General features: G+C 42.3%; 1 protein-coding gene across 1 annotated transcript; it reads right to left on the bottom strand.

The window, feature by feature from the left end:
* Positions 1–30,274: 30,274 nt before the first annotated feature.
* Positions 30,275–113,463, bottom strand: PTH2R (parathyroid hormone 2 receptor). The gene is made up of 14 exons (XM_067548745.1): positions 113,351–113,463; positions 112,726–112,788; positions 96,824–96,926; positions 90,067–90,177; positions 89,837–89,958; positions 86,329–86,426; positions 79,757–79,943; positions 78,475–78,628; positions 59,882–59,942; positions 44,541–44,607; positions 36,909–37,003; positions 33,518–33,656; positions 32,362–32,403; positions 30,275–31,633 (listed from the first exon to the last, which is right to left on the bottom strand). Exons 2-14 carry the CDS (start codon positions 112,774–112,776, stop codon positions 31,238–31,240), a joined length of 1,626 nt encoding a protein of 541 aa, XP_067404846.1. The 5' UTR covers positions 112,777–112,788; positions 113,351–113,463; the 3' UTR covers positions 30,275–31,237.
* Between the last annotated feature and the right edge of the window lie 30,716 nt (positions 113,464–144,179).

The following is a 144,179-nucleotide window of genomic DNA, read 5'->3' as shown; positions in this document are numbered from 1 at the left end:
TCTCCTGTGCAGTTGTTGTTCCATAATGATATGGGCTGAAGCTTATATTAGCAAATATGAATACACACAGTTTATAAGCTCCATTCACAACTATATAATCACCTTGATTGATCTGTCCTTCGGCCCTTGTATAGATTGGCTGACCACAACACGTCTTACATTCTTTTCTTATCCTGGCCTTCCTTCTCTATGTGCAGCCACATATATGACTATATACCAGTCATTACAATTCATTGTCTCTGCCCTATGGGACATTCAAAACCCTGCTGGGACCTTAAGGAACTGTGGGAAAGTTTCTAGCTCATACCAATGTCCATGTGTTGCGTGTATATATAATTTACATCGGTATCTATAGTTATATTTCTCAATGTAAATTACTACTTTAAACTTTATACAAAGCAATTATAGAAGACGGAGGAGAAGCTGAGTAGCAGTGTATAAAATTATGTTAAAGGGGTACCATCAACTTAAAAATCACATTTCTCTCTGAACATTTTGGTCAAGATTCTTAGCTGGTTTAAATCAACCTAATTGTGCTGAAGGAAATGGCACTATACTAGCTGAGAATCTCACGCTTTTTCCATATTTTTCTTAAAGTTGTACTGTGGTGGTGGTGGTTTTATTTTATTTAACATTCATGTTGTGGTAGCAGTTAAAGAGTGCAACCAGGTTGGGCCCTATTGTGCTAGGTGCTGTACAAAAATTATACATGAAAGTCCCTGCCCCTAAGAGCTTACAGTAAAAAATAACACTTAAGTGGACTATCATTGAAAAAGATTAGAGAAAAAAAACCTCTTTTTTTTTTTTTATTTCCAATTTGTCTGCATAGTGCATTTGACAGAACTTTCATATAGTTGCTTTCACTGTTTCTTCTGCATTCCACAGTTTGGGACTAACTTGTGCCTTTAGGCACAGCCTTAAAGAAGGGGCAGAGTGTCACTGCTTCTCAGGAAGGAGTTGTGACTAGGGGCAGGTCTACATTTAAAACACTGCATCAGGTATGTTTAAGAGAAGACGCTCCTCTGCCTGCCTATCTGAGCCTCAGCCCCATGGAGCCAGTTGCATTCCAATCTTTGAAATTTAGGGGTTGTTCTGAAAAAGCAAGATGTGGCCATTTTTCACATCAACTGGTAGGCTCTGCAGAGCATGTGCTTAGCAGAAAAACGAGAGAGAAGAAATCCAGAGTAGCAGAATTCTGTTATGTGCTACTGTACCAGTTTGCTTTGGCAAATCCATCAAAAGGGTCAAAGAATTTGTTGACCATTTCATACAGTATTTTCATGATATCTAAGAACTGTGACATCATTAAATCTGTTACCATTAGTTAGCTGCCTTTACAAATAGCCTGTCCTGGATACTTGCTGCAGGAGGAAGTTTATATCGTATGTTTGCCACCTGACAATAATTAAACAATAAGGATTCAGAGACCAAAGCCACATTTTGAGGACCTAATTATAAACAATGCAAACCTATTTGTGTATTTTACTCTTCTGCTGTAAAAGAACCCATCCATTAATTCACCGTGTTTCTGACAAATATGGAGCTATCTGAAAGAAATACATTCCTACTCCTTGTGTAGCATATCTTGCATGAAAACAATAGCTTCATTACCCAATAAAATGAAGCATAACCCAGAGAAAAATCAACTGGGGGCTGAAGGTTCTTTCATATTAAAAAGTAAACATCAATTTATATTTGTTCTTTGGTGTAAGAGAGAGAAATAAAAGGAAATTCACTTAGGGAAAAAAAATGTGCTTCGCTGTAATAAAATTTACTAAAGACAAATTTGCAGCTGATAATGGACTTCAGTAGCCTCTGCAAAGTGATGTTTTTACACCCACAGTGAAACCATCTGTCACCATTACTTGGTAAGCTGCCCCTTAGATCTCTTCATATCATTTATAGCACACCCCGTTGGGGACAGGTTTTGCTACTTTCCCCCCTTTCTGGGGTGGACCATGTAATCCTACTGCTCTTAGACTGGATATTTGGGATGCAGCCCCTGTATTTACCATTCATATTAATCCAACAGGCCCAAATGAGTTTGTCACCAGTAAGCCTTTACGGTCGGGAGCCTGTGATAGTGGCTGATTGAAGTGACTCAAAAACTGCTTCTTTAAAACAAAGCATTATTTATTCCTTCACCCAATGGTACGTAGCAAGCAGAGAAAAGGGTTAAAACAACAGAGTCCTATATACATATTTCCCTTTACCTACCTACACCTTAATCTTTTTCTTGCATGGTCACATTTCTTCTGTGACCTCACCGGTACTTTTCATGTAGTTCCCTAAAAAGCGATTGGGTACTACTGATCTTCTCTAGTTACCAAGCTGGGACCCAATTCTCCTCCACTGAAAGTAAAGGTAAAACTCCCATTGATTTTAATGGGACTAGGAGTAGTCCCTGGTGTAGTCAGAAATATTTAAAGTTTTGAGAAATGCCCTGGAATTAAATCTTTGTTAATTTTATTCACTCAGGGCTTTTTTACTTTTTTAAAATGCCTAAATGACAAGTAATACATACTTGTATAATACTTCACTTTAAGCCCTGCCAACTAAGCAGTGATTTAAGAATTAATTCTCTGTCAGTGATCTTATAAATCATATATTTAAAAATCTAGTCCTATAGAATTATTGGTGGGTTGTCATGTGCATATCACAAGAATAATAAAATGTTACTCAACAGTCAATTTTCAATCTTTATACCAAAGACAGGCTCATTTTAAAAATAACACACATTTAGGGCTTGATGTTGCTTTCCTTAAACACCCATAACTCCCACTCACTTATAATTTCACATACAGTTTAAACTATTTGAAATTCAAATCTGTTTGCCAATAAAATTCTCTATGAAGGGGTTAACAAAGAGGAAGGAATGGCCTTGTGGACTGCAATTCCAGAGATCTGGTTTCAGTTCTAGGTTCTTCTCTGCAAGGTTCTAGTGTGTGACCTTGGGCAAGTCACCTCATCTCTCTGTGTAATCTGTTTAAAAAAAAAAAAGACTGATAGTACTTACTACTTTCTCTCTCAGCCTTTGTCTGCCTTGTCTACTGAGAATGCAAACTCTTCAGTCTCTTATTATATGTATGCACAGCTCCTTGCACAATCGGACCTGGATCTTGGGTGGGCCTTCATGTGCTAATTTAATAGAAATAATAATGCTCAGTTTCACATACCTGGCTGAAGCTCAGACCCACTGAAGTCAATGGCAAAATTCTCGTTTGTTTCAATAAGATAAGGATTTAGCGCAGAATTCCTTTTGACTTCAACAGACCAGGGCATAGGACACATGCTTTGATATGGTCTTGTAAAAATTTTTTTTTTAATATTTAAATGTTTATATGTTTTAGCTGTCCTATAATCATCCACGCAGAATGCAATCGCTCCTTTTTTCAGTATTATTTGCGTTGCTGTTCATGCATCTGTGACAGAAAATAATTGGAAAAAATAGAACTGAGAGTAACTCTGTACAAATTGCAATTCATCTTTCTCTGGATAACTCATCATCATCATCTCACTTTATTGAACCACTGCTGTAATAGCCCTTGGTTCACTTCTTCTTAATTCTTACCAGCTCTCAGTCTAAGCTGTCATTGATTCCAATGGGGAGCAGATTCTTGCTTCCTCCCTTAGACTGGCTAGTTCTTTGTTCAATGCATTGTCCCACTGAAATGAACGGACGTACTCAGAGTAAAGTACTAATTATTATGAGCAAGGATGGCAGAATCTGACCCAACAGAAGCAGCATCAAACGTGAGAATCTTTATATTCTTCATAGCAATCAAGTGATCACCTCAGAGCTTGCTATTTTTGACCGTTTTTATTTAGAAAATAATGTTTGGAATACATTTTTCTGCTTTCATTTGTTCTTCAAGGCCCAAATTCAAGAAAGCATCCCTATTTAAGAAACCACTTAAACAAATGCTTGGCCTTAAACAAGTGGTTAACACTCATTGATGTCAATGGGACATATAAGCACCTACTTAAAGTTAAGCATGTGTTCAAGTGCTTTCCTGAATCAGGGCCTAAGTTTTCTGCCAGTGCAGTTATAGAGTACAAAACCAAGAGTTTCTGGTACTGATTCTGCATGCTTTTGCCCCTTTTGCAGTCATGCATATCTGTACAAAGTAAGGGTAAAGTGTGGATAAAATGCCATCTGGGAGCCAACCCAGCAAAAGCATGCCAACCCAAAGCATGATGAAGATACTTCTGCAAGGTTGATGGTTTAAGGGCAGCTGTACATGTTGGCAAAAGTCTCATGAAGGAGATTTCAAGGCTAACCAGTGCTTGCAAGGGCATTATAAAATATGGCCAGGTCACCACAAACTTTAAAACCAACCACAGTTAATGTTGTGATATGTTAAAATAAAGCAGCATAGGTGGAGATAGTAGACTAGGTGAAATGTGGATGATTAGTAAAAATGGCATGAGTAATAACAGCAGCTATTGGGGAGAGAGGTGACTAATGAATTCCTGCTTTAATTAAACCTAAGGACCTTCCTTTTATTTTCTCAGGGAGAGAAGAAATAATGGGACTGTTATTTGAAACAAACTAAACAAAAAACCTTTCTACAGTCTTCTAGTGCTATTCCTGTCTGTCATTGTCTGCTGGTAAATATAATAATAATAATAATTACTAATTACACAGAAAGTGAACATAGTTCCTGAGGTTTAAAAGTAATTGATTGAAAAGGCTGAATTGACTTATAAATCCTATGATGTTCAACTACAAGCTGATTTATGGATGAAACCCATTAGCAAATGAAAATCAGCCACAAGACTGCTGGCAAAATCGGCCATTTCCCATAGCTGTTGTCACGTTGTCTGGAGTGGCTCACGACCCTGAATGCCTACCTCAGGGCAGACTGTCAAAAACAGGGCAGACACCCCAAACTGGTGGTATGTTCTCTAATTAGATTTCACCAAGCCAGTAACAAGTGTAAATGCCTGTATCACTATAACAGTCTTACCATGGAATCACAGACAGTGCCCTTAGATTCTCCAGTCTATCTTGCCCACCCAGACAAACTGGAGTGGGGCCTACTTCTGTTCCCTTGTTCACTCTCAAATCCGGGCAGAGTTCTTCTGGGCGGCGTCCGCTGGCTCCCTTGACACCTTTCGGGAGCAGTGGACGCTGTCTGGGGCTCTCTGCTCGGTGTCCCCTTCCGGTTTCCTTCGTTTACACCTGTGACCCCCATGCCCCTTCCTGTTTTTTAATATGTTGTCCCAAGAATTCAGTTGCATTCTGGGTCCAGTGGCTCCTCCCCTTAGGCTGGGGGAGGAGCCTTAAGCAGTGGGCGGGCTAGTGCCCGCCCACTTCCCGGTTTGCAAATAGACAAACTGGAGATAGTGATAAATGATCACTTGCACCAAAAATCACACAATATTTAGGTTGCTTCCTTTCCCAAGAGACCAGTCACTTACCCCAGATCAACTGGTACCCTACATCTTACACAAAAGATAACACTTGTAGCCAAACCTGCAATAAACTATCTAAAGATTTATTAACTAGGAAAAAGAAATAGGAGAGTTATTTACAGGTTAAAGCAAGCAAACGTATACACACAAATGAGTTATTATGTAAATCCCAAGAGTGACAAAATTGTAGTGATATGTCAATTCAAAGTGTCTTTCAGGGCAGACCAGGGATCAGTCTCTGGCCCTGCCAGAGTTCAAACAGCCAAAAATATGGAAAATTTTCTTGTGACTTTGTTTTATTTCCTTCATTCACCTTCCAATTCTGCAAGACGAGCTTCCTTGCACATAGCATTTCCCAGGTGCAAAAGGACCACTAACCAATCCTTTGATGGCGGGGGAGGGGAGAGGACAATTCCCATGTCTGGTCTCACAAGTTCAGAGCAAGCATTTCCAAAGTTATAAAACAAAACTCACATAATTTCTTATGGCATGGATGATGGCATGCGAACATTACAAGTGAGATTAATGTATACAGCAATGTACAAGCATTTCATAGTCTAAACAATGCATACATTCTTATAAGAGCATAATACTTATTTTAAGGAAAACTAACATACGGTGAACTAGCCTGGTTTCCAGCTATGAGTTTGTTAGTTCTTAGCTAATGCCTGCAGTCTGGCCTCTGGCCTGCCAGCATCACAGCTGTACTTTATAGCTTGCCATCCCATTTGGAAAGAAAGCAGTGGCCTTTGCTACAGCGAATGGTCAAGCCCAGGATCCAGCCACAGTTGCAAGCTAAATGCAACTTCTTTCTGCTTCATTTGAATAAGATCATTCCAACTGTACTGGAATACACATTTGAGCCAAATACTAGCAGCCCCCCCGGACGGCAGTACTGGAATGTGGGGAGAGACTGCAGAAGCCCATTCTGTCTCCTAATGCACTTGTGTAGGAGGTAGACCGAATGCTGCAGTTTGTGCACCTTGAATGCAAGAGAAGGGGTTCAACTAGCACAGACAGCAGCCCTGTACATTCCAACAGAGGAGGCACTGCATGTTGCACCTTCAATTACTGCCACTTCTGAGTGTGCTGCTCCTAGCCAAAGTGCCCAGTGATTTGGGAGGCATTCATTTCTGGGCGCCCAAGTTGAGGCACCTCAAAGGGGCTGGATTTTCAGAGGGTGGGTGCTGAGCACGTTCTGAAAATGAGGCCCATTTAAGGGATCTCCAGCTAGGCACCCTGAAACAGAGGCGTCCAAAATCACTAGACAATTCTGGAAATCTTTTGTTATTCCTGGCTGTGCAGTGCACAGCCTCTGTTTTCTTCAGCTGCACCTCTGCAGCAATTTCTCCCCACGCTTCCCAGCCAGTATCTGCAGGTATTGATCCCTTTCTAAATAGCCACATAAAATAATAAGATGCATTGTTCATTTATAAGTAATTCTCCCAAGGTGTGTGTCCTAAGATTATTTTTGTATGGAATTGGACAGAAAAGGCATGTGCAAAGTGCTTTGTGATTAGAAATAACAGTTTTGCTCTTTGGATAGCCATAGCTTCAGTTAAGTTATAATTATACCTGAGGATATTTAATAACCCAGATTACCTGAAGGATTCAACAAGTTTAAAAGAACACTGTAGTGGGACTGTCTCTGGAGAGTGTTGCCTGAAATCACTAACATTTAACCTTTAAGATGATCGGGAGCTCATTTCTGTCGGTAATGCTGTGGATTCTGAACTAAATTTAATAATACAGAGGTTCCATCTACTGATACTTATATCCCCCACTATCATATCCCAGGACCTCACAGACATCGTTTCTTGCTCTGAGATTTTGGTTGTACACACTATAAATAATTATTAGTGAAAGTTATCACACACCAATGGAAATTTTTTTAATTAATGAACTGGCTTGCACCTTCTTAGGGTGATGGGATCATTTGTAAGTTTTAATGCACTTTCTATTAAAAGGGATTTTTTTTGTTGCATAAAATTGTAAAAACGTTTCCTCTTTCATTTATTTGATAACACAAAAATGTGTGAAGTTAGTTCCCACAGGTGACATGGTTAGGAGTTTTGAGGAGGGGAGCTGTTACTATGAAAAGAATATTTAAAAGATTTAAATGTCAAATCACTACACAGAAAACATACCGGTTATCACAGAGAAAAAATGTCATTTATTTCCATCACCTGATTACAGTATAAATAACTGAGAAATCAAGGCTATAACTACTATCTGTTCATTATCAAAATAAGATTACTTCCCAGAGGACAGTCCTTTGGTTTAGTTTTCAGTGAAGACAGGCAGAAAAGTGCCATGGGAAGCCATCTTTTATGATCATTCGGCTATCAGTTGCAGAATGCACCTCCTTGATTCATTGCAGTCCTTGTAACAAAAGCGTTAATAGCAGAGAAAAGTAATGGCATGGTTAAAAGAAGCTGTTTTACTATTTTTGTCCTGTGCAGACAGAGATACAAGTGAATCCTCTGGGAGCTCCATCAGTTTCTGTTTATGTGTCACTGTGTTCGTAACCGATCATGTCATACTTGTTCGTGAAGCAGCAGGGAAGGTGATGTAGAGCGCCTCAGTACAGGCAACTTTCCCTGTCTTCCAAACAGACCAATTTCATTGACAGCCAACATTCGGTTTTTGGATGAACAAAGGTTATATAGGCCCTGATTCAAAATATCCCTTTTCAGGACAGTCCTTCAACAGTTCCTTTAGTCCCATGGAAGCCAATGTACTTAAGACCTGCCCTAAGTAGGGATGGACTTAAGCACACACTAAGTGCTCTCCTGAATTAAGCCTATGTAGAATTGGGCAAATTATTCATAATGAATGACTTAGTTCATGGATTAACTTCATCTCTTTTTCTGTTTGTGAATTGTCCATGGACAGATTGTGAAATTCTCAAGTGTGTTCGTTACACAAAATTGTGCAAAAATGGTGTGCAATTATGCCATTAAAGACTGCATTGTAATGGTTATAGATCCTTCTGCCCCTGTCCTCCCAGCTTGTCTCTGTTCTCTTCTTCTCCAGTCCCGCCACCTCCAGCTCCTGTCCGTCTCAGCCTCTTTGTCTCTCATTCAGGGTATGTCTTCACTGACTGTGACAAATTTGCTGCCGTCAGATCAGTTTCTCAGGATTGATTGAGCAGAAGTGAAGACCCACTCAATCGATCTGGAAATCGACTTAATAAATCCACCCCTGGAAAAAGAGTAATGCTGCGTCAATGGGAACACATTTCCTGTCAGAGCAGTGTAGTGGAAATGGTGCGCAAAACAGACTTTAGGAAGTCGACGGAAGATACACAAGCTACTCAATGTAGCTTGCCTGTCTCCCATCAAATGCAGTCGAATTTGCCGGTAAGTGTAGATCCGGCCTCACTAACTACTAATTGCATTAGATCACTCTTTGGCTATCTGCATGTAAATCCACACACATTTACACTGAACTGTGAATGTCACCGAGCACCACCTGAACTAACGACAATTGTTTCCATGGTAACTAATAATTCCATAGTTCCATGGTAACTAATTTTTTTTTCAAAGGGACAAAATGGAGTGAAACTATAAAGATAAAAAGTGAACAAAAAAATGCAAGTATGTGTAATACCTACACTTGAGCTATGGGTGGGATGTTAAGTTCTATTATCAATTGTTTGAGAAGCCTGCACAACTCAGCGTGACTAACACAGAAACCCTGACCTCTCTTTAAGAATTCATGAAAACCTTTACAGAACATACACTGTCACCTATTCTCTTTTTATAAGATTAGCACATATTCTTGTAGTCTGTAACTGCATAGATCATCTAGACAACACTGAGACGACATAAACATGGAATCCTATGGAGCCACATTTAAAGACTACAATTGCATTTGAAACTTCCTGGAGAAATAACCCAAATATAAATGTATTTCTTTCCTTTAGAAGATAAACAGGCTAGAGTTTAGCTACACTTGAGAAGTGCACAATTATAGGCATTTTGATTAAGAGAGACAGTAATGAATTTGGTTCATGAGGTCATAGTATGCATTATTTAAAGGTATTTACTGAATATTCATTACATGAAGATGTCTCATTAAAATCATCATTGATGATGATTTGTTTTAACTTATAATACAGTAGTGCCCAGATATATACTCTAAGAAATATATTGGTCATTTGCAGATATTGACCGAAGCATTATATGAAGAAATTTCAGCCTATGAGTTGTTCACAAATCATTTGCTTTGGTGAGGTAACTAATTATGAGATTCACAGATTTTTAAGACCAGAAAGGAGTATTAGATCATTTTAAGGTATGTCTACGCTGCCAGCACCATTGTCAGCAGTGCAGAATTTATTTTGCAGGATCACTTAAGCGGCAGTGGAGACTCGCTCAATCGATCTGGAATTTGACTCAATAAATCCACCCCCTTAAAAAGATTAACATTGCATCGATGGGAGGTCATTTCCTGTTGGCGCAGCATAGTGGGGATGCCGCGCTAATTAGAATTTAGGAAATCGAGAGGAGATACGCAAGCTACTCTATGTAACTTGCATATCTCCCATCGACTGCCACCTAATTTTGCTGCGAATGTAGACCAGGCCTTAGTCTGAGCTTCTCTATAATATAGGCCATGGAATTTTGCACAGTTGAGTCCAATAACTTGTTTGATTAAAGCATATCTTCCAGAAAGGCATCCAGTCTAGATTACAAGACATGCAGAAGTCACTTCTTTCCTTGGTAGTTCGGTCCAATGATTAATCACTGTCGCTTTTAAAAATGTGTCTTATTTATATTTGAACTCCCAGCCATTGGTTCTTGTTATGCCGTTCTCCGTTCAATGAAAATGCCCTTTAGTACCTAGCATTTTTGCCCTAAGAAAGTACTTGTACACTGCAATCAAGTCAGCTATCAATCTTCTTTTGGATAAGAAAAACAGATCAAATTCTTTGAATCTCTCACTGTTAGATATTTTCTCCTGCACTCAGATCATTTTTGTGTCTCTTTTCTGCACCCTCTCCAATTTTTCAAAGTCCTTTTTAAAATGTGGTACCACAGCTGGATGTAGTATTCCTATACTGATCTCACCAATGACATAATCAGAGAGAAAATCACTTCCCTATTCCTATTTAGTGACTCCCCTTTTTATATATCCATGGACCACATTAGTCTGGTTTGCCAGCGCAATACGGAAGCTCATATTGAATTGTTTGTCTACTGTGACTCCATAACGCTTTCCAGAGTCACTGCTTTCCAGGATAAACTCCCCCCTTCTGTAGGTAAGGCTGCTACGGTCCTTGTTCTAGATGTATGACCTTGCCTTTGGCTTAACTGAAATACATTTTGTTTGAATGGGCCCAAGCGATCCAGAGCTCTCTGCATGACTGTCCTGCCCTGATCGTTAATTACCAGTCTGACAATCTTTGTGTCATTGCAAATTATATCAGGAATGATTTTCTATTTACTGACAGCTAACTCTCAAAAATACCGACTGGCATCACGTCTAGCACAGATCCCTGCAGAAACTCAAAAGAAACACACCCCCCTTCGATGATGATTTGCCATTGACAGCTCTATGTTGAGATCTGTCAGTCAGTCGTTTCTTAATCCATTTAACACATGCTTTATTGATGTTGCCTTGTGCTAATGTTTTAATCAGAATATCATACGGGACAAAGTCAAACGCCATACAAAAGTCAATGTATATTACATCTACACAGCAGCCTTGATCAAGCATACTTGTAATCTCATCAAAAAATTCCATTGGTTCGTTGATTGGTGTTAAATAAATTCCCATACTTTAATTCTTCATTGATTGAATCTTGTATCAGCTTTTTCGATTCTTTTTTCTGGGGATTGAGCTATTTGTTATTCATCCTTTTTGGCGTATGGTTGATCTCTTAAATCACATGTATTATTTCTGCTCCCTGTCTGCATAAATTAAACTTTCTGAACAGGAGAATCAGCAGTGGCAGCTAGAGACCAATCCTCATCCCATTGAAGTTAATGGCAAAACTACCATTGACTTTAACGTTGCAGAAGCAGACATATTAAGGATAATACATAACATGCTTCTAGTACAATATTTGAGATGACTTGTCATTTGTGATAAAATTCATGAACCTCCCTGGCTTTTCATGAATAATTAGTGGTCATCTGAATATTTGAGAACAATTAACCCCGGGAATCACTGCAAATTGAACTCAGCAGTTTGATCTGCAAAAATGTCCCTGATCAGTTCTCTTATTATTCAACCAGCTCTAGGGCTCAAGTAATAATCATATATAGGAATAAACACAAGCAACAAATAAGCCACCAATGACTGCACAGTGAAAACCATTGCATATCATATTTTGTATAACCTGACCAAGATCTAGTTATTTTCTATAGAAAATAAAGCATGTGCTTATAGCATGTTAATAGCACATGTGCTTTTTTACAACAAACTAATAACGTGTGCAGCTGCGGTTTTTGTTTCATCCCTATGTTCAACTTGTTAGACTCAATATACTGAATGAGCGTTAGCAAGAAGCTTTCTGACAGGTTTGCCTGTGAATATACTGATGAGTAGTTGCTGTGCATGGCTTCCGGTGTGCACCTCTATACACACTCTTAGCTCCAAGGGGGCACCACATATGAGGATAAAAGGATGTGATAGCGGCCTCATTCACTGCTCACTTTCCAATCTGTAAGTGATTTTCCTGGGAACACACAGAAAATCAGTGGTTTAAGGACACTACAAAGTTTTTCTGGCGTAGCTATTTCAGGCAGACGCGTGAAAGAGCCACACCCTCTATCCAGCATAGCTATGCTGGAAAAAAAAAAAAGCCCCCAGTGTAGACGCAAACAAGTGCTTCCGTCAGGATAGCTGGTGTTGTTGGGGAGGTTATGTTGCTATGAGCTCTGATGCAACTACATTGCTGTAGCATGCATGCACGCACGCACAGACACAACCACCCCAAGCAATATAAATTTTGCCAGCATAAACACTTGTGTGGACAGCGTTATATCGGCGGGAGAGCGTCTTGCACCAACACGGCTACTACCACTCATTTAGGTGGTTTTTATTATGTTGGTGAGAGAGTTCTATCCCGTCAACATAGCGCGGCTCCACAAGTATGCATACTGCAGCACGGCTGTGCTGATACCGCTGTGAGTTTTAAGTATAGACTAGCCCTCAAGGGAAGACGCCCCTATATTGATGGGAGAGAGCGCTCCTGTCAGCATAGTTAATCCACTTCCCCGAGAGACACAGTGCTGTCTACACGGGGGTTTAGCGTCGGTATAGCTATGTTGCTCAATGGTGTAAATTTTTCTCACCCCCTGAGCGATGCAATTATACCGACATAGGTCTATAGTGTAGACCTGGCCTCTGCCAGCAGAAAATTTCTCTGTCAGCATAAGCTGTGTCTACACTCAGGGGTCTGCTGATTTAGCTATCATGACAACTCACTTGTAGTGTAGACAAGGCCTTAGTCAGGGACAGAACCCAGGTTTCAAATCCCCTGATCTATCTACCTTCTGGTTTCATTTAAAAATGTTCCCAGAAGTTATTTTGCAGCGCTGACCATGCTGTGCATTTCCTGGGAATGTTTGGCCCACAAGTGGTAAATCGGTTTGTAAAGTATTTTGAGGTCCTATCAGATGAAAAATGTGTATAATTACAAGTCATTAGCATAATAAAATTTGAAAGCTGAAAACAAAAATAACCTTCTATCCCTGTGATGAATCAGTCAAATTATCTGTAAAACATAAGCATGCTTCCCCACCCCACTGCTGGATTGCCAAGGTATTTGTAACTGTTGTATATTGTGCAGCATCTGTCATGGTTCACAAGTCATTATAAGCTTGATCTCTGGATATAATTATACATGACTCAACATAGATATTAGAGGGAAGTGTATCTCTTTGAGCAAAGAAGAGACAGCACTAATAGATGTAGGACTGTGAAAAATGTACAGAAGGACCCTCGAAAATGTTCACAGGCTGGGACAACATTTTCCACTGAGCTCTAATACTGTTGAGGACATTTTTAATTCCAAAATATGAATGTCTACAAGCTGACTTACACCAAAATAACAAACGGTGTGCATTAAAACAGACTGAGTGCTATCAGTGTGAACAGGGAGTAAATTCTCAGAGAAATTCCTAGAGTGCCTCTCCCCTTGCATTCGGGGCTTCAGCTCCCTGGAAAGCACAGGGGCTCCCACAGGTTTGAAAAGATTTACCTGCGCTCCACTCTGGATGGCTCTGGCTGAATTGAAGCCCTGAGTGTGAGTCTGTGTGTAGGCCAGCTCTTACAGCCTCATTCTGTCACTCCCAGTTTTAGACTTGTGTAACTGCGGTGACTTCACTGGAGTAACTTCTGATGTACACCAGCCTTAGTTGGCCTGGTCTTCCACTCTGTTCCACTGGTATAATGGAGTGGAAAATCAGGCCTACTGTGGTTAACCTGCCAAGCTATTCACAGGTATTCACCATGTCACTGTGAAAGTCACCTTCCTTGCCTGTCACTGACCATATCAACCTCTGCTTTGTCTTCCTCCTGCAGCAAACCAAGGGCCTATCCCCACTTACATCTCTCCTGGCATTTCTACCTACTCCATTTGCTTCCTGCACCTCTCCTAGTCCAACGGTGCCTCTATTTTCATTCTTGGCTTCATGTCATCTGTCATGTTACCCTCTCCAGGCTGTTAAACATCTCATGTTAAACCAGCTTCTTTCAGGAATGCATTTAATTGCCTTTTCCCCACTCCATTCATCTCTCCCTGCTTGCCCATGCCTGGAATGCTCTCTCTGTACTTGTTTTCCATTTACTTTAGACTGGCAGATTATCATCACCTGAAATGTGTCATATGTGTAAAGCCCCATATCAGTCTGTGGCCAAATATATAAAATTTAAGAATAATAAACTAATAATTATTTCCTTTAATATGCTAAACATCAGGAAGCTTCTAGATTGTTCCATTATTTTCCAAAACAATATACTGAAGTGGTGTCTCTGTTTTGGCTGATAACTGCAAGAAAATGTATCACTTATGTCATTCTTGAGTAGATTTCTCTGTGTGCTGTGTAGAGTTCCAAACAGTGTGTGATATATAGTAAACAAGAGAGACAAGGATGGAATTCAAGGTGTGTGGACATTTGTTTGTTTGTAGCTGTTTTAACGTATGCACCCTGTTTAAGATCTGCGATACTTCTGTATTATTACAGTAAGGCTTGAGGTTTAGAGCTAATGTATATAACTCAAATGCTCTGTAACTCAGAGTGCATTTACAAAGCAAAAAAACAACAACAACAAAAAACCCCAGGGCACTGAGTCTCACAGACTGCATCAATTGACTCAAGCTCACTCCGTGGAACAAAAAATAGCAGTGTAGATGTTCCATCTGGGACTGGAGCCCCAGTTCTGAAACCTGGTGTGGGGTGAGGGTCTCAGAGTCTGGCTCCAGCCTAAGCCTGCACGTCTACATTGCTATTTTTAGCTCTGCAGCACAAGCCCAAAGAGCTTGAATAAGTTGACCCAGGCTCTGCGCCTCGCTGCTGTGGTTTTTCTTTGTCTGATTAGATATGCCCTTTGGCTTCTTGGAAGCTCAGTTGTTCCCATATCTCCTGCATAAACTCATTACAACTAGCGGGAGTGCTCCTGGCACCTTTGCTGAGCATGCTAGTTCCTGGAATTTTGACTATATTAAACGAACAGCTTGTTGGCATCGCAAGTCACAAACTTGTTGGTAAAGATATGACATAAATATGCTGATACTTGTTATGGAAAAAAGGAAGCAGGATGTCAGGTTGCCTGGAGTAGCTTACTAGCATGAATGCCAACCTCGGGCAGACCAACAGGGCACAAACCCCAAACCGGTTGTATGTCCTGTACTTAGATTTCGCCCACCAAGTAACAAATGTAAATTCCTAAAGCACTAGAACAGCCTTAACATGGCATCACAGTCCCTTTGGCACTCCACTCTTTCTTGCCATGCAGGCAAGCCTGCCTTTTCAATAGATGGTCCCTTTCACCAAAAATCGCAACAATATGCAGATTACTCCCAGTTCCAAAGAACCAGCTCACTTGTACTTTAGATTGCTTACCAAAAACAATGCTTATAGTCAGTTCTGTAATAAACTAACTTAAGATTTATTACCTAGGAAAAAGAAATGAGAGTTATTTACAAGGTTAAAGCAGGTAAACACACACAAACAAGTTACAGTCTTAGGTTTCAAAAGGTAATAGATACAGCTGTAATATACAAGCTCTATATGTCCTTTAGGGCTAAGCTGTTTGGGGATCCCTTGCTTATGCTTAGAAATATTGCCCTCTCCAAATAGCATAGTGATATGGTTCCTTCTTGTCAGGCATTTTTAGTCACTTCCCCCAGAGTTCAACCTAACGGGATGAATTCATGTCCAAGCCTCTTCGTGGATTAGGGTTAGGGTTCATGGGTGTGGCAGCGAGCAATCAACAAAGCCTTTGTCCTTTGATATTTCACAATGGCTCATTTGGTCACAATGGGCCTTCTTGTGTGCAGGACCTAACACCATCTGTGGGAAGCCAGCATTTTGCACTAATTGATGCTTCTTTCCTGTTTTGTGAGTTACACAATTACAGAGATTTACAAATGCAAACACTCAATAGAACTTTATACCATGGGTTACAGCTGTTACAAGTGAGATCAATACATGCAGCATCCCACCAGCATTTCATCGTATCTAAACACAAAACACATTCTTATCAACATAACATCTATTTTAACAATGCTAACACACAGGCAAATCCTCTGCATCGGTCCGTGAGGCCTAAGGGCCTTAGCATGAGCTAGCAGCTGGTCTGCCGGTGTCACACAGCACAGCTTATGCTTTGTATTAAATAGCTCAAAACAATTACTGATAAATGTAGCTAGAATCCGGTTAGTTGGAGCAGAAATATATTTGTGCTAATCATACAATGCATGTATAGAGCAGAAATATTTGTATAGTTCTCTTAATTCATCTCACAGTCTCCTGGCATCAAACAAGCATGCCTATCAACTTCATAGTGATTGTGTGTTCCAAGACCCCTGGAGAGGTGTCAGACATAATTGCCTATGAAAATACCATTTGGAGTTTGGTACTTACCCAGTTAAATGCCAAGTTTTCTGTCTTTTTTCTCCTGCAATTAGCTACAATTTATTCAAAATTATCTTTCTTTCTCACATGTTTCCATATACACACTAGTTTAATAATAGAGATGCCACATTGTCTCATCTGCACTGCTCAGAGCCAGGTTACATTGCCATACAATTTAGATAGGTGACTTGCATTTTCTTTGCCTTTGGCCATATACTTAGTGTATAACCTCATTTTTGATTTTGCTTCCCTTTAGGTCAAAAGTCAGCAGGCTGATTCTGCGCTCTCAGACCGCCATTTTACAAGGGTGTGACTCTCTATAGGTTTCAGCAGAGCTACTCTTGATTTGCACCTTTTTAACTGAGTTCAGAAGCAGGCCTTGTTTCTTTTTTTCTCTGAGATGTTTGATTCCTCTTGCAGTGACTGCAATTCCAGAGCAGGGAGCCATACTTGTCAGGGAATCATAGACAATTATAAAATAAACTGTAGTTAAACACAGCTCAGCAGACACAGCTCAAATTAATCTGACTGAAGGGCCTGATCCAAAAGCCATTCAAGTTAATGGAGAGATTCCCAATGAACTAATGATCTTTGGAGCAGTCCCTAAAATATCTCTAGATAAACAATAACGTTGTCAGCTAATATGGGAAGCATCGACTACACATGGCAGAAAAGTCCCTTATTTCAACCCACATCTCACCAACTGAGTCATTTCGGCCTCCATGTGTTTGTCAGCTCTGGACCTTGTGTCAAAATCCAGTGTGCGTCTTTTCCCCCATTATAAGAAAGCCGTGTTCATTGTTCTCCCAAAGGGCCTCCCCCTTTTATCACTGGTAATAGTAGGTCAGGCCCCCATTTGTAACCAATGTCTTGAATTCATTCCAACGTCCCTTACTTTGTATACGTTGTTTGGGTCATCCCTTCTTTAGCATCGTCACTCATACTTGCACCTAAGATCGATACCATCTTTTTTTGCAACTTACAATGGGACTATGTAGGTAAATGAGTCAAGAATGTGGTCAAGGATCTTTATTGTTATATGTGAAACATATGTTTAAAACCCTAATAAAATTTCTGGTAAGAATCATCTGTCTCAGTATTATTTAACTCTGGTCCATATTGCATATTCTAATGTCCAATGAAGTCAATGGAAAGACTCTGATTACCTTCAGTGGGTTCCTGCGTTGTGTCACTCATTGTAGCCTGAAAGGATGGGAAAACTTTCCCTAGCCCCCATGGATCCATAAATAGAATTCCTTTCAACTTCATTCACAGTTAAATGGGAGTGAATCCTTTAGCTGACGCAGGCTCCTTGAGCTCCAGAAACTCTGTCCATCAGTTGCATAACTTGGTCTGTTACATTTTTAATTTTCAGTGCTCTCTTAGTTTCTTTAGATACATTTAGCAAACTACCATCATCGTAAAAGTTCAATGAGGAGATCACCACAGAACCTCAGAAAAAGTTTTGTTGATAAAGTCACCACTTACTCAAACAGTTAGGAGCAGATCTTCAGCTGGTGTAAAGCAATCTATGGGAAGCATTAACACCAGCTAGATGATGGAATAACTCTACGTCAGCCTGTTAGTTACACTGTTAGTTTCAGTGGTTTACTGCAGATGAGGATTTGGTCCTTGATAGTTAGATTACCATGGTAGTTCTCATTTAAAAGAAATAACTCAATTGCGTCACAATAGAAGAGTATTCTTTTCACACTCACTTTGAGACCTGATCTCATTTCATTGCTTTACACACATCCCTCTGACAAGTGACTCCAAGTACTTCCTGGCATATTGACCATTATGCATACAGGCCATAACTGACATATCAAAGGACCAGTTTATTTGTGTCAGACACATTTCTAGTCCTGGTCTAGTTCTGATTGTAAATTGGAGTTGTAAATGCAGTTTTGCTCAGGTCATACCGGCTGATCACAATGGTCCCTTTTTGCCTTAAGCTCCATGAATCATCGAAAGTCCTTGCTGCTTTCCACATAACAGAGCTGTGTTCATTAACATCTCGCCTTCCTACTGTGGTTGTGTCTCCCTCAGTGGTCATTCCGCTCTCTGGTTCTCTTCCTACAGCACAATCCTACTAGCACATATTTTAGTGGGCTGGATTATATTCAAAAGAGCAACCAATTTTCAGGTCTTCTCATGTGCTTAATGGCTGATTTTTCCTCCCATCCCCTTTACATTGATGTGGTGCTTGATACATCCAATGCCGTCTATCCTCCTCCTTTAATTTCTCTTCCCTGTGAAACGATGGAGGGCTGTAGCCTTAGAGCTGATGACCATCTGAACTGCTCATTGATCTGACTGGCAGATGCAAGTGCTCAATACTTCTTACACTGATCACTTGGGGCAACAGCTTAAGCTGGCTGGAATGATGATAAACACTTCAATCTATTTGCCTGACGGACATTAGTTCTTTCACAATGCGCCGTCAATGACACCTGAACCAACATCACCCATAAAACAAGCTATATGCCCCGTGTACTTGGTTTTTATGTCCACCCTATAACAGTAACAATGAGGTAAGCATAGCACAGCTCCTAGGGTTGACCGATCTGCTCAGTTTAATAGCATTTGGCTGTGCCACCTCATACCATCAGCTCCTTCCACCCGGGCAGTACCCTGTGCCTTATAATAAATCAATTAATACAGACTGTAGCCAAAATTCCCTCTGTTATACCAGTGTAAACTCAGGGTTTCCTCTTAAAAGAGGATGGTCCCATAGTTAGGGTGTGAGCATGGGACTGCAGACCCCTGGTGTCAAACTAACTAGGTGACCCTGGCCATGTCATTCAGTCAAGCAAATTAGACTGCCAGTTTTCAGACGTTTTTTAATAGGTCTGTGAATGTTTGCAGTCAGCACCTGATGCTAAAAATCTTCTCTGCCCCTGTTCACATCTAATGGTATATGGTATCGGGGGTAGGATCATGTGTGCTGGCAGCTCTCAGTCCTGTACTTTGGTCTCCAGGGGCACATCTCTATGGCAGTTAAAAAAAACAAACCCAAAAACCCCACGGCTCTGAGTCTCAGAGGCAGGGTCAGTTGATTCTGGCTCATGAGGCTTGGTTTAAATAGCAGTGTAGACATTTTGGGCTTGGGCTAGAACCTGCCCTCTGAGACCCTCCCCTTTGCAGGGCCTCAGAGCCCAGGCTCCAGCCCGAACTACGCTGAAATTTTTAGCCCCACAACCTGAAATCGGTAGGCTTTTTTTTAACAGGCCTATGCAGCCTTAGCATGATGAATCCAGGAAGGGAGGAGAGTATTTTGCTCAGCCTTTATATGACTCTGCACCGCTCCTCCCCATGAATGCTCTGGTGGACATGCTGGGATCTGTGACAGGAACCTTATAGAATCATAGAATATTAAGATTGGAAGGGTCCTCAGGAGGTCATCTAGTCCATGCATACCCTGGGACAGCTGTTTGTCAGAGCCTCATGATGTGCAGATTCTGAAGGACCACATCTAGCTAGTTAGTACCCTGAGGGGACCACTGGAGTGGTTCATGGCTGTGTGCACCAACCTCAGGGCAGACTGTCAAGAAGCAGGGCAGAGACCCCCCCAAACTAGTGGTATGTTCTATAATTAGATTTCACCAACCCAGTAGCAAGTGCAAACTCCTAAAACACTATACTAGTTTTACCCTGGAGTCACAGACAGTCCCCTGGGTATGCCAGTCTATCTTGCCCCCAAGGGAAGCTGGACTTAGCGATAGAGGGTCACTTTACACCAAAAATCACAACATTATTCAAGTTATTTCCAGCCCCAGTCACTTACCCCAGGTCAATTTGCACCTTAGATCTCACACCAGAGACAACACTTGTAGTCAATCCTATAGTAAACTATCTAATGATTTATTAACTAAAAAAAGAAATGAGAGATTTTTTACAGGTTAAAGCAGGCATGCGTATTTGCACAATGAGTTACAGTCTATGGTTCTAAAAGGTAGCTGAACTGTAGTAATCTGTCAGCACTGAATGTCTTTTAGGGTTGAGCCGGGTTGACCTTGGAGATCTCTGCTTCTGTTTCATAATTGCGGCCCTGTGAGAATCCAAACAGCAAAAGAGATGGAAAATGTTCTTGTCAGCTATTTTTATTCCCTTCTTCCAGAATTCAAGCTGTTGGGACAAGCTGTTTTGCACATTAGGCTCTTAATGGGGGCAGTTAACAAAGTCTTTGTCTTGTGATGTCCCACAATGGCCCTTTTAGTTTTGCTAGGCCTGATGGGCAGGAGACAATTGCTCCTGACTGGGTGTACAGTTTCAGAGCAAGCATTTTTTACAGCTTCAAAGCAAAAACTTAGATACTACTTTATAGCATGTGATGAAGAAGTTATAAGTGAGATTAAGATATACAGCATTTTACAAGCATTTCATAAAGTCTAAACACCTTGTTATAAGTTCAAAACCCATATTAACCATCCTACCACACAGGGGAAACAGAGTTGTTTCTTTGCTCTGCTGAGGCCTAACGCCTTGGCAAGAGCTGGCACCTGGTCTGCCAGGATCACAAACCTGATAGGACTTTTGCATGACTAAGGAATATATGCTGGGGTCTTAGACAGGAAATTGCATGAAAACAAGCTTAATTGTTGCAAAATGTCTTCGTTGCTTCTATTAATTCAGGAGTAACACAAGAATACACCTTCTGGGTGGCATTTAACACCTCTTTTTCCAAGGTCTGTTAGAACTTGGCCAAAATGGGAGGGGGGAGAGGATGAGTTAACTGGAAGTTTCTGAACCTTCAGAAAAGTTAATCGCAAGTTCATCTCTAGCACTGCTGAGAAGTTTATTTTTTTGGTGGGGGGGGGGGGTCAGAAATGGGAGCGTCACTTCTTTAAAATATAATATCCATTTGTAATTTGGCAAGTAATAGCTTATTTTAAAGCATTGCTATGTACTTAGAGTGTGTCTGTTCTTTATGCCTCTGCCTTTTTTTTTTTTTTTTATACTTTCAGCAATCAATAATCTTCCTGGTTTCTCCAATTTGCTAGTTCAATTTCTGTTGCACTTGTTACGTCGCTTTGATGTCTTTTCTTCACTCCTTCACTGTGCTGGCCTCTGCCATGTTTCTCAGGCAAATACGCAGCATTGAAGGTAGGATTTATCTATGTCTGACAGTCAAAATGTTCCTCTTTTCAAGAATAGATTTCTGACCGGATAATTGACGTCAATCGGCTTTCTTGTTCTTATCTCTTTCCCACAGTCTGTATCTTTCTACCCGTTTGTTTTAAAGATTTTGCTTTCTCACACAAGTCTTCATGTGCACTTCAAAGACAAGCCCAGAAGTGTACTAAGCTAAGGATCTTGGGACTAAACACATGTATTTATTATATGTATAGCCAATTATACTGTCCCAATGAAGATTACTGTAACCGAATCCCCCAATATTCAATTTTTACCCTTTCTTCATGAGGTTTATCACAAGTCCATGCTCTGCTTCGGATAAATGCAACCGTCTTTAGTTTTAATGTTTGTCCAAGCTGTCTTTGTTAGAAATAATCAAACAGGTTGTCCCAGGGGTGGATTGGGGAGACAGAACCCTTTATTGCCTGCTCGTTCCACCTCAACGCCGTGAGTGAGCAACGAGGGGGTTACTTTACAATTCTTTTATCCATAACAGTATGTAATTGTATACATTTCCAACAACCCCCCCATAAACCCTTATTTGGTTACATTTACACCTATAAAATGAATATTAATAACTACATAATGAATATAATTATACCCACCCGTTTGTTGTTTACAGGATTACCATACAGAGGTCAGGCACATCACCTTAAAACTTATACATTTTACACTAACATTCTTTGAAGTAAAGGCATGCCAGGGGGAGACGGAAGATAATACTTTTTTCCCCACCAAAAGGCCTTGCACAGAAACAGTGATAGACTCATCCCCTGCGCAGATGGCCAGGAAGGGAGGATAAAAAGAGAAATAACAGACTGTAACTAAAAGTCATACCAATTAACAGAAACAAAGTTTGCCCTTGCCGTGACCCAGTTCCCTGTAAGTTAGACCTGGCCACTTGTCCAGCTTTTAACTCTTTACTTTCCTACAGTCTCTTGCTGGGAAACCTCTTTAACTACATTTTGCTGAGGCACGTGAATGTGGCCGACAGTTTATGCTTGCGATACGTACATAATTCAGAGACAGGTTAAAACATAGGCACATAGGGATTTCCCACCTACTCAGAGCAAGGGCCAGCTAGTCTGGTATTCTGGCCAATACTGGATGCCTTAAAACAAGGTGCAAGAAATCCCCTCATGGACAATTATGGAACAGTGGCACCTGCCCGTGGAGGCAGTGTCTGCCTAACTCTGGTTAGTTAGTGGTTGGCTGAGGCCTTTGCGGGTTTATGGGGGAAATTTTCAAAGCCATAAATGACAGGCTGCCAACTCCCATTGAGAGTCAATGGGAGTTAGGCCTCTCACTGTTATTTAATGCCTTTTCACAATGTTCCCGTGAAGAGGCAGATATCCTTGCCATGAGTCAAGAAGGGGTTAAAGACCTCTTGATCACAATCAGCCCCAGCCCACCATACCTGTGGGTATGGCTTGTCAGCAGGCCCTTAACAGAGAGGCCCGCAGCCCAGTTGGGGTGACACTCCGTGAAACACACCAGGGTCTTAGGTTACTGGCTGAGGAACAGCTTGTGTACACTCTCGGAGGAAAAAGAGGTGGGCTGGTTTGTGTCATTTGTTGCAATGCCCAGGGTGAGGCCTTGGCCTTTAACTGTGCAGGAGGGTGGGAGCCGAGACCCTGCTGCCCACGGAATGGTGTGTGATGTTAGAGATGTGCCTGCTTTCGCCTCCAGGGGGTGACCTTGAGCCATAACTTTTGACACTACCCTTACATCTCTTCTATATATTTTTATTTGCTACATGTGGTCTCAAAAGCTTTAGCTCTTTATGTATAGAAATAACACACACTGAAGGCCCAAATGAATTTAAGGATTTGATTTTGGAGCAGCAGCTAACCAGGCAACAATAATAATAAAGGTTGAATCCTGTCTTCATTAATGACATGTTGACTCAAGTATAGGAGGGAGTGGCTGTTTGACCCAGAGGTTGCATGGGCCTAAGGCAGGCTAGATGACCTTTCCAAACTTTGAACTCCTGCTCAGCAGGGAGCTCATGCATGTCTTTTCAAGGAAAGCTGTCATGTTGCCTATCAAACCAGCATTCTCTTAAAAGGTTGCTGCTCCCCTATTAAAACTGTTCCAAGGATTTCTGCGTATGACAATGGTATGAGGGAACAAATTAATGCTACGACTACAATGGACCCTTTAAAGATGAAGAAAGAGAAGAACATTAATGGCTTGATTCTCCACTCAGTCCGAGCTGGGTGGGGAGGATGACACAGGGAACTGATGGCAGTGAGGGATGTACAGGGATCCTTGCCACTCGGCATAACTGGGCTCTGCTCTGTCAGATCCCTCTCCCCCTTCCCTGCTCCACCATCTCAGCCCAGAACACCCACGACATGCTCCCTTCCACCTAAGAGGGTGGGGGAGAGGCAGTCAATGCAGGGCATGGTGGCGCTCCACTAGAGTTGTACCTTCAGTGTTCTGCTGCAGAGAGGAAACTCTCCACCCGTTGTCTCCAACTGCGTAAGCAGTGCCAAGTGGCCTTGGTGGCTTGGAAGATCTGGCCTGATAGCTTGAGATTAACATCGTGAGCACTGCCTTGCCAGCTTTAGGTGTGAGCAGCCTTGTTGCAGTAGGAGGCAACCTGGCTGGATTGTAACGAGGGCGTTTGCATTCGCATTGGCAAAGCTATAGATCAAGAGATGGTCACGTTGCTGGTGCTATCGATCTGTGTCTTCTCACTGGCCCTGCCCTTGCTCTTAAAAATGTAAAGGCAAGAACAAGCTTTTGGAGCCACCCTTGTTAGTGCTAACGCAAAGAAGATGACTTAGGGGCAACCCTCGCCTCAGACAGCTGTGTGCAGGGATTGATTGATGTGTAAAGCTTCATTCCCGTGCATCAGGAAGAGAGACCATTATTGCTCAAAGGCAGCGGACAGCTTTACCAGGAGAAATAGTTGTTGAACAAGTATCCAGACTTGGATTCGGTCAGGGCATGAGTGTGTGACCTTGGGCAACCAGTTTTACAGAAAGGAAGGCTATGGCGGGGATGGAGTTGGGAGGGCACAGTGATGAAAATGTTCAACGTCTATATAGTTGGGAAAAAATGTTGGTGACCCTTGGGCTTCTTTAATAAACCTGCAAAATTACATACGAAAATGCAAATTACATGCAAAAAAATGCAAAAATACACGCAAAATTGAAATGTGCAGTTGGGCCCTGGTATTGAGAAAATGCGATGTGAAGCCATTCTATTATATTCATGTCCTTTCACCATTATGATGCATTTCCCATCCCTCCCCAATTTTCCTTTCTGGACCTTTCACCCCCTCTTGTCCTGGCTCGTTGGTTGGACAGAGTGGTTGTCTCTCTTTCTGGGCTATCAAGCATAGTTCTGTTTCATTTCTTGCTGCTCTAGATCTGTCCCAGAGTAGTAGCGCCAAAGGGATCTCTTCAATGTCTCCTGATTTCAGTGGAAGTTAGGTGCCTAAATACTTTTCAGGATTTGGGCCAAAGTCATTTGCTATGATGACTCTTTCAGTGGCCTAGGTGGGGAGTCACAGTCTAGCTGCTAGTGGGCTACACAGAAAACATTACCACAGTTAGCTTCAGTTGGCTCTGTTCTTGGCAGCATTAAAGAGCAAATCCAAAGCATGAATACACTGGAGATGCTGTTATCCTTTCAGACCTTGTGATCCTTGCTCCGAAACAGGACTGGGATACAGTATGCTGATGGGGAGGGGTGGGGAAACTTTTTCATTCATAGATTTCAAGCCAGAAGGGGACCACATCTAGTCTGATCTCCCATATAACACAGACCTCATGGACTTGTGCTACTGGTCCCAGCCTTGCTGCTCTGTGAATAGATAGAGGATTTTTGTATACAGTGAGCAACCAGGCACCTTTTAGAAGCACTACATTCACTCAAGTGTGTTTTAGAAAGAAAGTGGCTGGTGATTTAAAAAAAAAAAAATCTTCCCAGGGAAATGAGGACTTGCTTCATACACTGAAGGCTGTAGCCATTTTACTCCCTATCAGTGGTACATTAACCAGCACATCCCACTGAAGCACAGTTCAATCATACAAGCCAAGCCAGCAAGGGACTCAAGATGAGCTACTGCACCACTGCATAGATGAGGCATCTTCTCAGTTATTTCAGACATGCAAACCATTTCAACAGCACGTCAAGTGCTATAGAGGAGCTGGCTAATGCTAGCTCTCACCAGACGGAAGCAGGCAAATAGCAATTATAGAGCATATCAGTGAGTGAACTGTCGGAATAAATGCTGAAAAGGAAGCTGGTGCAAGCCTCCCAGGAGGACTCTCCATGGAATGCATAATTTTCAGCATATTATCCACAGTCTTAGACAGGTGCACAACCCATGCACTATGCAATTTGCTTGGAGAGAGGTAGTGACATGTATCCCTCAATGCAGAGAGAAAACAGGCTCTTTAGACATGCTAATCAGCACTGCAATCTCCAATTCTAGCCTCAAACACCTTTTGTTTTAGTAGGGGAGAGATGGGAAGGCTACAGAAAGTGCCAAAAGCATCAGGCTGACATCATAAGAGCTTCACATCATGGTTCGCTGATGCTGGTTACAGACCAGGCTAAGAAGATGATGCAACTTTTTCTATTGCACCAATTATTTTGAAAATGTTTTATTCGCCCACTGAGCAAAGCCAGTTTCTTAGGAAATAAATAATGCCAGGACATTCAGAATGTGAATGTATCGTTTAGTTGAAAAAATTACTTTATAATTGACATTGTGAGTTTCCATGTCCATTCTCTTTCAAGGGGTCCAGTAGCAAATTTGTGCAGTTTACATGTCACATGGCAATTTGCCCTGCAAACGCCACCTGGGATCTGAAAACCAAGCAGTTTTTTTCTCTACTTACACTATCACCAGCCACAAAGATTATGCTGTCAGAACATAGCTGACAGTTCTGTTAACAATTGATGAGACTGGCCCCACACTGCTAAGAACAGGAAAAACTTGTTGTTAGTAGAATAAGCAGATATCTTTCCAAGACGGTGAGAATGGATGTGATTCATAAAGAGGTGATGTTTTAACAGGCACTTTTACAACAAATTAAGTAAATCTAGTAAGAAACAATGTAATCAAAAAAGCTAGCTTGAAAGCAAATGTGCCAGAAGCAAACAAATCTTGCTCTGATGACCTACTTGACCTTTCTTGTTTAGCAACCTAATACATTAACTGTTTTACTCTTTTTCTTAAAACTTATTGGCAATCTAGCTCACTTTCCTAACTATATAATAATCATGGATGCTGCAAGAGAGTGTTGCCAGAAACATGCACATTTCTGCAATTTTTTTCTCAAAGATGCATAATTATCTTAGGCTCTTTCCTAAGCTGGGGGTGCGTGTACATGGACAGGGGAATCATACCCTTAGTTCATAGTGTAGACATAGCCTTAGAGAAAATGTGATCTAGTGGTAAGAAAAAGCAACTGAGATCCAGGAGGAGTCTCCTGGACTTTTCTATTCTGCTAGTGACTAACTGTGTGTCTTTGGTGAAATCACTTCATTTCTGTCTCGTTTTACTTAAATGTAAATGGGATTAATAGTCCCTCCCTCAAACAGTGTTGTGAATTGTAACTGACATACTATCAAATACTTGGAAATAAGGAATCGGGACTAGATCGTAAATATCTGACTAGCATTGAGGACCAATTACTCACACCTAAGGGTCCCATTAACTTTAACTACTCATTCTGCAGTAAAATACTACTCAGCCTGAGTGAGGGTGGCACATACTGGCCCCACATTTGTGCAAAGTATTACTAGTACCAAATGTGAGAGATCAATTTGTAAGAAACAGGAGGTTATTGTCCTGCTCTACTTGGCACCTGTAAGTGAGGCTGCAGCTGGAGTGCTGTTTCCACCCTTGGGTGTCACACATTAGGAAGGATGTGGACAAACTGGAGAGAGTCCAGAGGAGAGCAACAAAAACGATGAAAGGTTTAGTCTTGAGAAAAGACGACAGAGGAGACCAGATAATAGTCTTCAAATATATTATAGGCTGTCATAAAGAGGACCGTGACCAGTTGTTTGCCACATCCACTGAAGATAGGACAAGAAGTCATGGGCTTAATCTGCAGGAAGGAGATTTAAGTTATCTAGTAAGAAAAACTTTCTAACTGTAAGAACAGTGAGGCTGCGCAACAGGCTTCCAGGGAGGTTGTGGAATCTGAGTCACTGGAGGTTTTCAGGAACAGGGTGGACAGACACCTGTCAGGAATGGTCTAGGTTTACTTGGTCCTGCCTTGGCACAAGGGCTGGACTTGATGACTTCTTGAGCTCCCTTCCAGCCCTACATTTCTATAATTCTGTGATTTTAATGTCTCTTTCAGTGATTGGATTTGGAAATCGAATTGAATCTGTCCATTTCAGAGCTCGACATTAGAGCTGAGCAGGAACCCATTGTCCTGTCCCTTGAGAAGTTTCAAGATTTACAAAATAAAATAAATAAATAAATATCCAAAATTGGGACAAAAAGTCAAAATCATGAAAATATTTTCAAATAAAAAATCTGAAGAAGAGGAAGAAGAGAAAAATAGTTCAGGACAATCAAAAGGTTTCCTTTTGATAATTTTGAAATGTTTAATTTTGATTTCAACCATTTTTTATTTTTTAAAACTAAAGTTAATTTAAATTTGGGGAAGGGGGGAGAGAGAGAGAGAAGAGAAATTCTGAACTAGAAAACAAGAATTTTTTTGTTGTGAAAAATGTCAAAACATCACATTTCGACAATTCCAAAATTTTTTCCAAAAATGTTTTCAAGTCAAGAATTTTCCCATGACAAGACTGGGTTGCAAGGAATCAGCATTTTTTCTGTAAATAAATGTTTTTGTCAAAAAATTCCCAACCAGCTCCACTCAGCATATGTACCAGAACCATGTAAACAGAAGCTATGGGAGACAATCTTCTGTTGAATAGATGACGTGTAAATCCACTACTACAAAAGAGGCAACATTAAAAAAGGGAAGATTAGTTGATCAGGAACAGAATGTTCCAGAACTTTTAGAAGTGGGTTTAATACTCAGTTGTGGGTATGCGTATGAGAGGTTATCAGCACTGAAATTCATATAAGTTCATGAAAATTACTGCAATGGAAAATTTCCACTCAATCAGCTCTGCTTGTGACTATCTTCAGGTTGGTGGCTGCAATGTCTGCTTTCTCTGTATTTCTTGAGTCTACATCATCTTGTGGTTATTTGAACTTCATGAACACACAAAACATTTTCAGTCTCTTGTTGACTGTGAAATAACAATAATAATTAATAAATGGAAACAAATGCTAAATGATGATTTTTGCAAGCAATAAAGTCACTTGACTGCACAAATGTCCACTATGAACATTCCCTGAATTAAATAATTTTGCCCAGGGGCAGACTTTCATTGCTTTGGGCACTATAGCAATCTGCACTTATTCACAGAAATGGAAAAGTGTTTCCTCCGGACAATGCTTAAGGAAAAGTATGGTTTCCCCTATGGGGAATTCTACATAGACTGGGGTTCAGGAACAGCAGATGTACACATTCCCCTGTCAATGTTACCCTGTGTCGGAGATAAACAGCTCTGCAAAATAAAAAAAAAAAATAAAAAAAAGAGGGTAGAACACATGATTTCACAAGAAATAATGTGAAAAGTGTCTCAGGATAAAATATAGTCAGAACTATCATAGTGACAGCAGTATAGGGGCCTGAGCCAAAGCTCGTTTTGGAGCCAACAGAAATCTTTCCATTAAGGTCATTAGGCTTTGGATCAGGCCCATACCATACAATAAATGACCGCAAAAATCACAACAGGAAGAGGTGTACTGAGAATTCCTTAGCAAAAGAATGAATTGCTTTTATAGAATCAGTCCTCATTTGAGCTGTCACTAATGTATAGGACATTTATGGTACAGAGATGTGAAGAATGCTTTAGCTGACTGTACAAGGACTTCAGAATTAGTCAATATCATGGATAATATCGGAGAGGTGAGAAAGAACTACAATACCCTCTTGTCTATTCCCCTAACTATAAGGTTTACTGGCTAGTTAATAGGCTCAATGAGGGGAATTTGAGCTTTTAACCACAGAATACCTGGATAGGAAGAGGGATCCTTTTAATGACTAAGAATCTCTGAGAGAGATTTGATAGGTCACAGAGAGTGAAATAAATGAGAAGCTTTAAGCATGACTGAAAAGCTGGAAAAAGTCTATCTAGGGGCTCTCTGCTGAGTTCCCCCCACCTGGCCCAAGATTCAGAAGCATGCAGCAGCTCCTAAACTATTCTATCAGATTGTTATACTGCTGTCCATCACCACATCTGAGCTGAACTGCCTCTTCTGCACTTGACACAGTAGTTCCTCCGGGAAGCAATGAAAAATAGGCTGGATAGCAGAAGCATGCCAGAAGGGGGCACTTGGAGGAGCTGTGGAGAGACTTGAAGAAGGCAACTGCCAGCGTGTGCATCTAATCCCCACTGGAACAGAATTCCACTATTGCACTTGGAAATCCCTGGAAGAATGGAGTGGGATTGTGTGCCAGTGGAAGAATTTGATCTCAGCGGAAGGATCTATGGACCAAAGTTGGCCAACAGGAAGTAAATATCTGCAAAGACCTTGATGTGTATAATGAAAGTGCTTTTGACACAGTGCGAAAGCTGGCTGGAGTAGTGCAGGCCTGTATTAACCTGATCACAGCCTCTTTTAATGAAGATTCAGTGGCCACAATCCTATTCACTGTCCAACATCAAAGTCTTTCAGAGGACAACATACAGCAGGAAACATTCCTCCATTACAGTGCACTAATTACATTTAAACACTGTGGTGCACCTTTTAAGAATGATTTCAGTTACACAGAAGGTTATCAACTGATTTCATATTCAGTTAGTATTGCCACTTAATTCTCAATTCACTGCAGAGTTCAGTGCATGCAGCAAGGGATGTCTTTTCAGGTCACATAGTATATGAGGTTTTGGTTTGGATGTTTCCGTAAAACAAACAAAAGCAATAGTATAAATAATCAGACATATGTAGCATCTCAGTTTAAATAAATGATTTGAAGCATTCAACTTTGAAATCAAAGTTCACAAGAAACTGGGTGGAAACCCTTTTAGGATTTTCCCCACGCTGGGATTTATAGCAAGGACATTTTTAGAATCCAGAGAATCCCTTTGAATGTATATAGTGTAAACCTTCTGATATCTATCCATTCCCCTTTTCTTTTAAGGTGTACAAATGCATGAGTCACCTTCATATGCCTTAGAAGACCAGTGCAGAAAACATCTCAGGCGTGTCTGCTGTGAAGAGTTTGTGTAATGCAGGCAGTGTAAGCGTAGAAAGAGTGACTGAACATCAAAATAATTTAGTTTTATAGTGTATAAAGCTTCTTGCTAAAAATTCACTTCTTTGTGCCTTTGACATTTGTGGTATAGAATCCATTTTGCGTAGTCAGAAGCCTTATGTAAGTCCAAAGTCCTTGTAAATCGAGTTTCATCATTGACCAAGATCTTACTGAGATTGGCTCAAGACAGTAGACAGATATTAGCAGCTGCCAGTATCATGAGAGGATTCAACCCGTTTTATATTGGACTTGCCCATGGATGTTCATGACTGTTCACAGAGCCTCCTCCATTTCTCCTCTGTTCCCCTCAGGGTCTTTGCTACTAGCCTGTGGTCTCAGGGACTCCTTCAGCAATATGTCATCGACCTGCTTCTCTTCATCTTCATTGGCCTCTTCATGGACCCAGTGGTGCACACACTCCTGTTCAGAGTTGCTTCTAACGTACCCTGGCAAATTCATGTGTGTGTCATTTTGCCTAGCGGCATTTCTGCAGACTTTGCTGGAAATCAGAACCATGCGGGAGCTGGCCACCATCTGAGACTGGCTGCTGGTGCTGTGGGTCATGTTGGTGAGGACGGAGCCATATCTGTAATTGCCACATGGAGTCGTCCTTTTCCAGTCAATAGCCAGGTTCCATCTAGTCCAAGTCTTCTTGATCTCAGTCTGAACCTTCCAGAGGGAAAAACAAAATCAATCAATAAACAGCTAATGCAAAAAATGATAATGGTGGGGAGTCAATATCTACAGGAAACCTTTAACTATCTTCCCTTTAAAGCACCATTCTGAAAATTCACAGGTCTGAAGCCCCTCCAACTGTGTAAAATCAGGTTAAAAATAATGTGCAAATCCTTAAGAAAAATCCAAAATACCCAAACAAATGTCATCACCAAACAGCCAGATTTTAATTCCCTTTCTCAAATTGTACAACACCTTTCTCCAAGAGCAATCCTACTGTAATCATAGATTCAGATTATAAAACCAGAAGGGACCATTGGAGTGAGGTGTTAATGAAGTAAGAGCATCAGAATTTGGCCCTGTGTCACTAATGTCACCTTGCTTGAAAGACCTTTTAAACATTGCATTTACATTTCATCATGCATGTCATTTCTCTCAGTTGGCACAATGATATCACTAGTCAGTTTTGCAACAGTTGCCACATTGCAAAGAACTCACTGTTCAAATCCAGACAAAAATTGTTCTAGTTTATAATTCACAACAATGTGCGGCACCAGCTGCCTGACACTATCCATTTAAGAGTTGCTCAGTAGCTACTTTTAACTGTAGGCACAAAGAGCTAACTTGTAACCACTTTCTTATTATATTCTGTAGAAAATCTCCCTTTCTGTCACTCAGTGATTTTCATTAGTAGCCTCATCCAATCCATGCTTTTAACTTACCTCTCCATTGCAGTAACAATAGATGATCGAAACAAAGAAACCCTGAAGGATAAGAAAGAAGAGATCATTAAGGGATAATTGCCATGCGAACAAGCATGTCAAATGTATGTCTTCTTCCAGATAAATTTTAGCACGCCTAACTCATGTTAAACGTAGTAATGAAGTTTACCATTTCTCAAAGTCTTCCAAGTTCATTCCTGTTTCCATGTTATTTTAGCTACACCCTGAAAAGTTGTATCTGTTGTTAACACAACCCCTAGATAAAGAAGATGGAAGATAGATACTCTTCCAAGTAGAGCTGGCTGGAAAATGGAAACCCCTTCCCATGAAATATTTCACATTCTAGAAATTTTTTTTTTGACTCAAATCAGGACAGAAAGTAAAAGAATAAAAGTGAAATGTTTTGTGAGAAGAGACTTCCAGAAAAATTCCCTTTCAGGAGAATCAAAATGGAATTTTTCCATTAGCCGGAATCCCTTTTGCAGGAAGAATGTGAAATTGACAAGACACTTCCATGCAGGCAGTTGGAGAACCATCATTTACATTTTCCTGACAGACAATCAAATATTTTTGGCAAAACTGAAATTTTCCTAGAGAAAATTTTGATTTTTGCAAAAAAGGGCATTTTCTGTTGGAAAATTATTGCAATGTAAAATTTCCAACCAATCAGTTCTGTTCTCTACTATCTTCAGATTAATATCTACAATGTCTGTTTTCTTTGTAATCTTGAGTCTACATTATCTTGTGGTTATGTGCACCCAGTTGGCATAGTAATTGAATCCATATTATAGAAAAGTAGACTAAACTCAAGATCTTCATCCCTGAAGCATAACTTCCCTAACTGGGAAACAAAAAGACAATTATTTTAATCACAAAAATACTGCAGAAGAGAAACACACTCAGGATATAGTCATCACAGTACTTCCTGCAGTAAATAACAGAGAGGAGCAGGTGTACTGTTTTATTCTGTAAAGGGCAACGAACACGCAGAGCCCCTGCTGCTGCTGGATTTAAGAAATCAAAGACCGACCCTGTCAGAGCTCTGTAAAAATGTGATTTGCCTTTTGCATCAAAATTACAGTGTTACATAGTGTCAAGGGTCAGCAGAGAGACAGAAAGAAGGGGTAAGGTATGAGAAGGACAGAGCATCTCGCACCTGGAAAGAGTTGAAGAAGAGCTCACAGTGCATTCGGATCTCCCACACCAGCCCAGTGAATGTGTGCGGTAGACACACAAAGACAATATAATGCACGCCGAAGACCAGGATCAGAACCAAAGTGGACTTTGCTAGTTTCCTGTTAGAGAGTTACAAGAAAAACATTCATTATATGAATTAGAGTGGATTGCAGGAAGGCGATCTTGTAGACTCATTAAGACTACATCTAACGAATTTGTTGACTTTTTAACCTCATTCAGAATAATGACTTCGTATTTTGTTTTTAGCTAATCTTTTTCCAGCATAAGAGAAGCCCTGGAGGCACTATAGGATAATTACATTTTCCCAATCCAGCATAAAACATTCAAGTCCCACTCGATTCTGTCCCCAAAACATACCCCAGCAAAGGTGATTTGTACTGCAGCTGTCACTCCTTCAGCACGTATTTACTACCTGAATTAGCGACACTAATGCAATGTGGTACACGAGTGTATTTCTATTAAATTAGACCCGTGAGAGCTTTTACACTTCATCTTGAAAAAGCAAAAGTTCTTTTTTCTTATGTGAAATGCCTACAAACTCATGAGCCCAGGGAGAGTTTAGTTCAACGGAAATGGACATTTCCAAGAAAACAATACAAATTAAGGACTTTACCGTGGCTTGCAGCAAGAACCCTTCAATAGGGTGTGGCTCGCAGCTGCACCACCTCAGTGAGAGAACTATGAAGTACGGCAACTCCAAGAGGCACAGTGGAAGTGTGCCTATCCCTTCATCCCTTCCAAGGATGCAGTATATACTCCCTTGCATGGCTGGCTGGCTCCGCTGCCCACTGTAGTGGAGGCTGGGAGCGTGGTCTCACAACCTCCCCATCCCACCCTGTCTATTTTTGGGGTAGCTTGCACCCCAGGAAGCACCAGCAGGGATCAGTTTCAAACTCTTCCAAAAAATGGAAGAGGTGCTCCCTTGGTTAGGGGTGTTTATATAATATTGGAGTCAGAAGACTGGCTGACATAATATTGGTATCCCAACTGAGGGACCACCGTTTTCAATATAGCTTTGCAATTTCTGTGCCACTACATAGCTGGCTACTCAGACAACTGCAACAGCCATTAATGCTTTTCCCATTGGCAGGTGGTGGGAAGGAAGATGTAACCTTTCTTTTCTGATGCAGGCCTTTCCATATTCATCTGCACTTTTGTCACCTAAGGAATAGTTTATTGTAATTCACACTACATGAGGCTGCAAACAGAGATCAACTAGAAACTGAAGCTAGTGCAGAACGTGGCCAAGCACTTGTTAAGCAGGGCACCATGCGGAACGTACGTTACTCCAGTGCTCCAGAGTCTGAATTGGTTGCCTATTCATTCCCAGATGGAGCTTTAATTATATTATAGATTTTAATTATAATGCCCTTGTGAAGCTGGCAGACCAGGTGCTGGCTCTTGTCAAGGCTTTATGCCTTAGCATTGCATTTTTGCCTGAGCATTGCCTGTTTCATTGCTGGAAACCGGTCCAGCTCACCTGGTTGTTAGAATTGGCAAAGATGGGTGTTGAACTTACAGCAACATGCTTAGTATTTAGACTTTATGAAATGCTTGTAAATATCTGCATGCATTAATCTCCCTTATAATATCTTTATCACATGCTATAAGGTGATATTTAAGTGTTTGCTTTATAGCTGTCAAAAACGTTTGGCCTGAAGCTGACAGAAGGAATCATCTCCTGCTCATTAAGAAGGCTATCAAAACTAAATGGGCCATTGTGGAACATCACCATACAAAGACTTTGTTATTTGCCCCTTCACACCCCTGAAGAGGCTATATGCAAAAGGGCTTGTCCCATCAGCTTGAATTCTGGAAGAAGGAAATAAAGATAATGAACAAGAACATTTTTTCTCTCTTTTGCTGTTTGGACTCTCACGGGGCTGGAGCTATGAAACAGAGGATCCCCAGGGTCAGCCCTACAAGGCATTCAGTTTTGACGGATTACTACAACTCTGTCACCTTTTAGAACCATAGACAGTAACTCGTTGTATATATGCTTGCCTGCTTTAACCTGTAAATAACTCTCTCATTCCTTTTCTTAGTTAATAAATCCTCCGTTAGGCCTTGTCTACATTAGTACTTATGCCAGCAAAACTTTTTTCGCTCAGGGGTGTGAAGAACACACCTCCTGAGCGAGATCAGTTTTGCCAGTATAAGCCCTTGTGTGGACAGTGCTATGTCGGCTGGAGACGCTCTCCCTCCAACATAGCTACCGCCACTCGTTTAGGTGGTTTTATTATATTGGTGGGAGAGGTCTCTCCTGTCAACATAACACAGGTGTTCTTACAGCGGCACAGCTGTGCCACTAAGTTTTAAGTGTAGATTAGCCCTTAGTTCACTATAGGATTGGCTACAAGCATTGTCTTTGTGTGAGATGTGACAAATTAACCTGGCGTAAGTGACTGGTCTCTTGGGACTGGAAGCAACCTGAATCTTTTGTGATCTGTGGTATATGGCAACCAACTATCATTAAGTCCAGTTTGCCTGGGTGGCAAGATAGAGTGGAATGCCCCAGGGACTGTCTGCGACTCTATGGTAAGACTGGTAGAGAGCTTCAGGAGATCAAATTTGTTACTTGATTGGTGAAATCTAATTATACAACATCTGCAGTGACTGCCCTCATTTTTGACAGTCTGCTCTGAGGTTGGCACTCACAGTTGTGAATCACTCCAGACAGTGTGACAGTCCTTCACTGGTTTGGGACTTGGTTAACTGAGACACCACCTCTCACCCAGTGGAGGTGCTTGACCTTGCTTGATTTAAAGGTAGAGGTCTTGTTCTCTAGGTTGGGTGCTCAGTTTGGAATGCAATCTCTTGCCTTGATTTTCCAGCCCCCAGAAATTGTTAACCCTGCTAGACCCATCTGTTTTCTCGGGTGTTTGGAGGAGGGGTAGATCAATGGGTTGACCTGGGTTCTGAGTGGTAGTGGCTCAGTGGTTATAAGGATAAGCAGGGATTTTGAGAGTAAAGCTCTATAAGAATTCTGCAAGTATTTGTGTGTATGTGATATTAAGTAATGTTTAGTTATGGTTAGGTGTGCCTAGAGTCATAGCTGCTGCTGGATAGATCTAGATTAATGAATAAATGAATGAACATTTTTCAAAAATGCCCACATGAAAGATGAATTTGCCTGCCTGCGCAGTCCAGAAGATGAATTTACAAAACCAAGATATTTCAAATGAATGTAGCAAAACAATCCATCAATCCCAAAGTCTCCCAGAAGCTACGCTTCAAAGGCTGCATCACCCTTTGAGACTTGTAAGTGATTCATATTATGTTTAAAGCATCCCTTTCTGCAAAAAATACCATCAACATGTTGTTAAACAAAATCCAATCCAGGGCTTTACCTGTATTGTTTCCTTGTGTCATACCCAACAGCATTAGTCTCCCAGATTTTGGTTGCCAGAACCCGCACGGTATTCAGGAACAGAATGAAGTTCAGCTGTAAAGTACAGAGAGGTATTACAGAGACACAAACAGAGTTAGCTATCTTGCAGGCAGCCATTCAAACTTTTGGAGGTTGGAAATAATGTATTCATTAACATAAGCACAAAAACAATTGAGACCATTTTGCCACATATATCCTGGGAAACCTGCAGCAAGAATAAAATTATATATTTCTGATCACTGGTACATGGCATTACTTGGAAAAGGTACTGGTTCTGAAAATGTCTGTGCTAGGATGACAAAGCTCCTGGCCCCAGCTAGTTGTGAGATATCACATCATTTTGATCATCATGGGTGGGCCAGATTTTCAGTTCTGTTGAAGTCAACTATGCCAGATTAAACCACTTCAATTCTGACATGTGTTAATCATTAAAGTCAGGTATTAGTGAGGTGTTAATGAGGGGATCCCATGCTTTCTATTACTGTAAAGCTTTAGGGCCAGATAGATTCACTGGCCTGGAGGCTTCTCCAGAGATGCAAAGTGGACTTGAAGTTATCTTAACTGGCTACCTGGTGGGGGAGGGAGGAATTCTTGAGTGGCAAAGAGCTGATGTAGACACTCCTATGTCAACCCTTCCTGTCTTTAGTGTAGTGATATAGCCAGGAAAAAGGGATCATGGCTGTGCTGGCCTCTTGGGGTCATAGACACTGGGTTTAAGGGAAGAGGACCAATGCCCATTGACCACCATGATCAGGGAGATGGCTTAATGCTACCTTTGCCCCTCATCTCCCTGTGCACTTGCACTAAGCACAGTTCAGCAACTCTGGGCCTTAACATCTAACTCTGTTTGCAACATAGCAGCAGCTCAAACCACAACAGAATGTGAGCAGAAACAAAAGCCAGATCGGTATCATGTTTTAAGGGCTGTTTTAATTGGGATTGTTTTAAGGGCTGATGTCCTCAGTCTTGCCAGGATGAGTATAGCTGGCAGTGGACAAATCCCAGCTTCCTAAAGCTCTCTGGCATTTGTTTCCAGTGCAGGGGGTTTGGGAGATACTGCACCTTAAAACAGGTCCCGTTGAATTGGGGAAGATTTTTGGGCATTGCTTGAGCACGGGGACATGGCAAGTCCTACACTTCAGACCAGTGTAATTTTTCTATGCTTCCCAGGAAGCCCTGTTGTCACTGTTTATTTTATATTGTTTCCCCTGTAAGTACTCTGCCAGTATTATGGCTTTCATTTGCAAACCACCCACTTCAAGTGCAGCTTTGGCAAGATTTCTGTGGTGTGGTGTCATTTAAAAATCCTGACTACACCTCCTGCCTTTATTAGGCATATAAACAATTTTCTATTCCATGGTCCCAAGCATACATTATCACATCAGCTAATCCCTCCCACAGAATTAGATGTTGATTGTGAACAAACAAATAATCAAATGGTTGTAGTGTCAGTTTAAAATCCAAGGTATATTCTGCCAGGTGATCATACACTATGCTGCCAAAGGGTTGAAATTGAGAGTATACTAGGTCTTTTTTTAATCACTACCTGGAATCCTACTTGATCACAACAGCATATTGCCAGTAGAAACACTTGCAGTGATAGGCTTGAGTACCATTAAGGAGCACGCTGATCCACATGAATCAAACAAGATTTGTTAGGAAACTTTCAAATCTGAGCGACCTGTCAGACCCCTTCTTTACAAAGCCCAGTAAGTCAATGGGCGAATTTTCCCTTTCACTTCAGTGGCTTTGGACCAAGCCTTGATTGCCACTATGACATCTGAAATAAGCAGGGTAACAGCTCCTAGTTAGGATGTGGAGGCAGGTGGATCTTGGTGAAAGGCTTTGGAATTCCTTGTTCCTGTCGGTCCTTCAGAGTCTAAGTGAAGGGCGCCAATTCACACAGCCTGAGCCTGATTCTCCTGTCACTTACAGTGGTTTAAATCAGACGTAATTAAATTGAAATTAATGGAGCGAGACTGGTGACATGGGAGAAGAATCAGCTCAAGAATTGGACAGCATCATATATGAACAGTTCAGTCAGATATTACTGAAGCTATAGAATCAGGGCTTGAAGAAAGGAAGCCCTCCCTGACATAAGCATGGCAATTTCTAGACGCACATTACTGCTACTTTCACCTTGAAACGTGGTGAAACATCTCCAAATTGATGCCAAAAGAATGAATTGACTACACTCAAAACACTTAATTGAAGTAGAGTATACTGCCAGGGAGGATCTATCCCACTCTTTTCTGGCAATTCCTTGTTTCTACAGCAATTCTAAATAGTACACAGTTAAAACAGTACATAGGGGACCCTGGTTCCAGTGCTTATAAAGATACCCAGGCATGTGATTCATCCTCCATCACTAGCATTTTTTTAAATCAAGATTTCACGTTTTTCTAAAAGATATTCCCTAGTTCAAGCACAGCTATTGGACTTGAAGCAAGAATTAATTCTTTGAAGTTCTATGGCCAGTGTTATGCAGGCAGTCAGACTAGATCGCCACAATGGTCCTTTCTGGCCTTATGAATCTATGAATCATTGACCTGATTCCAATCTCATTTACGCAAGTTCTACACTGATGTACATTACTGGGCATGACTCTCCTTTACTCTTAAGACCCTTTTACACCACTGTAAAAAGTGGGAATAAAGGGGAATTTACATCTACTTTACATTGCCAAAGAGATGAAGAGGAGCCATAGTGGAAATGAGACTCAGGTTCCATTGAATTTAGTGAAGTTACTCCTCTTTTACATCAGTGTAAGTTAGACTAAATTTTCAGTAACCAAAGAAAAGAAATATGAAAAAGGTGATTAATTTTTCTTTTTTAAATCTTTCATTTTGATGGTATTGTTTTTGGTTTCCAGGCTGTGTACTTTTTAAAAAATGTTCTATTTGTTTTCATTTCTCCCATTCAGATTTTAAGTTGGTTTGTTTGTTTGTTATTTGGACTTCCTGAAATATTTCCAGAATGATTTGAAAACAAACCAATGCATCAGTTATAATATCTGGGTCATAGAACTTGGTGGCTTTTGTACTCAGACAGCAAACAGGAGTTTGGATCTGGAAAAAAAAATCCCATATTCTCTTCTAGAGACAAAAGAAATAACTAGCTTGCAATCTGTGTGTTTGATAATAAAATTTTGTTATGGGGCAACATTAATGATATTATTTATATGTATTAAAGTAGTGCTTAGTGGCCCCAACTCTGATTGGCACACCATTGTGCTAGGTACAAATACTGAGAGTATGTCTACACCACAGTTCAAGGTGAACTGCAGCACAGGTAGGCATATTTATTCTAGCTTTAAATTAGCGAGTGCATCTACAAATAGCAGTGAAGACATGGTGGCACAGACCCTTGCGCAGGCTGTCCAAGCTGCCTGGAAATCTGTGTTGCCACATTTTCACTGCTGTTTTGGGGTGAGAGACAGTAGCTTGCTAAATCCAGGATTAGCATACATGATTCCCCACGCAGTTCTCTCCATGCAGCTGGTCTTCTCCTCTCAAACTTCTTCCACTCTTCTGAGGGCTCAGTCCCATGATTTTGCAATGCTGACCATCATGTTCTTGAAGCTAAGTTGAAACTGCCATGCTCCTTCTCATCTGGGAAGCAAACTCGCTTGGACTCCAGATCTCCTGTACCAACCTGTCATAACACTTAGCTTTCTACAGATGTGTCTTGAGTCCAGTAAAAGGGATGACTCTGGAAACCCACCAAAGTGTCATTCTGATTATAATAAAAAGATTGGTGTCAAGTGCAGAAGTGGCTAATAACTAGGGGCCATGTCTAGTACTTAGACTCTCAGTTTAAGCACATTTCAATGAGATATCTAAAAGCCTTAAATCACAGATGATTCTGAAAAGTAGATTTTAATGTCTGGACAAATGTGATCATTTATTACAATACCTTTCAAGACAAGTGACTCTGGCTATCGCTGCAGTGCTGCGGTCATTAATAGTGAATTTTGATGAGGACAAGGCAGGAGAAATAAGTGAGTCTAGAGATGAAGGAGGATATAAAATAACAGAAGAAGCAAATGCCCTCCTCTAAGGATTGTTTTTCTGCTTCTGCTGAAGCAAACAAAATTAACTGTAAGGATGCATGTGTCTCACTTACAGAAGCATCTTTGACAGGTTAGAATGACACACAATGAAAATTCAAGATGCAGCAGCTCTTTAAAAAAAATCCCATTTTCATGTGTTTTTATGGTGTCACAGCTGGCTCTGCACAGTACATAGCTGAGCTCGGCAGAGGTGTTGAAGTTAAAGCTACGCTGGTATAAATAAGAAGGGGCTGTTGGCTGGGTGCTTTCTGGTCTCATAGTTTTGGAATTCAATCCCAACCCAATAATCCAAAACAGACCAATCTGATCAGTAGCGATGGTCAAAAAGTGGAAAACAGGGCATGAAAATATCACAGTATCATATGTTCAGCTGGTTTAGATGGGTTATTCCAAAGTTTTTCATTAACATTTTTACTGAACATTTTTGATTTGGGACTTCCCCCCCTTGTCTTACCTTTTGTTCCCGTTTTGTCAAAATGAAGAAGAATAAATCAAATTTCAAAAACAAATTAAAAAGCTACATTTTTGTTTTCTAATTTTGTTCAAAACAGCAGAACTATTTGGGAGAAAAAAAAAGTCATGAAAATGTTCAATTTCCTAAAAAGCCTTCCCCCAAACCCCACCACCCCAAAAAATCTACTACTGATCATCACGGCATGTTGCAAAGTTAATCTTTAGTGACGTATTGGTGGGGAAAGGGTATTTACATTTTTAATATACTGGGATTGCTATCGTGAGTTATACTGGATTGCACTGCTGCTTGTTAGTTATGTTTGGGAATTATTTTTTATGTATTTTTAAATTATGTCAAGGGAATGTACAGATATATTTTGTATAACTATAATATTGGTTTTATGGGCCAAATTAATTAGTGGAATAATGGAGACATAATTCTTGTTTTCACTATGCATTGATAAATGACAGTTTTTAGTTCTGTATTTGAATATATTGTTCAAATGATAATTATCAGGTATTTTCACGTGTATCAAAAACTGGGATGAATGATATTTATGAAGCACTGATTCTGTATAAATATAGACCTGTGATTAGTCACATGAGATGCATGAAAATTGGCAGGTCCAGCTGTCAGATTATTACTAAGTTTTTTATTTGTGTTCCAAGTTAGAAGCACAAAGAATAGTGCACAATGCAATACTCTGATTGTGCAAGGCTCCCCAGGACCTGGGCCATTGTGGATACCCCAATGAATTATTTTTATTCTCTACAATTCGAATATCAAAAGTATGGCCTCATTAGCATTATCCCCCTCTAAAGAATCTACCTTCATAGCAGACTCCGAGTAGTTTCAAGGAAGGTTTCACGCATGAAAGATCAGCATGACTGGGCCCCTTTTGCTACACATCACTTTCCCAGGCTGAACTTTGCAGACATTTCCTTAAACATGAAATGTTAAAGGGCTAAAATTCAAGAAGAGGAAATGGGCCCTGGAAATGAAATTGCAAAAAGAATCTTTCATTTCTAGTATATGTTGTGAAACATCGGCACGTTCTTCCTGCCCATTAACGCTTTTGTCCCTTCCCTGGTTTTTCTGTCCAGCTTTTTTCTGCAGTGCATAATGTGAGGACAGTTGTGTCTGCAGCATGGTGTTATGCCAGTAATTTAGTGAAGGACGAGTTCTCATTGACTAGTATAGTAGCAATTTATAACAAAAATACACAGGATTAGTTTGTCTTAAACAAACGCCTGTGCCACTAAAATGCTCTTTTCTATTTATTGTGAGAGGATAAGACAGCAAAAGCAGTAAGCAGAGCTAATTGGGGGGGACGGGGAGGAAAGACCATCCCCCGCCCCTGCAGCAGTGGCCTCCAGGTGTACGTGTGCCATCTTTTCACACAGGGCTGGGAAATGAGCCCACTGTGCTCTCACACGGTAGTGTTGGCTTCCTGCCCACAGGGCTGGGCCCAGCTCCCTGCTCCAGGCATTGTGACATGGTGCACAGAGTCACATGCGTGTCACAGTGCCACTCACTCACACGTGGCCCGGCCGCCCCTCCATCATGAACGGCACTGCGACCCTCTCCACCAGCTCACAGCACTGGGGTGGGGAGCCAGGCTCAGCCCTGCAGGATGGAAGCCGCTGCTGCCAGGCCAATGTGGGACAAGCTCAGGCTTGCCCTCCAGCTCCTTTCCCACCAGCGTCGTCTCTGTTCCGCACCCCCGGGCTTTCCCACCACACAGGGCCAGGATTAGAGTTGCAGTGTGAGGACAGAGGGTGCTGCTGCGGGTGGTGGCTGCCCCCTTGTCGAGGCAAGGAAGGAATGTACCCATTGAATGGGCAGGTACCACCGGATCCATCCCCCCCCCCGACCCAGTTGTAAAACTGTAGCCCAGGCTAAGGAAATGGCAGCTCGACAGATTCATTTTAGAGTGGAGAGGAAAAGCAGCCACTTACTGTAGACGTTTGATAACAGGTCTGCATGCTGGAGTTTCCCTCCCTACAATATCAGCTGATATGATTTGAGTTCTAGGCATATGGCTTACTGTAGAGTAGGTGTGCAAATATTCTCAGGCATGAAGGGCTGTGTGCAACGTGAATCTTCCGTCTCACCTTTCACGTACAATGATTTAGGGTAAAATTTTGAAAAGTACCTATGTCCTATTTTTAAAAGTGACCTGAGCACTTAGGCTCCAGTGTTCTACTGATCTTTTCAGTGAGATCTACAGCTCGTCTGCACTGAGAGCTAGTGTGTGGCAAGCTGGGGCGTGAATCTACAGTGCCCTAGCCAAATGCATCCTGTCTGTGGGGACCCTGCTACCGCACGCTAAAAGCTCCTTTGAGTTAGCGTGCAGCAGGCTAGCATCATGTAGATTCACACCCCAGCTTGCTATGCGCTAAGTCTCCCAAGTACCTGTGTCCCTTTTGAATATTGGACTTCAGTGATTTTGAAAATGTAACCCTTAGAGAACAATTGAATAACATCATTTTTATCAGCAATCATAAACAAAGTGTTTTCAAGTCTGGAATTAAAAAAAGAAGCAATTAAAATTTTTGCCCTAAACTTTAATGAATTCCGCCCGAGGTTCAAAAAAAAAGTTGGATTAACTTCAGTTTTAAATTACTTTTCATTTTCACCCTTCTCTGCACTTCCAGGGTCGGGATGGGACCCATAAAGGAAGAGATTAAATACTGGGGCAAAGGCTGTTCTGATTGTTATTCCTGGCCTGGACAGAAGGCAGGAAATTCCATGAGAGCCCCTGTTCTCGGGAAAGTTCCAGCCAATTTTGCAGACTCAAGAGATTTCAATAATTAGGAAAAGTATCAGAAATGTGGAGTGTTTATCTGAGTCACTAAGAAAAACTTCACTTTTATCAACTTCATTTCTTAAGTCACTTTTCCTGGTAGAGCCTCAGGCTCAGTTCAGAACATGAGATAACCTGCTCCTTGGTCCCCACCCCTCCACTCTCACTTCAGAACCTGTATCTTTACAGCAAAGCCAGAGAGTTTAAAAAAATAAAATAAAATCAACTGTTTACTCTGAATTGCATGTATAAAACCTACCCCAATGGCTGCTAATATTGGTGCTTGGTAAATCCATTTGATAGCGCCGGCACTGAGCTCCCAGCATCTGTGATATCAACAAATACCTAGAGTTAAACCAATGTCAACAACAAGAACAATCAACGGGTGTTCTGGTTTTGATTTTTCCCCATTGGCTAGAAAGGGTCATGCTCAGTTTGGAGGCGCATAGAAGAATGGGCCTCCTATTCCGATCAGCCGAAAGAAACAGTCAGCTCTAGGCTACTAGTCTACTCAACTGCATCTTTCATGATCATCAAATATAGACATTGTTTTTAAGCAGGAAAAGCATGTCAGCCTTAAGTTCAGGCTTCAGCACAATGCCAAAAAATGTGCTTGCCTGATAAATGAAAGAGAGAGGAAGAGAAAATAACACTTACTGATAAAGCTCAAATGGCCATATTAGACAAACATGTATGACTTGGATGACTAATGATGAGACTACAGAGAATCAGAGTTTGTCTCTACAAAAATACAAGCCAAAATGATGTGATCCTTTACTGCTGCATGTTCTCTTTAAATAAACATAGGATATTAGAGATCTTTAGTGACTATAAAGCAACGTACATAGTTTACCACAAATGCTGACAGTTGGGTCAGCTGTAGCTGTAATCATGTTAACGACAGAGGCCATGACATTATTTGATAAATACAGATACCATTGGTTTGACAGGAATAACCTGTTAGTTTAGGGATAAATTGTGAACTTATTTCATGCTGGGGAGTGCTTACACACCCCTATTGTCCCACTGACTTCAATGGGTCACTGGTATGACTAAGTCCTCACAAGGCTGACTTAGGTTCACAAAATCCAGTCCTTAGTTAGTAAATAATGCATTGAATTTCAAAGTATTGGTGCATCCATTTCCAAGTAATGATTACCTAGAATGCCAAGTCCTAAGCAATATCAGGCCTTGTTTTAGAGATATTTTGGCTATTTTATGAGCTCATTTCCTGCTGAACGGGAGTAAGTGTTGTCTGAACATCACAATCATTTTCTGTCTTACTCTATGAGAGACTCTTAGCCCTTCAGTCTTGTCAACAGCACTGTCTGAGCTCTAAAGGACTTGTTTTCTTCCTATTACTGACAAAACAGTGTCTGCAATTTCATGCACACAGAGACATGAAAGAATATCAACTGTTTGTTATGCTGGACACTGTTTCAGCACTGTACAAAAAGTGTTTTAATACAAATCTACATTGCATATAAAGGGTCGAATGCTAACCAAACACATCCAAAATACACAATTTGTGGCCTTTGCATGGGTATTTTTCAGCTGGAAAAACTGACTTCTTAATTGATCGTGGCTAGCACAGCTGAAACGCCTTTGAATTCTCATCAGAGTGCCACCCCGTCAGTAATTACGTTGACAGCCATGAGCACCAGACGGACATGTCAGAGCACTTAACAAATCTAATGCATTTATCCTCACAACATTCCATTGCAGTAGGGAAGTGCTATTATCCATATTTCCTAGATGGGAAACTGAAGCACAAAGGGACTGACTGTTTCACAGTCACACAGAGAATGAGTGGCAAAGTGGGAACTTGAACGCAGGTCTCCCAACTCCTAGGCTAGGGGGCCTCCCCACTGGCACAGAGCTTCAATTAGTATAAATGTGTGTTGAACTCCGGACTCTGGGGGAGTAATGCTGATTTACACAGCTGCTGCTGAGCCCATATATTGGTGATCAGCTTGCAAAGTAGACATTTAATATGAATGGGATTGTCAGTTAAAAAAAAATAAATCCAGAAAAGTGGGAACCATTTGCTGCTCATAATGGGGTTTTAAACACCAGTAAGCATTCCTTCTACATGCCTGTATGTACACAACTTATATGCACTGCATCGTAGTCTTCAAGAGTTTGTTTCTTTCTGGAAGGAACTTGGCTCTCTTGAAAGGAGGCAGACGGAGAGACTGAAGTCACCTACTGAATGGTAGGGATGACAACTTACTGCTACTGGGAGCAGTTTCCTTTTGATTGCTGTTGAATGACTACGTGAACAGGAATGCGGAACAATTTCTATAGTGGGATGCTGAGAGCCGGTGAACCAAACTGTAAATCCTGTGAATGATGGAAACCACTTCAAGCCAGGGGGGTACATCAGCACCTCTGCTTCCAGCACCTAGGTATGTGAATCTCGTTGGTGTTCTCCATCCAATTTCAAGTTAGCAGATGTCCATGTCACAAAAACCACCCAAGCAATCGGCACCTTCACTGGAAGACTCAGTAGTGAAGGCAAGAATTGAGTCACCCACGTTGGGGGGCTCCCTCAAGTCAGAGTTTAATCATGTTGACATGACTGGGCAAGGGTCCTTCAACCGCAACAGCCCAAACCACACCAGTTTGATAAAGGCCTTTCAGAGTCTTTGGGGCTGTCAGTCTGGCCATTAGTCATGTTACAGAATAGGCACTTTTGTGAAATACCCATGAAGGGCAACAAATCAGGCAAGGATATGTGGCATGTAGCAGACAAACAGTGCTGCTCTTTTTATTAATAAGATAATGTACTTGATTTCTTCTGGTCACTTACTCCACCAGGAAAGTATGTTTATTCGACCAAGTAAGCAAAGGCTGTTTGAATTTAGACATACTATAAAAAAACCAAAGATACACAGATTTAAAGGCCAGAAGGAATTGTTATGATCTACACACCCCAGAGAATTTCACCCAGTGAGTTCTGTATCAAGACCATACATTCTGTTTGAATTACAGTACATCTTTAAGAAGGACACCCCAGCCCAGCTTGTGAAAAGTAATTAGGCACCTAATTCCCTTTTAAATCAATGGGAGTTAGGTGCCTAAAACCCTTGAGGATCTGGGCCCCAGTCTTGATTGAATGACTTCAAGAGATGGAGAATCAACCACATCCTTAAGTTGTTCCAATGGCTAATTACCCTCACTTAACATGTGCACCTTATTTTTAGTCTGAGTTCTGTGGGTGATTTTCTCTTTTCTGACAGACGGAGGTAGAGGGAATGTACACACAAGCCCTAGTTTGGTAAGAGTTTTGATTTTTCATACATTTAGGATGAATAGATGCACTTTGTTACACAAAGCTATATTAACTCAGGGGAAACAAATATATTATTGTAATACTAATTACAGCTGGGTTGGAAATGGTTTTCCTAGCCTAGGAAAATTTACGAGATTTTTTCCCATCCTGACAGGATGAAAAGTCAAAATCTTGAAAATTTTTGCTAACCAACAGTCAATCAACCAGTTCAGATCCATCATATAGTTTTGTTTCAAAACGTTTTCTCTTTCAATTTTAACTTTAAGCTTATTGCGGTTTTTTTTTTTTTTTTTAATTTTGAAACAGTCATTTTGAACCAAAACCCAGAATTTTTCATTTTAAAAATGTCAAAACAGGTCATTGTGACAATCTTTTATGAAACAAAACATTTGTCACAACCGACTCCTTCCCATAAATAGTTTTGTTTTCAATGAATCAGCATTTTCCAATGAAATTTCATTTTATTGACAAAATCCCATTCTGCTCTTCATACCAATGGACTTCATGGATGATGATTTTTCAATATAAGAAATAATAGCAAAGACTCCAAACTGGGAGAGAATAACACAGGGTCCAATCAAGTTGGCAATTTTTCAAAGAGACATTATTAAGGACACAGAATAAACTATCCCACTTTCTATAGGAAAGATAGGAAGTATGGCAAGTGACCATGCTGGTTTAACCAGGAGATCTGCAGTGATCTGAAATTCAGAAAAGAATCCTACAAAAAGTGAAAAGTAGGTTACATTATGAAGGATGAATATAAACAAATAATTCAAACATGTAGGGACAAAATTAGAAAGGCCAACGCACAAAATGAGATTGAACTAGCTAGAGACATAATAGGGTAACAAGAAAACATTCCAGAAATACATTAGAATCAAGAGAAAAAACAGTGACAAGGTAGGTCCATTACTCAACAAGGGGGAAAGACAACACAGAAAATGTGGAAATGGCAGAAGTGCTAAATGACTTTTTTGTTTCAGTTTTCACCAGAAAGGTTAGTAGTGATTTGGATGTCTAACATAGAGAACACCAGTGAAAATGAGGTAGGATCTAAAGCTAAAATAGGGAAAGAAAAAGTTAAACATTACTTAGACAAGATAAATGCCTTCAAGTCAGCAGGGCCTGATGAAATACATCCTAGAATACTCAAGGAGTTGACGGAGGAGATCTCTGAGCTACTAGCGATTACCTTAGAAAACTCATGGAAGATGGGAGAGATTCTAGAAGACTGGAAGAGGGCAAATACAGTGCCAATCTATAAAAAGTGAATTAAGGCCAAGCTGGAGAATTACCAGTCAGGCAATTTAACTTCAGTACCCAGAAAAATAATGGAGCAAATAATCAAGCAATCAATTTGTAAGCACCTAAAAGATGATAAGGTGATAAGTAACAATCAACAGGGATTTGTCAAGAACAAATAATGTCAAACCAATCTAATAGCTTTCTTTGGCAGGATAACAAGCCTTGTGGATGGTGGAGGGGGGAAGTGGTAGATGCGGAATATCTTGACTTCAGTAAAGCCTTTGATACTGTCTTGCATGACCTTCTCATAAACAAACTAGGGAAATACAGCCTAGAAGGAGCTACTGTATGATGGGTGCATAACTGGTTGGAAAACTAGTCCCAGAGAAGTAGTTATAGGTGGTTCACAGTAAAGGTGGAAGGACATATAAAGTGGGGTCCCACTGGGATTAACCCTGGGTCCAGTTCTGTTCAATATCTTCACAAATGATTTAGATAATGGCATAGAGAGTATACTTATAGTTTGCAGATGATACCAAGCTGGGAGTGGTTTCAAGTACTTTGGAGGATAGGATCAAAATTCAAAATGATTTCAACAAACTGGAGCAATGAAGCCTGAAGTAAATAGGATGAAATTCAGTAATGACAAATGCAAAGTACTCCACTTAGGAAGGAACAACCAGTTGCATTCAAAATGGAACATGGATTCCCTAGGAAAGAGGACTCCAGAAAAGGATCTGGGAGGTAGACTGGATCACAAGCTAAATGAGAGTCAACAGTGTAACGTTTGCAAAAAAATGAACATCATTCTGGGACGTATTAGTAGGTATGCTGAACGCAAGATAGAAGAAGTAATTCTTCCGCTCTGCTCTGCACTGATAAGGCCTCAGCTGGAATTTTGTGTCTAGTTCTGGGCACCACTTTTCAGAAAAGATGTGGACCAATTGGAGAAAGTCCAGAGGAGAGCAACAAAAATGATTAAAGTAGAAAACATGACCAGTGAGGAAAGATGGGAAAAAAATGGGCTTGTTTTGTCTGAAGAAGAGAAGCCTGAGCGGGGACATGATAAGTTTTCAAGTACATAAAAGGTTGTTACAAGGAAGAGGTAGAAAAACTGTTCTCCTTAACCTCTGAGGATCAGACAAGAAGCAATGGGCTTAAATTGCAGCAAGGAAGAACTTCCTAACTGTCAGGATAGTTAAGCACTGGAACAAATTCCCTAGGGAGGGTGTGGAATCTCCATCATCAGAGATTTTTAAGAGCAGGTTAGACAAACACCTGTTAGTGATGGTCTAGTTATTACGTAGTCCTGCCTTCAGTGCAGCGGACTGGACTAGATGACCTATTGATGTCCGTTCCAGTCCTCCACTTCTCTATGATTCTATGCCCCTTAGCACTGCAAGTAGGGGGAACCTCTGGGTGTGAATCTCTCCCTTAAGTGAACGTACAGTGGCAGGAGACCTGTGTACAGTCAATGTTAAGGCCAGGCTCGGTTGCATTCTCTGTGCTTCAGGAGAGTACACAAATCATTCCCTCGCTACTCCTCCATGGTCGCACACTGCCTCAGAGTGTCAAGGAGGCATTGGAGTCATGCTGTCCCATGACACAGAGGGATACCAGGTGCTACCCCACAAACAGGTTCGGTAACAGGCATGTTCCTTCTACATGTTAGGTAGCTGCTGAAGTGTAATGTCTCCACCTGCTTTGGGCCTGACCCTTTCTTCTTCGTTGAGCCATGCAGATCACATCATTATTATTTTAAAAAGCAAAAATGTTTCACTTTTGCTAATAACTCATAACTCAGAAAACCATTCACAGGAATACTCAGTGCTGATCCTGTCTGATTAAAGAAACAAATTCTTCCTATGCCTTTGCAAAGTAATAGTAAATAGCACATGAAACCATGCTTTCAGAAAAATGTTTCTGTCTCATCCATCTGTGGTCATCCAATAAAGCTCTTCTCTATATCGGATTGAGACTCTTCAGAACATTACAGCTGGACAATTTTCATCAGCAATTACTGGAAAGTAAACTACTGCCAGCAAAACAAACACTTAATGTAACCATAACAGCAATAAAATGAAAAGGACCCCTGTTAATTTAGGAGTCTGGCTAATTCGCTCAAACCAGAGTGGATTGATTTAAATCAAAGCGATTTAAATCCCAGTTTTATTCAGCGAGCAGGAAACCTTGATTTACGTAATCAGTTTTAATCATGTTTTGCATTTGTTCTTTTCAGTTATTTTCATAAAGAAAGATTGATTCTCAGTAGTTGGTAACCATTAAAAATGTTATTTGCAGCTAAATGTAGCTATATTAAATTTGTTGCTTCTTTTTGCTAACCAGCAGAATACACAATATCTACACACATTTAAGCAATTATATAGCTTAATTTATTCAGATTTCTTAGCTTTTATATTTTTATTTTGTTAGAAAATGGTGAATGATGCATTTCTTATTTACTAGATGACTAATTTTTACTTGTGATTTGTGTCAAGTTCTAATTGGATGGTAATTCAAATCTGAGTAAAAATGCACAAAACCAGCATTTTTTTTTTTTTACTGAATAAAACTACCTTAAATGTGTTAGATAAAGAAGAAAAAGTTTGTCAAAATACATTTTGCATTTAAAACTAACTGCTTTATTAAACAAAGGAAGTATTATCTATAGTTAATTAATTTAATTGCTTGTTTCTGGTCACCACGTTCTTCCAGATTTTAGGACTAGTCGATCAATCTCTCCCACACTTCATTTTTTATTCATAGATTGCAAGAGGGAAACAAGCTTTCCTGCTTTTTCAACTCCCAATTGGTTTCTTAACTTCAGGGGCATGCGCAAGATCTTGCATATCCCCCATTTTGGAGGGGCACATTTTGTTGCCCCCCTCCACATAGCCTTGGGGCTGGAAGGGACTGGCTACCCCCATCCCACCGCAGCCCCAGGGCAAGTGGAGTTCTGTGCTCCCAATGATTATTGGGCAAGTCCATGCTCCTGCTTGCCTGCCTCCCCACCTCCCCGCGATGCATGCCCCCGGCTTAACTTTGAATGAACTAGTCATTGAACTGAATTAGGTGAATAAACTGAAATGTAGAATTATTCTCTTTGCACCTACAGAAAGGGACTTCCTGCAGTTCAGGGTTTGACTTTCTTTAAAACTTGGCAGCAAACTTGTTCTGCTTAGCCGTTTTTGTATTTAATTTTAATAAATTAGTATAAATTTAGGCCTTAACATAGATTGTCAATTTCAATTTAAAGAGGTTTCTTTCTAAATAAGCCTAGATTAAAATTTTAAAAATCTGATTTTTTTTTTTTTTTTTTTTTTAAAAGTATCACCAATTTGTATTCACCTTGTCTCATACTGCCTAGATAATAGGGTATGGGAAACTTTGTACTAGGGCTTGTCTATATGGAGAGTTAGTGCACAGTAATTTGGGATGCATTAGTTTTCTGGACACTAAGTCATGATGTGGATCTTGCTTCTTCGCACTAAAAGCACTCATGTCAAAGCACATTGGGGAACTTTTAGTGTGTGGTAGCAGAATTCCCACGGCCAGTTAGTGCATGGCAGGCTAGCGAACTACAGATGTACACCCCAACTTGCAGTGCACTAACTCCCCATATAGACATCCCTTAGTCTTGGCCTCCAGAGTCTCCCCACTTCATAAGAGTCACGAGTTTGTAAAAGATCTCAGTCCTGTATTTCCTTGAAGGAATGCTGCCTTCCTAGACCAGGACTATGGAAACCTTCATTGTGGTGAGTGTTCTCCCTCTTCCTCTTCGAATAACCAACTCTACTACACATCATTGTTTGAATCACAGCCAGTCTAAATCATAGAACCATAGGGTCAGAAGGGACCGCAAAGGTCAAATGGCTCTGACCTTATGAGTCCCTCAATGACCACTGGCAAAATGTTCATCATCTGTAACTACAATTGTTACCATGCCTGACAAACTCACTACACACAACACCCTCTTATCATAATATTTATCTGAAGAGTAACTAAGCTATCATATGAAAACAGGTGCACTCGGGTAATTAATATTCTTGCATGGTGTATGCACGGTTAGCGTGTAAGGAATTGTGCAGGTGTGCTGGAAATGTATTACTAAAATAGGTTGAGACCAAGTAGAATAGAGCTGCTGAGCAGGTACGTCTTAGAGAAAGGAATGTATATTGACTGGTCCACCAGCATCAAGCTTTGTGAGCCAGAGACGATGGATAATGCATTTGCATCTGTGGTAAACAGAGTGCTCAAGCTAACAGGTGATAGTGAAAACAGCATGGCTTGATTATAAGCAAAAGACAATGACATTTTCATCTAAAGCAAACAATGATCAAACCAGCAGGAAGAGGGCCCCAGTTTGCTGGAAAACAAAAGCACGACTGGAGTCTGAACCCAGGGTACCTTTCCAGCTCAGAAGGCAGAGACAACAAACTTTGGGGAATATAAGAAGAAGCCAAAAGATGTTCTGGTTATCCACACTTAAGGGACCAAGGGGCCTGTGCTCTTTGAATCTGTGAAAGGTGGAACCCCCCAGTCTTGTGGGTTGAGGATGATGAGAACTCAGTGAGAAACTGCCTGAAACCAGGATTGTGATGTTAAGGTTTTAAGACACTAGAAAGCGTGTTTTATTTGTAACCATTGTCTGTTTCTATTATCCTTTCTTACTATCACTTAAATCTCTGTTCTTTATTAACTAACTTATTTTTGGTTTTACCATAAAATCATCTCAGTGCTGTGTATTAAAGGATAGTCCTCTGCTCAGTTAACAGGCTGGTGTGTGCATTGTCTTTCTGGAGGCAGTGGATTTATTAGTTTGTGTGAGTGTCCAGTGTTAGGGGCTGGATACTGCAGAGGAGCATTCTTCTGGGAGTTTGGGAACTGGAATCCACTGCAATTACCTACAATGTGAGGCTGAGACTGGCGGAGTCTCAAGGAGTTTGCTGGTGAAGTAGATAAACTGATGTGGCAGGGAACTGACACAGTTTAAGCTCCTGCAATGCTTTCTCTTGCTGAGGCAGAAGGGTAAAACAGTGGCTTACAGTTCTGGATGCCCCCAGAAAACATCACAATGGCCAACTTCAGTGATATTGAAGCAGAGGAATTGTGATGAATCATAGAAGATGAGGGTTGGAAGGGACCTCAGGAGGTCATCTAGTCCAACCCTTTGCTCTAAGCAGGACCAACCCCACCTAAACCATGGGATCATCTGTTAATGAAGACTGGACTGCCAAATTCAAATAAAGTCAAAGTAAAAACTCTGAATCAAGAAAATCCAGGGGTAACACAAGACATAGTGGGCCAGATTCTGATCTTCACTGCATGGATATAAAACTGAAGGGATTTATCGAGGGATTGCCGATGAGTAAATCTGGAATAACTCCATTAGCAGAGTGACTCTACATATACACCCATGTAACGGGGATCACATTCTCTCTTCTCTTTGTAAAAGAACTATTGAGCTATCTTTGGAAATTGAGGCAAATTTCAATATCTGCCATTGGAGAATTACTAGGTTGTTTTTTGGTTTTTTTTTCCCCTAACAGTACTCAGAGCTACTTACAAACAGTTTTGAGTGGATGACGTGATTGCTGTGAATGTGGGATTCAGAAACTTTCAGATAACAGAACATACTCAATCTAGTACTTACTGCAAAAACCAAAACCCCTGTATCAGCCTTGCAAGACAAAGATAAATGGTGACATCCTGGGTGGAAAAGAGGCTGGTAGCGAGTGACACTTCAAAAGAATCTCCACCATCATCCTGTGCCAAAGATCAAAATGGAATGACTGATGAAGTTGCTCCCAGTGATAACTATAACCAAACTGAGCAACGTACAGCAAAGTCAGTGCCTTCCTTTGTTTTTCTTTCAGCCAAAGTAATATAGCACTAGGACAGGGCAGCAATTTTTAAATTTAAATGAAATTTCAAAATTTGAAAAGAAATTTGATTGGACAAACTTTTGATTTGAAAAAGAAACCCGGTGAGATGCTTTTCATTCTCCTTTCCCCCCATTGTCGCTACACAGAGCCATGATGGGGTAAAGAATGTGTAAGGAGAGTTACCGTGTGTGTAAAGTAATTTGCTACCGTTGTGCCTACGTGCAGGAGATGTTTGGAGAATTCAAAGGGTCGCCATTCATAATGGAGTGCAGAGTTCTAGGATGCTCAGCAGAAAGGAGAGATGCGTACCACAGCTGAGAAAACAGCTTCTGAGTTTTGTGGTGCATGTACAGAGAAAAGACCAGAAGTATTTAATGGATGTTTACATGCTCTCCTCGTTCTCATAAGAAGTGTTTATCATTTTCATTGATTGACCATATCTATCCCAAGCTGTTCCAAAGACTGGAATTTCAAGGGTTTGGAGATTCTGTAATGTCCCAGTGACATCAATCGGAGACATGAGTGCTTGAGCTCCTTTGAAAATATATCAACAAGTGCACTACACAATTTATAAAAACCAAAATTCCAACAGAAGAGCAGGCTGCTGAATGAACAGATCACTTATTTAGGTGCCTAAATACGGGCTTTGAAGTACCCAGGTTTCAATATTTTTGGCCCAATATTCCTAGGCAGAAGCTCTATAAACAGAAATACACCAATAAATCTGATCGTAGAATTCAATAAAATTAATATGCCCGGGCAGATCAGGGACTTGCGTAGGCTCCTCCAGAGCAAGGCATGCAGATTAGGTGCTCACTTGCACATGCACAGAAACTGCTCCCATCTGGGTTCAGAAGATCAGGCCCTAGATGTCTTTGGAACATTTTACTCTGTGACAGCTGGGTCCATAATTCAGGTTTCAAAGGCATTTTTTTCACCTTGATGTGTTGCATGAAGGAAAGTAGCCAGGGGTGGCTCAAGCAAGGCTTCCTGGGCTCAGAATGTACCTGCAGAAATGGCACCTGTGCTGCTCTGGGCATTGTGACCTGGCACACAGCATCACTCAGGTGTGGCAGCTAATGCTGTGCCCTGGCCAAACAGCAGCCCACTACGGGTCGAGAGTGAAGATAACACTTGCAACTGCCGGCAGGAAAGAGAACAGTGGGTTGGTTTAAAGAATTTTCACATCAAAGCTCCATACACACCTACATAAAAGAGCAGCTAGCCTTTGTTTCCAGTAGAGATACTTCTGTCTCTCCTTGCCTATGATATTTCTCATTAGTCACCTCAGATTTCACATCTTTCTTCCTTGCCATAGACTTTAAGTGCAATGAATCTCATTACACATTGGGAAGAGGGATCTGAGAGGGTTTTTTTATTGTTTGCATGTTTTATTGTAAAGCCAGAGTTCAGCTGTTTATTTGCCAGTGAATTTTTATATATGTCCTTTCTGGTTCCTCAGTTAAAACCCCCATCACAGTCAGGCTGCTTGGCCCTTGTGTGGATGCACCAGGAGAGGATGCAGGGCATCTTTCCCCACATCTGGTCCCCATGTCCATGAGTCAGTCACATTGTATCTGAGGAGCAACTGCCCAGCTCCCCTTCTAGGACTCCCATAAATGCTAGGTGCCTCTCAGGGAGAAGGAATTTAGGGACGCGGTCCTATTCCCCTCACTCTGCACCAGCTAGCAGAGCTGAGTGGGAAAAAGGGGTGAGATGTCACATCTTCTGAACTTCCCTAGACTCATGCTCAGTGCATCTCAGAAGGAGGTCAGAAAAAGGTGGCTCTAAGCCATCTTCCCAATCTGCTTATCCTGGAGAGACCCCAGTGTAACTTAGAACAGCCTTAAGGGCATGGATCATCTTAAACATCATCTGTTCTGCTCCTAGCCCTGTTACTCTCTTCCGTGACTGCTAGCAGCAAATCTCCCCAATGGCTGGTGATGGGACACTAGCTGGGGAGGGCTCTATGTTACTGCAGAGAATTCTTTTCCAGGTGTCTGGCTGGTGGGTCTCGCTCAGGGTCCAACTGACCGCCACATTTGGGGGTCAGGAAGGAATTTTCCCCCAGGTCAGACTGGCAGAGACCCCAGGGGGTTTCTCCTTCCGCTGCAGCATGGGTCGCTTGCAGGTTTAAACTAGTGTAAAGAGTGGATTCTCTGTAACTTGAAGTCTTTAAATCAAGATTTGAGGACTTCAGTAACTCAGCTAGAGGTTGGGGGTCTATTACAGGAGTGGGTGGATGAGGTTGTGGCCTGCAACGTGAAGGAGGTCAGACTAGATGATCATGACGGTTCCTTCTGACCTGAAAATCTATATCCTTTCCTACCTTTCCCTGCGCCCAACCTTTCCTACCTTTCCCTGCCCCCAACATACCTCCTACACAGGGGGAGGGGGCAGTGGATGGCAGATAGCTAGCAATGTTGACTTTATGCTACTCAGAGGATTGTCTTAAACTAATCAGTGATGCCTCTTTAGGTCAACACAAAACAGGTGAAACAGGGGTTAAGGACCTGGCCCAATATCTCAATAAGAAATTTGGTGGCGGACAAGACATTCAAAATCCCTGTCACTCATGATGAGCAGATATTTGTCTGAATATAATAAGCCTTTCTTCTAGGACGTGAACAAACACTCATCCAGCCCAGCTCAGTGTGTATTTGTGGGGAGTGAAAGTGATGCATGGTAGTAAATTGCTCTGAACTATTGCTACTGCCTGACTAAGTTTGAACTATTGACATTCAGCAAAGCAAATCCACAGCAATTATTACACAGACAAAAGAAAAGCTCAGGGAGGAAAGAATAATATTCTTCACATATTGACGCAGAGAGTGAGAGCATGGAATGAGGTCACCGATATTGTTTAGTAATTGCTTATATTATTTATCATTCCCTCTAAAGCAGAGGGCTACTGTTGTCGCCAGGTTGTCCACTTAATAGCAATTTGTTTGAGGTGGGAATTGTTACTGTTAGATTTTTTCTTGATTTAATTTTGGGACATAGTAATAGCAAAGAAAGACAATTATAGCCAAGAAAGCGCACGGATCTGGGTGCTTTTGCTTTCTTTGCTACGACTCACCCAGAGGCCTAGATAAGAAGCAAGGCTGGGGAAGAGAGGACCTTATGGAAGACACAGGGGCTCTGCATCAGGGTACATGAGGGATTTTACAAATTGACTCTGATCAATGTGGGACTGATCCACATGGCATGGAAAGCTTCTCATGGACTTCAATGGGCTTTGGATCAGGCCTCTTTGAGTATCAACCTTATTAAAAACCATGGAAAACTCCCACACAAGCAGCATCTTCACAACCTTTGAGTTAAGATGGCTACACCTCCTAGTTGGAAAGCAAGAAAATGAGCAGTTAAGTAATTCCACACCTCATCTACATTCCATTCATTAGTTCTCATTCTCAAGTTCATGTCCCTTCTACTACCCACAGCTCTTTATCTCCAGCCTTCATCTGGAACAAACCAACATGCATCTTTAAATCTGACCTTACGTTCAATACACTCGCTCACTTATGCAGGAGGTCAATTCAGTCTTTTCTACCTAAAAATATCATTCACTTTTTGAATTAAAAAAAAAAAATCACCAGTGACATAGATCATTCATTAATACAACTTCCTAAAAATGGACAGAGAAACGAATCTCACTGCTCCTGTTTGCAGTCTGAAACGGTGTCTCGCTTACTTATGCCAATATGAAACCATGAACAGATCGATCCATGATGTAAACATCAACACACCAGTAGCACATAACCAATAAGCATAGGCAGAGTGCCAGGGTGCTCAGGACTGGGGGTGGATGCACACTGGGGCTGTGGGTGATGAGCGGTAACTGAGGGGAGTTGGAATTGATGAATGACATGCACATTGAGTGTTGAACGACTTCTCTTTTTTTTTTTTTTTATGATGGGACTTTTAAGAGCATTCAGCATCAGCCTAATTCTGCTCCTGTTGAAGTCAACAGTAAAAGCTCCCACTGACCTCAGGGGGGCCGGGAGGCCAATGCTGAGTGCATTTGAAAATCCCACCCTCCATGCCTGACTCTTGTCTGTTGACAGAGTCTGGGACTAAGAAATGGAAAATCTTTCCTTTGCATTTATAGTCAGTTGTAAGTGCAAAGTTTTGGGTGTGTCTGGAGGCCAATTTGTTTTAGAAAATGGGCTATAGTATGAATGGATCGTGTACACACACACAAAATACATACACATACAGAATATGTACTGGGATACCCTGGAGCTAAGCTATGGAACCATGTGATAAATCACATTTATCATACAATTTTGACTTTCTTACTTGTCCTCTCCACACTAGTCTCTCAATACCACCTACTTTTAACATTCTAAACATCTGCACAGCATCAGATATTATTAACTTGTAGAAACAGCCTGTCAATAGAGCTCCATTCCTTCTCCCAAATATAAAATTTCCACCCTGCAAATTTCACTGGCTTGATATGTCTGCCATTCAGAAGTCAATCCTGCATTAATGGCAGGCTTAAGGTCCAATAACTTATGAACCATGAGGCCTAGGAAAAATACAGCTGTTTGCACACTGGCTAACCCAATATTTGGTCTTATTGAGCGTGAACCTTATCTAATAGAAAAAGACCCATGGTGGAAACACCACACCATTTTAATGCCCATTATCTAAAAGCCAAGTCTAATTTTAAATCTTTTAGAAATACAGTAGAAACAAGTTTATAATAGCAGTGAGGGTCTCCATAGCAATGTTTTATCCGAGCAATATGGATTATTTGCTTTGTATATTTAACTTACTAACAAACCTCAGGAAATAAGAAAGGAAAGCTCTGTGTTGGGCTTTACCACATTATCACTTCTCAACACAAAAAATAAAGAAAATTAGGATTACTCAGATCATTATTCTCTATGGTACCCCTGGAGCTATGCTGAATCACATCAGCAGAAAAGCAGCCCTATTATTTTTTAATCACCTTTTCTGATCTTTTACATTAAAGGTTTCCACCATCAGCCTAAGCATTCTGATATTGAATCTATATTTTTCAGTTTAAAATGGCACTTTGTTTGCAGGTAAGAATGGGAGCACGTGATATATGGCACATGCAAGAATGGAGAGCTGAAAACAAACCTGACTGCTTTCCATAAACATACAGATCAAAATGTCTTCTGCTTCTTTTCCACTTACCTGGCATCTGCCAGCGTTGCACGGACCACTGCCCAGGCTACTACAAAGACAGCTGGAAATCCTACAATTATGAAAAGTTAATTGGTAACTTTTAAGAATAGGTTCATTGGGGGGAATGCAGGGGTGGCTGAGAAAATTACCTTTATTTGCACCTTAAGGGAAAGTAAAATAACTATTTGTAAAAGAAACCAGAAGGAAATGAAATTCTTATTATTGATAAACCATGAGCTGTAAAGAAGCAATATTCAACGTGAGCATGAAAGACCAAATTCTGAAAAAACAATGGAGGGATTGCAGGAGCTGAGAAGAGAATTTGGCCCTAAATTTTAGCTAGAGCTGAAAGTTTGGAAAACACCTATTCTACACATAACTTTCTGGGTCAGATCCTTAGCTGGATTCAGTGGCTTCATTTACATTGAGGATCTGTTCCTTTTCCTCCACTGTTTTTGATACACCATGAACCAGAGGATAAGGTGATTCTGAATCATGTGGCTTTTATCTCTATAGGATATAGGAACCCAACCCAGCTTAGAAGTGATTTAAAGTTTCACAGCCAGTGGTCGGTGTATGCTAAATGAATGGGTAGCCTCAATCTAGTTCCAAGTAAACAGGTATCTACTAAACAAAAGCCAGAATCATAGCTGGCAACTTTTGGTTGTCTCATCATACAGGCCAAGGAATGTATGGGCAGGAAGCATGGATTACTTGTTCCCCTGAAAAGTTATTCAAACAGAGAAAGGATTGAGGCAGAGTGGCAGGGCAATGTGGGGCCATCTGCACTGTCTCTGCCCACATGGGAACCTGTTGGGTGGACAGAGGACTTCAACGTTAGCCCAGCACACATCTCAGGTATTGGTCTTTTAAATTGAGTGTTCAAAATACGTCATCGCTCCTGGACTGTCTGAAACAAATATAGGGCCAGGGTTTGTTGTCAGTTTGCCATTAGCTTCAATGAAGGAGGTGCAAAGGTTTCTAGTCACCAGATCTCTAACATACCCCACGAGAGCAAGAAGATGGTTTGTTGTGGAATCAAAGCTACCAACCTTTCCCATTTCCAAATAGACATTTATGTTTACCGCCACCAATGTGAAAAGTGAGCTCTCCCCTCGGGGTGAGATTTGCCATGCTGCCGAGGGCTGCATGAGACCCACAGCTCACTTTAGGCCCCTTTTGGTGGCTTAAACTGGACTGAGGCAGTGCATAGATTTTGTGCAGATTGTCTGCAGAGCACCAGATTTTGCCTATGCCTACGAAAACGATGTAGAAACTGTATTCAGAAAATGGTGCCGGTGATTTGAGGAATGACGGTCACCCTTTCAGAATGTTCTTTTTTAGTAGCAATTCTCTGAACCTAGGAAATCTCCAGCTGAGATTTATTTAAAACACTAGTGACCTCACTGTGGCCAGATGCATTAGTGGCTGGCACTAAAGCTCATTGGAGTCTATGTGAGTCTTTCCATGGACTTCAGCAGGCTTTGGGTAAGGCTCTGAAACATCAGTAACAGCAAGTACTTCCTGTGGACTACCATTTGCACAAATCAACAGATTTCTCTTTAAGAGAGGAATAGAGAGTTTTAAAATGCAGGCAGCATCTTCAGCTCAGACGTGCTGAAGAAGCTGTGATGTCTGAGATGCTACATGCAAAGAAGCTCTCAATGCTGAGAAAGGTGCAGGCAAGCTACAAATCTGCCCAGCCCTGGCTGACATTATTGAATTTAAGTGATAACTGCAGTGGATTGAGATTGCTTCCTCCACTCAAGTTAACGGAAATGGCGTTGTGTGTTCATGTGACCCTGCAACTCTGAATTTGATTTTTCCTAAGTTTGCCATATGGGGAAAGAGGGGATAAAATGCTGAAATAAAGTGAAAAAAAATCCTGGCAAAGCCTTATGTTTATATTTGTTTCCTAAGATCATAGACTTTAGAAATGGAAGAGCCATGTCTTTGCACAACCATCATTACTCCCTACAGTACGTCTTCTAGTTCAACTAGTCTCAAGTTAAAGCCCTCAAATGCTGGGTCTTCAGAAGATCTGAGTGAACAATGACCTTTTGCCGTTCATAAATTCTCTTAGAACAGACTTCTGCTAATTTGTACCTTATTCAACACATGGTTCATGTGGACGTATCTTAGCGTATGGAGTGCTCTCAAACTGTTCTCTACCTCTCTGGCTTTGGAGATTTGCTATTTATGTTATGCATCCTTCACTTACATCATCTGGTATTGTATACTAGGGAACTACAATTCCCTCCCTGCTCCAACCTGGCTCTAAAAACACAGTAAATTTGCCTCTGGCCTACACCAATAGCAAATTACCATCTTCTGGAGTGCTGGCTCAAATGTACTAGATAGTGCATTGTGGGGCACAGCCAATTCCCCATCACTCTCCACCTGCCTGTTCCATTTTTCCATGTGGTAAGCAATGAGCTTCTCCCCAACACTTGAACTCAAGGCCTAGTTAGCTTGTGTAGGGAACTGAGGGGTGGGGGTGGGGGGGGGAGGATGCTATTTGGATCAGAACCTAACTCTAACCATTTAGTGATTTCCCTCCCACCCACCCCACCCCATCCCACCCCCAATATTTGTTCCATCTCGTTCGTAGGAATAATCCTGAGATTTATAGGATGTATTAGCCATGATCCCTTCCTGCACAGCTATCATTACCGTATGTATGCGTTTTGTTCTCATGCTTTTGGCCTGCTACAGGCTGAGCTGTAACAAAGGCAATTCCACTTCTATGATGTATTAATTTTGATTGATCTGGACATCATCCATGTTTCTCCACTGTGTAGTTCTTCATGCAGACCACAATACACTGGCGCAGCAGTTGTGAGCTCCTTAGGGTATGTCTACACCACAATGTAAGCCCAAGGTTCGAACTCAGACTCAAGCCTACTCTCCTCCCCCTCCCCCCCGTCTGTCTACACACAAATTGCGTAAACCCAAGATTTGGACTCAGGGTCCCAGGACCCCACAGGGGTGAAGGGTCTGAGATCGAGTCAATCTGGGACCCAGTGTGGACACAGGACAGTCAGATTTGGTGGACAGTCAAGTTTGCCCACGCTACACCACAAACAAAGGGCTAGAGTGCCCACACTGTGGGAGGGAACGAAGAAATCAGATATGGGTAGCTGGACTTGGGCCACATAATACAGTATAGGCGCTGGAGCAGAGGGTTCAACAATTCCTAACCTGGAGTCACAAATAAGTGTCGATGTCCAACTCCTAGGTTAACAAACCCAAGGTCTATTAACTCACGTTCTATTAACCCTGGGCTTACAGTATAGTGTAGACATTCGTTTAGATACCCAAAATGATTAGCAAGATGGGAAGAGAGGACTGTGAGTGAAAACCTCCGATATGAACACTGCCATTCATGAGGAAGTATCTAAACTTTGAGAGTGAGCCAAATCCTGAATGTAAACATCCATGAACTTTGAGATCTAGAACCAAACTTTGCAACTCTGTCCATCCCTGGCTGGGAGAGCCTCTGTGGAAGAGATGAATCTGGTTGATTGCATTTGATTATGTCAGGACCTGTAGGGTCTCCTGGGGGGGCGGGGGTGGCGGCGAGGGAGGTGCATGGAAACAGCAGAGCTATTCAAAAGCTTATAGAAGTCTCTCTGCTTGTTCTTGGAGCAGGTTTTTCCAGCAGTTAATATGTATTCACCTTAACTACTGTCTACAGCATCTAGGAAGGGACTATGGGCAAGGAAATGATAGACTGCAACAGATGAAAGAAACAGAGAAACAATGACAAAGATGAAAGAATGGGGAAGAAAGGAAGGAATTAATGTCAGATTGAAGAAGGGTACTAGAGAATGAAGGGCAGAAGCAGAGTAAGGGAAAGAAAGAATGATTAATCATTTACAAAAATTATTTATTAACTATTTGTATTACTGTAGCACCTGGGAGCCCTAGTCATGGACCAGAATGCCATTGTGCTAGGTGCTGTACAAACACAGAGCAAAGAGACATTCTCTACCCCAAAGAGCTTAAAATCTAACTATAAAATATTAAAAAAGACAAAAAAAGTGCCAGAGCATCAGCTAGCGTAAACTAATAAATCTCCACTGAAATCAATGAAGCTACCGTACTTTATGTCTGAGGGCCTGCCACAAAATGGCCCCTTTTTGCATTAAAAAAATATTAAATTTCCCCGCTGCAAGGGAAGCTGAAAGAGCTTCATTGTCCAAGTGCTTTTTCTTTATATCTTCTCCAAGGTCAGCTGCAGCATCTGGCTTTCACAATGTGCTGCTCCTGTTTAATCCATTTTTTTCATTAATAGTAGCTATGACAAATATGGCAATTTCCTGCCATATCCTAGAAAAACCTAAATGAATTAAGCTTAAGTATCTTTGGGATCCATTTTATTAAATGAAAAGTTTATGTATTATTCTAGGCCAGGATCGTATGTAACCTCTCTAAGGAGGTGTTGACCTATGACCCTATTTCATGCACAGTTAGCTTGCTGTAAAGTTAGTGACACAGTGGGGTATAACACTGATAGCTTCATTAGAGTGGAACATGGTAGGGGGCAAAGAGGAGAATATGAATAATTTGGTTATTTGTTCTGGTTAATGCCTGTTTTATTAGTGTGAGAGGCTTGAATTTGTCATGGTAAGGTGAGACGGTGAAAGGGTAATTGTGTTTGATTGGGGCAATTGAGCCAGGAAGGCAAAAGGTTAACTGTAGAAGGGGAACCCATGCATAATTTATAGTTCCAGGCAGGAATGGCTGAAGGCCCATGTACATATCAATATTTAAGAGGGGACACCGCCTACTATGGTTAATGACAAAGTTTTAGCCACTCAAAGGCTCTACGTACAATTCAAAGGCTCTAAGCACTTCGGTAATAGGGTGGACAACTTTGGTTGAATGATAATCACAATATATTATTAATTATATATTTATATATCATTATTTAAAAGAAGGAACCTCTGCTTAGCAGAAGATAATGGAAGCTTAGTTATTCACAGGTCTTAGAGGCTTTGTAGCTATGTATTTTATAAGCTGTGGGGGAGGGCCACCAGTGGCAATGGAAGTAAAAAGGCTTATTTAAAATGTGTGCATTACATGGGCTTTCTCCCCCACCCACTACAAATCTGTTTGCCTTTAATAATGAAAACCTAAATAATCATAAAGGTATTATTTAATTAGTTTATCAAGTAAGTTAAAGTTAAAGTCATTAATTGTTTCTGTGCCTTTCATTTGTAATTCAGGGTAATCTCCAGTCAAAAAGCTGAAAAAGAACAGTGAAATGGTGCTTAAAAACTCTTTGGCCAGCAGCCAATATGTTGAAGTACACAAAAGGGAAATGATTTCCCTGGTAGCTTTATCTGTGTCTGTAAAAAAGGGAAGCAAATTGCTTCTAACCTAAATTTGACTGAACAGAATTAAAATTGGTTGCCCATAAACCAGATTTAAAACCATTATTTTAAAAGGAAATAACATATCTTAAACAACAGCAATTAACACTATTTGTCTTTGTTGGTGCAGAGCATTTAATTTAGTACCAATTAAGTGTAGCAGTAATTTATAAAGTTCAGCATCTCTTTAAACAAAACTCTCTCTCTTACATTTACTTCAAGCAAAGCAATAAGTAAAGGTAGAGAGAAAACAAACCCCACTCACTACCGCTGTGACCTGCGAAAAAAGAAGCAAGGATAAAACCACTGGCTAAATTTAAGTATTAAGGGGAGAGAGAGAATGAACACACACACCCTTCTGCCAGGCAGAGTCGACAGCAGCAAAAGGCTGGGTTCTATATCTAGGGCTTCATGTCAATAACACACCACCAAACCGGCTCGAGTCCCCGCCCAGTCACCTGGGAAATCACATACTATCCCTGGGTGCCACCAATAGGCAACACTTCCCTTCTTGCAAGCCCAGAGTCTGAGTGTAGAAAGTAAACCTTTTAATAACAGGAAGGAAGGAACACAGCGCTGGTTTTGGAACCAGTGCAAACAGAATTCATGACCTCAATGAGCCGAACCTACCCCACAGTATGGGGGCTTGTCCTTCGCCGCTCCCTTCTTGCTTTCCGCTGTACTGACCATCGTAGTTGCAGCGTCCACCTCTCGGTTGGGGCTCAGCCCATTCCCCTCTGCAGATTCTACTGGACATAGGCTTGACCAGGCCTCCTACGCTATTTCCTGTCACCTCTGGGTCTGGTCAAGTTCCCACTCCTGGCTCCCACCATCGGCAGGCGTCAACTGCTCCTGGTTCCTGCTGCTGGTTGTCAGTGAAGGTTTCCCTGTCCTCTAGTGATTTCAGCTCTTAGTGAACTTCAGTTTATGGGAAAACCTTGTGCTGACACAGGAGCCATGTCATTAATTCTACCTTTTAACACTGGGAGGAGATTGTCAATCCATGCCTGAGGGTGGTCCTTTGCCAGGGCTAGTGCAATCTCAACAGGAAATTTCTCACCTCCTCCCTGCTGCCCTTACAATGCTGGGGCATCCGTCCACCACCCTTGTTGGGCTCTGTTTAGATAAGAGTGAATTTTTCATCGGAACAGGCTCAACACAGATCTGCTGCCATTTGTTCATACAATCGAAGGACAACAACATTTCATTACCCCTGCAGCTAACACAAAAGTGACTTGTAACACAATACCAGACATATTGACCATTTCCCATCATGCTCAGCACCTAGTGTGCTTATACAGTATGCTGAATACTTAATTGTACGCATACAAATGCAAAGCCCTTGCAAATAAAGTGCCCTCCTTTCAGCTGCTGAGCAGGGATAGTGCCACTCAGACCTTGTTTACATATATACATATGGGGTTGGTCCTGGGGCCGGTTTTGTTCAACATCTTCATTAATGATCTGGAGGATGTGGTAGATTGCACACTCAGCAAGTTTGCAGAGGACACTAAGCTAGGGGGAGTGGTAGATACCCTGGAAGGTAGGGATAGGATACAGAAGGACCTAGACAAATTGGAGGATTGGGCCAAAAAAAATCTGATGATGCACTTAGGACAGAAGAATCCCATGCACAACTACAGACTGGGCTAGGCAGCAGTTCTGCAGAAAAGGACCTCGGGGTTACAGTGGATAAAAAACTGGAAGCTGCATTAGAAGGAGCATTGCCAGCAAATGGAGGGAAGTGATTATTTCCCTCTATTTTGCACCGGTGAGGCCGCATTTGGAGAATTGTGTCCAGTTTTGGGCCCCCCCACTACAAAAAGGATGTGGACAAATTGGAGAGAGTCCAGCGGAGGGCAACAAAAATGATTAGGGGACTGGAGCACAAGACTTAGGAGGAGAGGCTGAGGGAACTAGGCTTGTTTAGTCTGCAGAAGACAAGAATGAGGGGGGATTTGATAGCAGCCTTTAACTACCTGAAGGGGGGTTCCAGGGAGGATGGAGCTAGGCTGTTTTCAGTGGTAGTAGATAACAGAACAAGGAGCAATGGTCTCAAGTTGCAGTGGGGAGGTCTAGGTTGGATATTAGGAAACACTTTGTCACTAGGAGGGTGGTGAAGCACTGGAATGGGTTACCTGAGGAGGTGGTGGAATCTCCATCCTTAGAGGTTTTTAAGCTGCGGCTTGACAAAGCCCTGGCTGGGATGATTTAGCTGAGGTTAGTCCTGCTTTGAGCAGGGGGTTGACCTCCTGAGGTCCCTTCCAACTGTAATCTTCTATGATCTCTCTCACACACACACTCTCTCGTCTGCCTGCCTGCCCGCCCGCCCGTTTGCATTGGCCAAGCCACAAACCTTGTTGGGTTCAAATTTTTATTATTCGTTAATGTATTTTTAATTTGACTAATCATTTGTTGTGTGTTTTTATTGCAGAGTAACAAACCAGACTCAATCCTGGATTGTAAAATCCCCTGGTAAAAAACAGGACTGCTTTATGCAAGGATCATCCTTTTAAGAAAGTAGTCTCTGCTTCCCACAAATGACAGCTACGGTTATTATGATGTCCTAATTCATCACCTCAGTAAAAAAATGTCTAAATATTTCTTGTAAAACCTGTATAAGTCCTTTTTAATTTCCCTAACTAAACTAAGCTTGTGTTAATATTGCTTTCTAATTTAAAAAAACACAAACAAACAGTATATGACTATTCAAGAAAAATATTGTTGGTCCCAGGATATTACCTCATGCCCCTTGACTCTCTAGTCAAGGAAACCATCTTTGGCTCCCAATCAAACTGTTTATTTTATTTTAGTTAACAGAAATACTTTTGCTAGGCATTATGCTGTTTAAAACCAGACAGATTTCCAGTGCTCATCTGCTTTATTGATATTGCTGGTATCAGCTAGGTCAAGGACCATTATTAAATGTAACCCTTAGATCTCCTTGACCTGTGCTGAACAACAGCCTCTAATTGGTTATATATATTTAACCCTTTGTTGTTTTAATATATGGTGTCCAAGTTTTAATGTTTGATTTTATGTGTGTAAACATGTTAAAAATTTGTTGTCCTTAATTGTCAATTATATTTTATGCAGTGTTATTGTAGCCATGTCAGCCCCATCATATTAGAGACAAGATAAATGAGGCACTCTCTTTTATTGGACCAACTTCTTTCGGTCTATGAAAAATATTACCTCACCCACCTTGTCTCTCTAGTTATGGTTTATGTCACATGACTATTTTATTTTATATATATTTTTTAAACTGAGATTTCATTTTTTTGCAACAGAAACAATTTTATGTGCAAAGGTATAAAAATGATATATTTTGGTACCACATGATTTTGTTATTATAATTAAATTATAACCACCATTATTAAATTATTGGCATGTTCTTTTACAGTTCAGTTCTTTTACTAATCTCAGTTATGAATATAGGTATGTTTTTCCTCAATGAATAGTTATAAACTTTTTTTATTAATTCAACTTTTGTTTAAACTACTGTTCATTTTGATTTGGAGTTTGTAAAACAATATAGCCAGTTGTTCGGCCAAACCCAAATGAAAATTCATAAGTTCATTAAAAACAAAAATCCCTGCAATATTAATGTAGTATTGATAGCGATAAGTGTGTTATAGCTAAAGTGTTTTAAAAACCAAACAATATATATTATTTGGTTATCTAGTGTTAGACCCACTTAATGTAATGCAAATGCCAAAGGATCAGGTCCCAGCTAAGTAACATGGTGTTGGTGCAATTATCAAACCTATCATCCCATCAAAAGGGTGACTGTGGATCTGGACTGGATATTGAGAGCTCCACCTTGGATCAACCTGTGATTGATATGCTAAAGTGCCTGGGCTTGGTGATTATAGGTTGGTTCCGCTAATGATAATGAAAGATGGTGCAGCAACTCCACAATCCACACAATATGATGAATTGGCAAAGAGATAGCACCAGACAGCACGACGTGGTCATGCTTTCACACATTTCTGGGCCAACCTATCAGTCCTGTGCTGACCTCTCCTATCAAAAGACCTAGTTTCTAAACTAAGAATATTATAAAAGGAAACTGGCCATTTGCGGATCCCTTGTCTCCCAGTGGGTAAAAGCCTTTTCCTTAAAGACCAATACTGCCTCCGATACAGCAAGGTGCCAAGCACAGCTTTGGAAGAACAGCTGTTCTCTCTCTCTCTGGGGGCTCTGAACAAGGATAGAATTCAACCAAAAAACCCACTTTGCAGGCACAGTCTTTCAAATTCTTTATAACTGTTAGAAATTCACAGTAACAATTCCACATCCCACTCTACTCATGGTCATCTGGGTTCGTGAAACAAACAAATCAAACTGATGTTAAAAAAAGCTGGTGAGTACCAATGGAAAAAAAATCGCAACGTTTTAATTCTCATAATTTTAACAATTCCTAGAGCAATCCCTGCATTTCCAACCAGTTGATCACTTGTAAAGGTGATGACTAGACACAAAATGAAATTGCTGAAAACATCTAATATGGCAAACCAGTACCTTGCAAATAAAAGGAATGATAATGGATGCATACAAACAATTCTTGCACGATATGGGTAATGACCAAAATGTGAATAAGCTTGATCATACTAATCAATTAAAGTTATAGCTGCTGTCCTTGCAGGGTCAAGAACTCCAGCAGAGCCCAGAGATGAATCCCAAATCACAGCTGGGGCTGCTCCTCTTAATCAACAATCTCAATAGAACAAGGGAATCACTGGGTTATTAGACTTTGCTATGATGAGGACCTTTGTTCTTACTGTGAAGTCTAGCTTGATTTAGTCATGCTAAGACTGAGTTTTGGCCAAAACAATTCAGGCCTGAGAACTTAACCTCAGCTCCTGAATTCTGCACTCTGATTCTGAGAGAGAAACAAGTGACCAAAGTACAGATACTCTGAAGAATTACAAAAGTAATTCTGCAAGAAGCGAGGATGGGGCCTTTGGCAATACGGTAACCAGACAGGCAGGTAGTTAGACCACATTGACATACAGAAATTGTTAAGAAATGACTGAAAAGTATTATTAATATTCATGACTGGAAGCTTAATTATGGAGACCATCGTGGGGTAAGCCCACCTCATCCCCCCTGTGGGAAGGTTTGGGGGGAAGGGGCATCCTCCAGGCAATCTACCAGACTATTCCCAACTTCCTGGCCATATGATTCAAAGGTCCGAGTCAGAGTGGCCGCCCCTAGGGCTGGGGTGATGCAGCCTAATGGCCAGAGTCAACAGTCGCTCTCGGATCAGGGCTGTGAGGGCTAACGGCTAAAGTCAATAGCTGCTCTTGGATCAGGGCGGGGCAAGCAGTCTGTAGCCCTGGCCCTCAGGCAAGGCTGGGCGAGCCAGCGGTCTATTTAGCCCCAGGCTCTCAGGCAGTAAGCGGGGCACCTTTGCAATTTGAAGCTCAATTAGGGGTTGCTGTCAGCCCAAGGAGAGTAGCTGGTGAGGGGGTAGGGAGACATGGGCCTGCCCAACTCCACCACGTCCCAGCCCAGGGCCCTGTTTGTGACAGGTATGGTCACCATCCTGGCTATCAGGGATCCCACTGCAACACATTGACCTATCTCTGGCAGGAGATACCTCTCACACCATCCACCTGGGTTAGTTCCTACCGTGCCTCCGGATGCTGTCGTCTGGGTCTTGTTGGGGCCTTTGAGCGCCCTGGCATTGGTAGCTCCCTAGACATCTCACTCTGGGCAGTCGGCTGTGGGCAGCAGATCTCTGTTCAAGTCTCTGGGGCCTCTGGTTCCCTCAGCTGGGGGCTGAAGTGGCTCCCTGCTTGGAGCCTCCTCCATTAAGCATCCTTCCTCCTCAGTGGTCTGCCTGGAATGAGCTGGGCTGCTCCTTTTTATATTGGGGCAGCAGTTGGAGCATGCCCAGCACAGCCTGGAGGGTGGGACTTCTGCCGCCCATAGCGTACGTTTATCTCTTTCCTACTCAGTGCGGTGTAAGCCCACCCCAGCACAGAGACCCAGAATGCTACCTATGGATGATGGACAAATGCAGACTTTATTATGGTCATGGGAGGAGGCTAGATATGGTTATGTATCGGGATTGTTACATAAAGGAGGGGTGTAAAAGAGCTGGACTAGTTCCCTAAATGTGGCTTCATCCGGTCCCTGTGATGGTGTAAACTGAAGCAGAACCAACTCTATGATGTGCTTCACTGACTTCTTCCATTTTGTTTCTAATGGTCTCCAGAAGGTTGTAAGTATGCACAATGTAAGACTGCAAGGAGGAATGATAGAGGAAACCACTTTTCTGTACTTATCATATACTTCTGTATATTAATTTTTCTATGACTTCAAATATATTTGCCCGTATTAATTAAAGCTCAAAGTTTCTTTGCAATCTTCAGCAATTTCATCTACTTAATTAACACTAAGTAGCTGCCTGAATAAAGAACTAGGTATTAGTGACAAGTGCAGGTCGCACCCCAAGAAATAATTGCAATACTCAATCAGGCTACAGGGGAGATGTGATGAAAGGCCCAGAGGATCAAAGGACCAAACTGAATAGTGCACCAAACAAGAATGGATTTTTGGGACAATTACATGTGAAGTGGATTTCCTGGAAAATGCACTAAGGAGAGCTTAATGCTAATTCCCCACTCCTGGTTATGCAAAGACCCTGACTTTTGAAACTACGTCTTGAGGAGAGGAATCTGTCTACTGATTATCTGTTTCTGGAATCTCAAGATCAAAGAGCCCAAATTGTGTAAAGGAAAGACTAATCTATCCCACAGGGGCGTGGAAGAGGAGCTCAGGCTGTTACAAATCTGTAACCACAGAAAAAAAACCTTTGGTGGGGGTAGGAGGACTGACTCCCATCAGAGCTCAAGGTGGAGTTGGGTTGATCTCTCCTAAGCTTATTAGCATGCCTGTAGGGTCTTATTGTTTTTTAGTATGTTTTTTCTAATGCTTTTACCTTAAGAATAAATGGCTTAAAAACACTTGCTTAGAAAGAGCTGTATAGTAACTCATAACTGCTGGCAATTACAGCTGTTCAGAGCCACTGGAAAGAAAATCAGACTGCAGATGCTGGCCTGTTTAGGCAGTCTGGTTTGCTGGGAATATCACAGTGTAGGTAGGGAACTGTGTGGCCTGGAAAAACCCTGGTCCAGAGGGAGAAAGGTGAGAGTCTTTACCCAAAAGATGTGAGTGCGGAGGAGATGGGCACCTGGGTACCTGGTGCAGTTGCCCTGATTTGTGACAGTAACCAAGACAGAGATGAAGGGACTCAGTCCCCATCACCACATACACACATATCCTAAGATCATACCATGAGAGTCTCTCGAGCCTCTTCTAGAAGGACAGGCCTTAAAACACAATTGAGAATTGTGGGGTGGAAGTGAATAATAAACCAAGGAAAGCAGACAGCAGCCAAGCTCACACTCCACTCTTATGAAGCCAATAAATCACAGCACTAGAGAAATGGATAAACTCTTTCGCTTCGGGTGACTCAGCTCACAGGAGAGGTGTTACTGCTCATATTACTAGTGGAGCTACGGGAAATTTTTCAACTGAAGCTTGTGCATGCATGCACGCACGCACGCACGCACGCACGCACGCACGCACGCACGCACACACGCACGCACACACACACACACACAAAATACAGAGTCGGCAACACCTAAACGTTTTGCAAATCCATATTGGTTTCATCAAGTTAATGTTTAGAAAAAAAATTTAAAAAATATTGAAACCATTTTGTCAGACCTTATTCTTTGCTCCCCTCTCCTGCCCCACACTTTCAACTGAGTATGACAGGCTTGAAAGAGGTTTTAATGTCTTCTTTCTTTTTTGATGCATATTATAAAGTGGGCTCCTATATGAATGATGCACTCTGTCAGGAGTTTACTGGGTGCGGAGAAGTATCCACCGGAGAGCTGAAGCACTGAGGCCAGAGAGGAAGAGTGTTTAAATCTCCAGTACATACTTTGCAGAATGAAACACTTATCTGTGGAGCTCACCTTGGCCAGCTTGTCAAGGCAGAAATGGGGACTGACAGCTGGAGTGATAAGTAGGCTGGATAACCTGTCCAGTTTCATGAGAGAAAGCAGGAAGGGGGTATCATGGAAGGAGCAAACTGTATTGATCTTAAGCATTCCTCCTATCTGGCACATAACTGTGTATAACTCCTTGAACAACACCACTGCTATGTATTAGGGAGCCGGGCATTTTACCTTAGCATTCCCTGGGCCGAGCATAAACTTGAAAGGACTCTACAATGCACGTATGTAGGGCTACGTACATGCCACATTCATGCACAGTGAACACCCACAGGGCTGATTTATGCTTCAGTGTGACTGTGGATCACATGTGAAAGACAGAGAACATGGGCTCTAATAAAAAAATGTAGGCCTGGAATAAAAAGCTGAATAAGAATCGCTAGGGGTCTCATTTATACCAGCTTTACACTGATTGACCTCAGAGGAGTTACTCCTCTTAGAACATTGTAAGCAGGAAGAGAATCAGGCCCCAAATCCGCAATCAGATCAACCTTCTATCCTGAATAGAGTCACTATTTCAGAGCAGTACTTGACATACACCCTCAGCCTCTCTTTGATCCATCCATTGCTGGCCATGCCCACTTGACTGCCTAGTCCTTACATCCCCAAACCCTAAAAAAGTAGCTAGACTACAGCTCCCATGATAAAATGTGGTCTCCCCCAACCAAGCTGTGTGCTGCATTATGGGAGTCACATGCCTGAAGGTGCATCATGGGAAATGTAGTCTGGCCAGAGAGCCCACCCCTCACTAGAAAATGGGGGCAACAAGTAGATGAACTACATTTCTTATGAGGCAATACAGCACCATAGGAAGAGGCCATTTAATATTAAACTGACTCAGAATGAAACGTTTCAAGTCACTTCAACAAACCAGAACTAAATGTTTTGCTTGAGAAATACATAAAATTTAGCTGTGATCAACAAGGCTGTTACAAAATGTTTCACCATTTCCAAATTGAAAAACAAACATTGAGATACCTGAATTTCCCATGGGACAGAAATTCCAATTTTTGTTCAGCTGTATTCAATATGTTTTGCATGTACTGTTTATAGCAATCCTAAGCAAACTGTTTTAGAAGCCATTTTTGGAATTGGTATGTAGGAAGCAGCTGCTATGTACCTTATCCAGAATGTGCTAGTTTAGAAAAAAAATAAATATAGCAGTAAATGAACATGCAGAACACAGCGTTGGCATGGAAACCAGTTAGTGTTGGGTGCTCTTCTCATTTTTTTCCTTGAGCTGCCAATTGAAAGTTGAACATTGTCATAATTCAACATCTGTATGTTCTGATCATCCACAAGACTGTGGCAGCATTTGGTTGAAATGCCCACTGCCATGCAAAGCAAATATGCAGATAAAAGGCCCACATAAAGCTAACAGTGACTGAAGAGGAAGTAACTGACAGCCTTTATGTAAATAAAAGGCCTATTTGATCACCACATCCATCCCTGTACAGAGGCAGGCTATAATTCTATACAAGAGAACTACGGAACCCAGCAGAAAGGGTGAAAAGTAGCTTCAGACTAAAAGTTTCCAAATACTAGTGCGTATCGGGTGCATTAGTGGGTGTTTGGGTTTTATCATGAGGCACTCCACATTTTCAAAATGAAAAGCTATTATAAGGAGACATCTGCTAGGCAATCTCCATGTCTAATCCATCTTTACTCCCTCTCTAACCTGTCTTTCTTCTCCATGGTAGGATCTCCACTAGCTGAGGAACTAAGGGCTACATTTCTGAAGGTATTTCAGGGGAGTTAGGCACCTAAATACCTTTAAAAATCTGGCCCTTAGTCTTTGAAACAATCAAAATGTAGCCCTGAACAATCTGGAGGACTGGGGTGCCCAACTCTCTTAGGATCCTTTGAAAAATCTCAGCCTACATTTCTGAAGTACCATCTATGCAGATATCTCAAAGGATATTACACTCATTAATGTATTACACTGCACAGTGCCCCTGTGAGTTAATTAGTATTACATCCAATGTGTTTTGAGGTAGGGAAGCAGCCCAGGGAGGTTAAATGATTTGGCCAAGCTCACATAGGCATTCCTTTGTCAGAGCTAGAGATAGGAACCTGGACGTATCCAATAAAGCATTTCTTATCAATGTCTCTAATAGATTAATTCAAAGCTTTGGCTGCAGATGGAAAGCAGGGTTGCATCCTGAAAGCTGCCAAGGAGATCTGGAAAGCTATATGTGTTTTTGTTTACAGCAACAGATGATGTGGAAAGATTTGTTCCTTGAAATGAGTTATGCTACTTTAAGAGGTTGACCAGAGATGGAAGATACTCATGATGTTTTGGATTTCATGACACTTCTAGATATTTGGCTTTTTTTTTTTTTAAAAAAAACGTTCCTCCTGTAACGTAACCCTCCCTTCTGTTTTTCCCCTACCAGGGAAATTTAATTTTAAAAACTGGCAATAAAGAGTAACTCAATCACTGCTTTGCAGTGGGCCTTATTCATGTAGCAGTGCTGCCCCCCGAGCAGCTCAGAAACCAGATTACAATTTTGTGTATATCTGCCTCCCAGTTTCCCCCTGCTTGGTGTGGCACCATAGCTTGCTTGTGCCTATACTTCATGCAGCACATTCCTCCAGCTCTTTGATGGGGGTGTAACCAAGGCTGCTATCTGTGGTCTTGTACCCAGTTACACCAGTCCTGAATTTTGCCCTATGCTTTTATGGGCTTGACCCAAAACACACTGAAGTCAATAGGAGTCTTTACATTGACTTTACACAGGTGCTCAGAAACCACTCTGATGCAGAACCATCTAAACATCTAACTAGATAGACAGATAGATTGAAAAACCCTTCAAAGCAGGTATTACCTGCATCTATGGAGAAACTTCTTTTCTATTCATCTGTCCTGCAAATCCCGAGACACACCCCAATCTAAGTGCATGGACCAGGCTACCTCCCTGGAACACAGAAATGAAAGGGGTGGGATGTTTCCTCATTGGAGGCAGAGCTACAATGGTACAGAGACAGACGCTATAATGCTGGGAGAACATTATGCAACATTCACCCATTCAATACAATATTCTGTCCCCTCTAGTGGTGGCTGGGCCACATCTAGAAGTTGATGAATCTGCGACAAGCTTGGCTAACAGAGATGGATCTTTTAGCTCAGGTAGTAAAGGCTTGTACTTGTAGAGCATGAGGTTCTGGTTCAATTCCCACTACAGATGACCCACTGAGGGGCATGGAGTGAGTTACTTCTCTTGGAGATTTGGAGAGGACAGTAAAGAATGGCCCAGCACATAAACAAGTTCTCTAGCTCATTCAGTTCTCTTTGGTATGAAAAAAGCAGCCATAGATCCATGTTACTTCACTACAAGCCTTTAATCAATGACATCTTACTGCGTAGGTTTTACACTGCAGTGCTTTCTTATTTATCTGTTCATTGCAGATACCACTCCCCTCGAAATACTTGTTACAGGGAAACCTCCACTTACAGTGCCTGGTGCCAGAATCACCACTTAATATCAGGAATGAAATGTCAGTGGTGAACTATCGTGTGACAAGGTTAATAGATTCATAGATGTTTAAGGCCACAAGGGACCACTGTAGTCATCTAGTCTGACCTCCTGCATAATACAGGAACCTCACCCAGTAATTTCTGCATCCAGCCCATAATGTCTGGTTGAGCTATAGTATAATTTACAGAAAGACAAATGGCAAATGCGGGAGAATCCACAACGTCACTAGATAAGCTGTTCCAAAGGTTAGTGACCATCACGGAGGTTAATCCAGAAATAGAAAGGCGAAAGGAGGGGAGTTATTTAGACTTGGATCTACCATGGAAAACATGCGTTTCAGCCTGCTAAGTATCCCTTTTTTCTCCTTCATGAATCCCCTTTTCAATTTCCGCTCCCCATCCCTCTGTGAGAGTGACTGTCAATTTCACCAGTGTTAGCTTCATTTCCCCCATTTCAGAAAAGTCAAAAATAATGAAATACAAAATAAAGTTAACCTCAGATCTCTTTACAGACCAAATGGAGAGCACACTGCACTGTAAAAGCAAAAGGAACCAGATAAGGGGCATTTTCTCCCAGGTCAGATTGGCAGAGACCCTGGGGGTTTTCACCTTCCTCGGAATCATGTACCATAGATCACATGGAGGAATGAATTAGAGCAAATAGTGGATTATCTGTACATTGAAGTCTTTAAATCAAGATTTGAGGACTTCTGTAATTCAGCCAGAGGTTATGGGCCTGTTACAGGAGTGGGTGAGTGAGATTCTGTGGCCTGCAATGTGCAGAAGGTCAGACTAGAGGATCATGATGATCCCTTCCACCTTAAAGTCTATGAGTCTAATGCAAGACTATGGGCACGCAAATCCCAGGGTAAGAATTTGACCTGAGCATCTCTCTCGAAGAGACCAAGTGCAGTAAGCAACCTCCTGCCATTTCCCTTCTGAGGCCTATTATCAATCTCCTGTTCTGGACACAGGGATGGATTCTGCTCACAGTTACACTGGTTTAAATCTGGAGTAACAACATTGACAGGAGCAGATTTACACTGGTAGAACTCAGTGGAATTTGGCCTAATCTCTTTGCAAATTCATAGATCCTTCCTGAACGGACAACAATGGCCAATTGATTGATACATGAAATGAGCTAACAACATGAACAAACACAAATGTAATGGTTGAGGAATCTGAGGACAGGAGAGTCCTATTTCTCTGGAGTACATAGAGGACATGATCTCTTATTTTAATTTTTATATAGGTTTTTCTGTTGGCTTTTTTATAGGCTCACCACCACACTGTGTTTAACTTGCAATCAAAAGCTTCATGTGATTCACTTTGCTCTACAACACCCCCTGGAGATAGGGATGTATTATACCCATTTCACAGTCAGGAACTGGAGGAGTTAAATGACTTTGCCTAAGGTTGTACAGGAAGTTGGTGGCAGAGTTCATATGAGACTCCAGGTCTCCTGATCCCCAACTCAGTGCGTTAACCAGCGGAGCATGCCTCCTGAAGGAATTCACCAGTGGTACCCAACACAATCAACTTCCTGCAACTGCTGACAGGAAGAAATTATTTCTGGAGATAGATCCCTCCTGTCACCTTCTCTTATGTTTCTGTATGGAATGAAGCACAGCAATGGGGATAGCAAAATCCTCTCCAGCTGAGAAGCCTGAGGAAAATGTGCAAGGAATAGAAGAGTCCCATATACCTTACCCCAGCCTATCAAGGTGAAGCCCCACAGGTACTTGGTATCCGAAAAGAAAGCCACAAAGATTAGGCTGTGCAGGTAGAGGCCTTCAACCAGGATCCAGTAGTAGTTGGTGGCCAAGAAGTAAATAAACATCACCACAGCAATCTTGCACCCCACCTGTCAAAGAACCCAAACAGAACAAGAATGGACCAGCATTCCCGGATACAGTAAACTGTCCAAGAATTGCCACAATACCGTTCAACCCGTTGCCCCTGGTTCCTATTCTTACAACTTTAATAGGCATTATTTACACAGCTATGAAAAGGCAGCAAGGCCATCCTTAGCACAGTGTCAAGTCTTTGTGTAATGTCAATAGTTCTCAATTGCTCTTTAAGGACCAGTCTCTCTCCCTCTCTCTTTTTTTTTTTTTTTTTTTTTAATTTGTGGATGAATTAGTGCTTGTGAAAGTGGAGAACTAATAGCATCCCCCTGAGACCGCTAGATTGGGGGCGGGTACCGTATAAGCTTCCCACACACACACGCTGCTCTGCCAGAGCAGCTTTGTTGTGACCTGCTAATGCAGTCCTGGCTCTCATTTGAGCCAAGAATGACAAGGGGGTCAGATTTTGCAAGGAGGGCAGCCAGGGTGACCTGAACAAATAAGCAAAAGTGAGTCGGTCTCATCCTCATTAGCAAAGAGAAGGATTCACAATAAAAACAGGTAGACAAATGTTGAAATTTGGGATACAATTTTCAAAGGTGCTTAAGTGACTTAGGAATCTAGGTCCCATTTTTAAAAGTGTCAAGCACGAAAGGGAAGATTTGAAAGGTATTTAAGTGCCTAAAAATTAAGATAGGGAATGTAAGGGGATTTTCAGAAGTGCCTAGGCACCTAATTCCCATTGGCACATAAGTACTTTTGAAAATCTCACCAGGTGGATATCATCACCTTTCAGCACCTAAGTATCTCTAAAAATCTGGCCTTCGGAGCCCGTCTCATTGAAAGTCAGTGGGACGTAGGGTCCTGAGGTCCAGATCCTCAAAGTCATTTGGGATCCTAACTCCCACTGAAATCAATACCTTTGAGGATCAGGGTCTCAGGAGCTTAAGAAAATGAGACAAGCTCCCAAGTCACTCAGGCTCTTGAAAATTCAGCATATAATGGGCCAGATCCTCAGGATCAGCCCAATATTTTATATTGATTCACCCCAGTAATACCTTGCCATTCTGGATTGCTCTAAAGGTATAAAAAGACAGAACGCTTGACTAGTGGGCTGAATGTTTTCCATGAGGGTCATTGCTTACATATTGGGACTTGTCAATCACAGGTGCCACTACAGTGCTCTGGAGGTCACTCATCAGAAGAGAGTCCAGCTCTTTGACTCCTACGTGTGTATGCATAACTTTGTCTTTGATGAAGATGCTGGCAGCTCTTAGCATGAAAGAGACAAAGAGATGCATGTGGATGTAATTCCTGGTGCAGTGCAGCCTCCTATGGGAAGAAAAAGATAATTTAGAAGAGGCTATTGAGTTTAGCCTGTATAAAGACAGGGAAGGAAAGGTGAAAGAGGTGAGCAATAAATCCAAGAATAGGAGCCTGCGTGATCACTGCATTACTCCAGAGTCACATCTGACCTGAAGCTTGTAAATTCCGCAGGGGAACTATGTTTATTTGGTTTTATTTATTTGAAACTGTTTCCATAGGAATTTCCTTTTTAAAATTGGTCTCAAGTTTTGCAGAAACACCAAAACCCAACACCCCTCCTCCCCCAAAGAACACCACCCCAAAATTTAGTTCTGTTCTGACAATGTCACTGTAAATAAGAACCACCATGAAGTTTCTGGCTCTTGTATGGGTGCACAAGAGGGGATCCTGACAATTGCAGGGTATACAGTCTGCTCCATGCTCCTCCATAATGCGGGCAGGAAGGGGAAGAGATAGGTCCATATCCCCACTCCCTATGCACTGACCTTCAGCGCTTGTTGGCCATGGAGGGGAGTGCATGTTTAAGCCTCATAAAGTAACCATTCTTCTTTCATGGGATAAATATGTGAGTTTGTTCTAGTGATAGCTCAACCCAGATCCAAACTATGGTCTTTATTTCTGTACCAAGACTTGAGATGTGAACATACATGAATCTCGAGGAAGTTTGGATCTGGATCCAAATTTTGCATTCTAGGCCAATCTTCAGTCATTTCCGGTTTCATATTTGGGGACAAGAATGATAACTCAGACTGGGCTTTTCAGATGCAGCCTACCAGAGTGAAGCACTCAGATTCCACTGAATTTCAATGGGAATTGAGTACCTAACTCCGTTGGGCTGCTTTGGAAACCCCATCCTTCATTTATTTGGTGGTAAGAGGCTAGATTCACCTTTAGGGTAAACTCCACTAGCGTCAGTGAAGTCACACCAGGGTTGAACTGGGCCCAGCATTTAAAAGACGGCAGGGCATCATGTTAATCAACAGAAGAAGCCGCCCTGTAATTTGTAGGTTTTCATTAACTGAGAATTCAACATAGATAGTTAAATAAAAGGGAAAAAATAAATATTCTGGATAGGAGTGGGCCATCAGCAAGTACCTTGAGGCAGGACTAGATCATTAAGCAAATGGTGCTTGAAAAGTCAATACCATTATTGATGGCCCAGAGGGAGAAGAGGAGAATAACCCTTGTAGTGAGAAGCAGTTCCATGTCTCTGCCCATTACAAAAGGGAACATCAGCTCTTGTGCATAAGCTTCTAAAGAATAAAATTGCTTTGAGAATGAATGGCTACACAGACAATGCTGTGTGCTGCTCCTGCAGAAAATAGGTCTGCAGGCACCTTGTCTACACTACACATCTATAATCAGTATAACTACGTCACTCCTGGGCATGAAAAATCCACATCCCTAAGGACACAGTTATACCGACCTAACGCTGTGTGTAGATAGCGCTATGTCAGCGGAAGAGCTTCTCCCGCCAACGTAGCTACCACCTCTCAGGGAAGTGGATTAACTATGTCAATGGAAGAGCTCTCTCCTGTGGGCTTAGAGTGCCTTCATTAAAGCACTACAGCAATGTGTTTTAAGCATAGACCTGCCCTTGTCCTTTAGTCAGGTGTCCTGCAAAGCTGGTATACGCAATCCATTGAAATTCCCATCTATCCCGGTCGTCATAAACAAAGGGCCTGATTCTGATTTACATTATGGCCTCTTTATATCTCTATGGTAGTGTAAAGCAGCTTTAAAGTGTTTATGTTGATGACATTAACACCCACGTTAGACTTGTTTACAGTACCAGAGCAGTGGATTAGGGGCCTTAGCATAAATGAGCATTGGGCTCAAGGGGACTATATTCCTTCTGAATGGGATAGACAGCCTTCTGTTTAGCCAAAAAGAACGATTGCCTGTCAACACGACAGTTAAGGCTAGTGATGGGTGGCCATTTTCTACAACCAGTTTGCATTGGTGTGATATTGGCCTTGTTGTTGTTTAAAGCACAGTCCCTATCCTACAGTCTAATGTGGTGACAGATCCTGGCAGGCCAGGATCTATATCAGACTCTTGCTGAATAGTGGAAATGTTTTCCATTCCTGCCTGGAATATTTCACTGAGATACAAACTCTGTCATTCCTTCATGACAACATGTGTGGGTCTACTCTCACACAGCAAATCATGGAAATAAGATGGGGGAAAATGCTGTTCGGTCAGCTAGTCCTTCTCCCTGCAAAGGTAAATTTCTGGGTCAAATTCAGGATTATATCAAGGGATGCGATCTAGCCAGGGTTTTATTGGTTTTGCCACCAAAAAGGCAAAGTTTTGCAGTGCGGTCTGGAAAAATCTATGGCCAAGAGCAGCTAGTTCAATACTTCTTCATCTCTTGATTTGGTCATAATTTCATACTTGAAGTACTCTGTTATATTTTTCTTAGGAAGGACAAAAATACAAAATAAAAGGGCATGGTTACTTATCGATGACAGTTACCTACAATATTCTATGCTGAGCTTTCCTGTCTTAGAGGTTATAGAGGTTACACACACACACACACACACACACACACACACACACACGATAATGGATACAAATTCTCTTTATCTTTGAGTTATGGCTGTAACTGTAGCCCACAGCATAATCCTCAGAACCGCTGCATGTTGAACTATTTAATGAAGCTTAAAATGCAAAACCTCTACTTTAAACAAAGGTGGAGGAGCAAATGTCTGCAAGCTTCAGCTGTTAACAGTTTCCAGGTTGTTTTTAATGAAGTGAACATAAAAGTTAGCAACAAGCACCACCCTGACCGCAACAGAAACGAAAGGCTTCTAACTGGGCTGAACGGTACAACCACTTGCCCACAAATATTGCGTATTGTACAGTAAACAGTGCTACTGAAAGAGAGAATTCACAGTATTATGCACTGTGCTTGGTAGGAAGAGTTTGCAGTACAGCATCCTTAAATTGCATAACCCCCAATTCAGAAAAACATACCTATTCAGGACAGCACTTCCTCACATGCTTAACATCAAGCATGTGCTTAAGTCCCATTGATCGCATAGACTCACATTTTAAGGCCAGAAGACAAGAAGTGGTGAAAAAAATCCATTGTTCCTCGGCAAGTTGCACCAATGGTTACTTACCCTTCGTGTTAAGAACATACACCTTATTTCCAGTCTGAAGTTGTCTAACTTCAGTTTCCAACCCCTGGATCCTGTTAAGCCTATGTCTGCTAGATTAAAGAGCAATCTACTGTCAGAAATCTTTTCCCCATGTAGGTATTTGTAGACCATGATCAAGTCACCTCTTAACCCTCTCTTTGATAAACGAAACAGATTGCGTTTCTTTACTCTCTCACTATAAGGCATGTCCTTCCAGACCTTGAATCGGTCTTGTAGTTCTTTTCTGAATCCTTTCTGGTTTTTCAGTATCCTTTCTGAACTGGACACAATATTCCAGTAAGAGTCTCCTTAACGCTATATAACAAAGATAATACCATCTCCCCATTCCTACCTGATATTCCCCTGCTCACATTCTCTCAACAGCTACCGAATCACACTAGAAGTTCATATTCAATTGGCTATCTACCATGTCCTTTCCAGAGTGACTGCTTTCTTATTGGCTTAAGCTGGACTTAAATACATGAATGTGCCGAAGATATACCCTGAATAGAAATGGCCTTGAGCACATGATTAAGTGTTGTTTTGAATCAGGGCCATATTGGCTAGAGCACCACTCCACCAATGGTCCAGATTCTCCTCTCACACCAGTTTACGTAAGTAACTCCATTGATCTCAATAGGGCTGCTACTTGATCTCAATAGGGCTGCTACCGATTAAGACCCCAGTTTCTGTAACTGCCTCCACATGGCAGAACCCTTGTGCCTGTGCAAAGCCCCACTGAAAGGTCCACATGGCAGAGGCAGTTCAAGATAGGGGCCTCACTCCAATATAAGTGAAAGGAGAATCCGGTTCAATACGCTTCCTGAAGGAAGCGGCTACAGGAGTGATAGAATTGTCCAGATGTCATGTCAGTTCAACCCTTGGCCTCTCTTCCAAAGCTATCAGAGATGCTAGCTTGTGAACTAATTATATTTCCGTACGATGAATCAGTGGGAATAGATTAATTATTTTTCTTAATGAATTGTTACATCAAGCTCAAAAAATTCTGGGAAAGTGGGGCGCAATACAACACACTGCAGGTTTGTCACATCCTAACCCCTTTAATATGGTTAGCTGCGAAAACATCCAGAATTTCTTACATTTTCCATTTGCGTGAGTAGGAGAACCCGCAGCATTGCAGCCATGAACAGCACCACTTTTTTATACCCTCTTTACTAAGCTTGTGAAATATGACAAAAATAGGTGCTATTTTCATTTTGCATACTCAACTTCCTGCACAGCTCCAGTTACAAAAGCTCAGCACAACAGTCATGGTGAGTTTACGTGTTATGTCCCATATGCCTGAATGCCTTTATTAAATACAATACGGGCCTGCTCCAAAGCCCACTGAAGTCAATTGGAGTCTTCTTACTGATTCCAATGAGCTTAGGATCAGACTTTAAGACTGTTTTACAGCAAGGAGCTAGCATCTGTAGACTCCCCCTCCTGCAAACACCTTTTCAAGTGTTTAATATTAAACACATGAATAGTTCCATTAAAGCCACTGGAACTGCTCATATGCTTTAAATCATGCACAAGTATTTGCCGGATCGGGGAATAGCTCTGGAACTGGCATTATTCCCCGTCTTCTGACATCGGCGTCTCGCTTCTGACACCAGCATTGCCCCGCTACCAAGTGATAGCAGAACTTCAGGGCTGTGCAAGTCACTTCCCAGTGGAGGAGAAATCAGTGATGCAGAGTTTGGGTACAGCCTAACACTTAATTTACACACGTGCCCTGGCCCTGGAATGGAGGCAGTCATAAACCACATGCAGGAAATCCCCTCTTCCAGAAATCTCAGCCCACGTGGCAACACCTAGTTCCCAGGATACAACTCTACACCCCAAACTGATTCTAGCTGAGGTCAAGCTTCTTGCAATCACTTCCTCTACACAGACCCTTGCAATTAAAACAATATAAGATTTTCTTCAAAGAGCAGAACCTTGTTGAACCTGCTAGGAAAAAGAAGTTGGAAGAATGTGTGTCACGGCACCACCTGCTGATACCTGCCTTCATGCCATGAGATTAGCTTGTTAGAAATAACTCAAACTCCTGAAGGTCCTTTCCCAGGATGCCCTGGGTTTCATGCTGATGACTAAGACAGGCAATAATTTTTATCTATTTTTAAAACCAAAATAAAAATTCAGACAGAACTGCCCAGAAACACCAACAAGTGCACTCACAGACAATAAAAATACTGTACAGTCTTCCCGCTCTAACTCCCTCCTCCTCACTCCTTTCCTCTTCTGACTGTTTGAAATTTTTTCTGACACAGGTCAGGTTTGCATTTGGATTGTGACCATGAGTCCTGAAGAGGCACAGCCCAGAACCTGCAGCCCAGGAAGGTGCACTGGCAAGAATCTCTCTAAGTTATGGCAGCCTCCTTCGGCTGACCTATGGGTTGCAGCATTGCTCTTAATCACTGCAGCGCTACTTGCCCGTCCCTGGCGCTTCTTCCTGCACCTAGCATGCACCTTACACTAGGATTTGTGAGGAGGTTCTCCGCTCCATGGCTGCCTTCTACAGTGCCTGTACCAGAGGAAATCTTCCATGGCCAAAAACAGGGGGTTTGGAGCTCCTTTGTGCTGCGCCAGCCCTTTTACACAGCATAAAGGGGACAGGACAGAAGCAAGGATCTCGCTATTTTTCTGTATCTTCCATGAAATGCCTTGCACACCGCTGGAGACCATAATAAGAACAGTCATGGAAAACCTGGCACGCAGCCTTTAGAATTTGTTTCTACTTTGATTCAGAAGTGAGCATCAGAGTGAGCATTCAATTCCTAAAGCGCTGGCATCTGACTATGGTAATATTCCTATCAGTAATTCGAGCGGATAATTCCACACACCAGCACCACTATTGTTTCAGGTGTGAAATAAACCAGTAAGCCCCAGAAACAGACTATAGGATAAACGACTCACTCAGTGCCTCCCGGCGCTGTCATCTTCAGGAGACAAACTATAATGTCTGTTGTGGCTTGCAGTTTTTTTACACGGCCAATGGAAATTATTTCCCCTTGAAACGTTTTAACGTGTTCTTTGTCTGACCAAAGCTTTACAAAACGGGTAGCCGTTGAAAATCACTCCATGCAACGCATGATATTTACTCTCAGCACTGAGGACAGGAATACAAAAAGCACCGAGAGATTGGACAGTCCTGCGTGAATAAGGAACACAACTTTCTCTCCTGGACAGATGACGGTTCAAAAGGGGACTGAGGGCAGCTGGGACTACAAATTGCTCACCTGAAGTAACCAATGATGAAAACAGCCACTGCCAGAGAACTGAAAGAGATGGAATATCCAACAGTGTACATAACGTAGAGACGTTCAAAGAATTCCTTCTGAAAAAGAAAACAAAGCCATTTCCACTGTATTTTCTTCTCGGTGTGCGCAAAGTCTCCAGCTGCCCTGAAGTGACAAGCCTTAACACATGCTGCTGGGCCAAACTCATCTCTGCTGTAATCCCGCTGACATCCATGAATTTACACCAGTGATAAACCTGTTGAACTGCCTTTGGAAAGCATTCAAGATTCCTCAGTCAGCACCCCCCACAATCCCAAAACCAACTGGGGGAGGGGGGGGGAAAAATCACAAGAGCATTAAAAAGGAATAACTTTGGAGTTCTTTTTCTTACCCTTCTGGTATTGTAGCCTCTAGGGGTCACTTTTAAAAGTTTTATTCCACAGCCTGGAGGGCTAGAAATTTACTTCTCACACCCCCACTTTTTTTTTTTTTTTTTTTTTTTTTTTTTTTAAAATGAAAGCAGAGATCATCATGTAACATGATTCCTGGAGTTGCAGCTAGAGATTGAAGAAACATGCTAGTCATCATGAAAAATCACAAGAGCAGGCAATATTGAAGTACAGTCTGTTGTCGGTTTCCCCCAGGACATACTCTTCCCACTCTGGTATCTGCTCAGTTCCACTGACTTCTGCATTGGAGGGGGTGGAGTCAAGGCTCTGACTCCACCTCCTCCTTCCCTCTGGCCCCTCCCAGCACACTTGCTGATGGTGTTCATGAGTAAAAGTTGGGTTGAGCCACCTCTTCTGTCTCCGCAGTTAAAATAAGGGGAAGTGGTCTTACTCCTCCTTACTCCCAGTTATAGGACCAGGCACAGATCTGTCCCACAGCAAGTAACAGGGCGTTAGCTTAAGAATCACACGCACTCCATGTGTTTGGACTCTGTTTACCTTTCCTTGTTTTCTATATTGTATGGATGGTGTTCGTGTCTTTGGTTGTATTCCCACACACTGAAAGGTAGATATATTTGATTCTATGTTTCAGAATATATTTGTCTATATTAGTGGTTTTAAACCTTTTTTCATTTGCACTAAAAATTCTCAAATGGAAGTATGTCGTAACGGGTTAAAATCATTGTATTGTGTGTGTGCCCCGAGTCCATGCTGAGAAAGAGACATAGAAAAATTTATTGAAGATTGTTAATTGTGTTTTAAGATTTTGTGACCATCTGTTTCTATAATTGTTCCTGGTTATTTTTGTAATAAATAAAGGGAAGTCGTTAATCTTGTGTAATAGATAAGGAGGTAGAAATTGTAAGCCACCTGGGAAGTAAAACTCGGGAGCAGCAAAACCCTGACCGAAAAGTGACCGGTTGAACTCATAATAGGGGGAACTTGCAAGCACAGCAGTTCCCAGGCCCAAATTTGGAAGTTTGCAGTCACTGCAACTTTTATTTGTTAAGTTACACCTGGTCAAGCATGAACTCCTGGCCTAGGGATTCCTCAAGGAGGGACCGACAAAGTGATGTAGAAAATGCCCATAATTGGTTTGACAGACGTATAGGCTGGAGTGGAGATAAAAGGGTTGTCAGACAAAGCAAAAATTAGAGAGCCTTGTCGTGAGAACCATTGAGCCTCCCCAAGGGGTACACCAGAATCGTGCCTGCAAGAGGGTCTGATCAGCCGTCCTGCCTCTCTCCAGCCCGTTGTAACTGGGCTGATAACCCGTTGGGACTTGTCCTGCGGATGATACCCTGGGTGTGAATACAATAGAGGTTCTACCTGGATGAAAATACTCTAGGTGCGAATACGATAGAGGTTCCACCTGGATAAAATATAGAGCTCTAAATAAAAAGACCAGGTCATAAAATATTTGTTGTTTTGCTGCAGCTGAGTTCATCTCTGTATGTGGTGAGTAGTGAATGTGAATTAGCAATAATTTTACTTGTATTCCAGGAGTGATTGTAATTGTTGGAATATTTGTTTTTTGTACTTGTTTTGTAATTGTTAGTTGTTTTTTTTTTTAGTCTTATATGTATTTTGAAAGTTTGTAAGAGAATAAGGGAACAAGATTTGTGGTAAAATAAATTGTTTAAGTTACTAGTTGTTATATTAGTAAGTTTTGTGTCTAGAATTTAGTTATTGTATTCAATTTTTGTTGTTTATAATTATATAAAAACGAATCAGTAAAGGAACGATTCAATTTAAGTAGTTGTAGCAAGTTAATAAATAAAAACTATTAAACGGTTAAAAATCTGGGAAGTTTGCCAAGTTTTTCTGGGAAGTTTGCCAAGTTTTTCTAAGTTAGTGTTTCCAAGCCTCACACTCTGTCTTAAAAGGGATGTATACGAACCACTTTAGTGTCTTAAGACGCCCTTCAAACCGCTCCCGTAATTTGGGGGGCCGTTTGTCCCTGGTAACCTTATCAAAACACGACACTTAGGCACATCAATATGGATCCCCTTGGAAATCTTAGACGTAGTCTGCGGACCCCAGGGATCTGCAGACCACAGGTTGAAAACCACTAGTCTATATCATTCCCTGAAGTGGACTGCTGTGTGCCAGCTTGCTGGAAGACTAGAATGAACACATCACAGCTCTGTATTACAATGAAGAAAGAGTTAGCACATTTAGCCCCTGGTCCTGCAATGGGATGCATCCAGGCACAGAGCCGCAAAGACAGGTATTGATTTCCATGGGAATTATGGGCCTGGGAGCTTTTGAAAATCCCATTGAGCGTTTATTGGATTCATCAGGTGCCTAAATACCTTTTAAAATGGCCCAGATTCCACAGACAGAAGGACATAGACCTCACAGAGTGACTTATAGGAGGGAAAAAGTATGCATAAAAGGGTTTGAGAGTTTTGAGGAGTTTTTTGTTTGTTTTTTTTAAATACTGATCAGTTATACAAGCACTGTCCATTCATGCATCCCTAACCTCTTGACAAAGATCAACAAATATCATTATCCTCACTACACAGATAGAAATCTGAGGAGCAGAGAGATTAATTGACTTGCTCCTAAATCACATGCTGACTCGGTGGCAGAGTGCCAAATTGAGCCCAGGTTTCTTCATCTCCAGCCCCGGGACTAGAACTTTTGACCCGAGACTCTGGAACGCAGGGGCCACGCCTACAAAAGGCGATGAGAATTGCAGTTCTTCTGCTACGACTGAATTTAGCCCTCAAACCACATTAAGAGCCGCGAGGAACACTTGAGAGACAGAAGGGCTTTCAGTTCATAGATTCAGTGCCTGTGGTTCCTTCACAGCTACGTTGTTTAAAATAAGACTCTTCCTCATTTTATAACTTAAGAAGCATTGGGTAATTAATAAATGCCCATTGGTGCTAATGCACCATTATTAAGTTAGGACAACAACCTGCAAGTCATTCATATTTCCAATGGTTTTTATGTAGAACCATAAAGGAATGAAAAGTGAATACAGTTTCAGAATTTGTTCTTCTCATCCAAACACTCATGCTCTATTAGCACATTGGAAAAACATCCCATACCTTCCCCGAGCTGATTTCCGGCTGTAAGTAGCGAAGGCAGTCCGAGTAATTGGCCCACGTTCGGTTTAAACCCTGCACAAAGTCCCATGTTCCATTAGGGCTACAGCGTCGGAAAGCCACCCCTGCAAAGAGCAAATGAGTCTTGGTTAGTTTAATTAGGTCTTCGCTCCACTTGGCTCTTCATTTGTTTCAGATAAATTTGTAGAGAGCTACAAAAAGACTGGTGGTACCTTTGTGATTGAAGTCGTATATATAAGGAGGGCATGGAACAGCCAACATTTTCCCCAGTGAACCCCTGGGCCAGCATATTAGTCCATCCCATTCTGGAAAGCAGTTACCCTCTGCAGACAAATAGACAGACCGAAGACATAGGAAGAAGAAACAAAAAGTATAAGACAAGCCTTTATGCTGCTTATTTCTTTACTGCATCTCCTTAATACCTGTGCCCAAATTAAGTAACAGATACTTTTAAATATCTTGCAAGTTAGGTACATAAGGATTAAAGTACTACATTTCTTCCCAAATAACTTCATAGATAAAGAATTGAGATTGACAATATGATTCAGTCAGATCTAGTTTATACACCAAAACAACATCCAATTTCTTTTAAAAAAATAAAAATAAAAAGATCAACCTCAGTCAACCAAACTGTTAGACTCTTCGGAGATGCAGCCAGTTCCCCACTCCCATATAACTTCATCTCTCTCTCAACCCATCTTTAATTTACACCATCCACCAACCTTAACTCTGCACTCCAACATTTGCAAAATATGTCAAAAATTTATTGGAAATGGATGCCATGAATAGGAAATAGGAGATTATATACTCTGAGGAATTCATTACATTGATCTTTGCACACATTTTTGCTGATTCTAGGAGTTGTGGTATGATGGGTATATCAAGTAGGTCTATGAACCTCATAATCTTAATTTGAGCAATCAAATTATGCAAGTTGCGTCCATAGTTGAGTCTGACTGCCAGGACAATTGCCAGTGTAATTAAGTAAGGTCTTTGTGGTGAAATTATGCTGGAGTCAGTTGGTGTTTGAGTCTGTACAATGCACTGTACAAATATTCCAGTGGAAGCAGTGATAACTCACCTCTTGCGCTTGGTTGCCCCGGAGAGGGGAACATTGTCCCTTTGGTACTTGTGTTCTGAGGGGAAGTATTGTCCAGTGGTTAGACTGCTAGCCTAGGACCTGGGAGATCAGGTTGCAAATTCCCTGCTCTGCCATAGACTTCCCATATGACCATAGTCAAGTCACTTAGCCTTTTTGTGTCTCAGTTACCCCATCTGTGAAAATGGAGATAATACCACTTCCATAACTTACATGGCTGTTGGGAGGATAAAGACATTAAAGATTGCAAGGTGCTAATATGCTATGGTAATGGGGGCGATAGAAGTACCTATGATAGACAGATAGTGCCCACGCCGCTCTTATGGTCCATACTGGCTCGCAAGCACCATGCAGGGTTCCTGCATCTATGTGACTGACATCTGATTTCCCGATGGAGTTGGCTCACCTGGTCCCCATGTTGGTGCAACAGATTCTTCCCCTATCTTGGGAGGATGAAGAGGAAACTGTAGGTTTTTCAACAAGAGGAAGGATAACTGGCCCCTGGGCTTCTTAAGAGAACAGACTACATGGTAGAATATATGTACAATATATCCAGGCCTTTGGTTACACAGAGAATTATAGAAATGATTGTCTGGAAGGGACCTCAAGAAGTCATCAAGAAGTCAATTGTGCGATGCTTGCTGTACATTTATAACACTGTCACTGAGTTCCTGTACAAGTGTAGAAGTGCTTTCAGTGCCGCTAGGCACTCTGGAGAATATTTTGTCAACAAGAGTGGATGGATTATTTTAAAAGAGAAGTTTGTTGAGTAACAAAACCAGTGCAGCCAAAACAAAAAAAACAAAAACCCACCAAACTAGTGCAATTCAAGAGCAATTACATTAAAAAAAGAATTAAATAAATGGAACAGAACAAACAAGGGGAAACAACATTCATGTCCATTTTTATCTACAACAGCAGCAGAGTCTTTCCCAGGTCAGCACATGTGAAGCTGTAGTTGTCCTTACTCCCCCGCCGGTGTGGAGTGATAAAGGTAAAGATGCCGCCTCTGGTGCCAGGTGGAACATTGGGAGAGGTAGGTACTAAAATGCAGGACTTCTCCATTGGCAGCAAAAGGGAGGCAAGCCTGTGATTGTTGAACTGTAGGTTCACATGAGTCTGTAGCATCTGTGTTTGCTGCCAGAGAAGCCCCAGTACGTCCTGGTGCATCTCCCCTTCCCGAGCCTGTCTCCTGTCCCCACCTTTCCATCTCCATACAGTCTGCAATGTCCACCCTCCAAGCCACACGCTCACGGTCTGAAGTGGCACTGGCTTGCAGGATCTCATTGAACATGTCGTCCCAAGTCCTCATCTTTCTCCTCATCTGGCCCAGCATTCCATGGGTTTCAAGGGGGGAAGCCCTGAAAGCTGCAACACCCACAGCAACAGCCAGAACAGAGGTACCTCTGCCATGACACTCACAATGGAAAGTGAAAGCTAAAGTTTAGAACTCCCTTCCCTGGCTTCCTTACAGTTTTACACAAGACGGGCTTATTGACAGACACTTCTGTCTGGGATTGCTTGCGCCCAGCACCACTCACAGCACCAGCCCTGGAGAGCGTGGCCCACCAAGAAGAGGAGGGGGAAATTGTTCAACTGCATGAAGCTATGATTATAGGGCTATGGCACTAAATATGGGTGCCAGTTTCCGCAGGCAGTGGTGATTTTAGCTATCATCTCACTCCTGAGGGTAACAAAGGCACCGAAAAGCACAGCTGTGGCTAGCATCCCACAGCTGTCTGGGCCTACGTGCCACTAGCCCATTTACTGCAATGGTGCCTGCAGAAGTTATCACAGATTGGTGTGGGAAAGTGTCCTGCCCCAGAGGAAGAAATAAGCTGGCCATCCCTAGAAACCTTTGGGAAAGAGTTGCAGAGTCCCTCCAGAGAAGTTTCATCAAGATCTCTTAGGAGAATTCAAAGGACACCCCTGTGTACATAAACTGCGTCACATGGCCTCCCCTGCCTAGCTCGACAGGCGAATGAAAAGCAGATCACTCTACCTCTGTTTGTTGTACCACTCTCTCTTCTAGTCTAAGTAAATTAATGGAAAGTTGATAGCTGAATCCTGCTAAGCTGGGAGAGCCACTGGTACATCATTGTAATGGGAAATACATTTACCTGAGGTTACTACCCCTGCAGCAGGCTTGCCTGTGCTTGACTGCTGGGACCAGCAGAGGACAACAAAAATGATTAGGGGGTTAGAGAACAAGACTTATGAGGAAAGACTGAGGGAACTAGGCTTGTTTAGTCTGCAGAAGAGAAGAATGAGGGGGATTTGATAGCAGCCTTTAATTACCTGAAGGGGGGTTCCAGGAAGGATGGAGCTAGGCTGTTCTCAATGGTAGTAGATGACAGAACAAGGAGCAATGGTCTCAAGTTGCAGTGGGGGAGGTCTAGGCTGGATATTAGGAAAACTTTTTCACTAGGGAGGTGGTGGAATCTCCATCTTTAGAGGTTTTTAAGTCCTGGCTGGGATGATTTAGCTGAGGTTAGTCCTGCTTTGAGCAGGGGTTGGACTAGATGACCTTCTGAGGTCCCTTCCAACTCTAATCATTTATGACTGACTGGACCGCGGTGGCATCTCCAGCAGGTCCTGGCTTGCAGCATAGCTGGAGTCCTGGTCGTATGTCCCCCCTGCATCCTCCTCACTGGTCATGTCAAGGATCTGTGACTCAGGCCCTTGGAGGTATCCAAAGTGGGGTGCAGGCTGGTGGTAGGTCTTCACCAAGCATGGCATGCAACTCTTTGTAAAAGTGGCAGGTCTTGGCTCAGCAATAGAATGATTATTGGCTTCTCTGGCCTTCTGCTAGGCCTGCCGCAGGTCCCTGGCTGTCACGCAGCACTGCTGCTGCTCTCTGTTATACCCCTTCTCCTGCATCGCCCATGCAATCTGCTCAGAGACATCCACATTTCTAGGGTTGATCCATAGCTGGGCCCTGCACAGCCTCTTCTCCCTACCAGCCCAGGAGAGCCAATATCTCCTGTCTACTCCAGGCCAGGGCACAGCTGGGCAGTTGCACAAAGCAACCAAAAGCAGCTCTGTGAGCTCACCAAGACAGTCAATCAGTAAAAGGCATTTAAAAAAAAAATTCAGAAGGTTAACAACAGGGCCTTCTGGTCTCTGTGGACCCCCTGGATAGCGGCATTCACAATTGTGTCCACAACAACCAATGTTGGACATTTGCGGAACAGCTACTGGAGGCCTGTTAGGGTTGACCTAAGGAATACAGTGTTTACATTCGCATTGCGCTGACCTCAGTACATCAACCATGGCTCAGTGCCGTTCGGGGAAAATGGTATTACTGTGGCACCATAAAAGGGTATTTACCTTGGTGGGAGACCAATGTAAGTGTAGACACACACACAACAAGATTGGTGCAAGGCAGCTTATGCCGACCTAACTTTGTAGCACAGACCAAGCTTTAAACTCTTAAACCATCCCTTAATCTGCCTCTTTTATTCACCCAGTTTGAAACACGTCATTCATCAGCGCAGAACAGAGACTCAACTTCTCTGAAGAAAATAACTGAAATTATTCTATTAAAGATCGAGCAATTAACTCAGTTACCCTTCCTTCACTAGCTCACGACATCTAGTCTAGTGTAAATTTGGAGAAACATCGCTTATTAGAATCAGGTTATTTCAAATGCACAGCTTTGTACAGAAAGCATCCTTATTCAGAACAGCACTTAAACATGCTTAAAATAAAGCACGTCTTACAGTTAATCACATACCTAAATCCTATCCAGGATAAGGATTGATTTATGCACATGCTTAAGTACTGTCCTGAAAGAGGGCCCCCACCAGATGAAATCCTGATTCCTAATATTTAATTTTCTCTGGCACCTTGACAGAAATGTTTGTGTGCTACTGTAACTCATGTGACTTAAGCCAGTGGGCCTTTCATTCATGTGAGTGGAGCACTCAGTAAGAAGAGACTTCGGTAAGTATTTCATTCATCGAGAGTTGTTTTATGCGTGGGATCAGTTCTGATACATTATTTGGTATAAGGAATAAAAAAATACTTTACATTCAATTGAATATGGACTCGCCAATCTTCCTCTGCATGAAGACTATTAATTCTCACTCCCAAGATGTTCATACATGGTAGGAGGAAACTAATTGTCTGTGTCTCTCTCTAGTTTTTTTTTTTTTTTTTTTTTTTTAAAAGCAGTAACATTCAAAGACAATATTCTTAAAAAAAAAAAAAAAAAAAAAAAAAAAAAAAAAAAAAGCTTTGAAACCATCACTACGGTTATTAGTGATGATATTATTACAACTGGCATTAGAAAGTATTATTTACTGGTGACATTGTTATTATAGTTGCTATTACATGTGGTTATTGACAGTAATATCTATGTACAGTAGACATGTTTCCTTATTTAGATAAAACCAAATTAAGATAAAAGCAAAGCCTAGTTTTGTTGTTGTTTCCCTTTTATCCAAAGCTCTTTTTACCCCAAGTCTTCACCCTCCAATATAAATCTCTTCCCTAATTGCTCCCAAGAGTATCTCAATATTTATGATGTCTTTGAAGCATTTCATCTAAATGGGGTTATGCAATATAGGGTATATTTAAAAATAGGGTGCAGAGTTCATGGATATATGTTCTGCAGGAATTAATCCTGCAATGACAGGGAAATGGACTAGCAGATGTATTCTAATTTCTGTAGGCCAGATTTTCAACTGGTGAAGCCAACACACTTATAGTGGGGTAGCACCAGCGTAAGTGAGAGGAGAATCAGCAAACCTAGAAATTCAATGGCAATGCCTAGAGTTGGGTGAATTTGCATAGGGCAAGTATTCACACATTCAGGTCTAATTTGACATGTAGTTTCAGGCAAAAAAGAGGTTTGGAATATTTTGTTTCAGTGTTTCTAAAAAACAAAGGGTTTTGACATTTTGAAATGAAGCATTGCATTTCAGCAATTTCAAAAGAGAAATATTTTGATTTTTTCCATTTCAAAATGGTGTTTCATTTAGAAATTTAGCTAACTAAAAAGGGCAAAGGACAACCACAAAAACCAAAATGAAACAACCCCTGTTCAAACTGAAAACAATTGGGGGCAAAGCGTTTAGTTTGATTCTATACAAAAATTTTGCATTTTTCACCTCCGCCCTGAAACAACAAACAAAAAAATCCATTATTCGCTCAGCTCTAGGGATGTCGGAAGACCCAAAAGAGTGGAAGTTGATCAAGCCAGAGAGAGGATTTTAAGTCAGCCATTTAAAATTCTTTGTATTTGGTATGTCTTAATTAACAACCATTTAACTTCAGTGACTAATGTTTGAAACAAAGAAAAGCTTTGTTAAAGATTCTGTAATCTCATCCTTTCGGTTCAGGTGTTATTGTTCACCTGAAAGATGTCTGAGACCTAGCAAACCTGGAAAGATCAGAGATAAAACCTCTCCAAAAAAAAAAAAAAAAACAAGCAAGTTTTTTTTAAAACCCTTTGCAGCTCCTCTAAGCTTAACACCACAACAGCGTAGAATAATAAAAAACAGACTAAGAAGAAAACATAGTATCTCATGCACAGTCACTAACTCAAGTCACTGGAATCTCACTAACTACAAAAAAATCAAAGGAGGCTCAAAAACTTTGATCAATTTGAAGCATAAGCCTACGTGCAACCTTGTCTGTTTGAGTCTGAGATAAATTAGGAGAGAAAGAGAAATAATGATTGTCAAATAAAGGCACATTTCACACAGATTTGGTTCAGAGACAATATGCTGAATAAGAAAAAGAAGTGGGACCTTCCTGCATTGATTTCCTGAGCTTTGGGATGGTTAATATATTTGAAGGTTTTGACACCCCATTAGAACTGCCGAAGGAGGGAAGAGAAAAATCAGTTGCTTAAGATAGTTCACCTCCTTCTTGTAGCAGGGTTGTGATGTTCAGTTCACAATGAACTTTGGCTTCCAGGAGAAGATAAATCTGCTCCTCTGTGGTAATCGTGTAATCAGAATCCACCTGTGTTAAAAAAAAAAAACAAAAAAAAAAACTTCACATAGAAAACAGCAGTGAGGAAGGATGTTGTTTTGCTCATTTGACACCTAATTGTCTTTTAATGGGTGTGCTCTAAAAGTTCATTTCTAAATGTTTTGACTTTTTCAGAAGGAAGTGTTTCAATTTTACAAATTGACACCTTTTTGTATTGAATTTTACCTTGTCATCTTTCCAGGTATCAAAGTTAGGTTGACTGGTCTACAATTCCTCTGGTCGTCTTTGTTCCCCTTTTAAAAATAGGTATTATGTTTGCCTTTCTCCAGTCCTCTGGGACCTCACTCATCCTCCATGAGTTCTCAAAGATAATTGCTAATGGTTCTGAGATTGCTTCAGCTTGTTTCTGAAGTGCCCTTGAACGAATTTCATCAGGCTCTGCCAACTTGAATACATCTAACTTATATAAATATTCTCTAACCTGTTCTTCCCTATTTTGGCTTGCATTCCTTTCCCCTTGTTGATGATATTAATTGAGTACCTGGTCACCATTAGCCTTTTTAGAGACAACTGACGCAAAATAGGCACTAAACATCTCAGTATTATTGAGGTCATCAGCTCTCCTTCCTTTCTAAGTAGAGGGCCCACCATTTCCTTCATCTTTTTCTTGTTCCTATTGCATTTAAAGAACCTCTTTTTCTAGCTTTTTCTGTCCTTTGCTGGGTGTCTCATTTTGTCCCTACAGCTTTGTGCTATATTTTGTACTCCTCCATAGCAATGTTTCCACTTTTTGTAGGATTCCTTTTTTCATTTTCCAGTTAAAGACCTCCTGATGGAGTCATATTGGCCTCTCACCAGTCTACCTATCTTCCCTTCGCATCAGGGTAGTTTGCAGTTAATAGCAAAGGTCTGGATCTTGTGGGCTTAATTGGAAATAACCATTATGAACCAAAACGCTTTCAAACAAAATAAAAAGTTAATCTGTAAAGTGGAAAGAAGAGGCCAAGGATGGCAAAGCTGAGGGTCTGAGAGCTCCACAGATCAAAGCCTGATTAATAAATCCGTCCCACTGATCAAGCCATTACGATGGGATTTCTGTGCTAAGTCATGGATTCAAAGGGCACTCATGTTAGTTATGGTCTATGAGAAGTGACTTGAGGGTGATTTCAGCCCGATCCTTAGAGGGCAGGTAGCCACGCTACAAAACCTACTGTCTACTAAGCAGCAAACATTCTGTAGTCCTGTCAGAGCGGCCAGCCAGGTCTTCTTCCCCTCTCTCTCCAAGTCAGCTGTGAAGTTATCACCTAGGCAACCTGGGGAAGCTTGCACTACTGATAGAGGCAAGGCTTACCGCAGGTGATGTTACTGTAATGGTCACCCCTGTAATGTTTTGTGAATAAAGAGGGCTTCCTCCTCTCCGGCTGTCCATCTAGCATTGATCTCAATCAGTCATTTAGCAAAGGAAAAGCTAATCAGCAAAAGGAACTAATTATTTGAATAAGGACTTCTACATCCCCCAATTGAACCTTCAAATATACATTAGTGATATAGGATTTGACCCCCTGATCTACAGCTAACTTCAGAGACACCAAGAGCAGTTTTGCCATTCATTCCAATGGCGCCGGGATTTTATCCCAAGAATTCAGTAGCACATCAACATAATTCAGCTCACTACATCCACACCGTTTTAAAGTTTTCCAGCCAGCCAATTCAGTTCAAACATTGCATTCTATTTCTGATCGACAGAAAGGATTTTCACCAAGGCACTATCACTAGCATCTTGTTTTTTATGCCTCTATTCAAAGTAAACAGGACTTTAATTGTTTTCTCTCCATTGTTTTATATTTTAAGAATTGGGTGCTCTTCCTGTGAGAGCTGAATTGAGCCAGATACTCAGATGGTGTAAATCAGCCTACATTGGGGCTTCATTGGCTGATTTATACCTGCTGACGAAGTGGCCCGTTGACCTCAGTGGAGATTCTCCCACTTTACATGAGGCTATTGAATTGTGAAGCAGGCCCTTACTCCCGTCCTCCCTCCCGCCTCCCGCAGCAAGTATATTTTGCAATGTTTCTCAGAGAGCAAGATTACAAGCAGCCTCTCTTTGGTTTACTTCTACTAAGAGGTGAAACATGGGGATCATCAGCATTTTGTACAATCTTGCCTTAATAGTGGAGACTATAACCCAACAAAGCATTTAAGCCTATGCTTGACTTCCATGCAACTACTCATGTCCTTAAGTGTTCTGCTGGACTGGGAAGCAATAGTTGTTTGTTATTCAGTAAAAGGAAAGCATATGCTTAAAGTCCATCTGTTTCACAAGCCCTGTAAGCATATGCTTACACTGCACTAATTTCAGTGGGACTTGAGCAAGTACTAAATGCTTTGTTGAACTGACATCTAAAATACAAAGAGCTTACGATTTAACTCATCCCCCATGAGGCTGTAGTTGAATGGGATCTCCCAGCCTTTTCCCCTGAAATTTGTCCAGCCTCCACTTTTAAGGAATAGTTGTTCAGTAGTGCTAATATTACGCTTTGTTTATATAATTTGTAAGCGTTTTTGGTAAGTGCTTAAAAACATGCTTGAAAGTGAACTAGGAACAGCAAGCCAGAGCATGAGTAATTCATAACTAGAAAGCACTCATGAATATTTATTAAGCACGCACACTAAGAATCTTGTGGTAATTTGCGGCTGGGTTTGAATCCACCTGTGCTGTCAATGTTTAATCATTACAGAGAGAGAACAACAAAAAAACCCCAACCCTTATCTCTAGAAGATAATTTGCTGTATTTCTCCTCAGGCCCAGATCTGCCTAAATTGGGTGAAAATTTTTTGGACTAAATTTATTTTTTGCGGGGGGAGGGGAAAAGAGATCTACAAATGCAGATTTGGGTTGACAAACATTTGGTGAATGTGTGTCAAATTTGCCAAAATGGTTTTGGTCAAAAAACAAAATTGAGAAGTCAAAGGGTTTCATTTGAACAATTTCTAAATTAAATTTGTCAGTTTGTTTTATTTAAAAACAATTTGTTTTGAATTTTACTTCTTTAAAATGTGTAAAAATTCAAAAGGTGAAATGAAACATTTCAGGTTGAACAAAACATTATGTTCGGCCTGAAATGAATTTGACTTTTCTGGTTTGCCAGGGAGAAAGGAAAAAAAACAAAACAAAACCACCTCTCATGCTAGGACAACCCAAAACAAATTTTTTAAAAAACATTTTTTGTTCTGCCAGCAAACTGGAAGACAGCCACAGTCTTCAATATGTTTGCAATTCGGAGACTAGAAAAGTTTTTCTAGCCCCCAGTCTGGGGCATTTTCTATTGCAGTTCAGTGAAAACTGATCTGTTTGTTATTTGCAAATATTGAACAAATCATTTTTGGAAAACGTCTGGGCCTGTAGGGTTGTGTGTTCTGTTCATAACAGATGGCCTTAGACAGTCAACACTGCAATTGGGTGAGTACTCATTATGACTGATCATCGAAGATACAGGGTCAGGTTGCCATTGTCCCACGGCTCACAAAGAAGCCTCTATCAAAAGGAGTAGTGGCAGGAAAAAAAAATTGAATTTTCTAAGGCCTGATCCAAAACCCTCAGAATCACTGGGAGTCCCCCCCACCCTTGACTTTAGTAAGCATTTGACTAGGTCCTGAGGGGGAAGAGAGTCAGAGACAGAACAGGAGAGGTGTAGGTTTAGGAATGCTTTGGACACAATCTTTTCATATAATCCATGATTACTCATTGTAATGCTTTGTTCCTTTCCTGTGGCTGGGCTGTACATAGAGATTGAGGAGTCCACTACAACCTTGGAGCTGACAGACCTGGGGCTTTTTAGCTCAGGTGGTACAGGGTCATGCTTTTACATCCAGAGATCTTGTGTATGCAATATGGTGGGGATCACACCCAAGAAATCAATGCCTATTTGGCAGTGTAAATGCTGGGGTCTTTCCTGCTTGAGGGAAGGATAATACAGCTAAAGCAGATGTAGTGGCTGTTTAGCACACGTCACTGTCAGTGTGCTCTTACTGTACTCCTGCAGCTGGGGTTCTCATTTTTCTGTTACAATAGTGGAGGGCTAGACAACCCCTGCATCGCTAGCAGCCTTTTGATAGCCACCCAGTGGTGTGGACATCTGAGGCTTGCTCCTCTCACCTCCTTGCCTGGTTACACTGCAGACTCGAGGGAGTCACAAATGAAAGGCCTGTTAATTTTGGGGGGTGGAGGAGTTTGGATGAAATTTCTTCTTTAAAAAAATGCCTGTGAATTTTTTTTTTTCCAATTAAAAACCCCATTTCTTTACTTAGTGGATACAAATTTTTTTGCTGGCCCATATCAAGTATCACATGCTATGTAATCCTAGAGTGTAGCTGGAATCTGGATAGCTACAAGGCGCAGATCAAGGCGTAGTCTTGAGTTGAAGGGACTCAATAATGAGGCCTGAAGCAGGAGCCTGTCCTAACGTCACACCCCAGGCTCAGGTCAGAGCCAAGTAGGTCAGCCGAAGTAGGGTGAATGGAACAGAGGCAGCTTGAGATGTCAGGAGCAGAGCCGGGGGCTCAGGAACTGTGAATGGAAGCGAGGCTAGATATCAGGAGCACACCACAGGATCTGTTGCTGCAGCAGCAAGCCCAGGATTCACAGATCCTCCAGGTGTTTTCCCTAGGGCTTAAAGAGTGAGCCTTGGCCAGTGAGGGAATGCAGTAAGGACCAGCCATCAGGACCTCTGTGGACAGGACGTCCCGTAGTGCTTAATCGCAGCGACTGTTTGCCAGGGCTTTTAGATGGCACCAGCAGACCCCGGTTCCAGAACCATGAATCACCACATCAGCCACTGTGGTTTTCAATAGCAGCAGTCAGGCTATGAAGCCATGCTGTACATGCAACATTATAGTACAAATTATGAGCTGAAAAATCCCTGTCTGGCCTGATGAAGGAAGCTATACTAGACTCCTACCAGCAGGGTTCCAATTGTAACCTGGTCAAAGGCTGTCTCTTGCAAAGCATTCAGTTCTTTCCAAAGAACGTGTCCACCTGTAGTGCTACACGGGAATCTTTTGTTACAGGGCTGTTTGGGTACCCACCAGCAGACAGATGATGGTCAGAGTAGCAGAAGTTTTTTTTTTTTTTTTTTTTTTTTTTTGCACGCACAATGGAAACACCCCACGTGAACTTTAGGGGGAACCATTGCACAGTAGTCCAAAGCTTTCACTTGTGAAGGCCAGAATGGTCCAACATATTTTATACTGGTTTTCTGTGGGTACCCCTCCCTCAAAACCAGGTTAGTTTTTACCCCAGATTTCGAGTGAAGGAAGCTATGATTTTTTTTGTCGCTGTTGCTTTCTTAACTCCAGCAGGAAACTCAAAGGGCCAAATTCGTCACTTGCATAATTATACAGATTTCAAATTCATCCTGGCCGTAATGTTTTTGACAAACCCAAATTTTGCCAGGATCTACAACCAGCTGAATTCAGAGGGGTTAGCAGAGGTGTCAATCTGGTCCATAACCCTAATCCTGTATTCCTTCCACACCCCCAAGTCCCACTGAACCCGTGGGAATTTTTGGTGCATAGAATCAGTCCCAATGTCACAACGGCACTTGAACCTAGGATATCAGGAGTGGTACCCACCTACAGAGAGTTTGCACATTGGGTTGTTCCACATACAGTGAAAAAAAGAATAACCCTCCCCCCCACATGTTGGAAAACGGTGCAAGTTGCAGCTCTGGTTATGATGCATCTGCTTGAAGTGAAATTGTTTTGTGTGGGGGTGGGGGGGAAGAGTGTCTTTGCTAAAGGGTTCCACTGTATTTGCTAGAGTACATTCCTGTCAAGTGCCTTCTATAAAACCAACTCTCTTCATTTGACCTCTCCAGGACACTCTGTACTTCCACCACGGCACTGATTTTTTCTTATTTGTATTCTATTAATCTTAATAGAACTATAATCTCCCGCACGTATGGTTCTTTTCTTTCTATGCTCTGCACATGTGTGGTACTACGTGCCATGGATTTGTAAGCGTCTTTATTATTCAGAGTGGCTTGCAGTCATTATGCTCACTCCTTTATAAAAGCAGCCTCAGGCAGCACTTAATTGCAATACATGCTTTGAGCTTTCAAAATATTTTCTCATCTCTGGGAGTGCAGCAATTTGTATCAGGCAGATCTCGCTCTACCGCACAGAAAGGACACACAAGCCGGGGCAGCATATAGTGTTACCGTCTCTCTATTGCATGCTTGACTCCAGGCTGAGACATTTTGCCATCTGTCTTAGACAATAGAAACTCCAGAGCCGTGGCTCTTCACCTGTGGCCTGAAGAGGGCTTCTAGGTGGTCCTCAAAGCTACTTCTCTCCTAGCAGTGAAGCATCCAACGACCTTTAAGCAATGACATTTGCCACTAGAAGTAGCCTTTTCTCTAACAAGTTCCAGAAGCACATTTGACCTACTAAACTACAGCTGGGATGTTTCGTGATGCACCCTTACGTGGCACTAAACTGTGTTTGTGTGCTCATTTAAATGATGTTCAAGTGAACCGAAGGATACATTTGGAAGAAGGGATTAGATAGAGTCAGAAGAACAGCGCACACAAAATGTTCTGCAGTAGGTAGGGCACAATTTATAAAATCTCATTCCTTATGCTTCAGTGCATAAATCAGTCGGCAGTTAGAGTTATGAGAAAGAGGCCCTCTGGGTGCCGGCATTCCTTACTCTGAAGCATTTGAAATTACTCCCAGTTAGAGACCTCCATTGGCTTGTTTTGATACGGTAATTCGGCAGATTATTGAATACAACCTCACTTCCCCCCAAACAAAGACCTTTCTGCCCCTGCTTCTGTATAAAATACTTGATTTTTACATCTTGAGGCATAAAATTGAATAGAGAGTGTGCCGTAGAGAACAATCCTGCACAGTCACTAGGTGATCCAACAAGTCTTGCCTACGCCTAGAGACTAAGATAATGCAATTAATATATCTGACATGTAACAATGAAGCTGGCAAACTCTAGGATCTATTCTCCTCTTCTCAAAATGTGAGCTTAAATCCCACTAGCATCAACAGAATAATAAAGGAATGACACATGAATCTTGCGGGTACAGAGGATAGACACCTTAGCAGTGATTTAATGCATCAGTATCAGGTTAATTTTTTCCTTTTTATCCTTCTTTTAAACTTTAAAAAAAAAAATTTAGGTAAAAAAGTAGAGTGCCACTTTAATACCAAGTGTCTGAACACGCGAATTAATTTCCAGCGGCAGTGCTGTCATAATGAACCCCGTATTGATCTGGATGTCCTATTGTATAAACACTATTTCCATAAAAGGGACGTTAAAAGCCAGTGTCAGCTAATTAAGAAAGTGGGCCAAGGTGCCAGGATGGCAGAGGGTGTTGGTAAAACAAAACAAAACCCCTCACCTCTAGGTCACTGTTCAGCTGTGGCCCAGATTGCTAGTAATACTGTATCTTACACTTCTATAGCACCTATCAGAGGTTCCCTAAGCAACTGATGCACAGTGAGTTAGGCCTCAACCTCCCTTTGAGGTATGGCGCTGTAGGTAAATATTTTGTACCAATTTCACGTATAGGGAAATTAAGGCAGTGAAAGGTTGAGTGACCTCCTCAAGGACACACACAGCTTAAGGAAGAGTCAGATATGGAACCCATACATAGATCGCCCCATCCTTTGCTTTAAGCAGCAGACAACACTGCAGCTAGTAACCAAAAGCTGTTACCACTGGCTAGCTATCTGGACTAAGACAAATCCAGACAGGCCTCACATTTTGAGGTAGCTCCTCTAGTACAGGCCCAAGACAACGGCAGAGCAGCACCTGGAACTCAGATGCCACTTTGCACGCTGTGCCTGTTCGGCCGCGGCAGACATGATTAACTTGGAGCTACACTAGCTCTTCAGGCACAGACCTGAACTAGGGCTAGTGTGTAAGCTGCCCTCCTGCTGGAAATGTTGTGCCTCAGAAAACCACGCTAGGAGGCACAGTTCCTCCCCTATTCCTCCGTGCTCCTAGGGGAGTAGCAATTTATTGCTGGGTTACACAGATATACCTGACTGCACACCGGCTCAGCTACTCTGACCAGCAAGTGGAAGGTGCAGGCAAGGTTCCACCATTCCTCCTCCTGCTCCAGGGACACAGTAAGCAGAGGATTAGTCCCAGTCACTCATCCCCATCCAGACACAGGGTAGCCCATGCAGAGATTGTGATTTGCTTCTAACTCATTCCTTTGCCCAGACATGTAGTTCAAGTTGCAGTCCAGCCCTTAGCGTGCAAGGGAACCTGGCACCTCTCAGAGGTACTTAACTCACTCCAAATTAAATGAAGATGAGTTTTCTAGACATCCCACAGGACGAGTGGCAGAATACTGCGGTGTACGTGAAACCTCAGTAGCTCCACAACGACCAGCACTCAGAGCTAGGTCTCAGAAGGAAGCCAGTGTAGTCCCACTGATTTTAATGGAGCTGTGGTGATCAACACCAGCTCAAGATCAGGCCTCAAGCATTGAGAAAATGAGATGTGTGGGTGCCTGCCTTGCATCATATGAAGGAGGCATCACTGCAACAAATTCCACTGCTCCTGATGTAGCCATCTGGCTGGATCAACTTCAGATGACATTGTAGTTGCTGCTCTACCCCAGCCATACGAAAGAAGATTAATAAAATGTCCAAGTCTGCACAGTGCATTGTTTCCTCCCTGCCAGATAAGAGTTGTCAGATTGTTGTGACTGAAATGGTAGCAGAGTCGAACTGAAAGCAACTCTGCTTCTAATATAACAGGACAGCATTTGCCAATTAGTAACAAACTGCTGAGTACATAGCTGAGGGGAGGGAGGCAGTATTTTACCTGTAGCACCAACCCAAAGTGTTCAAAAATCATGTCACCTACCATGCCTCCTCCCCCCAATCCTGTGATTGGCTTAAAAATCATAAGAGTTTGAAAAATGAGAGTGGGTTTCTCTCTTTTGCCTTCTGGGTTCTACATCTTCATGGTGGCAAAGTAGAGCTTGAAAGCGTGACCTGGGTGTAACCAATGCAGCAATACCTGCCCGAGTCCACAGACAGCCTGAAACAATAGCTCTGAGAGGGGTGAACTTGCCCCATGCACCTCCATGGGAGGTTAACTCCTAAATTCACTGCTGGGGGGGGGGGGGGGGGGGGGAGAAGACCCTTAATTTTGACACCACCCTAGAGGACTGTGTCTAGCAGGTATAGATGAGTGAAGCCGCCCAGCCCACCCATGCAAAGAGATACAACCTACCTAACTGTTGGGGTTTCAGTGCTGGTGGGGACCCCACTACCACGCCTGTCACTTGGGGGAGAAAAAAAAAAGTGTCCCTGCTGTACTCCTGGAAGACAGGAAGTCGTCCCATTGGCCCAGTCACTACAAGTGAAGGACAAAGCCCTGATATAGGAGTGGCACTGTGGTGGGCCAGCGTGTGGCCCTCCAGATTGCATTAATACAGCCCTTCTAGCAGTACTGCAGCCAAAACAACAAGCCAGACAAACTCAGAATGAGCGTAGCCAGCTGGAGCAGCTTCTCTAGAAAGATCCTCAGGGAAGGATTAGCGAGGGGTTCCGAAGAAGCAGTGAGGAGCTCCAAGTAGGCTGTCGGCAAGGAGAGAGGAAATGAAAGGCAATCAACACCTCTCACGATAAAAAGACAGGATGGGGAAATGACACTTTGAGCCAGCAGGTGCTTTAAACATTTATCATCCACTATGCAGGCACGGCTAGCCTCGGACAGATTCCCTGGTGTTCTTTAAAGGATTTGAGCCATTTAGATAATGAACAGATCAGAATAAGTTAGTCAGGGGTGAGGAGAGCGTGTGTCGTTTTTAAAGCAAAGAAGTGTGTCCTTGCGAGGGCTCCTATCTGAGTGCATGGCTCATTCTGGCGACAGAAACAAAGTTTTACATAGGATGTTTGGTCAACAGACCCTTGGGCATCAAAGTAGCCAATGCAGGTGCCGCCTTGGGCAACGGAAGTAATCCTGACATTCCTTGCTTCACCTGCAGACATTTGCATTCCTGCCACCTGACAAGGGCAGAGACTCACAAAGTCAATTTCTTCTGACATTGACCAAGGAACTTTCATGAAGAGGAAAATACAGTAATGTCCTCACAGCTGCTTGTCTTTGCTTCACTACAGAGCTTTAGCCTATAGCCTTAGACCCCCTTCCTGCCCCTAGCATGGGGATCAAAGAATGACAAAGATGAGGCGCACAATACCTGGCTCATAATCCTCGCCCCTCGATGCTTAGCTGGGGAATCCGGCTCCCATGCTCAGGGTCAAACTGATCATCAGATTTGGGGTTAGGAAGGAATTTCCCTCCAGGTCAGAAAGGCAGGGACCTTGGAGGGTTTTCACCTTCCCCCGCAGCACAGAGCAGGAATCACCTGCTAGGAGCTTCTGGGCACAACTTACGTACTCTATTACTTGCCATCAGAGGCTCAGCAGCACTGCTGCCACTTCAGTCTCTGTGTCGTAAAGGACACTTTAGTCCGAGGACTGGAAAGCGGACAAGATATTTAACTCTGATTTGGACCAATAAAATCCACTTGGAAAGATTCAGAAGCAAGCGGTGTCTTTCCTCTGCGGTTTTTGCTACATGGGGCACCAAGAGGGCGTGTGATTTACTGCAGGTCAGCCAGTGAGGCAAGAGTAGACCTCGGAACAGAACCCAGGAGCCCTGACTCTGAGTTGCATTAGATTGTAGAGCTGGAGCACTAGGACAGGAGGAGAAAGATGGACAGAGGTGCCGGGGAAGGAGCGAGAGAGAGAGAGAGAGAGAGAGAGAGAGAGAGAGAGAGAGAGAGAGAGAGAAGCAGCCCCAGCTGGAGCAGTCAGTGCAGCTTTGGTTCCCGTTTCAGTCCTAAGGAGAGGAAATCAGGTGACAGCAGCACTGCTAAGAGCAGAAAATTCAAGGAGGGGAGCGGAGTGGGATATGAGGAGGAAATCAGATATAATCCTGCTGTGGAATGGCCCTTTCTGAGAGCAGAGGCACAGCCTCAATTATTGGGAAATTCTGGAAAAAAATGTTGCAGGCTCATACATCATGGTGGGGTCACTGCACCAGGGCAGGGCATTTTCTCATGAGAGATCTCCCTGCGTGGGCTATGGCCCAGCATGATGGGGTCCTACCTGGCTATGCCTAGAGCTGGTCACAGAAGGGAATTGCTGCCTTGCAGAAATTCCAAGGTTTTACAGTTACATTTTAACAACAATATTGCACTTTGAATTTCCTGTGACAAGGACTATTCTGATTCCACCTGTTGCCACCCTCACCACACTACCTCCTGGAACTGACCAGAAGCCATCCAGTTAGAAGTTTAGTTGAAAGACATGTTCCCATGAAACATTCCGATTGACAAATCAGCATTTTCTGGCAGAAAACTAGGCTGTCAAAAAAGTTTCAGCCAACTCTACTTTCCACCAGCTCGCCATTCTTATCCTCCTGGACGTGTCCGCTGCCTTCTACAATGTCAACAATGCTCTTTTTGAAATAGAGTCACGGATACTGAGACAGCCAATGTTTTCTCCTGATTCTCTTTCTAATTGCTCCATCAGCAGGATCTTCGGAAGAGCCTCCTTGTCTCTCCCCCCCCCCCAAAAAAAAAAAAAAAAAACCCAAACCAAGACATTTCAGTAGAGGTTCCAGAGGGCCTCTATCTTTGGTTCCTTTCTCTTCCACTCATCCACAAACACAAATTCAGCTACCATCTCTATCGGTGCAGCTATACTGCAATCAAAGGTGTGATCACAGCTCACACAGGCATACCCAGGATAGCTTTCAATCTAGCCAGGATGGCTAGAATTAGATGTGACGATAGAGTGGTGCAGACTGGTAACACCTCCTCAAACAGTTGCATTCCTAGCCTGTGCTGTGGTCCGTGGCACCACATCGCCATTGCTATCTGTAGCTGCCCTAGCTAGATTAATGTTAGTATGGGTAAGCCTACATGAGCTGCAGTCGTGATTTTGAGGGCAGTAGAAATATACCCTAGGCTGACTACTCACAGAGCTGCCTCTCTGCTCCAGACCGGTCTCCTTCTAACCAAACTAAAATGTCAGCCTGACTCGGTCACCTCCTGGGGATGTCTAGTCATCAGCTCTAATTCAACCTGGCTAAAACAGACAGCAGTTCTGCAGAAAAGGACCTGGGGGTTACAATGGATAAGAAGCTGAATATGAGTCAGCAGTGTGTCCTGGTTGCCAAGAAGGGTAATAGCATATTGAGCTACATTTGTAGGAGCATTGCCAGCAGATGGAGGGAAGTGATTATTCCCATCTATTTGGCATTGGTGAGGCCACATTTGGAGTACTGTGTCCAGTTTTGGGCCCCCCACTACAAAAAGGATGTGGACAAGTTGGAGAGAGAGTCCAGTGGAGGGCAACAAAAATAATTAGGGGGCTGGAGCACAAGATTTTTGAGGAGAGGCTGAGGGAACTTGGCTTGTTTATTCTGCAAAAGAGAAGACTGAAGGGGGATTTGATAGCAGTCTTTAATTACCTGAAGGGGGGGAGGGTTCCAGGGAGGATGGAGCTAGGCTGTTCTCAGTGGTGGTAGATGACAGAACAAGGAGCAATGGTCTCAAGTTACAGTGGGGGAGGTCTAGGTTGGATATTAGGAAAAAGTTTTTCACCAGGAGGGTGGTGAAGCACTGGAATGGGATCCCTAGGAAGGTGGTGGAATCTCCATCCTTAGAGGTTTTTAAGCTGCAGCTTGACAAAGCCCTGGCTGGGATGATTTAGTTGAGGTTAGATTTGATTTAGCTTTGAGCAGAGGGTTGGACTAGATGACCTCCTGAGGTCCCTTCCAACTCTAATATTCTATGATTCTTGACCCCCCCCCCGCCAAAACCCATAACTGCCCCCTTTCTCGATTGCTGGAGGGAGGGAGTCGGGGGGGGTTGTCCACATCCTGCCTGCTACTCAAGCCTCCAACCTCAGTGTCATCTTCAGTGTTGAGTGGCATTAATTACCCTACTTCCAATGTTGAATGGTATTAGTTACACTTCAGCCTCGCTGACCTCCTTTTAAAGAAGAGGCTAACCATCTACAACAGCCAGGTATGCTCTTTTAAATTCACATAAGGGCCTGATCGTATAAACCCTGTTCTTATGGATCTCCTGCTGCAGTTAGTGGGAGCAGTGAGTAGGAAGGGCATGTAGAAACAGGACTCAGATGTTATAAATATATTTATGGGCAGGGAAGAGGGAATATATAATGCTAGGGAGTAAAAGGAAAATGTAAAGCAAAAGATAGATCAAACGGACAGGAGTGGCCTTAATATAGCAAAGTCCCATAGAGCTCACCAACATTCATCTACAGTGGAGTTTCTATATCCCTAGTCAGTTGTGAACCAGTTCTCAGTATTTGCTGAGAGAACTCAGTGAAAGCCTGGATGGAGGTTTTTTCCTTCTACTACTGCGGCAGTCTAAGATTTTTGTTCCATGCAGATCTTGCCCTTGTAAAACATACAAGTTGCTAGACCACAAGATGAGAGGGTCTATGCTTAAATGCTTTTTTAGAAATTTCAGTATGCCGTGCATGATATGAATAGTACACAGGTTATACTGGCTAGAGTTGTCACAAGTTTCAAACAGGAGGTCAAATTTATTTTGGTGAGCATGGTGCAAATCTCAGTATTCTCAACCTCACCTGCTCAAAAATCATGGGCCAGGCAGGCCCCACCAAAAATCAGGAAACTGAATTTAAAATAAAGAGATATTTTTTAAATCAAAGCAAGGTTTTATTTGCCTTTTAATCTAAACTATTAGGGGTCATATCACCACACCTGAGAGACCTAGAAACTTACTTTTAAAAATGAAAGCTGAAATTCTCACATAATCACAGGATTCCAATAGGTGGAGTTTAAAAAAAAAAATAAAAAAAAAAAAAAATCACAAGGCTTGATAAAAAAACCAAAAGAATTTATCTAGATTCAAATAATCTATGTTGACATACCCCAGCTGAAGAAATGGCCCTCTCTCATTTATCAATGGTATCAGTATAGAGAAGTAAACTTAGTAAATTTGCTCAGTGGCAAAACAAGTTACATTTATTGTTGGCACTATTTTGCTAGCTTTTGAGTGTAACATGTATGTCACAGTGGAAGGGGATCTAAAAGAAACCACTGCCACAACCAATAATATGCCCAGCTTTCAAGAGCCAACTCTTATCTGCCTGATTAACAGAGCACCTATACCAAGTAATAATATAGGGAAAAAGCAGACATGCAGTCAGTCCTATTGAACATCCTTCTTTGCTCCTCTCATAAACTGACCGCTTTGCTAACTGAGTAGATCAGTGATTCTCCAGCTATTTCACGCCAAGGACCATGTCATAACAGGAACGCCTTTCTTCCATAAGAAGTTCTCTACTCTTCTGTTCTCAAAATATTTTATTCATCAGCAAGGGCTCTATAGCCCAATGAGAATTTAGAGACCACAATTCCAGAAGCAATATCCTAAACTGGGGGTTCCCAAACTTTTTCATAGAAGCATGGACAACTGGCGGACAGCCTCCCTGTCCCACTCATGACTGATTGCAACTCATCACTGAGTCAACTGCACAACTTGCTTACATGGAAGAGCAATATTAGGAAAGTATTTCATACATTGTCAGAAAGCGGGACTTCTCATCTTCACCAGCAATAGTCTTTGCCCAAGAAGGACAGATGGCAACAATATCACTGATCAACTACTGGAGACAAACACAGAGACACCAGAGGAAAAAGATGCAAGTTACCTTGTCACAAATAAAGTGGAGTTGATCTTCCCTTATCTTTATAGGCCTTTAAAAAGTGATGGATAAACTAGAAAGTGAAAGGTGAAAGAGCAGGCTGATTTAATGCTAAGCAGAAGGGCTTCTTCAGAACATCAGATGCAAAAGAAATATGAAAGGGAAAGTCATCCTGTTAAGAAGTGAGGAGATGAATGAAATCAGATGACTCAATCACAGCCAAGATGCCACTTTCTTTGTTAAACAACCAAGATGGACAGGAAAAATAAAGGAGAAGCTTTGGAACAGCAAGGCCAGATTGTGGCCAGTCCTGCATTTCAGTGCAGGGAACTAAAAAGACATGAAACACCCCCTTAAGCCTCTGCACTAGCTATCCACACTCCAGGGAGCAGCACAGAATGGGATAACAGCCACTGAGGGTCTGGATCCTAGGGACTCTAGAAAGGTATTTGGGCATCTACCACCCATGGGAGTTTTGAGGATCTAGGCCCTTGTGTCTTTTCACTCCTGAGGCAGAGCCCTGGGACTCTGGAGGACGTATGCTGCACTAGGTGGAGGGGTTTGACTCCACCGAAGAAAGGCAAGAATCAGGAAGCTGATTGTGACTCTCTGAATCAGTGTCTGGTTCCTGGCCCACTTTGGGAGCCCACACCACGATGTGCTGTCCCTTGACTGGGGACAAACCACAGTGTAGCACTCAGAAAGTAAGATGACCTTGTGACCTCTTTTCCTCTCAGTGAATAGCTAGGAACAAGGAATATCTGCAAAGTCTGAGCTTTTATACCACTCTGCAGGTCTGGATGATATACTGCCCCCCCTCTTCCCTCCCAGGCAAAGGGAATGAGCTAACAAACATGCTAGATCACAGATAGCTGTTTTTTAAAAAACATTATGCATGGGCCAGAGGAACGGGGGGGTGGGGAGGGGGGAGTGTCACATAGGTCAATAGTATTGAAAATTAAAACTGACACTCAAAGTCTGCTGGCACCTGCTGCTCAGCAAAAGTAATTTCTGCAGTAGCAGAACCGTCAACAGCTAGAAACATGGACTTCCATAGAACACGTCAGGCCAAACTCACCAGATTGCTTTTGTCACAGAACTGCAAAGGGCCGGTTTGAGAGTCCTCCATTCACATTCCCCTCTGTGAAGAAGGCAGGTATAAATCCCATGCAACCCTTGCATTACACTTAAGCTTTCAAGAGAGGGTTTAAGTGGTACATACATTCTACCTAGCAGTGAACGTCATCTATTGGCAAGCAGTTACTCACAAAAGCAGTTTCACTGAGATCAGCAGGAGTACTCAGAGGAGTCATCGCTCACCACTGGGAGTATAGGACACAGTATTCTGCTCAACATTAGTGGATGAAAGGAAATTAATTCAACAGAACTCACACCTCAGTTCCTTGGCTGATGCAAACATAGCCTTAACTGCCAGTACAGAAGACAGGAATGGGACATAAGAGTCACTGAGCTGCAATTGACCTCTCCTACATAGCTCCACAAATGCACAGAGTAGCATAGCATCTTTCCAAAGAACAGAGAAACCTCCTGGCTTAACAGCTGTTGTGTGACTAGAGATTTTGTAACTGTTTCAGTCATCAGAAGAAAGAGGACTTGCAAATCACACATACCAATTTCACAACATGTAAAAAGTCTGTCTGGCTTCTGTGCTGTCTGTGGTGCCTGTAGAAGGTGGGACTCACCCAGGGGATGCTACCTCGTGGCTGGCGTGTAGTTTTTTCCTCTCAGGCACCTCCTGCCGATGGTCACGCTGGTCCTACCACGGGCTGCCTCCAGCCAGGTCATGTTTTAGTTCCACACCCATCTCAGGGTTACACCAGTCTCAAGTCCACATAAAACAATACTTAAAGTTCCAGTTGCTCCAGCCCCTTCCTGTGGGTTACTCAGACTCAGGGGTCCTCAACCAGAGTCTTCAAGGCAGACCAATCTGGGAAATCTCAACTAAATGCTTGGAGTCCTACTCAGCTCCCACTACTTCACCAACCCTTTCTCAGACTCACCACAGCAAGAGCCCCCCCATTTCCTGCCATCTCAGTACTCCCTTGCTCTTAGCTCTGCCCTGAGCCCTCTTGCAGGCCTGCTGCAGCAAGAATCACCATTTCCCATAGCCTTTGTCTTTTCATTGTTCTGTTTGTCCCTAACTCCCTTCCCTGGTCTCCTTCCTTTGGGATTCTTGCTGGGACAGAGCCTTGCCCCTGCAAACTTCTTTCTTGCTTTTATTTCAGAGCATTGCCTCCTAGCACCTCCTCCCTGGAATCACCCCTCCTGAAGGGGTGTGGCCACACCCTATCCCTTCCTCCAGCTCCCCTCCACAGCCCCCCAAACCTCACTCTGCATACCCCTTAGCCTTTACCAGCACTATCTCTTCACTGCCTCCAGCTCCACCCTGGGTCAGGACAGCCTACCTGTGGCTCCAGGCCTCCTTTAGCTTGAAAGAGAAACTCCCAGCTAGCTCTCATCTGGGGCCCCTCCCTGACCTTTCTACTGCCCTCTGCTCTGGCCTGCATGAAGACCTCCCCAGCTGAGTTTGATCACCAATTATGCCTGACACCCCTCCAGGTGCCACCCAGTGGCCTAATCTGGCTCCGGCTCCTGTGAAGCCCTAGTTAACCCATGGGGGGTTTATTCTCCCCATTACAGAGCCTTATACCTGCAAAGCAATTTGTGAACGCTATAATGGTCCATGCCTTCTCACGGGCTTTTGACTGCAACAGACCATAGTAAAGTGACATAGCTGGCAAGGTAGAGACAGGATAGTCTGGTGGCTAAGGCCCTAGCCCGGGACTTGGGATAGCTTGGTTCGATACTCACCCCTACCCCAGTGACAGCTGGCATGTTGCTGTGTGTTTTGGGGGCAGGTATTCCGCTGGTAGAAATTGTGGTGATTTACATTAGGTGAGGTCCTTTGTCTGACTTGTCCATTTAGATGGCATGCTTCCCAGAGCAGAGCTCTCTTACTGTGCATAGGTACGGCATCTAGCGCGACAGAGTCCCAGTGTCAGCTTGGATCGCTAGGCTCAACAGTAACATTACTCATAATAACAGAATGAAACAAGCAAATGGGAACAAAACCAGCTGTACAACAAAGCCAACAGCACATCTCTCCAAATGACGTTCTTCTCATGCGCCTGTCACATGCAAAGCCCCCAGAACTACATCTAAGAGAACGCTCTTAACATCGCCTGGTCCCACATTCCCACCCAAGCCCATGGCATAGGTGGCAGAGCCCCCATCCCATCTACCCTAGGGATTTACACGGTGCCCGTCACAGTGTTACCTGAGCACCTGGCAATCTTTAATGTATTTATCCCCATCACACTCCCATGAGGATGGTCTCCCAAACTTAAGGCTTGCACCTTAACCCCTGCACCTCTCTTCAGCAACTTTTCCACAACCGCAGACTGCAACTTTTTGAAGCAGCTTTAGAGGTATGTGTTTTATCTAAAATCCCTGTACCTTTGATTGTATCACTCACAGTCTGTCCTTGGTATACTGCTTGGCATCTTAGACCAGTGGCTTCAACCTGTGGCCCGGGGGGGCTTTCAAAGTGGCCCACGCCTCCTTTCCTGCTGGCTGCAGAATGGAGCCAGGCAGAGCGGGTTTCCGTGGGGCTACAAGACCAATGCAGGCTTCTTGTGGCAGCCAAGGGGACGGGAGATCAGCGCTCCCTTCCCCCTGCCTATAGCAGGGAGCAGGGGCAAAGCACTTTTCCTGGGTCCATAGGTGCTGGGGTCCCTGGTGGAGCCAGAGGGAGGGGACCATTGATCTTCCATCCCCCTGGCTGCAGAAGGGACCCACTGCCTAGGGATCCAGGTGGAGCTCACAGGGCTATAGAACACGTGTGATTTCCCTGTTGCAGCCAGGGAGACGAGCGAGGAGGCAGCCTCCCCACTGAACTCCTTCTGTCTGGCTACAGTGGTGGGGGGAGCTGCTGGCGGAGACTGGTGGCCCTTCAGGGTTGTAAAAATGATATCTGTGGCCCTCAAGCCAAAAAGGTTGGGAACCACTGTCTTAGACCATAAGTTCTTTGGGGCAGGTTCTGTGTCCTGATGTCTGGTTTGGACAGCACCTAGCACAATGGAACCTTGATCCTGACTGTGGCTCCTGGGCACCAGTGCAATAGAAATAGGACATTCTATTAATTTATTATACATTCTTTATATATATGGTGCCACAAATGTGCATGGCTGTTTATAGACAACAAACGGACAATTTATTATTCATGGAGCTTGCAGTCTAACTAATTAGATGCAACGTAGAGGATGGTAGCAAAGAAGAGGCCAGAAGAGGGCCAGAGTTACATTAGTCAGCGATCCTGAGATAAGCACATCTCTTTCATTCCTATCTGTTGGTTTAAATAAATTAAAACGTAAAGCCAGTCTGTGGAGTGAAGAACAGAATAAGGCCCGGTCTGTGCCATGACTTTTTGCACCAGTGTAGCAAAATCGTGCAAATCCCCTATTTAGAAGAGTTGTATTAGTGCTAGCTTCATTTTGTCCCAATGTACTATGTCTACATGATATGACTATCAATACTAAAGCTGGTTGAAAAACAAAATGGATTTTTCACATTTTTTTGTGACAAATTTGTCCCTTTTTTCCTCCAATAAAAATTCAAATTGTTTCAATCTGCTCTTATCAGTTCAAATGCAGAGAAGACCATGTAATAATGACTGGGAGGAAAATCTCTAGGGAGGGAGTATTGTCACTGTCCTAAAGTCACCTGTTTGCAAGATCACAGAGCTTTCCAAAAAATCATTTCCGGCTTACTGGGGGAACAGATCTAATGGGGCCTGATTCCGACTTCCCCTCTACCAGTTTTAATCTGGTATAATAGCATTGGCTGTAATGGAGTTATTTCTGATTTGGACCAGTCTGCAAAGAAAATCTGAGTCAGGACTGATGTTTTTCTATTATATGATGTCATTATGTTACACCCTTACCTGCGTGAGCTGTGAAACGAACATGCTGTGAAGTGATGGTGTTGGACAAACTTTAAAAAAGACACATATGGCTTTGAACCTGGTAGTCTCTCATGCTGCCATCCACTTAACCGTGTGCCAGAGATGTACAAGACTAGAGCATGTACCCATGTACTTCTGAAGGGGTTTAATCGATATTTCTGAGTCCATTATAATTCATCGCAAGCTGCCCTGTGCATCTCTTGCTATGAATGGCATTTTTGCCTTTTAGTTTTAGAGAAAATAAGTAGACATCTTCTCTTGGGTGCTGAAGACCAAAGCCCTGATCCTGCAAACACGGATGCATTTGCTTAGCTTTATTACCGTAACTCGTCCCATTGATTTCAGTGGGTTTGTTTGCAGTAGTAAAATTAAGCATGTACGTGTTTGCAGGATGGGGCCCCAAGAGAGGAAGAAAATTAACAATTGCCCAGGGGCCACTGTGTTTCATGACAAAATTAGTAGTGAGTTTTCTTCTCCACTGTACAAGTGAATCTTCCCCAGCCTCCTGTTACTGTTTGGATTGATTGCCTGCTAGCCATACATGCCTGGTCGTTCAATTCCCCATCTCTCTCACTTACCTTACCAGTGCATCCAGGCTATAAGTTAACAAGCTGATCTCTCACTTTATTTTTTTCTGATGGAGGGACTTGAACTCCCATTTTAGCCATCTCTCCTGAACTGATCTTTAAAGATTTCTTAAAATCCAACTATAAGTATACAACCAGTTTTAACAAAGAGGTTATGAAAGATACTGCTGAGATACAATTGCACCTTGGTTCTAAAATTTAAGGCCCCTTGATTATTAAAAGCTACTTTAAAACAAAGAGGAATGTTGCATTTGTTATTAGTGTCAAATACCCTGTCTTGTGTTACAAAGGGTTTCTTAAAGCAAAAACAAAGCAAAATAAAACAAAAAACCCCATCCTTTCCCAACACAGGGTTAAAAAAAAAGGATACATTTAGGCACTATGGTAATATAGATAATAAAATATTAATTTAAAAAACAACAACCAGGAAACAGTCTTGAGAAGAGAAGACTGAGGGAGGGACCTAATAGTCTTCAAATATGTCAAGGGCTGTTATAAAGAGGAGTGATCAGTTGTTCTCTCTGAAGGTAGGACAAGAAGTCCTGGGCTTAATCTGCCACAAGGGAGATTTAGGTTAGATATCAGGAAAATTTTTCTAACTCTAAGGGTAGTTAAGCTCTGGAATAGGCTTCCAAGGGAGGTGGTGGAATCCCCATCACTGGAGGTTTATAAGAACAGCTTGGACAAACACCTGTCAGGAATAGTCTCAGTTTACTTGGTCCTGCTTCAGCGCAGGGGGCTGGACTTGATGACCTCTTGAGATCCCTTCCAGCTCTGCCTTTCTAGGATTCTATGAATTTTCGGTGTGTGTCTTACCCAGGCCTGTTACAAGCGAGACATGTCTACTTATGAATTATAGCCAAGGAATGAACTGACCGGGTGCTCTTTCTACCTGACCCTAGCTCAGATCTCAATAGCACTCACTGTGATGGTCACAAGTAAATCCCAGAACAGAGTTTCTTATCTGTTCTAAGTAGATTTTAGTTATTCCTTGGTCTTAGTGTAGTATTCATCTACTTTCCTACTAATCCTAGGTACCCAGAACCATGGTATCTGAGTGCCGGATGATAATATTTAACACTTATATAGCATGTCACATTTTCCAAGAACCGTAAAGTCATTAACTTATCGTCAATTCTCTTATGTAATTCCATAAATAGCATCTCACACTGGGGAAACTGAGGCGAAGAGGTTTAGTGATTTGCCCAAAACCACAGAGACAATCAGTGGCAAAGCAAGGAGAAGAGCTCAGTGGCTCCTTTCTCTCAGATCTGTGTGCAGACCACTAGACCACACTGTAAAATTTCCCATGGTTAACCTGTTGGTATTATTGATATGCACCCATTCCACACTAGAACCTGAAAAAAGCAACACTGTACGTTTTGGCTGTCTTTTCAAGTGACATTGAAGGATTGCTGAGTATACTCAGTGTTTAAGTATCTTATGTCTCATTCTCCTATTTACTTAAGCCCCACTTTTGCTCCTGAGTCTGTATCAATCAGTCCAAAAGCATGGAACTGTTTTTTGCATTTGCCAGTACAATATTATAAAATTAAGTGACAGTCAGGATTTTTTAAAAAACCCGCAGTCATATCAATATGAATGACTAGGAATCAGAGTTGGGCTGAATGCTTAAGAAAGAGTCTCCTATGACATTAAATGCCTTTTGCTTAGAAATGAGCGCCCTCTAATGTGTTATTGAAGGTACTAGCCGTCATGCAACTAATTCACAAACTTTTAGCTAAAACAAAGCCTAGTTATGTCAGGAATTCTGTATTTCATTCAAAGGGGAAAATACGTAAAATTCAAACCGGCCACTGTCCCATGTACCAAATATACTCGAAATGCAGCGCTGTCTACCGTTGATTGATTAAGAAACTTCAGGTGAGAGTGAATTTAGATGCAAACTGCCTGCGTTTTAAAGTAAAAAGAGCTCTGTCCTGCCGATTGACTTCTTTCTTAACTATCTGCTTTTAACAGCAAGAAGAAGAAAAAAACCCAACCCAAACCGGGCTGCATTGGACAGCCCCTGCGAGTAATTCATTCTGCTCAGAGGCATCCCCAGTGTTTGCTTTGGCACCGTGGTTATTGCGGTCTGAGTAGAACCGGAGAAAAAGTCTCAGGTTTTGGGGCTGAGATCTTCCGAGCTGCCCAGGTCTCATCCCTTGGAAAGGAAACGAAGTGACTTCGGAATCCCAGCCTGACTTGCTAAAGAAACATCCCGGCGGAGGAAACCAAATGTTCCCTCGCTCGTGCTTTCCTTTGCTGTCTATTCACGGGTGCGCATCGGAATTCACCCCCGCGCCAGGACCGAGGCTTGCCGGGCGAGCACAGCCCCGCAGCGGCAGAAGTTGGGCAGAAGTTCTCTTACCTGCGCCAGGGCCAGGAGGCAGCCGCTCACCGCCAGCCAGCCGACAGCGGGCGGCACCCCGGTGGTGGCCATGTCGCTCTCCCTTTCCTGCAGGGGGAGAGATCTGCTCTGCGCCCTGCCCGCTCCGGCCGGGGAGCCAGGGGGTGGAGATGGGATGCGCCTTCCCAAGCCCAGGCACCTCCACCAACCCACCCAGCCTCCTACTCGGCGGCAAAGCTCGCTCGCAACTTTATAGCTCGTCTCCTGCCCGCGGGCTCCTGGGTCCGGCTGCCCCCTCCCTCCTGCGGGTCCCCCGCGGGTCCATGGCACCCGGGATCCGCGCCCGGCGCGCTGCGGTTCTCCAAGCGCCAGCCCTCGGGGACCAGTCACCCGCCGCTTCCTTTGCACGGGCGGGCGGTGGAACTGGGGGGGGGGGAAGGGGGGCTGGAGGAGGGCTGGGGTAGAAGCCCTGTCAGGTGGGGTGGGGGCTGGGGGTGGGTGGAGGCTGGAGCAGCGGCTTGCTGAGACCCACTCACATGCCAGGAGTCCAGTCCGCCCTTGCAGACAAGAGCTGTGCGCCTGATCCAGGACAAAGGGCCAATCCGCCCCCAGCACCTATGGGGGAGGGGAGGGGGTTAATAAATGTCTCCCACCCCCACCCCAGGTGCTCAGCACCCTGCTGGATATTTGGTAGCTGAACGATTTCCTTGCATTGGGGTCCCCCAGCCATTTCACTTTGCCACGTTCCCTTTCCATGTTACCAAACTCAATATTCACCGCAAGGGGCCCGGCTGAAAATGTCCGGATTTCCACTGATTGCCCTGGACGAGCAGATCGTCCATACGACAAGCGAGACACTGAATGCTCCCCTCCCCCCGTTACTCTTCATTTCACCAGCTCCCTGAGAAGAGCTAAACAGGTACCTTTATTTGGGGCACAAACCTGCCAGGTGCGCAGCACAGACCACTCCCATTAAACAAGGGTCCGGTATGAATTTTTAAAAACCTCCCGTCTTAAAAAGCCATATTTTATTCACCACCTTTCCCAGAGCAACATCCTGAATGGCTGCTTCCAGAATCTGGTTTCTCAGAATTAGCTGGGATACGCTCCAGGTGGACCACCAGTGCAATGTGGAAAAGGGAGGCAGAAGCTCACCACAGACAGAATCAGCCACCACAAACTAGAAGCAGAAACCTGCAGATACAAAGCACAATGTAAACCCAAAGAGTCTGTGCAGCCAACATGAGAGAGGAGGGATTGAGGCAAAGAGACGTTTTCCATTCCAGGGTCTGAAATACAAAGAATTAATCAAATTCTCAGGAATCACACAGGACTTCTTATCAAAATGTGACAAGGAAAATTTGCCCGGTCCTGCCAGAGGTGGCATCACAAGACCTTGTAAATTGTCCACCAGACTGGGAATGGACAGCAATGACAAATAGATATAGAAAGAGCCCACCAAATGCAGTGTATAGCCTCAGCTTGTGTGGATTGTACCTGTCTGCCCTGAGAGATACCCGAGGGGTCTGTCCATTTCTTGCACTTTGGCAACTCTTGTATAATTTCTCATGCTAATAAAGTTCACTGACAGTCTCATTTATATAAATTATAAATAAATAAATAAAAATACGGTAAGTGGCCAGACCCCAATGTGAAATAAACGGGCACAGCTCCGGGGACTCCAATGGAGCTGTGAAGATTTACACCAGCCGAGGATCTGAAATGTATGACACTGAACATCAGCTGATGTGTGTGATTGTTATTCTACTATGTGGACTTTTGAGTCTAGGACTGTTTACAATATAATGGCCCTGTGAGGTCCATAATGGGAGTATCAGACTCCATATGTGGCCCCAGCATCGCTAGAGTGTCACGCTGTGCGTTGCACAAACTCTAAGCATCTAAGTTAGTTTGTGGACATAATAGAATCACTCATGTGTGCGTGTGTCTGCAGAGCCAAGTCCTACATGAAGACAAAAGCTAGTGAAGGAGATAATGGAAGGGAAAAGGGATGATGAGGGAGAAGACAGGGAGGCTATAGGATCATTTTGGAGGCTAAAGCATGTATCTTGAGAGATGGCCAAACTAGACCATCCCTCTTGGGGGTAACCGACCCTTCATTTGAACACAAACATTCAAAGGTCAAAGTTCCCTTCCTTGAGAAAGGTGGTAGAGATGACACAGAAGGGACAACTAAATTGGCTGATTGTGCTCCTGGGACTTGCTGGGAGCTGGATTGAGTAGGTTTGGAGACTTCTCCAGTTCTTAAATGATGCTTAGTGATGCAAATATGTGTTAAGATTTACAGAGACTGTGCTTGTTTACAAATTGTAGGCAAAAAGAGGACGGTGACAATAGAACGGTTTGTCATACTATGAACTCACTCGTTGGGGATAAATATTTTTTGCTATCATTCAGGTCAGAGCCAGGATCTCCTTAATCATGTGAAAAACACAAACAAGAGACCTCCTCAGCTGGTATTTATCAACATACTTTCATTGAGGTCCAAGGTGTGATATCACTTTATATCTTTTGAGAGTCTGGCCCCAGATTTACAAGGGAAACTCACTATCTTCTTCTGTATCTGGTCGAATAAGAGATTTTATAGATCTTCATTTCAACTAATAGGTTTGCTCTGCATATACATGCATTGTAAATTAGGTATAATACCCACACCATTATATGTGTGTGTGTTTGCGTGTGTGTTTAAATCAGCATTTAAAAATATTTAGATTGGAAAAAAACAAACATTATTCATAAAGAAAAATTAGCCTTCACTGGTATTTTAATGCAAAATAATGTTAGGGTTTATAAACGTAAAGTGGCACGTCACACCCAATATGTCAGCAGGTCATATACCACATTGTAAATACCTTTCGTAGTTGTATATAGTTAATTAATACCTATTATACAGCGAGTAGTCACTGCAAAAAGCCTTGTGCATAAAACTAGCCAAATCCCTGGCTGGTACTTTATACTTATTCATCAAGCTTCTAGTGTTGGAATTTCATATTCAGTTTAAATCAGGCTGGCTAGACACCTGCAGCAATAGAATAAAAACAGCAATTAGCCCTTCAACAGTAATATAAAATATTTCACAGCACTGAATGCTTCCTGCACGGTTACAATGAAGGTGCAAAACCGTTTGTCAAACATGTTTTTATCTCCGAACATTGGACTATTCACCAGGTACTCAGGAAAAAAAAAAGATATTTATAATGAGAGGCATAATTGCCTGCAGAGGAGATTCAGACAGGAACCCTCAACTTTACTTCATTGTAAAAACACTGCGAGGCAGCAACAAAGATCTGCTTGAAAAGCTTGCCGTAGCTTTGCAACCAAAAAGAAAAAAAAAACCAACAAAAAGCAAAGAAGTTATGCTGCAGTGGACTCTCTCAGAATTAGACTGCTCCTGTGAAATGCAGAATGGCCAGTCTAGATGAATGCCTCGCTGCATCCCAATGGGCATTGCAGAAGCAGAGTGCCGCTGCTCACAGTCAATAGCTCTTTGCTGTGCTGCTTCAGCATGTCCACCGCTGGAGGAGGGATGTCTTGCAAGGTAATATTTACTGTAGTTGCTGGGATCTGTTCAGATTCCTTCAGCAGCCTACCTTCCCTTGTGATTGTGTCTGCTGTCAGCAGCCATTTACAGGATAATTTACTACAAAACGGGTGATAAATGTGAGTCATCAGAATTATACTCATCTGAATCAGCCGACTGAAGAAACCAGGGCTGTTCAGCAAGCTACAGAGCACCTTCTCTTGAGCTCAAGACATTGGGACCTGAACATGATCAACACCTCACAGGACGGGGGCCTCAAAATTCAGGAGAAGATGACTGTTTGGAAGATGATTGAAGTCCAAGAAACTGTTTGGACAATGATGTAAGTCGAAGAATGAAAGACAAGGAGGAACTAAAAATAAAACAGTGACATTCATTAAAAAAACACTGGCATAACTTTTCTAGAAACAGTCAGTTGTTTAGGTTGACAGATCTGCCGATTTTGACAATGCCAGTTGATTTCCTCTACCGTCGCTCAGTTCAAATGTTGCGCTTTCTCAGCTTTATATATTCATCACCTGTATCTCCTAAGCCATAGAAGCACACGTGTGAGGCAAAGGCACAACTTGATAGTAATATATGCTAACCAACTGGCTAACGTGTATGTGTACTACTGTCCTCCACTGAAGGGATTAGTGAATGTATGGGCCGCATCTTGGCTTAAAGACTAAAGTAGCCCATATTGTTTTGTGGCAGGAGGTTGCTGTGAAATTCCCAATGCCATTGTGTGCAGTTCAGTGGCAGCCAGGAAAGTCCTGCGTGGTCATGAATTTGTGACAATAAATTCAAAGCACCCAATCACTAAGAAAGGCTACACCTTTCTTTTAGTCCATCAAATGATTGGGTGAAAATGGAATCTTCTTGCACAGCACATCTGTTCCTTTGCTATAGACTCTGATCACTTACACCAGTGTAAAACTGGAGTAATTCTGTTAGCTTCAATAGATTTACATCAGCATAAATGTGACCTGAAGATGGCGGTTTGTGTCTTCGGAGCATCTTGGCTTACCTTGGTGAGCAATAAGTTTTTAACCATCATTAGCAGTGCAGAAGAAGAAGAACAATGTCAGCGCAAGCTGGGCATGGTTCAGTGATCACTCATTGACATAGTGCTTGACAGAGATCTGCTTCATGTAGTCTCTCAGTCGCTGCATTGCATAACATAAGCCTCTTAAAAGTACAGTTCCTCAGTGGGTTCTGGTATTTCAGGCACCCTCAGCAAAAGCAACCACTAAATTTTCATTGCAGCATCTTTAAAACAGGTGATGATGGCAGAAAGAATACAGTTTTATTTCCCAAGCCCACAGTGAGTTCCCAGGGCTGGCAATGACAAAAATAATCTTTTGATTTATATCAAGGATTTCAAACTCCAAGGCGGGATCAATTTTATTTGATAGCATGAGATTAGCTATCCTGTGTCAGCCATGGCTAGGGCAGATCATTCGCACCCGGGAAAACAAGAAAGGGTAAAACAGCAGTTGAGGAGTGGGAACTCGGCTGTTGTCCCTTGTACCCGTATGGCAACAGATCCTCAGCTGGTGTAAATCAGGAAAGTGTTATCAAAGCCAGTGGAGTTACTGCCAATTTACACCAGTTGAGGTTCTGAGCTACTTATTTTCCCAAGGCGTGACTGCAGCTTGTGGAGACTTACCTGAACTAGTTTTAACATAGCTATCTTGGGTGCCGGAGCAGCGAAGCTGCAGCTGTACATGTCTCAGTTCAACTAGTCCCATGAGTAATTATCCCGTGTCTGGACAGGCTTATTCAGCTCACGCTGAAGCACACACAACTGCAACTTTACTGCACTGGTACTCGAGCTAGCTAGATTAAAGATTGCGCAGGTATGTCTACAGAATCTGCACACACACTCCATTATTGCAGCAGAGACATACCCGCAGAGCAGAAAAGGTGGTGAGGTTTGCAATGGTTCTTAGGTCCTGGGGATGTTTATTCTACAGCCTCAGCCCCCGAGAAAGCTCTGTCTCCTGCATAGATGGTATTTACCCTTATTGTAGGGAGTTCCATTGTGCCAGAGAAAGAGTTATCAACCGCAGTCATCACCCCAGAGCTTTAGGTCGTCTTTTAATTGTCCTGAGCCCAGGCCCCTGAGCACCTTGAAAAGAAGGACCGAGACCTCGAACTTTACCCGATAGTTTATGGGAAGCCAGCCTACAGTGCTGAGGAGAGGATAGTTTCGGTATGAGAGATGGTTGGTTTGAGCAGTTCATTTGTGTGTTGGATATTTATCCTGTATGCATTTTATCCTATATTTGGATATTTAAAATATGAATAAAAAGCAGATGGAAATGCTGGGTTCTGTGTTTTAAGAAACTCTCGGTAAATTCAGTAAGTTAGGGAGACAGTGCTATTACAGAGACATGGCTGTGTTTATGCTGGTTTGAGCTATGAGAAGAAAGGGGAGGTGAAGGTAACATATTGAGTACAGTAGTCAGTCAATGAAATCAAATTGTTAATGAGGTCAGCTAATGATGAACTCAGTCAGAATCTTTCATCACTGCCGCCTATATCTACCAAAGTGGAAACTTGTTTCTAATGTTTCAGAGCTATTCCGCTTTCTGAATATTATAGATTTTGTTCCTTATTCGAAAGTTCAGTGTGAAAGAGGACAGCATGAGAGAATAAAGTCTGGGTAACGACAGAACAGCTACAGAGCAGCAACCCTAGCAACAATATAAGTTCTGAATGCCTCCCCATTTGTGTATTTCAGTGCTAATATGGAGGAACTGGGCCTAGGGCTCAGGACAGTTCAGTTTCCATGCCCATTCAGTCCTTGACCCCTAGCCAGAGACTGCCAGCGGTTTGTGCCACATATAATGGAGACACCTGTCCACGAGGAAGTGGCCTGAGGTCTTCAACTCACCACGGACATAGCACTGAGCTTATCAGACACTGATGCCTCTCAGCCCTGCAGGGTGGGGCTGAATTCATAGTGGTGACTATACCTGGTTGGAATATTCCAAAATGTGGAAACTAGGGTGGGGGGAGGGAAGATAATTTTTTTGAAAAAATTGCCACAATTCCCCTTTCCCCTACACAGACCCATGTTTCCCCCCCCCCCACCAGCCATAGAGCTGGTCAACTTTTATATAACTATTGAAAAATCTCAAATTTCAAAATTAAAACAAAACATGGAAAACATTTTCCCAATTCTTCCACTCTGTGTTTTGACCAGCTCTGCTAGTGACCTAGCGGCCTCTTAGATCCATATCCCATTATTTTTTCCCTGAGGCATCTAGAGAAGGTACCTGTGTGTTGTATTTTTTGTTTTTCAATGAATTTTCCTGATTGACAAACATCTCGCACTTCTGCTTTTTTATGTGTTAATAAATTGTAAGACTTCCATGGGTCCTATTGTAGCCATGCACAGCCGAACAAGTTAACTAACACGAACAATTACCAAGTGCTGAAATAACGAGAAAAAAAACCCTTAGGACTTAATTTTCAGAGACGTTGTGCACCTGCAACTCCTATTGACTTCAATTAAAATCGTGGGTACATCTGAAAATCAGACCATTGTGCTTCAAAGTTTGTCGAAGTCCACAAGACTCATTCCATTGTCTTCAATGGGCTTTGGGTCAGGCCCTTAATGTTGAATTATAATAATAATAATGGAGAACGAACATTGAAATAAAATGCTAATTTATGTTTTGCAATTGCTTTCAATGTTTGCGATAACATTTTCTGGAAAAGAAGGCATTACATATACATGTCTGCTCTATTTTTCTTAATCTTCTTGCTTGCATCCACAGAAATAATATATTGATTCTAACCATCAGTTCTATATTCATGCATTCAATATTTTATCCTTATAAATCTGAATAATTAATCCCATTCTTCTGCTGAAAAATAAATCCATGTTTAATATAGCATAGTGGGAGTATCTCACAGATATCAGAGGTTCTATATCAGACATCTCTAGTCAGTCAGATCTCACTTTTAACAGAACAGAACGCTCATTCAGTTACAGCTCTAGCCCTTGTTTGGGGGATTTACAAATAAAATGTATATCTAAATAATTATTTCTCAGTTTACAAAACACGCTGATAAGCGATGGCCTCCAAATGCAGCTGATAATATATTGCATAAAATTATTTCGGAATGAATTAGAAGTAAGCTTCAGTATTTGGCATTATAAACCTTTTACATACTTAATTTTGGTCAAGAGGGATACGCAACTCAGAAGCAATATTGTTTTATATTTGAGTTAAACACAGCAGGTGATTATCCCCTGACAAAAGAAATCATCATTATTAGCCCCTTAGGACTCAGTTTTGCAGTCCTTACTTTGGCAAAACTCCCACTAAATTTACAGAGAGCAGAATGGAAATTTTGCCTGAGGACTGCAGGACTGCCATCCCTAGAGATGAAAAATCACTGTATGTAGGAGTAACTTGTGGGGTTTGGGGATGCAGAATTCTCAGGCGGTTCATACCACAGAATTTGGAATCCTTCTTTAACACATCACTGATGCAGTCCATCACACTTTGGGATGCAGTCCTAGTCTTTTAGTATAGACATAGAACTTCCAGCAGACCATCTCAGGCACGAAGGGCCAGCATGGGGCACAAGAAAACATGTGTTCCTGCTCCTTTGAAGTGCTGATTCATTACACTAGAAGAAAAATGATTCTGGGGTATGTTGCCCTGTTGCACATTTTATACAACAAAGTGTATTTTTAAAAATACATACATATTAACTGTTCTTTCTTCTTAGTTTCTTCTTATTTTCTTACTTTCTTCTTAGTTTCACAGGCAGCTGGCTTCAACTGCCATCAGTCACCAAATTTGCTTATTAAGATTTTTTTGGTGTAGGTCCTACCTGCAACGTAAGATCCATTTGTGTTCAGGAATCACTGGGAAGGCTGTGCTGAGACCCACTAACTATATATTCTGTTTACATACATAAAATAACAAAATGAACTCTGCATAACAGGCTTTTACACATCTCATGTAAAGCATTTTTAGGACTATCAATTGCTACAGCAGCTGATACTCTTTAGGAATTCCACTGGTAAACATCCGTAACATAGCAGATGAGGGGAAAAAATGTTAAATCCTTCCAGGATTTCAATTTTTTTTTTTTAATAAGAATCTGCTCATCAAGAGGCAGTAACATATATTATGCACTGCAATATTGCATCAAATCTCACATATACTGTAGGCCCTTGATCATTGACATCTTTCTAGAGAACCCATGCCTTTTTCTTTTTTCAGGAGTTTCATGCATACAAGAGCAAATTTCTTAATTAATATAGTTCAAAATCAATCTACATAAAAAATGTCAGTTGTCCCTTTTCCAAAGGCTGGTTGCTAGTGATTTTATTTACTGTGTAGACGTGTTCTCATGTTAGAAAGCATTATTATAGAATTTTTTACTTGAAAATTGTTATTTACCAGTGTAACCCCCTTCCTTTCCTGGGTTACTTGGGAGCAGGCAACACTCACCGGTGTGCAAGGGTGCCTAAGGTTGCTGACAACAAAGGAGATCCTGAGTCTCCCAGTGATGATGTAGGATAGGTGGGAATTCTCTATCCACCCCTCTGCTGCAGTCCCTTTATTCCTAAAGGAATTTAAAATTGGCAGTGCCTCCACCTGGCTGTCCCCTGCACATGCTCAATAGCTTGCCTTCCAGGACAAAACCTAGTCTGATAATAATCATCATCATCTGTGACATAGGTCTAACTCAACAATTGCAATTATGCAAAATAAACATCCAATATACTTACATTAGAGTTAACACACCTTTACTTAACAAATTAAAGAAAAATGGCATAACAGACTGAAATTAAACATCCAATATACTTACATTAGAGTTAACACACCTTTACTTAACAAATTAAAGAAAAATGGCATAACAGACTGAAATTAAACATCACTACTATTTTAAATCCACAGGGGCAGTTGAATAAATCAATTAATAAAAATAGTATACAGTAATAAATGAAACTTGTCTAACTGGCATCTACACTGCCACTATTTACCCCACCTTCAGAGTGTGCACTCCCCTAGAGTTCAGAACCCTAACCCCTTGCATGGGTGCGCTTGAAGATCTGAAGAAGGAGACAGCACTCTGTTGGTTCAGTGCATCAGTTCAGCCCAGGTATCAAGCTGGAGATTTGGAGTTGGCCCAACCAAATGTCTGCAGTCCTGGCCCTGCTTGAAGGGACTCTCTCTCTGCCTCTTCTCAAGCCCAGTCAAAGTCTCTCTGCTGTGCCCCTTCCTTTACAAGCCCTGCCCCAAACAACGAGGGGGCGGGGGGACAGTCACACCACCTTCACTGCAGGCCCACCTCAGTCAGCTCTGGGCTCAGTCCCTGCCCTGGTTTGGGCAATGCCACCAACCTCCCAAGTTCCCTGCTCAATCAAAACTCCAGTAGACTCTCAGCAGCAGCTTTGGGACCCCAGCAGCAGCTATGGGACTCCGGCAGCAGGCAGCAGCAGCTTCGAGACCCCGGCATCAGGCAGTAGCCAGCAGCAGTCAGCCAGCAGCTTCCAGCCTGGGTTGCGCTCCACCCCAGCACCAAAATGAAGCCCCCCACATGCTTTTTCTCTGACTCCCTGGAAGGGGAAGAATCTCTCTCCTTTTTCCCCAAGGCATCACGGGAGTTGTAGTCTCCCAGGATCTTCCCAACTGTAAAACTCCCAATTAAGTTCCAAGGCCCCCGAAGTACAGGGTGCCTACACCCATATATCGTTTCTAGAAGAATTTGTTTTCCAACTACTTAGTCTTAAGAAGATTTCCTCCCTGTTTTCACAGCTCAAACGTGCATCTATGCATACTTCTACATATTTCAATTTGTCGTAACCACCCAGGCATTCCACAGAATTGGGTTTTGACTTTCAAATTATTGTAATTATGTTAACATTGGAAGAGCAAACAAGTATTATTTCAGGGGGATTGTAGTATTTAAATCTAAATTGCTTTCTCAAAACCTGATATTGAAACACATCTAAATCTTTTATTGTGACTCGTTAGAAATTGGCTGATCTTAATAACCAAATAAAGTAGAAAAAGTCCCCTAGAAAAGCAATTATAAGAGAGCTGTAATGATTAGAGGAAGAATGTAGATAGCCATGAGGATAATGACAATAGGACATCAGATTGACAGCATCAGATCAGGAGTAACATCCAGACCACTGAATTCAACCTGGAGTCCATCCACTCAAAAGTTTCAAGGCTTGATCTAAAGTTCACTGAAGTCCATAGAAGTCTTTTCATTGATTTCAGTAGGCTCTGGATGAGGCCCTGAGTGAACGGACATGAATATGTGAGCCAGCACTCATACATTCCCTTGTGCGCCACGCCTGCATTTCTACCACTGGCTTTTGTCTGTGTTTTTTCAGCAGTGAGTGATAGCAGAACCATAAAAACTTTATTGTAGAGATTTTGGGGCACATTGGCTTCAATTCAATGCCCAGATAAGTCAATGGAAATCATCCCAGTGACTTTAACAAGCATTGGATTGGGCCCATTCTGAGTGAGTTTCAAATTTCCTAAACTCTCTGAATCCCATAGAACAAATTCCTTTTTCAAGCCTTATTCAGCTGGAAGCAAAGATGGCAGAACATCTATTCCTTTCTCCTTCTAAACAGCTAGAGACTTGAAGTCATGCTGGCAAGCCTTTGAACCTGATGGTGTAAAGCAGAAATAATTTCATGGCAAACAACAGTGTTACAATAGTGTAAAATTGGTGTGGTAGACAAAGCAGGCCTTGAGTTTAGAGATACTATCTGAACATTTCAGCTACAGCTGGTCCAAACAACAATATAATTTTTTCTAGAATTTTGTAAACTTCAGCAATTTTTGGAAATTTTTACTGTTTTTTTTTTTAATTCAATATTTTTCAATTAAAAACTTGTAAAAACTTGACAAAATATTTATCAAAATCTGGGAGGAGGGGGATCAAAAATAAAATTTTCATCAAAAACTCAAAGTTCTGAAAATGTCAATCAACTCTAACTTCAATATATTGTGAGAACATGAATGCTGGTGACTTGGAAAGTTCTGTTTCAGGATATGACACCATCTTTAATGGAATTTAGAAGAAAAATGAAACAATGAAAGACTAGATTTAATCCAAATCCCTGGCTGAAGTTTAAAAGTGATAATGATGGAGTTGAAGTTTAAAAAATGATAATTATCTCAGCAAACAAGATCAAGTATTGGATGACAACTCCACCTCCTTGGCCTGACCTGCTTTGAGTTGATCCAGTGGCATGCTCTTAAGTCATCATTGTATCACTGCTTTCTGAGTCACTCCTTTATTATCAGCTCAGTTCCTATAACCCTGATTGAAATACATGACTGAGTAAAGCATTTGCCATTCATTGATCTTATTTTCCTCTTACTTATACTACACTGATTTCACGGGAGTTGCTCATGATTTACGCTGGTATAAGTGAGAGGGGAGTTAGGCCTGGTAAATCCACATTTTTATCTGCCGTTAAACTGAGATAACACAGAGATAATTTCCTATGCTAAGAAGAGAGAAATACTGCAATGTCTTTAATACAGCGACATGGCAACTCTCAGTACGTGTTGGTGTTTTAATGGCACTCATTTTCGCAGGCTTGCACCACATACGCCTATACTTATGCCCTGTGATTTTCACAGTGAGGCAAGGGATGTGGGTGCCTAATTCCCATTCACTTTAATTGGAAGCCAGGTGTGCAGATCATTTAGGCAGGTCTGAAAATCTCAGCTGTAATGTCAAAAATAATGTCTAAATAAAACAGGCCCTAATGAGCTACTTTGCCCAGCTGAGGGTGGAATAAGAGAGTGCCACCACGCTAGAATAGCCCCCACCCCATTTTACTTGCTGGATGGAAGTCCCGCTGCTGGGAATTGTGGGGTGGGGTCATCACAAGGATCATCTAGTGGGGAGGAGCAGAGATCAAGCACTCTCTGCATTTAGTTCACCCCAACCATTGCCCACCTAAATTAATAGTGACAGAGGCCCTGATCCAACAAAGCATGTCAGCATATGACTAACATTAAGCAGGTGTTTACAGTCCATTGAAATCAATGAGCATTAAGCACGTGTTTAATATCATGCACTCACTGAAGTGCTGTGCTGAATCGGAGCCTCACTATTAGCTTGGTCACTGTCTCTGTTTGTGCTGTGGAACCGCCGGCTGAGGGGAAAGACATTGGTGAGAACACTCAGCAAAGTGCAGCTGTGCTACCCAGGAACCAGGCATGGCTTGGCTGAGCTGGGAGGGAAAGCAGAGGCACAAGTTCTCTTTGGAGAGGCCTTCCGGCAGTCCCAGTGAGATCTGTGGTGTCTGGGGGACATTAGTAGGATGGGAAAAGCTAAAAGCCTTGATAGGTCACCTTTGAGGAGTCACAGCCTGTTTCCTGATCCCTCAGACAGCTCTTCCTGTGTATAAATATTAGCTATGGCTATCCCTCCTGGTTCTTCCTTGGTCTCTTTTTCTTCTCTCTCTTCACAATCTTGGCCCTGCTTGATAATTAAGTGGTAACATCCTATAGCAAATCCTTGTAGTAGTCAGTAAAACCTGCTTAGCATGGCTAAAAGCAATCAGAATAAGGGGTAGAGATGACCATTTTCAATACACATGGCTTGGTTCCAGCAGTTCTGATCAAATTAAGTGGACTGCAGTGTATTTACATTAATGGCTGCACTAGAAGCACAGATACTTGAGACAGTGCTCCACTGTGCCTACACTCAGGGCAGCTGAGGAAGGGATGTGGGAGCTCTGAGCTTCTTTTTCAATCCCCCAATCCTGAGCCAGACAGGGACCAAAACATCCCCCAGCATAAGTTCTTGCGGCCGCTTGGCTTCTCTAAATTATGTCGCCTGCAGCCAGACGCTGGCCCAGCTGCAGGTGTCATGGACACTTGCCTTCCCCCCTAACTTGTCCCTTCCCCCACCAAGATGACTTAAGAGCACGTCACAGGATCAACTCAATGTTCTCTCACCCCCTCCTTCCTCCTGCATACCCCCTCTGTGGAAAGGACAGGGTGGGGACACCAGGTAGAATAGAGCTGGCTGCTCTGGTTTGGAAACATTTTAGGATTTTCCTGTGTCGGAAGAACTCTCAGGTGCCCCTTTGGGACAGCGTTCCAACTGCTTTGCACAAACGGCTTATCCTGGGGCTGAAGACTGCACCCTGGCACTGTCTTGAATTTCAAAGATGTATGTGACACTGGTTCACGTTTCTGAGTAACTGGGCACCTCTTCCACAAGGCCTGTCCATATCACGGTGACTGACTGTGGGTGAGCAGGGAGGGCAACTGACTTCAGCAGTGTTACTGAGCATGCTCAGTCTATGTGAGAATGCTCAGTACAAGCTAAGCAGCAATCTAGGGAGGTACGTGACTTCAGCATACCCCCCTCCACATATTGCCTCTGAAAGTAGGTGTAGAATGCTGTAAAATCAGAGCATTGGTGTAAGTTTGCAGAAAGCATGGCAACAGGGACTTCATTGCATTTTCTTTTCCTCCATTGCTGTCATGTTTCTTTTGTTCCTGGATCAATGCCTCCTTTAAAGAGTTTCTTCCTGATATACTTTCTTATAAGTATTTTGATCTTTTCAAACAATCAGTCTAGTGGTGGGGGGAGGGGAAAGAGAGAACTGGTTCAGCTTATCTCAAAAGCCTGTTGTGACCCGTCTGTGCCCAGGACAGCCAACTGATAATGCCAAGATCAGGGCAGGCTGCAAAAGGAGAGCATATTCTTCCCATGATGGTGGGTGACACTGAAGCCCGGCTTCCCAACCAGCCATGAACTGCTTCTGATTCCCCCACACTGGTTATCAAGAAGCCAGTCCACAAATGCCCACAGCCCCCTTTATTGCAAATCAGTTCCTGGCTCCCAAATCAGCCACTAGGTCCAGTAAAGAGACCAGTTACTTAAACTCTCTGCTCTTTACTAAAAAGGTTCTCTCTGACCCCAAGGGGTCAGCCACAGCACCAGTTCAATATAAGTTTGGATCTTACCTAAAATACCATGCTGCCAACCAATCCTTTAGTAACTAAAACTAAAGGTTTATTGTAATAAGAAAGAAAGAAATCAGGAGAGAAATGTTAAAAGATTAGAGCAATCACATACATACAAATGATTAAAAGTCCATATACATCAGGTTTCTGGAAGAAATGTGGAATTGCAGGCTTGTATAGTTCCCTCTGGTACACATCCAGTACCTGGATGGGTCTAAGTCCTTCAGTTCAGTTGCACAATGAATTGATCCAGAGGTAGGTGTGTGTCTGCAGCTGGACAGGAACATAGACAAAATGGATTCTGTGGTTTGATCTTATATACTCTCTGTCCTGGACCATGCGGCCTGTGGAAAGTCACAAGAACTAAAATGGAGTCCAGAGTCACATGGGCCAATCCTGGTGACTCTTCAGGTATGCCTGGGGTCCAGAGTCACATGGGCCAATTCTGGTAACTCTTCAGGTATGCCTGGGGTTTCTTCCTGGGCCCCTTGCCTCTGTGAGTGTCTTAATGGGCCATTAAGCAGGCTATTGTCTTGCTGCCTCTCTGTCTGGGGTGTGTCCCAGCCAGCCCAAATTGACATACAGAAATATCAAATACATCCATAACTTCCATTTTACATATAATACATGAACATAAGTATTATTATCTTACTCAGCACGATATATCCCTTCTAACAGTACCTGACATAATATATCTCACACAAATTATCATGATTCTGACATACTGATGTCACACAATATATTAAATGTCCCCCCACGCAAGCCAGGCCGTGTGACACCTGTGTTTAATTTATTCTGGGAATGTGTTCAAATTCTCTGCTTTATTTAATAAATATGCACCATTGAAAATGAAGTGGATCAAGGGTCATCAATGTTTGTGGATCTCAGGGAGACTTGGCAATAAAACTTCAGGCAAGCAAAATGACATAGAAGGGACACATAAAAGACAACTAGAAAATGATGAATGATCTCATGGAAAATAAGACCAGAAAAAGCATCTGTGTAACTGAGTGGTCAGTAAAGCAAAGTTACAGTAACACTTTCCTATGGAAAATATTATTCAAGATAATACCACGCCGATGTACCATAATGGTACAAACATGCAAATATTTTTTCCACAAGAGAAACAATAGATTGTTTCCAAAGTTTTGGTCTATCCCAGATACTGTCTTATTTTCATTTAAACTCAAAATATTGAATCCTCCCCCCAAAAAAGTAACAAAAAAGGGAGTTCAGGGGTGTGCAGTAGGAAGGAAACTGGTCACCCTGCTGTAAGCATACAACTGTGAGCATACAGACGGCACACAGCCTGGTGGCTGGACATGGAATATCCTTTATGCCCCTTGCAGACAGCTGTTTCGGGCCTATGGTGGTTTGTTTCTCATCCCTCTGGCCAGGTCACAAAATCCCACCCATTCTAGGGTAAACCAGTAATTTCAACAAACAATAGTCCATCGCCCTCATGTTGGGCTTTCGATCCAACTCCAGACTCATGAGTCTTTACCCCTTGTCAGGGGCATTCCACACCACCTTTCTTGGTGGGCTGGTAGGGGACTGTGATGGGGCACTCCACTCACAACAGCTGATGCCCCCTCCTGGCCATTCTTGGGAGGAGCTCTGTGTGGCCAACTCCCTTTCCCATGGTTGCACTCTGCCGTGCTCTGTCTCTTTCACTGTCTATGGCCCTTCTTTTTATCCAGGAGACATACCTCGTCTTTGTGACTCAGCCCTCTGGCTGGGTCACTCAGCATGTATCCCCTTTCTGAAGTACCAAAGTCCTGCCACACAATTGGTCTCAGACAGTCTTCTCCAGCACCACCTTGATGGTACCACTTCCCCAGTGGCCAGTACAGGAATCCAGGCCCACTCACCGCTCTGGGTTCCCGTCCAGGGCTTTGTACATGGCAACTGCGGTCCACTTTCTCTCAGACCCTGTTGCTCCTTCCTCAGACTCCTTCCTACAGCTTTGGGTTCACCCCCTCTCTGGCTCAAACTCCTTCCTCACAGGGAGTAACTGCAGACTACTGAACCCTGTAGCCTCATCACACCTCTCTACCTCCAGGGAGTGACTGCAGCCTACTTCCCTGCAGCCCCTTTCTGCCACCAGCTTCCAGGCTTCATAAGCCCAGCCCAGCTCCTCCCCCAGGTGGACTTAATCAGCAAATTAGGCCTTGGTGTTCCCTGGCTTTCCTTCAAATACAGCCTATAGATTAATTGGCCTAATTCACTCCTTCAGGCCTTATGTAGGGGTAGACACCCTATCACAGGGACCCAGTCCCTCTCTCTCCACTGGGTTCCAGCCCAGGGACCTATGAATACACAACCAAGGCTTGACTACATGGGCCCCTTGCTACTTCCTGGATGACTTCTCACTTCGTCCTGTCTTGGGCCTTTGCCTCAGCTTCTTCTTGGGTCCCCAGTGTCTCAGCTGTGCTCTTTCCAAACCTCTTCCCCAGGTTCACGGCAGAGCTTCTCGGCACTTCCTGCCACCCGGCTGGTTCTACTGCAGGTGAGTTTTCTCCGTGCCCCTGGCAGGGCAGTCGCTGATGCCGCTAGAGTCTTCCCGCTCCCTGAGCCCCTCCACCAGCACGGAGAATCCTGGGTGCACTCACTTCCCCCAGCTTTCCTTCACCACTGCCTTGGGCTCCCTGCTCCAGCCTCACCTTCCCTCAGGGAGGCTCTGTCTGCCAGCAGTCCCACTGGCTCAGTGCCCTGACTCCATTCAGGCGTCTCTCGCTGAATGGGAGTCAGAGACCTGCTCTCCTTCCTGGTCATCCCCCATCTGAGCCAGGTTCAGCCCTTTGAACTCCTCCCTTCAGGCTTGACACCTTCTGCAAGTGTAGCGGGCCAGGGCTGATTGCGCCCACAGGCTCTCCTTAACCCCTTCAGGCCCAGTGTGGGATTGGTACAACCCATCACAGCTGGACATTTTTTGTAAAGTGCTCCAGTGTAGAATTTTGTATTTCCCAAAGGCCATGGAACGCTTGTTATTTGGATCAGACGCTACAGTGCAACTCTATTCCGAAAACTATTTAAAACTGGCATCTTCTTAGTAGATCTGCTTCCCCTGTGTGTGCAGTTAGATCTGCTAACTTTAGCAATAAAAAGCACATTTTTACCGTTTTCCTCTCCCGTTGTCCCTACAGAGTCAACAAAGCTGGGAGAGAGTGAGCTGGATTCTGTTTCATTTTGTACACCATCAACAGAATTATTAGCTGAATCCCATGAGTTACATTTATGTCCAACCACTGAAGGAAAAGGGGATGCATATGTACCAGAGGACCTCATCTAAAGAGAGTGGAGTGCCTACATTTGTGCACGGTGGTCGACCAGGACATAATGTAGTTGCAGATTGTGTAATTGCAAAATGCACTGGTGGTGTGTGGGAAGGGAAGAAAACACAGTCTGCGTTTCAGAGTCCAGACTGAGTCTGCAGGGCTGGCAGTTAGGAAAAATACATGTTCACTTGTATACTGATTGGGCACAAGGAGGGTCAGATTCTCCTCAGCTGGGGTAAATCGACATAGCTCCACCAAAGTCTGCTTGGCGTTCAGGAGGTGTGAGCCGGTATCCCTGATCATAATTAATGAATAATGCTATTTGTGCTGCCCAAAATGGAATAGAATCCAACTCCAGCTGCCTTAGATGTGCAAGGATAATAGGGAAAGAAACAGTAAAAATGTGCTTGTGGCACTAGTCAGCAAATATGACTGAATATTCATAGAAATAGCAGATCTGTGGAGTAAGAGGTCCCATTTTCATACAACCACTTGAATTCAATGCAGCTTTGTCAATTTACACTAGCTGAGGGTCTGACTGTAAATTCAGAAGTCATGAGGAGACAACAAATATGGAATCCCATGAGATCTTTTTCACATGCATACTAGATTTGTCCATTTTAGCTGAGTTAGTGGCTTTTGGTCAATCTGCACAATGTTACCGGTTATATAGAAGTGCAATGCAGGATACTCTATAGTCCAGTACTATTAAATCTTCAACTAAAATTATGTGATAATTTTTTCTGAAATAACTAACCTATATCAAATTAACCTATGTAATTATTATGGTATGTACTCTAAAAGCCTGCAAACATTCTCCCATTGCTTTCTGAAATATTACTGCTTGGTCTAGGAGCTCTGCAAATATTTTCAGAAAGAAAAGGGATGTCATTCTTAGTAAATAATATCTTCATTATGCCTCCAAAGTGCAAAGATTCTGAACCCCGAAGAACGACAGTGCTGACAAAAGCTTTTTATTTTTTCCATAATTCATTTGTTTTGTTTCTCGAATGTATTGAATTTTAACTTTAACTTTGCAGTAAATGAATGCAGTAAACCAGGGCTTTTACCTTATTATTTGCTGTTACAAGACTTGGGATTAAATACTACATAGTGCTGAGTGCCAATAACTTCTCTGAAGTCAATAGGCGTTGAAGGCACTCAGTATCTCAAAGGATTGGACTTAAGTGATGTCCATAGAACCTGTGTTTTTAAGCAAATTTAGAGCAACCAGATGGAAGGGTAGGCTCAGTCACTGCTTTGCTAAACATTATAAATATACAAAAAAGCTTTTATTTTTACTCAGTTGTTTGGAGTCTTGATTCTCAGTTTTCCTTAGACTGATTGGTTAGCTAGGTTTATGGTATGGCTAGAACATAGTGGTTTATATTTGTCAATAACCCACACACAATACATTGATTGGATTTATATAATAAATAAATAAGCTATATACACATTTTGAGTGAACAACTTCTTAATTACATTAATTTACAATCTGTAACTGCCACTGACAACAATCAATGTGCTAAGACATAGAATTCATATATTATTGTTTGCTATTGACACTAGACTGCCACTGAAAAATGAGTGCCCTGATTGGTTCTCTTCAGAAGACCATTCAATAACTGACTCAATAAGGATTTACAGTGTCAAATGCTGAGACCAACAGTTGTTGATCAAATCACATAGCAGTACCTCTCCAATGCGTTTTGTCAGGACTGCAGAAGAATACTTTCCAGTTTTCTAAAGAGGGATTTAGAAGCTGACCAATAAAAATACATGAGCACATGCTTCACTTTAAGTTTAGACTTTAAACCTGGCTTCTTATTTTGGTGCTTAAATGGGAGCTGAGCTCTTCCGGCCCCAGAAGGCCACGCTGTACACTGGATTTCCCAATATCCCCGTTCTTTGGCAGAAACAACAGCTTCTGTCATTCGCAGCCCCAGTCGCCAGGCTGCCACTCATGCCACTTTCATTTGCATCAGATGAGAGGATAGGTTAGTGCACTTTTTGAGAATGCGAGACAGTGATTTTCCTAAAACAAATCAGCTATTGTGGCTGCCTTTGGCTTTCTTAAACCCAACCAAAGAGGCTTTTAATGTCAAATAGAATACAAAAGAAAACATATAAAAACAGTATGTCAAATATGTAACTGCATCGCTCCAGAGTGTAGCAGGTCTGGTGACACTTAGACACAAAAAGGGTAAGTAAAGTTATTTAAGGGATTTGGAAATTATAGCTATGAATTCCCAGTTCTCTCTGATCCCGTCTCTCAACGTGTCCCCCCTCATTTCAAAGTGCAGTTCAGCAGACCAAAGTCAGTCTTGACGTAAATGCCAGAGTTCCGCCCACTGATGAATCCCCGGCATATCACCTCTTCTCTCTCTCATTTTTCTGCTCAGACAGAGCTTTGGCCAGCAATAGGCTAATTTTCCTTTGAATACCGAAAAAGTCCGTTTCTTGTGATGCCCATCTTTTGGACTTACAGGTAATTAGCCTCAAATAAACTTGTGATGGTTATTGCTTTATCTGTGCTTGGGCTGTGATCTGCCTTTGTGCATAAACTGAGTACGGGAGATAGCAGATTTCAGTGTGACATTCACAATGCTATTATTATGAAACAATTAAAAATCATAGCTCATCTTTTAATGTCATTTACACTGGGGCAACACTGTAGATATGTCATTAATTCCAGCTATGTAACTGAGATTAAAAACTGCATGGACCGACATGTGCAAATATTGTTTAGTAAGTGAGGCCATCTTTGTAAAAGTATGCTTGTAAATATGAGAGGGAAATGACTAGTACTTTTCTCCAAGCAATAACTTGCATACCTGAAACCTGATTTTAGGAAAGGATATGCGATTTGGCCTTTTTCAAATTTGCGTCATGCAAACATGCTAAATAGCAGCATACAGAGCATACAAAGATGTCTACAATGAGGAACTGTTTTTTCACAGCTCTTCTGAAAACTAGCATTGGATGAAGTACTTGACCTCTCCTATGTAGAAGCTCTTCAGCAAGAAATGGCTGCTTACTGGCCAGAAAGCCTTTGCAGCACATAGGGGATTGCACATGCTAGAGTATGGTCTGTCTTAATATTTTTGTATGTCATGATTTGGAGATTCAGATGTGGGGGGAAATGGTTGTCAGGACAAACAGTGGGATCCTAAAGACCCAAGTGAGAAAAACATCATTATCCAGACAAGGGAAGTATTTATCAGCATTCTTAAAATTAGTCCTGTAAGTGTTATAGAAAAGGACAGGCAGGCGAAGAGGGCAAATTTCTTAAGGGAAGTGCCGACCCACTCACATATATAGAAGGAGCGGGGACAGAAGGGGGGCTAAGGAGACAGAAATGACAGGAAGAAGGAAAAAAGGCATAATTCAAATCTCTAATGACCTTGCATTATTCAGTTCCTCTCCAGGAGGTCAAAACTGAAGAGTCTAACATTCAAAGTGGAAATAAAATGGAATCATTTTGTCAAAGCTAATGACTGTAACCAGAGGAAGTAAGATGCCCTAGAATGACTCTCAGCAATTATTTAACAAAAGCTCATATCTGACAAGTCTGTTTGGTGGCCTCAGAAAAAATCTCTGAACACATTATATGACTGATGACATATTCATCCACAGCCTTGGGGACAAGAGTCCTTTCTCCTCAGAATGCCAAGCCCCTCGTAGAATTAGTGTATATTTTATTTCATTAGTAAAGGTTCACACATCAAGCCAGGAAGATCATCAGAAATGCAAGGGACAAGGAGCCAAATCTTCACCTATGTAAATCGGCCTAGTCCCATAGAGTTACACAGATTTACACCAGCTGAGGATTTGGCTCACGGTATCTATGACTGTTTCCTAGATCAATGAGTATCTTTGTCTCAAGGATGGAGTCACAACCATTTTAAAAAAATGACTGGGACTATCCATCAACATGGACATCAGTAAAAAACACAGTGTAAAACAATGCTGCAATCAGGTAGGCTATACTCTTTTTCAGTTGGATGATGCCAAAGTGAGGGTTGGCATCTCATTTAAACACAGAGGATTAATGAAAATGTCACCTGGTGAGTGTAGAATAAATAGCAAAGAGACTGTGTTGAATCCCTGCCACAGATTCTGTGCAGAATATTAAATGAATAATATATATACAATGTAGCATATAGACCAAACAGCATTACCCATTACTGAGGAAGTTGATGAGCATAAATCATGTATTCTGATTCTCATTTATGCTCCGGCCACTTGACAACACCCTGGCAGTGTAAAGTGGCTGTAATATGGGTGCACATTACATTTACAGCGTGGTGTAAAGTGTGACCTTAATGTATCAATGCCACAGAGTTCAGAACTGATAAGGCTTCAGATATAAACATTCAGTACACCCAGGATGTAAAAATGACTGGGTAACTTAGAAGGGAACAAAGTGGTTAAGAAACTCTGGGGCCAATCACTGCTCTCGTGTACACCAGCAGGAATTCAAAGTAACGATTGAAATCAATGCTTATTTCAAACCTCATGTTTCAGGCTAACTTCTAAGTGATGGGGTTAGGAAGAAAACGTCTGTATGGGCAGATTATCCCATAACTGGCCACTGCAGGGCTTCTTACCCTTTCCTCTAAAGCAGCTGGCCACTGTCAGAGACAGGATACTGGACTAGATGGACTATTGGTTTTCCTATGTCCCTAGATAATGGATTTAAACTGGATTTCAGTGGTTTATTTTTGTATTTTAGCCATATTTTTTATTTACATTTTATATTAACGATATGTTTTCTCTTCCTTTTTCCTTTGGCTCTTCAGTGAGATCTCCCATCTGCTCTCAGCCTGACCCTTGACAAAGAGATAGTAATCAGAAAGCTCTCCTTCCCCCTTTCCACCCTTCGTGCACATACCTGCAGGGCCAGGCACCATCTGGCCCTCGGGACGCACAAATTGCCAGGTTAAGATTGCAGGAAAAGAATTAATTTGTTTCAATGTTATCGAGGTTTGACCGACCCTGCAGTTGCCATTAGAAAGTTGAAGTTTATCCACTGCGGTATCTGAGATCTTACGGTATTCCTCTATGTCTGGAACAGAGAAAGACTGGAAACCACTAATGTAATAATTGTGGCCAAAGTCAACTTTCTTATGTCATCCTGCATGTACTTCAGTCTTAAGTTTTTGCATGAATATTTGTCTTTTGCATCCACTAGCACACCATATTGCCTTTTAGTGCATCTTTCAACACTAGGCTTAGATATACATTATCTAAATTCCTAAGAATCACGTCTCCTTTCAGTCTTGCTTTCCTCCCCACATTTACCTAGAAAGTGACTTTTTCTATATGTGATGCATCTGACATCCCAGTTTCCCCCTCCTCCCCCCCCGCCCCCCTGATATTTAACCTGTTTGCCAAGATCCACTTCAAGACTAATTTTTATATGGAGCAATATATCAGGTCTGAGGTATGGTACAACACATCCTGGCACAGTATTTAAATCTTTGGCTGCTGACTGGGTGTACCTGGCACTCTCTGTTGAGCATGGCCCTTCCCACGGTTGGAAACTGTCCCAAAGAATGGAAGAGAGCCTCTCACCTATACCTGGGGTATTGGAATGTGGTGATGCTGCAGTGACATTGCAGCCTCCCAAGCGCTGAGATAGCCTTTGCATTCTCCCCTGCACCCTTGGAATATAGGGGAAGGACTGTGCCTTAGTAATACACATTCCACACAGAGTTCCCTCCCCTCCCCTGCCCAGGATATTCTGACTCAGCTCTGGCCTGGTAATGATTGATTCCTAAGGATTAAAGGGAGAGCAGTTTGGCTAGATTTCATTCTTTTTAAATGATAGAAGCCTCAAGTTTAGCCATTCAAGCAATTCCACATGCTAGGACCCAGGGACCCCTTGGTGCCAACTGGCCCTGGGCACAGGGGGTACCTAGGGTTTTATGGGGATCCCCTGGGTGGGATATATGCATAACAGTTCACTGAAAGGTGGCATGTAAGGTCACTACCAAGAGCCAATTGCCCACTTGTTGTTATGTCCATTGTGAAATGTAGGTGCTGATAATAATGAAGAAGTTATGTATCTAGACTGAAAATTATGTTCTTTAAGGTGTCATACCTTTGAAATGTTCATAACACACACCAATCTCCTTGTTTGGCCATTTGGGTATTTTAGGCCTCACGGTGTGTGCCTATTTGCATACTAATTCAGTTGGGAAATGAGAGATTGTGAAATCTACAAGAAAGGAAGTTTACAAGATGAAATATCCAACAGGGAGTGTTTAGCCATACAGACAAAGAATGGTACTGGTATATCTGGGGACGAGCAACAAAACACACTGAATCCTTCAGCGAAGCAACAGCGTGTCTGTTTCATGAAAGGAGGGTTACAGTCAAACCTAGTTGTAAAGTGCCTTAAGGGCTTTGGGTGAGCAATACTTGGTTAGACATGAGAGTCTATGCTAATTAAGTCTAGGCACTAGAATATTTGTTATGATTTTATTTTTAAATGTAATTGTTTGTTTCCAATATTTCTTGCTTATACTTGAATCTCTCTGATTGTTAAATAAACTTATACTTGATTTCACCATAACTACATCTCTGTGTTGTGTGTGTTAAGCAGAGCAGTGATCTGAGGTGGACCTGGTAAGCTGGGGTGTGTTTCCCCTGTCAATATTGAGGTGTTCAGTGGACCAAGGATTGGACCCTCAAGGTCCCCAAACTTTCAGCTGCGAGAGCCACACCACTCAGTCTTGCTCTTATGGTGGGCCGGAGCGGCTGTGCCCACATCACATGGGAGAT

This window comes from Emydura macquarii, unplaced genomic scaffold (genome assembly GCF_026122565.2).
Source record: "Emydura macquarii macquarii isolate MOO-44397 ecotype Brisbane River unplaced genomic scaffold, CSIRO-AGI_Emac_v2 contig_1253, whole genome shotgun sequence".
Classification (NCBI taxonomy): Eukaryota; Metazoa; Chordata; order Testudines; family Chelidae; genus Emydura; species Emydura macquarii.
This window is presented reverse-complemented; position numbering and strand designations above follow the sequence as displayed.

Bases quoted from the DNA above. Each gene is read 5' to 3' on its own strand.
- PTH2R (XM_067548745.1), bottom strand. From the start codon at position 112,776: ATGGAGGACTCTCAAACCGGCCCTTTGCAGTTCTGTGACAAAAGCAAT. The intron at 37,004-44,540 runs GTAGGTTTTATA...TGTACTTTACAG, and splicing joins CAATATTAGCAGCCATTGGG to CTGAACTTCATTCTGTTCCT. The intron at 32,404-33,517 runs GTGCGAGATGCT...CTTATCCTTCAG, and splicing joins TCTTCTTCAACTCTTTCCAG to GGTTTCTTTGTTTCGATCAT.